This window comes from Xenopus laevis, chromosome 1S (assembly GCF_017654675.1).
Source record: "Xenopus laevis strain J_2021 chromosome 1S, Xenopus_laevis_v10.1, whole genome shotgun sequence".
Classification (NCBI taxonomy): domain Eukaryota; kingdom Metazoa; phylum Chordata; class Amphibia; order Anura; family Pipidae; genus Xenopus; species Xenopus laevis.
Genome location: NC_054372.1, coordinates 170,846,633 through 170,954,740, shown reverse-complemented (window position 1 = coordinate 170,954,740; position 108,108 = coordinate 170,846,633). Strand labels below are relative to the sequence as shown.

General features: G+C 38.7%; 1 protein-coding gene, 1 long non-coding RNA gene and 1 pseudogene across 2 annotated transcripts; 2 read left to right on the top strand and 1 right to left on the bottom strand.

Annotated features, from left to right (window-relative positions):
* Positions 1 to 937: 937 nt before the first annotated feature.
* LOC108705320 lies at positions 938 to 39,232 on the top strand (annotated as a pseudogene).
* A 494-nt stretch (positions 39,233 to 39,726) lies between these two features.
* On the bottom strand, positions 39,727 to 86,630 carry map1b.S (microtubule associated protein 1B S homeolog). Its single transcript, XM_018244412.2, has 7 exons — positions 86,257 to 86,630; positions 73,805 to 73,906; positions 58,336 to 58,418; positions 53,958 to 54,098; positions 47,538 to 53,382; positions 45,752 to 45,990; positions 39,727 to 44,747 (listed from the first exon to the last, which is right to left on the bottom strand). The coding sequence occupies exons 1-7, from the start codon at positions 86,432 to 86,434 to the stop codon at positions 44,592 to 44,594; spliced, it is 6,744 nt and encodes a 2,247-aa protein (XP_018099901.1). The 5' UTR covers positions 86,435 to 86,630; the 3' UTR covers positions 39,727 to 44,591.
* Positions 86,631 to 91,267: 4,637 nt separating this feature from the next.
* On the top strand, positions 91,268 to 93,484 carry LOC121398727. The gene is made up of 3 exons (XR_005964461.1): positions 91,268 to 91,322; positions 91,409 to 91,447; positions 93,321 to 93,484. It is a non-coding gene; the product is annotated as an uncharacterized LOC121398727 (long non-coding RNA).
* Positions 93,485 to 108,108: the final 14,624 nt, after the last annotated feature.

Sequence of the window (108,108 nt, the reverse complement as noted above, 5' to 3'; positions counted from 1 at the left end):
CCGTAATTCAGAGAATTCTGGATAACGGGTTTCCAGATAATGGATCCCATACCTGTACCACTTCCATAGCCTTCTTATACCTTAAACTTCTCTTGCAACCTTGCTTTACGACTAGAACATATTGTGTCACATATTGTGTTTTTACCTACATCAAGTCCAATCACCCAGATTTCTCCAAATCGATATTCACCTGGTACCTGTTGGACCATGTGCTAACGTTTGTCTTTGTAGGTGGAAACCTCTGGCTATTGATATACTGTTTCAGAGTCTCTGTTTCTGATGTCTGATCCTTTCTCAAGGTGATGGAGTAACCACTATCTGAAGAAAGAACATGAATGAATTCAATAATAATTAAATATTTATCAAATAGCTGCAGGTGGTAGACCACTCAGAATACAGAGTACCGGAGATATCTTCCCTGGGGTATAGGAAGCCTGCAAATTGGCAGGAGAACTCTGACTGGTGAAATAAGCTATACAGAGTATCTGTAAAGTGATTTTATTATCCTGCTGTGCCTTTTACCTGGTCTTTTAAAAGGTCGAGTGCAATATCTTCAAGATCAAGCTCATAACACAGTCTACAAAAATAGGTCCAAAGCGGAATTCGACACACATTACACTTTTATTTTCTTCATGGTAACTGGATTAGGAATCAAAGGGTTCCTTTTTTAACAAATATGACATTTACAACATGATGGTTCTTGACATAGGAAAGAATTCCTAAAGTGTATAACCTAAACGACCATGTTGAAGGTTTTCCTTAAAGAAAATATTTGTTATAGGGACAGAATATTTCAGTGTTTGGCCCAATTGCTCTGGAACAGTAATATTAAATTTAAAGATAGAGCTATGTTGTATAAAAGCCAGGGGGTTGTCTCTGACCTAGTAAATATTTCTTCCATAACTACTTTAGCTTTTTAGTGCACATTTTAGTAAAAATGGGCAAATGCAACATTCAGTTTGTCTCTTCATACATCAGCTAAAACTAACATTAGCAATAGCAACATTGGCAGCCAGTGACCATACCTATATATAACCCTCTTTGAAAATTCCACATCAGGCTGTGTGCTACACAGTAGTGATGGGCGAATTTGCGCCGTTTCGTTTCGCCGAAAAATTTGCGAATTTCGCCGGGGCCCGTTTTTGCCGCGAATTTTCGCGGGCGTTTTGCGAATTTATTCGCTGGCGGCGAAACGCGCGAATTCACCGCGAATTCGCACCTGGCGAATAAATTCGCCCATCACTACTACACAGGTGAAGTAGTGTTTTTAGCTTGTCTTGTAGGATGACTCCATTTCTCTGTAGCTTTTCTTCAATCATTTGAAAATACAGATCTGGAAAAAAAATTCAAAATAGAATCAAGAAAGTGTTAAATGGGACGATATCCATAAGGAGTAACCTGAATTTATAGGATTATCCAGAAATCTCCAAATTATGGAAAGGCTGTCTCCCATAGACTCCATTTTATCCAAATAATCCAATTTTTTTTTAAACGATTTTCTTTTTCTCTGCAATAATAAAACAGTACTCTCCATCATTAAAGGACATGTAAAGGCAAACAAATAAATTCCCATTTCCCATGACTGTATGCAGTGAAATCCTCCCTTCATTTACTGCTGTGGATAGGAATTGTCAGACAGTCCCTAACTGCTGAGCAGGGAAACAATCATACTTATGAACAGCAAGGGGAGCCCCCGCCTTACTTCCCAGCCATGCAGAACTCAAGCAGCTTTTTTTATGACGATCCCTAAGCAGCCTCTGGGCTGCTTAGGGATCGTCATAAAAAAAGCTGCTTGAGTTCTGCACAGTCTTAGTCTTGCAAAGATGTTTAACAAAGTTACAAGATGGTGACCCCCTGTAGCCGACTTTGAAATCATAAATTATTTGTTTGATTAGGCTTGTGGTGCAGTAAGTTCATGTTTATATTTAGTATACAAAATACAGCATTTCTAGCCTTATTCTATTTTAGACTTTACATGCCCTTTAAGGATGTATTGGTGGAAAGAGGGATACTTTCTTTTCTTTTTGGAAGGAACATTAATGTTACTAAAAAAAAATAAAGTTAAAGGTGATTTGTAATGGCAGCAAGACATTTTGCAAAGTTTTCTCCATTAACCCCAGCACATACCTAATAAGACTATCATCCGTGTGTGTGTTAGATTTTATTAATCCATCTAGTAAGTGTCATGGATTCTGTAGTGCTAGTGGCTTGTGAGTGTCGATAGGCATAGACTTCATGTGGTGGGATATATAGTCATATAAAGGTCATTTAATTTGTAATTTATTTTTTTTTAGGTTTTTACAGTTGGGTTATCATTTCAAAGTTATTTTTAGGGATGCACTAACTCCCAGATTTAGTTTGGTATTTGGCCATATCCAAGCTATTTTTAGTAGGATTCGACTGAAACCTATATAATCAAAAATATTTGCTGCACATACAAAGTGGGTATTTCCGACATAGGACAAGTCCTTTTTATAGAGTGATGGACCTTCCTGGGGGAAGAAGGACCTGGCAGAATTTTTGTTCCATATTGAATAACTGAGCTGTGTTGGAAGAAGTCAAAACTCTTTTCGTTAGAGACTTTATAGTTAATACAGATGTAAAGCACTGTTATTAGACTTCTCCAACTGATACCTGGTTGAATCCTCTTAGATGCAAATATTGCCAGTGTCCCCATTGCACCACAGTTTATAGACAGTTTACTGTCTCCAGCTCACTTGTACATCTCAATCTTATTTCTATTTCATGAAAGGTCCACATGTCTGGATATTTTGCTAAGCGGATCCCCAGCAATCAATACACCTAGGGAATATTTCTAAAAATCTACTACATTTAAAGGAGAACTACCCCCCCCTTTTCTGTTCAGGGTTTACACCAGCTCCTTTGCATTAACAACCTCTCAATAGGGTCACATTCCTGCAACATTTGTCAATCTCTGATACCGCACCTATAACCTAACAACCCTTAACAAAGGTATAGGAAGTTAAGAACTGCGATCAGTCACCTATTAAGAGTTTATACATAATGTAAAATAAAAACTTTTTGTATTATTTAAAAAATTTGGGCTCCTGGATTCTACTGATTTTCCGATCTTGGTGTTCCGGAGTGGCGCCTGCCTACAATCCAAGTAATTTTATGGTTGCCTAACTATATTATATAACTGGAAAACGTCCTTAAATGTCAGTCTTTATCTTCCACAGTTTGTAGACAATATTTCATGCTGAGAAGAAGTAGACCAAGCTGAATACTATCTGTACAAGTAAGTGTTTGTGCTTTTGTTGTGTGTAGCTCACCAATTATTCTAGAGTCAGGCCCTGGAGTAGAACAAAAGTATTAAGCTTTTTAAAAAATAATTGTAATCTGCATCCACAAGAGCATACAGTATTTCCTATTAGACATGTGTCTTCATTTGCTTGCAAAATAAATAGCTATCTAGCATTAATTTGCTCTATAATAGCCTTGCTTTTTGCTGCATTGAAAGTACATTAACAATAATAAAACATACCCAGTCCCTAAACAAACTGATATCCATAGTAAATAAAAACTGGTTATGAAGTGTATTGTCAGCTACAGACCATTACAACCTCAGATTAGCCCTGTATCTATTTGAGAAATTGCATTAAAATTCTCCCTTTTTACCAGTATCTTTCTAATTTCCTAATATATCATTACTGATAGTGGGTAATAGCTAATGGCTTCCAGGGGGTAACAATGGAATCTCTACAAAAGTATTACTCCATCCTGTTTCGAAGGGTTGAAAATTACCATAAATTAGAAATAAGAGAAAATTAGGTTACTGTGAAATTTTGCAACACTTTTAAATGAGCATTCAATGTAGTAACATACTACTACTTCTACTTCTTTAGCGTTTGCAATATTCTTCCCTAAATACTGCTGATTAATTCAATAATGTTTTTCTTACACACAGATTAATTTACACTATAGTACTCTCTGTTATAAGACATTGGACTTATGTACTTACTGTATTCCACGTTAGTCTCTTATAATCCTCTGGTGATGTTACTGAATGATAAACTACAGAACAGACTGTGCTTAAGGAATGTTTCTCTTGTTGGCAGGCTAAGGGAACACGGACAGTTTTTTAAAATTATTTATCAGTTTTTTAATCATACTGCCTGCCTAGTAACCAAACAGTGGAAACCAAGAGAGAGGTAGTGTTCTGGCTATTATGTTAGACATCCAGTTACCCCAGCCTTTATACATTACATTTTTGGCTAACTAATTATATTGGAAACATTTTTTTTATTTACACCCTATCTATTTACACAGTGCTTGGCAATGCAAAACATTTCCAGTCTTTCCTTATGCTCTAGCTTTTTATTCCATTAACATTTCTCACTAAGTGGCTCAGGTTTATGTGACTGACGTCCAGTGCATACTTGCTACCTAATGTCAAGATCAGCACCACAGGCTAGGGAAAAAAACTAATAACAGAACCTAGTGCACTATTGTTAATATTCAGTGCAATCACCAAAGTGTTACAACACTAATCTGTGTGTGTCTTGAACCATAGAAAGTCTATGCACAGATTTTTCGTGTGTGTTTTAAAGTGCAATAGTGATTTCTTCAATGGGCTATCTCCAAAATAAAATTATAATTCAGTCAAACAAAGTGCATTTAGCGCTTGCTTCAGAAGGTAAAATGAATTAAAATAAGGGGCAATGGTAAAACTCAGCATGTGGCTTCTCCACTCTCTCTGGTGGGATTGGCAACTTACAAGATTCCTGAATTCAAAACAGCATCAATTATCAATTCCAGGGTATTCCATTTTCTGTAAAGACATGTCTTTACAGAAAAAGGAATACCCTGTAGTTGATATTGATATGCTGTCTTGAAATCAGGAATCTTGTAAGTTGCCAATCCCACCAATTTTAACTCTGTTACTTCCTAATGTGTAGTTCTACAGCTCCCTTATTGCATTCAACTAGCATGAGTGTAACGCAAGTAGGAGAGAATGTGGCCTCAACAGAAAAGAAGGTTTTTGTGTGAATGCAATGTCTTTGTAAGGAAACTAGACCAAGAGTATCAAGGACAAATTACACTATTCTTTTATTTACTGGTAGCTAATTGGAAGAAGCAAAATGACAGTGCAGCTAATTCTGTTAAATCTATTTAACATTGGTAGAGCATGGGAGGCAAGAGAAAACACAGCTGCGGACTGGTGGAATACAGCAGCTGAACACAAAGAGAGCTTTTACCAACCTACGAACAACAGCGAAACACAAAGAAAAGGAAACAAATGAAAGACGGCCTTGCTGTGCAGGGTCTCTGTTCTTTAGACTCAGAGCCATCACTGTAGACGGATACAAATTCTTTCATTGGCAGCACAGGCTTCTCAATGAAAAAGGCTCCATTGAGCACTCAGACACCATGTCATTCTGTAGTGAATGCTTTTGTTTCTCTAAAAACATTTGCTTTAAGACTTCTTTCCTTAGCATTCATGATGAATACCGACATTTAAAGCGTTTGGCACGGTAGTCCGTGAGTTTAGGGTGCAAGTAAATACACTGCTGTTTATTTTTCATCCAAGTTAACATTATATATCTAAAATTCTTAACTCCTGCAGGTAAGTAGTTTGGTAATGAGTAGAATGGGCATTTTTGAGTTTCTCTTTGTTTGTCCCTATGACGAGCAAAAAGCTGAAGTATGGAATTCTTATGCAGTTCTATTAAATACGTAATAAGTCAGCATTCCTTGGCAATTCCTATATAATGGATATGCCATGTACCATAGGACAACCATTTTACCTTTAAAATAAATGAGCATTTGACTGTGGCAATGTTCCCCCAGAGGGCACGCAACAAACTCCTATATGATATATGCCTTACCAAGATGGCTTTAAGCATTAACATTCCCGTCCCTAGTAAAAAGAGTAATTAGGATTTTCAGTAAGTAAAATAAATTGGTTTTGTAAAAGGGAACCACAACGTTACTTTATGTAGTTTAGCTGGAGAGCATCTTAATGATATACAAACCTAATGCTTGATGCCCAAAATTTTTTTTAGTGCCCCAGATTATTTTTGTTCATAAACATCAAATGGTTTAGGAGGGCTTCCATTGGGGATCATGCTGAGTTTTGGGGGGTTATTTATTAAAACTCAATTTTTTCTAGTTGAGTTTTTTTTTAATTGAAAAAAAACTCCTCAAATTTATTATGCTCCGAAGCTGCTAAAAGTAAAATACTTCATCTAAAACCTGTCATGTAAAAGTCAATGGCAGCTGTCACTTTAACCATTTGAATATGTTTTTAACCTTCATGAATTTTGTGAGTTTTGGGGGTGTTTGCCGCTGGTTTTTGCTTGAAATCTCGATAAATTTGAGTTTTTCAAATGGCAATTTGATATGTCATATGATTCAAATTGAAACTCACAAGTTCTCTTTATATAAACTCGAAAAATTGGGGGTTTTTTTATCCAATTTTCTCTACCTGAAATATTAGTAAATAAGGCAAATTTGTGGATGGGAGTTAGGTCGACTTTGTTTTTGGTAAAATATGAGGAAAAAACCCTGTTTTAGTAAATAACCCCCATAGTATTTATCAAAAATTGTATTTGTGAAGTTTTTTGTACTTTGAATAAACACAAAAACACAATTTAAAAAAAAATTGAGTGTTTGCTTATTTATGAAAAAAATCTGAATGTAAAAAACTCGATTGTGAAAAAAACTTGAATTTTTCGAGTTCATAGGCTTAAAAACTCTAATTTGTGATTTTACAAATTTGAAAACGCTGTCTGCGTTGCCACTGCTCTATGCAAGCAGATAGCCAAGGCCCCGGTTCACTCCTATTGCTATCCTTGTAATTGGAAGTAGGCATGGCTTGTTTAACCTGTTACCAATCTGGCCACATATGATCAGTGTAAGCCATTAGTCTGGCTATAAAACCCTCTGCACTGACTTAACCCAACTCACTGGCCCAACGTAGATCTATGTTCCATAGTTCCTGGGTGTGTTAATTTTGTCTGATCCTGTTAATTGACCCCTTGCTGTCCTGCTGCCTGAACCAACCTTGCCTGATTACTGACAATGCTACCTGATTCTGTACCTCGCTCTCTGTTTTGTAATTGATCCTGGCCTGTTCCACGACTACACTTACTCTTTCCCTGTACTTCCTGCACATGTTTGTTTCCCTGCCCCCCTTGGTCCTCTCACTTTAAGACCATGCGGCATCTGAGTAGCGGAGTGTGAACCATGACTGGGATCTTGGGGTTTGTTCTGGATGTTGGGGCACCTTAAGTTACAGAGTTACAGAGTTTTTGTGCAAATAAATCTGAATAAAAATTGAATTGAAAACTTGAACCTTGATAAATCGCCCACGTAATCCGTAGAAAACTAAAGCAATTCTACTTTATTAAACAGCATACATCTCAGGCAGTCCTTGGCAGTCACAGAATGCTTGAGGAAGCTTTTTGGAAAGACTGACAATAATTACCAACTAAATATAATTTTTCAGTGTCCCAATATTCCTTCTAATATTTCAGATTATTCTGCATATATGTATACAGTACTAGGGAAAATGTACAATATCTGTCCTAGAATATTCTTCAAATTGTTTACATGTAGTGGGCCAGTTTTTGTTCTTACCACATGTATGAAAGTCATATTATTTTAAAATGATAATGTCTTGATAAAATTATAAAAACTTCTGTGAAGCTTTTGATCAGACTGGGAGGACATACAATCACTTTTAGGGCCACATCTGGCTTGTGGGCCTCCAGTTGGGCAACACTTCTTTAGTCTATGCTTATTTTTGGAATCTGGAGTGATTGTGAAACATAGAGAGTAGTAGCAAGTCATCCATTAACAAACAATTTGATTTGAGTATTTGAAAAATACACTGTAGAAAATGGCATTGCCACTTTGTGAAGCATTTTGCATAATGGAAGATTGTAGCCATTCAGGGCCAACATGTAAGTTAATTAGGTTAATTCAATTAATTTACTACCATTTTGATTCTGGTGGTAGCAATTTATAAAATTGAGTTTAACATAATATAAGGTTCTTGACAAATTACATTATATATATATATATATATATATATATATATATATATATATATATATATATATATATATATATATATATATATATATAAAATTATTTATTATAGAAGTTACAGACTCTGTAACGTCTATAATAAATCATTTTTTCCTTTTAAAATGTCCTGAGAGTGCGGACCTTATTGCATTTGGCTTGGATAAATATGTGGGATACTGCACTCAGGCACATGAACCTTTTGCGAGAGTGCTGGCAACATGGAGGTTATATATATATATATTCGAGATAACAGTGTGAACTGTCATTGTGGAAGGCTGCACATACCGTGAAGAAACACAGTATTAAAGCAATATTCTAAACAAACGGTTTGCAGTCTCTTTAAAGTTTTATGCTTGTATACATTTATAATTTGTGAATATGAATAAATGCCGTTAAATCACTCTTTTTGATTAGCCATATCATAGATTTTTAATTCCTTTATTGTAGTCACATACTTTGATAAATCTTGAGTTTTGCCTGCTAGTATGGCATAGTCTTGTGCAAGTTGCAATCTTTTTGACCATGCCCTTTTTTGTGGACACACCCCCTAATTACCATGTTCCTTTTACAAAATTTGGCAGGTTATGAAAGTTTGAACACATTTCTGTGGTTTTAATGTGTTATTACAGTTTTGCTAATGAAGGTGAATTGCCCTTTAAGCTGCAAGTCACAGTTCCCCCAAGAGACCTGCTTATCTTAAATTGTTTAAATGTTTTCTTAAATTGTTACAAAAGTATCTAAGTGCACCTGCCACATATTCTGGGCTCTCTGTCAAAAGCCAATTAAGTTAGAAACTTTGTATGCTTTTCTGGCTGTTCAGTGCAGGAGATCAAAGAGAAAGTCGGGACATTTCAGCAACAATCCGGGACTGCGGGTTGAGCTGTCAAAAATCAGGACTGTCCCTGAAAAACAAGACAGTTGGGAGGTATGCTGTTATTAAGGCAAGCTTTGCATTATGCCAAAATTTTGTTTATGCTTCAGAATGGGGCACCTGATACTCATGAGGCCGTGCACTGGTTCCTCAAGATGATGAGGAGGAGGGGGAATGTGGGAAGAGCAGTGACATCTAGAAGTGCAGAACGGAAAGTGAAAGTAATTGCCTGCTCCGCCTCTATGCCTAAGACGTAGAGGAAGGGCAGGCAGTATATGATTGACAGCTGGGAAGAGTTATAAACGAGATTATAATTAGTATGGATGTGTTAATAAAAAAAGAATTTGGGCTTCATGTTTATTTTGAAAAGGACTTTTATTAATTAGCTTTTTATCTTTGGGTCACATGTCCCCTTTAAATTACTTTCATGGTCTGCTTTGTGAATGAATTGAAACTGTTAAAACTGTGCGGATAGGAAAGTACCAACACATTCAGGCCCTTCCTGATATGACTGAGCATTAGCAAACATTAACCCCTTACGGAAGCATCACTAAAGGGAGTCAGATGGATTCCTCACTTTTTCTTCAGAAGCCTTAAAGGAATAGTTCAGTGTGAAAATAAAAACTGGGTAAATAAATAGGCTGTGCAAAATAAAAAATGTTTCTAATATAGTTAGTTAGCCAAAAATGTAATATATAAAGGCTGGAGTGAACAGATGTCTAATAAAACAGCCAGAATCCAACTTCCTGCTTTTCAGCTCTATAACTCTGAGCTAGTCAGCGACTTGAAGGGGGGCCACATGGTACATTTCTGTTCAGTGAGTTTGTAATTGATCCTCAGCATTCAGCTCAGATTCAAAAGCAACAGATATGACCCATGTGGCCCCCCCTCAAGTCTCTGATTGGTTACTGCCTTGTAACCAGGGTAACCAATCAGTGTAACCCAAGAGAGCTGAAAAGCAGGAAGTAGTGTTCAGACTGACATGTTATACATCAAATCACTCCAGCCTTTATACATTACATTTTTGGCTAACTAACTATATTAGAAACCTTTTTTTATTTTGCACAGCCAGCCTATCTATTTACCCAGTTTTTATTTTTACACTGAACAATTCCTTTAAACTCGGTAATGGCCAGTTAGGTTCTGAGTCAGCTTTGATCCATTATTTCATTATTTATTTATGTCAGTTTGCTAATTAGTGAGCAATATATTTCACTTGTTGTTTTTGTTAATTGCCTTTCCCATTCCTGATGAGTTTCACAGATTTTATGCTACAGTCGATGCCCATATATATATATGTATGTATATATAACTCCCTATTTAGCTATTCTCTGGCATTATACTGAAAGAGATGCACCGATTTGTCCAGGCTGGGGAGTTGTGGGCCAATATAATTAATACATGTGTAGGTTGTAAATGAGAGTTTATTGTGTCTGCTCTGGGACTGAAGAAGTAACCAGAGAAAATCTCTCCACACTGTCACTATGGCAACAGCTCACCCCACCAGTCTCTTCATTTTGCTCAGCCTATCATTGGCCTGCTCTTGGTTTGTCGTTGGTACAGTATTTTTATTCACACGCAGCAATTTAATGTAGCAGCTCCAACCCAGCTTGGGAATAACGAAATCAGATGCCAGTTTAGTGTGAGCTTTCTCCTTGCAAGGATATGACTTTCATTTTCCCTCTTGAGCGTGCCTCACAGCCCTGTTTTCATTAGAAAGTGTATTTATTCAGCTACTAACTGCAATGGTTTCAAACATAAGAACTCTGAAGCCACTCCTATTTGCCTCAGAGGGGAAAAAACCCGTAATGGCTATACTCCATAGACAATTCTCGTCGGATCTGTTGCATGCGACAAGTTGCGAGGCGCCAAATATTATAGGAGTGATAGACAAATCAAAGGTGCAAACTACACACAACACGACTGTCAGAGGAAGACGCGGCGTTGACATCCGACAGTCGTGCCGTGTCGAATACATGTAGTTTGTACCTGCGATTTTTCTATCACTCCCATATTTGTCAAACCAGGTGTATTAGTAAAACTGTAATTGTCCTAGTGTGTAAATACAAGTAACATAACATGAATGATAAGTAATAAAACAGGTGGGCTTAATAATGAGTAGAGATGCACCGAATGCACTATTTTGGATTCGGACGAACCCCCGAATCCTTTGCGAAAGATTTGTCTGAATACCGAACCGAATCCGAATCCTATGCAAATTAGGAATGGGAAGGGGAAAACATTTTTTACTTCCTTGTTTTGTGACAAAAAGTCACGAGATTTCCCTCACCGCCCCTAATTTGCATATGCATTTGGTTCGGCCAGGCAGAAGGATTCGGCCGAATCTGAATCCTGCTGAAAAAGGCCGAATCCCGAACCGAATCCTGGATTCGGTGCATCCCTAATAACGAGCAGTGGACAAATGTGCACAAGGGCAGTAACCAATAGCAAAGAATCTCACATTTGCTTTCAGTATTCTTTCTGCAGCAAAGGTTTGCATGGTTGCTAATCACTGTGAATTGGCAGATTTAGGAGATATACATAGGCAACAACAGTAGTGCAGGTATCTGAAGTACCTGTAAGTGACATACAGAGGTCATCAGAAGACTGTCATGAATGAAGGACAGCAAATGATTATGGCAAACTATGTATAATATGCAATACACAAGGAAGGCCAAGAGCAGTAAGGGGAGGTGAGTAGCTTGGATTCAGATGGACAATGTGGAAACTAAGGGTGTTGGGCATAGTAAAGCAGAATGTGAGAGAAAAAGAAAACATGTAGGGCTTGTCACCTCATCCTTTTTATTCTTCCCCAGAATAAATTCTTCATGTTGCTTCTAACAAATGGGTGCTGCAGACTTCACTGGTTTTTGTACAGCTATAAATTATGTATATGGCCTAAAATGTTAGTATTAGGGGACATTATGCCTGTATACATTTAGAGAGTTTTAAATGGGAAAACACAATTTTTTGTCTTTTCCCGCACCAGATTTTTTTCGAGTTAATTTATTGATAAATAAGGTAAAAATTCAGATGGAATTTTGGTCTAAGCAGTTTTAATAAAATAATGAGAAATATTTGGATTTTAGGAAATAACCCCCTACATGTCGGTTTGTTCAAATCCATATACATGGGCAGCTTCAAATTAAAAAAAGAAAAAAAAAGAAAAAAGCAATTGTCGTTGAATGCTGGCTGTTTAGAAGATTCCTATGCTGGCACGTGGACAGGGCAGCAACATTTTGTTGGGAGCAAATGGCTTGTTCTGGCTATTAAATCTAGATGTGCATGTGCCCAGCAGTGATTTAGATGTGGCTGTGTTTACATAACCTTCTGCTAGGCCCAGTTCTGTCTGCATAAATATAGGAGATTTAGAATCAGCGATGCAAGGCAGAACAGCTCCCCATGGGCTTGTGAAGGGCTTTTATTGATGCTAGTTAAAGAGAGTGCATGACTGCTGTATGTCATAAAGGACAGCAAGATAATAGGCAAATATTCTCTGCTGACGAAGCTAACTGTGGGTCCCACGTGGTTTCGAGCAGAAATAAGATGGATTGTTAGTTGGGAACTAAATATTTTTTATGGAATAATAACACAGAACCAAGCCCATATAAAATAAATTAACCCCTCAGACAAAGTCAGGAACAATACGTTGACACTATTTTACCTGCAGCTTACTTGCAGCCTTCAAAGTAAAACTCCCAAACTTTGTTGCCCTTTTTTTGGCCACATGTGGAATCACCTGACTATAGCTGGAAAGGGTGGGAGCTACAACATGGAGCTGGTCGCTGCTCCTGTATAAACTATAACTAACAAGGGAAAGTTGTGAAGGGGCAGGTCACCTTCACAAAAATAATGTTTTTAATTGCACACCTCAACTAATAATTTTTTTTCCAAGTGCTTTCTATTATAATTATTTAAAATGTATGTTTAAAGGAGAAGGATAGTTAGGAAGTGCCAACCTAGTGATTCTAATGGCTTGATTCTTTTCTGTAAGTGTCACCAGGTCCGGACTGGAAATTTGTGGGTTCTGACAAATGCCAGAGGGGCTGCTGTAGGTTGCCATAGACATTCACTATTTATTGGGTAGGTGGGGGCTGTTTGGGCTACTGTGTGGCCTGTTTGAGCCTCTGTGTTCCTGAAATGCCAGGGCCTATTTTGAATCTGAGTCCAGACCTGAGTGTCACCGTATTGTTCCTGTGTCTGAGTGATCCCCTGTGCTAACCTGGGTGAGTATATGCACATTCAAAACAGCTAGATTTTGTACTACTGATGTGCCCAGCTTTAAAAGGTAATAAGTGAGGAAGGAGATCCTTGCCCCTTGGAGCTTACAATCGAATGAGCTTGGTATCTTGCAGGTGCAGATACAAATAGGAGGGCAATAAGTACTGCTCTGCACAATGGCTGACTGTATACTACAGTACTACCCCTTTGTACTATATACTGTATGTACAGGCCTGGATTTGTGGCGAGGCCACAAAGGCCCAGGCCTAGGGCGGCAAGTTTTTAGGGGCATCATGCCGCCCAGCCGCTTGCTGAGGAGCACTGGGGACGCGCAGTGCTCAGGTGCGCCAGCGTTTGCTAGAGTGGTGCCGCCGCTGAAATCTGGCCCTGTGTATATATTATACTATACATAAATTAGACTCCATTATAATCAAATAATCCAAATTTTAAAAAATGTCCCTTTTCTCTGTAATAATCAAACAGTAGCTTGTACTTGATCCAAACTAACTATAATTAATCCTTTTTGGAAGCAAAACCAGCCTATTGGGTTTATTTAACAATTACAGGATTTTCTAGTAGACTGAAGGTATGAAGATCCAAATTACGGAAAGATCTGTTATCCGGAAAACCCCAAGTCCTGAGCATTCTGGATAACAGGTCCCATGGTTGTATACACCATTATCTGTATTACTTTACTGTCTTAAAGCTTTCCTTTTTTTCCCATTTGCATTACTGCAGCCTGAAGCTATGGTGTCCAAACACATGAGCAGACATAGCTAAAATTAGAATGGGACCGGTGGCTGTACTAATCTGGTAAATGTTCTGGAAACTGTATCCCTTCAGCCGGAAGAAACCCCAGAAGTGAGGGCTGGTGGCACACCGTTCCAGACAGACAGCATCTGTATGTTTTTTTTGCAGTGCCAATGTCGCTGCACTATGACAAGGCAATAGAAAAAATGGCTTAATCTTTTTACTGCAACCTCAAGCCCGTATTATGTTGTCTTTGCAGCTCTCCTCCATAAACTTAAAAGAATGACAGTAAGTCATCATCCTTATAGATAGAGACGCACCACTATAAAACTAGGACATGAAGCAATTGTGCAATTAGATAAATGTTGGCAAACAGCTGGTGAATGTAAGGCTGAGAATACGCTGCTGATGCAGGTTTGCTTTCTGATAAATAATACATGTATAGACAGCTCGGAACTGCAATTTCAGATGATAAGGAAGCTGCCTTGCAGTAATCATGTATACTTTAGCATATGCAGTTGTATGGTGGACTAATGGCAGTATTCCACTGCAGGTACAGCCTGTGCTTGAAACACAAGTTAAAGCTGGTGTTAACAAAAGGAATCTATTCAAGTGAATTTATATAATATTTTGGGGAATTTGGCAATAGATTTAAGATGTTAGTGTGGGTGTAATTTTAAAGGGAGTGGTGTTATGAAGGAGAGCGCTCTCCCTCTTTATATAGCTTTGTTAAGTGCCTTGCAAAAGTATTCAGACTTTTGAGCAATTCTCTAATTTAACTGAAATTTTGTGGTATAAAAAAAATTCAAAGCACTGCACCAGAAATACTTTAGATAGTCCCTAGCAATAAGGTGACCCAGAAAAGTACTTAACCATGGATTTCTCTTAATCTGTATAGAGCTGTATAGAAACAACTGTATAGAAGCATAGTATTAGTCACCAGTTTGCTATTTTATTTCGCAGGAAGCATTGTTTAAATGAGTATTTCTGAATACTCTGTTACCCAGTATTAGCATGACGATTAGCATTCTCTTGAAATGTTTTCCTGAAATCCTTTGTACAGTGCACGGTACAGACACAATAAATCATAAAGCTTTTACAATGCAGTTAATGCTTGATTAACATTACAGTGGAAGAATTAATTAACAGCAGATTATATTGTAAAGAACAAAATGCAATAAAAGAACAAGAATAAAAGACATACCACTTCGGTATTGTTTGCATTGCAGCCTGCTAGCACATTTAAAAATATCTATACATAGAAATGATGATTTGCTAACATTGTACTGATCAATTACATGCTGAGCAGTAATAGGGTTTTAAGCTATAAGATGTACTGTACCCATAAATACCCCTGTTCAGTCCCTACAGCCCTGAAAGCTTGCTTCCCGATTCTGTAGGATAAATAGCACTGTTTTAACTGGATGACAGAGATGCACCTTATCTTGTCCCTCTTATGAAGCTAAAGTACAGGTATGGGATCTGTTATCCTGAAACCCATTATCCAGAATGCTCCAGATTATGAAAAGGCTGTCTACTATAGACTCTGTTATAATAAAATAATCCAATTTTTAAAGAATTATTAGCTTTTTCTCTGTAATAATAAAACAGTACCATTTACTTGATCCAAACTAAGATATAATCAATCCTTATTGCAATCAAAACCATCTTATTGGGTTTATTTAACGTTTACATGATTGTCTAGTGGAGTTAAGGCAGGGGTCCCCAAACTTTTTTACTCGTGAGCCACATTTAAATGTAAAAAAGAGTTGGGGAGCAACACAAGCATGAAAAAGTCCATGGGGTTGTCAAATAGGGCTGTTTGGTAGCCCCTATATTGACTGGTAGCCTACAGGAGACTTTGTTTGGCAGTACATCTGTTTTTTATGCAACCAAATCTTGCCTCCAAGCCTGGATTTGAAAAATAAGCACCTGCTTTGAGGCCACTGGGAGCAACATCCAAGCAGTTGGTGAGCAACATGTTGCTTGTAAACTACTGGTTGGGGAACACTGAGTTAAGGTATGAAGACCCTAATTATGTCAAGATCGGTTATCCGGAAAAACCCCAGGTCCCGAGCATTCAGGACAACAGGTCCCATACCTGTACAATATGTTCATGGAAAAGTAAAGTACCAGCATATATACATGTATAAACAGTAAATGATTCTATTTATTTGTTTCTTACTCTGTTCGCAAGGTTCCGGCACAGCCCCAACTGCTTTTATTTGAGGAGCTGGACTATACATTGTTGGATTTGCCAGTGCCTGAAATATGGAGCTCCAGAGAAAGCTCTTTATACTTTGAAGAATAAGGTGAGTCAATATCGGCAGTATGATTGTATAGGTTAAGGGAACGAACAATGAAATTTGCAAGTAATCAAAAGTTTAACTGATATTATTCTAATGGGATTATGAATAGTAAAGGGATTATTTATCAAAGATCAAATTTCAAATTTATGTGAATTCTTTTTACTCTAATAAATTCAAATGTACTCACAACTCGAATGGGAGGTTATTTGTGAAAAATATTTGATCAAATAGTCCCGACCCGATAATTCAAATCGAATTCAAATCAAGTTTTCCTCCAAAAAGAAAAACCTTGAATGTCAGGAAGGCAAATAACATATTCAAATGGTTTAATGGACCTCTGCCATTAAATTGTAAATGTAGAAAGGAACCAGCAGCACACTGTGTTTAAGTTGCAAAAGTGCACCAAAAATTTATTAAGCCCACATCATACAATTAGGCAACGTTTCGGGCCCACCTGGCCCTTTATCAAGCCTGATAAAGTGCCAGGTGGGCCCGAAACGTTGCCTAATTGTATGATGTGAGCTTAATAAATTTTTGGTGCACTTTTGCAACTTAAACACAGTGTGCTGCTGGTTCCTTTCTACATATTGTTATGACCCAGTGACAGGAGTGGGTCCTCCAGTTCAGCACCTGACACTACAAGAAGTGTGTATCAGTAAGGTGAGCGCTCCACGTTAACAGGTGTATTAAATTGTAAATGAACTCGGCAGGTTTTAAGTGGCGAATATTCAAATTATAACTGTTTCCATGGTCAAGGTGTGACACATCCCACATTAGAATTTACATTCGAGTTGGTGCTTTTAAATTCGAATTGGTGAGTTTTGACACAAAAAAAAAACCATGAGAATTCGAATTTACCATTCGAACCTTAATAAATCTGTGCCTTAATGTATAAGAAAGGAAATAGAACTGCCCACCTGTTCAGTGGATTTTGCAGCAATGGGCAAATAATTACTATATGGTATCACATTTAGAAACTGTGCTAAAGTACCCACACAAAGAGCCTTCCCTAACAATAACAACCTCTATCAACACATTTCTGCTGCTCTGTTCCAGGTCCCAGTTACCAAGTGGGCACATAAGGGGTAAAATATAACAATTATTCATGCACCAGGTTTTCTAGGATATTAATCATTTTTATATCTGGGTAATAATTAGTACCTTGGCCTTTCTGAGCTTCTATTCCCAGTCAGCATGTAGTAGTTGTCTGCACGTTCCCTATTCACTACTAAATGTATCTAACTGAGGTCCAAAGTTATGTGCTGACAAAATATGCTGTAAATGTATGATATATCTAATGGTTGTATTAGTACGCCAAAACGCTGATCTGTTTGAAATAGGCTTTTATGTCTATAATATTTTATCTATACCACAGGTTCAGAATGGAGTTTTTCCTGATGACTTTGCATTATTACTGGATACATTTATTAAGACTGAGAATTACCAAGGTATTGTAATAAAAATATTTATATTCTCTAAGCACTGTGTCCCAAGTGACGCTAACTTTTAATAAAATTGCCTATGACAAGGGTGCTAAGTGGTTTGTTACTCATTCTTTGTGGGCCTAAAACAGATGCAGACTTTCACACGCAATCATGTTTAATTTAAACAATGCCATGTGGTTGATCCCTTTAAAGTTTTTTTTTTTTTTTTTCTTAAGAATATTTGTTTAATAGGTTGCCTAAATATAGCTTGGAAACTTCGGTATCCAGATTTCAGAATAGAACTAGAAGTGATAATACTACAATGAAGGGATTGTCACAAGTAGAATGCCCAGATAATAAATATCTGGTTAAGGTAGTAACAATATATAGAGCAATGCATGGATCACGTCTCACTTCTGGAAAGTTACAAAGTTTAAAAAAAATCTTTGTGTATTGGCCATGTATTAAAAAAATTGCACTCTAACATATTTTTCAACTATTTCCTTTGGTTTACCAGATGATGTATCAGTTGTGACTGAGATAATGGTGCAAGAGAGCTTTGAGCAAGTGTGCCTTTATGCCTTCTTACACAAATATCTTTCTGCCAAAGCAGATCTCAAGGTAAGGAAGTGCTTGTATGCATACGCCTTTTACAGGGTTATAAACCAATTGAGAAGGTTGATAAGAACAGGCCAATCTGTATGTTAAAGCTTTACCACAAACAAAAATCATGTTGATTATATTTGATTGTGTTCTATTTCATCTAGTCATTTTAATTATATAAATGCACTTTGAAAATAGCATACCTTCACAGTCTATAATACACAATTAACATTTATCCTTCACAAGAATATTTCTGATTTGTTGCTCAGAGATTCTTAGAAGATCAAAGAATTCTGCTAGCAGTGTCTGAGGCATTTAGCTCTCGCATGCTGGAAGGGAATAGAAAGACACAGGGGAATCTCAAAGTTTGCTAATTAAAAAGAAGCATGCTGGTTCCTACCAGGAACATATAGGTGACTTTCACGAAATTCACAGAGAATTCTTGGCAGGGCCTTCAGAGCTACCTTTGTCAACACTGAAGGCATCCTTTAGCAACATTTATATTGCCACAGGGTAGGCATGAAAAGTATTTTACAAGATATTCTTAGTTTTTTTTTAAAAAAAACATATTTTTAAAGATCTAAAAAGAGGGGGATTCTTATATTAATGTCAAGATTACCTGTGTATTTTGAGTGCCACTGCAGACAGAATTGGGCATGTGGCATAAGCATTATTAGTGAGCATTATTATGACTATTATTAGTCTTATGATAAGGGAGAAAACTACAAAATTAATATGCCAAGTGTCTGTGTTTGAGTGGTGCATTAAGGGAATTTCCCTGCCTTTTCCTACTCCTTTAACCTGTGGTGTAATGATTTAATTGCTCCAAAGTTGTCTGAGCAGATGTTCTCTCAACAAAATGCTGAAGTGATGTAGGCCAGACAGACCAATTACCATGCAGTTAAGCAGTCTTGAAATACAACCACATCTGTGTGATAGCAGCGATATACTGATCTCGTGGTTCAGCTTGGGGTGGAACGCTCTGTATATGATATATGTATACTGATTCCTGGTTGATTTTATCTGTAATTGTAACCAGAAACAGTGAAAGTGCTTTGTTCTGATCTCTAATTAAAGGATAACTAAAGCCTAAGTAAATAAGTAGGGTAGAAATGTTGTACATTATGTTTTGAGCTTCTGTACCAGCCCAAGGCAACTACAGTCCTTTAGCAGTAAAGATATGTGTCTCCAAAAATGTCACAATATAAGGCTGATTAGTAATTAATACAGATAATTATTACATGGCAGCACAACAATCAGTGCAATTAGCATCAGAATTTAATAATCAGCCCTGTAGCATCAGCTTATATTACAGGCCAAACTAATTTTCTGCTTGATAATTTGTGACGACTCCCAAGCTTAGCTTCTCAACAGCTGCTCAGAGCCCACTGAGCATGTGAGTGTCACAGACACTTTCCAAGATGGTGACCCCCTGTGACAAGTTTGAAGTCCTGGATCATTGCTGCTATTGACAAACTGAAACATTAGGCTGGTGCAATAAATTCAGTATATAAAATATGGCATTTTAACCGTAGTCATTTGTAGGGTTTAGTTCTCCTTTAGTAATATCTCCCTAATCTTACTTTTGTGATATTACTTTAACCTTTTCTTTTTTTACTATTTTAGTGGGCTCAAGAAAGAAATGTTGGTGCGTCACGGTTACTTGCTGGGTTAAAGCAGGAAAACACAGTGGGCTACAGCTCCCAACTATATGGCTACTCTCTCCTTGGTAAGATTCACCTGTTAATCACTGCTATTTTATTGGTTGTTTTAGGATGTTTTAAAGTGTAGGGATAACTATGACTTATGCTTTTGTGAATCCTTTTAATAAAGAGCTATTAAAAGTAAAATGGCTGCTGTGTAATTAAGCTGCATTTATAAAAATTGTAGTGAAAACTATTATAGTGTTCTTCCTCTTGGATGCTATTTTTTTCTCCAAAGTTCAGTTTTTAGTAGACTGAATCAGATTCTTTTGGACTATTTTTCCTGTATTTTTATTTACCATTCTGTCTTCACGTTTGCCTTCTTGTGATAGGGCATGCAACCCCCCCACCTGAGAGTGGAGATCAATGAAGAAATATATTACTGGCTTCCCTTCTTTTTCCTTTATTTCCAATAAAGGAAGAACCTGCTTCAGATATATTTAACCTGCTGAAGCAACTTGTTGCGCAGCAATAATTTATAACCAGTGTAAATTATTTATGAAAGTAAAATGCTTAACGGGAGAACGCTGTGAAGAGCACATGGATCCTGGATACATTTTTCTATATTGACTATTTCTGCAGAAACATATGTAACCCATTCCTGGCATATCATCCTAAATCAGAATTATTTTCCAGGCTCCACACACCCCAGATGCCTGCTGGTAGACAAATCTTGGAATCCTCAGTGTGCAGTGTCTCTAATGAGTGCATTGGAATACTCCTCAGGGATTTTTATTTCCAGTAGGAAATAAAATTCTGTTACACTGATATACAGTAGCAACAGCAATAAAGTAGATTTTTAATTAGGTCTCTAAATGGAAAATATGGGGCCTGTAACAAGGAAAATAGTAGCAGGTAAGTCCCTTCTCGAGATTTATTGGAACAAGGTAGCTGCAATGAGTCCTTATATCTTTAGTATTGGGGAAAAGAAGAAAAGTAGTAAAAAGAACCCACACTCTCTAACACGATCTAGACTAAATTGCTTATGATTAACTGAATATTATGCACTAATTAATACATTTCAACAATAAAAAACACTCAATTAATTTTGTGTCATTCTTTGTGTATTTCAGTAGGTGAGATTTCAAAGTTACACAGTACGAAATAATTAAAATGCCAGTACTTGAGTTTCAAAATGTATCTATATATAATTACTGTCACAGTAAATAAATTAAGTACTGTTTAAAAATCAATCAATAATTCAGGAGAATAAATTAACAAATAAATATAAAGTGCTGGTGCCAAGCTAGTTGCAGTCTCAGACTGCCAATTGATAATTCAAAAAAAACATTTTTATTGACCAATAAATTTACAATTAAATACAAGGTGCTGGTGCCGCAGTGTGACCACAGTCCCCAGTGTTCTACTTTCTCCCCTTGTGTAGTCCCAGAGCCTAGAAAAACATCCTCTTAGCAGTTTTTGGGTCTTCTCCACCTCTTCACTATTTTTCAATTTTCCTGCTTTTAATTCTTAAATTAAGGTTTTGGAGGTTTTTTAATTTTAATTAATGAATTCATCTCTCTAAACATTGATCAGCACTAGCACCCTCAATTTATATCCATTACAGAATTATCAGCAGTCTGAGACTGCAATTAGTTCGGCACTAGCACTTTATAATTATTAATTTAGTGGTGGATGTTAGATATCTTCCTTCATTGATTTAAAACTAGTCAATGGTTAATCAATATTAACTGTGGATTTATAGGCAGTCTGAGACTGAAACCAGCTCAGCACCAGCACCTTGTATTTAGTTGTAAACTTATTGGTCGATAAAAAAGACTTTTTTGAATTATCGATTGTATAGGCAGTCTGAGACTGCAACTAGCTTGGCACCAGCACTTTATATTTATTTGTTAATTTATTGGTGGAAATAAAATTCTCCCGAATTATTGATTGATTTTAAACCAGTACTTACTGTGACAGTAATTATATATAGATACATTTTGAAACTCAAGCACTGGCATTTTAATTATTTCGTACTGTGTAACTTTGAAATCTCAACTACTGAAATACACAAAGAATGACACAAAATTAATTGAGTGGTTTTTATTGTGGAAATATATTAATCAGTACATAATATTCAGTTAATCATAAGCAATTTAATCCAGATCGTGTTAGAGAGTGTGGGTTTTTTTACTACTTTTCTTCTTTTCCCCAATACTGAAGATATAAAGGACTCATTACAGCTACCTTATTCCAATAAATCTAGAGAAGGGACTTTTTCTCACCTTTGTTGTAGAGGACCAATAATGGAAGTCAGTGTTGATCACACCCTGTTTTAAACCACACCAACTTTAAACCACACCCATATTACCATAAGAACTTTTAAGATCAAGCCCACATTAATGATGATAGCACACCAAAAAAAACAAATGGTTGGTGCTTACAGAATAAGTAAGTCATATTAAAACATTTCCTTAAATTCATATGCCTCATTCTCCCCTAAAACCTTATTATTCCACCTCCTGCCCAGTCAGTTCGGTGGAAGGTGCATATACTATGTAACCAGAAGAACATGGCTCTGCCTAGTTTAGTTTATTTTGAGTTTTAATTATCTGAAGTTGAAAAGCAAATTGGTAGAAACCAGTTGCAGATGGAAATTAGACCAGATACAGTGCCCATGTGGTTTGCAACTGTATGAAAAAGTGGTAAACTTATGGGAATAGTGGCTCTGCACCAGCCTGGGCATTTGCAGATAATAATGTAGATTCATTGAATCATTTTGATCGCTATACCTGGAAACACAATCAGGCCAATTGGATGAACACTACAAGATCATTCATCGAATAAAGAGGAAACGATTGCTATCTAATTTGCTATTGACGCGGCAATGGATTTTTATTCTTCATTCAACTTTTGCTGTGTCACAGCAATCCACTGGAAAGCATCAATAACACAGGCTAAATGGACTGGCATCTGATGCCTTCACATCATATCACATTGACAATCTGTGCAGCCTTTGCAGCACTGCTATGTCATTCTTCCTACATACTTGCCAAGTCTAATTGAACAGACCTCTTCAATAAAAGCCGTGGGCAAAGTCTGCCACAGATGGATAAATAATAATGGAAGTGCTCAGTTTTGTCTATGAACATTTAACTGACTTTCAACCTTCCAGCTACTGGGATTTTTTTGGAAATCGGAAGATGCCATTGTTCCCTGGATGGCCTGTATATGAATACACAGCTTGGATGCAGTCTCTTGTTTACTTGGGGAATATTATTTTGCAGGACAAAGGAAGGTGACTATTGCTCTAGAGAGATGGCTGGCATTTAATGAATATTGTAACAGCTGCTTCTTATAAAGATTATTACATACGCAAGGAGTTTTTGATTGGCAACAAGGGTTCGGTGCTTTATTTTGTATGCTTACTGAACCTGCCAAATCAGGAAAAACACATTTTTATTCACCTTCTGAAAACACATTCATCTAATAGAAATTATTTTTCTAAAATAAACACGTTGAAGTTAATACCTACTGGTTTTGTATGTCTAAGCGTGTGGAGTGGGGGGTCTTTAACAAAACATATAATATATCCAGATGTATTTTGCTTTGTACTATGCTTTTAATTTCTATTCAGCATCTTCCGATCTTTGTAAAAAGGAACCTCTTACATAGGTATAATCCATTTCAAGGGACAAATATAACTTTTTTTCCCCTTTTATTTTGTTCAGGAAAATTGGAAATTTGCAATGGCTTAAGAGCTGTGTATAATCAGATGCCATTAATGTGGACTCCAGGTTACTATAGAAGAGCCCTTAATGCGATGGAAAAGGTGTCAGCACTGCCAGGAGACATTAAGGGAAAGTGTAGTTGCATTTTTTTTTTTAATACAATTGAAGTTACAAAAAATTATAGAGACTTGGATTTGCTATATGATAAAGTCTTAAATTCACAGCATTTCATTTATTCACAAGACTGGCTTGTAATGTAAGACACTGTAACCTAGCTGCTGATGGAAATACAGCTCCTTGTATTCTGAATCTGGGCAGGTAAGTGGCAGATGAGATTCAATATGTCTACTAACCAATCAGTGGAAACCAAGAGAGCTGAAAATCGGGAAGTTGTGTTCTGTTCTGTTAGCTATCCAGTCACTCCAGCCTTTACACTTACATTTTTTGCTAACTAACAGTACTGGAAACATTTTTTATTTTTCGCAGCCTATTGACCTTGTTTTTATTTACACTGAACAGTTCCGGGCTAAAGGTGGCCATAGATGCACAGATAATATTGTACAAAACAAATTTTCGTACGATATTCGCTGTGTGTACAATGGAAAAAAAGCTGACCGATATCGGCAGAAGACTTGAATATCGGTCAGCTCCTCGATCGGGCTGGAAAGAAAATTTTGATCAGGTGCCTTTGTAGGCACCCAAACATCAGCCATTGTTAGTGCTGAATCGTCAGATACAGGTAGAATTGTATTGTTTCTAACTGTATATCTGACGAATCATCTCTACACGTGTGTGTATTGAAACCAACAATCTTTCTTGGAAAGATCGTAATTGTTACGTCTATGGCCTCCTTACAGGAGAAATCAACCGGTTCTGAAAAAAACCCATACCCCCCACCCCAGGTAGACCCCCCCTCCTCCCCCCCAGGCTAACTACCCCCACCGGGAGTTGCCCCATACTCCATACTTACCCCTCGCCGCAGATTCTTCCAGTGAAGTTCCACACGTCCATCTTCTGTGTCCTCATCCTAGTTAGCCTGGGGGGGAGAAGGGTGGGGACTCTACCTAGGATGGGGGGTACGGGTTATTTTCAGAACAGGTTGATTTCTCCTTTAAGAAACATATTTCTATGCTATCAAACAGTGTAGGACTGGGCTTCCTAGGGTCCACCAGAGAATCTGACATCCTGGGCTCACTCTGAAAACAGCTGTAGACAACCTGCCGCCGCCCCCCCCGCCAAAAAAATCTTAAGAGGGGCCCAACATGCACAACCACTCTCACGCTCCACCCCCCCCCCCACTACTGCCCACCTGCCTGCCCGCTCCCTGTTTGCTGGTTCCCAATGCTCCCCACCAGCTCTCAATTAGGAAAGTGGCTACAGGGGGAGATTTACACGTAAAGATCCTGCATCCCGGGCCCCTTGTACCCTGGGCCCCAGGGTCTGCTTCCTCCATAGTTACTCCACTGGCTGTAGATAAATGTTATAGATGTTATATATGCCTTTGACGTGAAAAAGAAAGAGCTGATGGGACTTTTCTTGAATGGGAAAGCTAGAGTCTGAGGGCACCGGGAGGTCCTCTTATACAGCTATGGGAACTGTTATCCAGAATACTTGGTACCTGGGGTTTTCTGGATAACAGATCCTTCTATAAGTTGGATCTTCATACCTTAAATCTACTAGAAAACCATGTAAAAATGAAATAAATCCAGTGGTTCTTCTTCCAATAAAGATTAATTATATCTTAGTTTGGATTATGTAAAATGTACTTTTTTAACATTACAGAGAAAAAGGAAATCATTTTTAAAAATGTGTATAATTTGGATAAAATGGTGTCTATGGGAGATGGCCTTTCCGTATTCTGAGCTTTCTGGATAACGGTCTTTCCTGATAACAGATCCCATACCTGTACTATGGCAACCCAGTGCAACCCTACTACCAAAGTGACTTTAGGCCCAAAATGGTGATGGATACAGTTAATGTGTATTGGGATGAATCAAGGAATTTTTTATATGGTTTGGGATTTTCGATTTTCTCTCCCTTTTAGACAAAACTGTAATATCTCAAATGTGATGCAACATATTTCTAGCATCTCAAAGCCTCTGTCAGCAGTGCCTTTAGTGGTTTGCCTGCGCACAACTAATAGCTGTTTTGCTGATTATAAATGCGGCCTTGTGGCTGTTTAATTCACTCCTGAGATCTAATTAATGTGAGAATGGCATATTAGCTCTTTACATGCTGCTGATATAGATTCCCTCCTAGTAGCTGCAAGGGGCTGACTCAGCTTAGTGCAGTACTAGATCAGAACACCTCAGTTATAAATGACATTTAAATCGAAAATCAACCTACAGAGAATTCTTAAAGCAATTGCTGTCACAACTGCAGTATCCAGCATACTGATGAGTGCAGGGCAGTTTCCCTTTTACACAGAGTGGGAAAACGCTACGTATATGATGAGTTTTTTTCAGATTTGGACATCATTTATTTAAGCCCCCATCAGGTTAAGCTCTTGCTTACCTGCCTTTCCCCCTCTGTCATAACACTAGTCCTCTGGCCAACTGGTTGCTTTATATATTTAAAAGCAATGATAAATATCATGCTATCTGTTATAAAAACTATGTAAAATAGTCCATTCATATACAGTGTATATTATCTAATCATTTAGTGGTTACAGAAGTTTACCATTCCCAAACTTCCATCCTTTTTTATTTTTTGTTCCTCTTACTAAGTGGTCTATTTTGTGTGAAATAGACTCATTAGGCCAATAATGAACCACTGATGGACAAAGCATAAGGGACCCTCTGCTGGACCGGTATGGGTATTTGCCCCTTTTTAAACACACAGGGGCAAATTCATTAAAGGCCGAAGTGACCGACGCTAGCGAAAATTCGCCAGAAATCCAATCCACAGGGACATCAGCAATTCACTAACAGGAGCAGATGACAATTCGATAGCGAAAGAGAACATTGCTAGCGTTCCTTCGCACTCTATCGCCAAGCACTTTTTGCTCTGGTGAAAGGACGTTACTCCGCAAATTCATTAAGGTGTGGATTTTACTGAACGTTACCTCTTTCGCCCGAGTTTCCTTCACCATCTTAGACCAGATGAGCTGATAAAACTAAGCTACATCTTCCTCAATCTTATGTCAGTGACATCATATCCTATACAGGCCCGGATTTGTGGAAAGGCCACCTAGACCCGGGCCTAGGGCAGCAGGAATTTAGGGGGGCGGCATGCTGCCCAACCACACACACATTGGGTCAAAAACACTGGGAATGCACTGGAGATACAATAATTTTTTTAATTTCCTGTGCGCCAATCCCCATTGATGATGAAAATTTGCACGAATAAAGGGGAGGGGACAGGGGCGAAGAATGGCAGTGGGCCTAGGGGCACCCACTATGTAAATCCGGTCCTGATCCTATATGCCGGAAATTCATAAACATTTTAAAAACGCTTGCGTCTTTACATTTTTTTTAATGTGAGGTTGTCTTCAAAAGTCCTAACTCTTAAAGATATTGTGTGAACAGTTATTTTTCAGACATTTGAAGGGCATGTCACATTTGTTTTAGGGGGGCTCACGTCTAGGGCATTAGAAGATCGTTTATGTCTTTATTAAGCTCCCTTGGACATTTATAATAAAAATTGACCACTTCAAGCATTTGCACCAACATCTCTAAAAAAAGACGTGTACACGACTTTTATGCACCCGCCCTATTCAAATTGACCTGAGCTTAAGACTATTAGTGAAGTTTCGCTAGGCAGAAACGAACGCTAGTGAATCTTCACTATGAAATGCTCACACTGACGAAGTATCGCTAGCGTAAAGTCACCAGCATTCATCAGCCAAAACATAACTTCCCATTTTAGTGAATTAGCATAGTGGTAAAGAATTTGCTCCTAGAAAAATTGGCACGTTGTGTGAGGAAGATGTTGCTGGTGAAAATTCACCCTTTAGTGAATTTGCCCCTCGGATAGGGCCGGAATAGGCTTATCTAATCGTTGCTGGTGTTGCAGACCCACCAGGAGACATCCCACAGTACAGACAGAAATGGTCCAACCACATTTCTCAGCCATCCCATGGAGACCTGCCTGAGCCAAAATCAGATCTGGATAATGTAAACACACATATATATTATTCTCAAAGCTCTGTTCTAGGCCATCTTTTGTTCTCGCTCTATACAACTTCGCTAGGAAAACTTATTCAGTCCTTTGGACTTCAGTATCACCGTTATGCTGATGACACCCAACTCTACTTGTCTACTCCCGATCTTTCTAATTCTGTCCAAGTTACAGACTGTCTCTCTGCTGTCTCCTCCTGGATGTCACGGCGCCCCCTGAAACTGAACCTTTCAAAAATAGAACTCATTATATTTCCTCCAAGATCTTCCCCTGTCCCTCAGATATCGCTCACTGTAAACAACACCACCTTTCATTCCACCACACAAGCACGCTGCCTAGGAGTTATCTTAGACTCGCATCTGTCTTTTTCACCACACATTCAAAACCTTGCAAAATCTTGTCGCATTCAACTGCACAACGTTGTCCGAATACGACCATATCTCAGTTCAGAATCAACTAAAACACTGATTCAGTCTCTCATCATCTCCCGCCTTGATTACTGCAACCTACTCCTCGCAGGTATTCCAAAAAGTCACCTTTCACAACTCCAATCTGTTCTAAATGCGGCTGCTAGACTCATTCATCTATCTTGCTGCTCAATATCAGCTGCTCCCATATGCATGTCCCTTCACTAGCTCCCAATCTCCTCTAGAATCAAATTCAAATTACTAACACTTACTCTCAAGGCCCTTAATAATGAAGCCCCTCCCTATATTTCATCTCTCATCTCCAAATACACTCCTTCACGCAACCTTCGCTCTGCTTCTGATCTTCGCCTCACTTCTCCTCTCATCAAGTCTGCCCATTCTCGTCTACAAGACTTCTCTCGGGCTTCTGCTTTTCTCTGGAACTCTCTGCCTCGAGCTGCCAGACTTTCTCCTTCTTTCCAAACTTTCAAGTGCTCCTTAAAGACCCACCTGTTTAAAGGAGCGTATTCAATGTACCTTAATTAATCAATCATTGCTGTATCAAAAATCACAAATTGTTTCTAATGTCTCAATTGTACCCTAACCTTTACTTTGTAAACTCTCATTTGTAGGGCCCTCTAATCCTATTGTACTCTGTAACCCTTTTTTGTTATCCACCATGTATTCCCTGTTGTTATAACTAAGGTAAAGCACTGCGTATCTTGTTGGCGCTATATAAATAAATGATGATGATGATTATAAAACTGGTACATCCAGTCTGTGCTCCCTCTGCTTCTACTACTACTTCTACTACTGCTACTACTTCTACCAAACATGCCTGTGCCTAGCTATAGTAACCATATGATTCCCATGCATGTTACATCTTTACAACTAGATGATAAAATGATGAACCGAACTACCGACGATGAATCCTCAACTGTTAATATGCTCTGTTTTTCTATCCACCAACTTTGTGTTTAAAGTAAGCCTGATGCCCTTGGAAAGTGCTGTGTCCATTTCTAGCCTCTAGGATAGATTATGAATAGACTCATCAGATTGTATCACTGTCTGTAACCCAAAGGCACAAAGGATTTTAAACTGGCAGAGCCCATTACAGGGTTCAATAAGAGTGTGATCATTACCATATTATAACCTAGATTACATAATTTAGGTTGGGTGCCCTAGGCATGTAACATAAAAAGGATTTCACCAGGAATTAGCTTTATATCAATATTGCAATGTAAGTTTCAGGTCTAACTGGATATCATAAAGGGGCAGTAATGCTTGTCCTGATGTTGGTTGCCATGTTGTAACATTTACAGATAAATAAACATCAAAGAAAATACAAGACGCTGGCTATGCTGTTTAAAATCATATTTTTTCCTGCTTCTAGCAGTTGTGCCAGTGTGTCACTCTAATTTATGATGTTTAAAATAGGCACTATGTTATATTTATAGATATATCCCTGTAAAATGGATTAACCTCCAGTATTCTCAGCTAACACTTGCACGCCTGGCTATGGGGCAACATTTACAACATTCAGCTGGTTCACTGGGGCCGAGATATTTTTTGAGTGATACTGTTTTAACTACATACATTTTTTATATGTATATCCTTAATGGGAATAAGGGGCTTCAAATAATTGTGCACTCGGACCTCCTTGGGCATTTTTTGTATTTCTCTTTCTCTGAAATATACACTGGTCCTATTAATTACTACTGAAGCCCAATAGGGAGTGAGTCCAAGTGTTTTGGAACCCTTATAGAGGAATTCATCGCCTGGTAGCCAAAATTACCCGAATCCTGCCATATTCTGTACCAGGGTGGCACTCAATAGCTTAAGTCCCTAATTTTACTGCACCTTTCCAGTTAACATATGGAGCAGTACTTATTGTTACCAATATATAAAGAGAGAAAATTTACCAGTGAACGGTTTGCCTTTAAAAATAATTATTACAAAAAATGTGGTGTTAGTACAACACTTTGACCAAAATATGTAAGCTCACGTGCCACGTCAAGGTTCCTCGTTGTATGTGAGTCCTACACTATTTGTGAGCATTATAAGTTTGTAGTGCATTTAAAATCCAGTCCCCCAGTAACTAATGTGACTGAGTAGTAAGACCATTAGGCACTTACCTCAGGAGTAATGTGAATAATTACCTTCCTACACTATCTATTAGCATTTTAAGTTTGTAGTGCATTTAAATCAAGTCCCCCGATAGACAATGTGACTGGGTAATAAGACCGTGGTGCACTTCCCCTTAACTCAGGGGCTATAGTCAAAAAGCAAGGAGCTTTTAAGCCCCAGCTAATTAACATACATCTATAAGTGATTTCCTGTTTTAAAGGAAATATCAGCTATAGGCAATATTTGGCTACAATTTATACATGAAACACAGAAAGAAATCGCCAGTGCTCGGTCTAACCCACACTGTGGCATGGACCAGCTGCTAAAAACACCATTGTGCCAGAAAACTCTGAATAATGGGAAGGCCATCTCCCACAGAGTCCATTTTAAACATAAAAAAAGTAGACCAACATTCTTACAATTATAACAACCGTATAATCTATATTTTGCCTACATTAACTGCTGAAATATAAATACTGTGTAATACTTGGCAAGAATTTTACTAAATGTCACCCTGAGCCTTATGTTAGCGGTTTATTGTCCTGAGCCATATCCTCCAGCATAAACATTATATGACATAGATATTTCACCAATATTGGAATGCGGGTCCTTGGCTCAGAGTTCGAACGTCTATCAGTTTATATATATATATATATATATATATATATATATATATACAGTATATAGATATATATATAGTCCCATCGAACGATCGCACTTTCAGGTCTTACGTAGAAGTACAACAAGTTTATTTCAGCAAAAAAATGACTGATGTTTCAGCTAGCTCTCTAGCCTTTATATATATACATTTATAATACACAAAAGCCATGAATATCCTGTAAATTATATCCTTATAAACGGTGAGTTCTGACGTCATCAGTTATAAACGGTGAGTTCTGATGTCATTTCTGTCACATGACTCACTTAAATTTGTGTATTATAATAAATAAAGTACCCCCAGTTGCAAAATATGAGGATATTAGAAGTTACCTCGGAGTTCCATGACCTGTATAAAAACACTCGGCCTTCGGCCTCGTGTTTTTATATGGTCATGAAACTCCTCGGTAACTTATAATATCCTTATATTTTACAAGAGGGGGTACTTTATTCACTATATATACATAATGGTTTGCATACCTCCCAACAGTTTGGAAAAAGAAAGAGGGACAAAAAGAATTGCTGCGCGTAGCATGGTGGATTTTTTGGTCACACCCCCTCTTACACCCCCTAATTACCATGTTCATTTTACAAAATTTGTCAGGTTATGAAAGTTTGAACACATTTCTGTGGTTTTTATATGTTATTACAGTTTTGCTAATGAATGTGAATTGCCCTTTAAGATGCAAGTCACAGTTTCATCAAGAGACCTGCTTATCTTACATAGTTACATAGTTAAATTGGGTTGAAAAAAGACAAAGTCCATCAAGTTCAACCCCTCCAAAGAAAACCCAGCATCCATACACACACCCCTCCCTACTTTTAATTAAATTCTATATACCCATACCTATACTAACTATAGAGCTTAGTATCACAATAGCCTTTGATATTATGTCTGTCCAAAAAATCATCCAAGCCATTCTTAAAGGCATTAACTGAATCAGCATCACAACATCACAACACCCGGCAGTGCATTCCACAACCTCACTGTCCTGACCGTGAAGAACCCCCTACGTTGCTTCAAATGAAAGTTCTTTTCTTCTAGTCTGAAGGGGTGGCCTCTGATACGGTGATCCTCTTTATGGGTAAAAAGGTCCCCTGCTATTTGTCTATAATGTCCTCTAATGTACTTGTAAAGTGTAATCAAGTCCCCTCGCAAGCACCTTTTTTCCAGAGAAAACAACCCCAACCTTGACAGTCTCCCCTCATAATTTAAGTCTTCCCTCCCTCTAACCAGTTTAGTTGCACTTAGTCTCTGCACTCTCTTCAGCTCATTTATATCCCTCTTAAAGGGGAAGGAAACCTCGTCGGCGCAAACCCCCCAGCCCCCCTCCCGTTTGTTGCCCACCCTCCTTCCTCCCCCCTGGCCTACCCGTCCCGCTGGGCAAATGCCCCTAACTTGTTACTTACCCTTCTGCGCAGGTCCAGTCCAGGGAGTTCACCGACAACATCTTGTTCCACGCGATCTTCTTCCTGCTTTGAACGGCGCATGCGCAGTAGGATCATCTCGCCGGTACGATCTACTGCGCATGCGCGTGACTTTTGGCGCATGCGCAGTAGATCCGTACCGGCGAAATGATCCTACTGCGCATGCGCCAAAACGCCGTTCACAGCAGGAAGAAGGTCGCGTGGAACAAGATGTCGTCGGTGAACTCCCTGGACTGGACCTGTGCAGAAGGGTAAGTAACAAGTTAGGGGCATTTGCCCAGCGGGACGGGTAGGCCAGGGGGGAGGAAGGAGGGCAACAAACGGGAGGGGGGGTGGGGGGGTTTGCGCCGACTAGGTTTCCTTCCCCTTTAAGGACTGGAGTCCAAAACTGCACTACATACTCCAGATGAGGCCTCACCAGGGACCTATAAAGAGGCATAATTATGTTTTCATCCCTTGAGTTAATGCCCTTTTTTATGCAAGACAGAACTTTATTTACTTTAGTAGCCACAGAATGACACTGCCCAGAATTAGACAATTTGTTACCTACAAAGACCCCTAGATCCTTCTCATTTAAGGAAACTCCCAACACACTGCCATTTAGTGTATAACTTGCATTTATATTATTTTTGCCAAAGTGCATAACCTGCATTTATCAACATTGAACCTCATTTTCCAGTTACAATTATTCTTTGCTTATCCTAAATTGTACAAAAGTATCTAAATGCACCTGCCACATATTCTGCCAAAAGCCAATTAAGTTTTAGAAACTTCCTAGGGCTCATTCATAAACACTGGGCAAATTTGCTCCTGGGCAGTAACCTATAGCAACCAATCAGTGATTAGCTTTTTTCAGTCAGCTGCAGGTTGAAAACTGAAAGCAATCTTCTGATTGGTTGCCATGAGTTACTGTCCAGGTTCAAATTTGCCCAGTGTTTATAAATGACCCCAGTATCTTTTTCTGGATGTTTAGTGTAGGAGATCAAAGAGAAAGTCAGGACATTTCAGTAACAAACCTGAGACTCGAAATAATGTAGGCGTTCCCAGTGCAACCCCCTAAGTACACGAGTGCTTTACACTCGACAATGATGCACTCACTAGTAACCCATAGCAACCAGTCTAGCTTTGCTAGGGTATGATATTTAAACCCAAACAGTATAGTAGAGGATTTGGGAAAATGACCTAAAGTGGGAGTTTTGGTGATCTCAAGGTAATTTTGTCAATTGGTGCTGCAATATTCCTAAGGGGCAGGGCACTGATGTGATTGGGGCAGGCCCAATCCACTAATGCTGTGAGTCACTGGCAGATTTCCACTGCTCTACCTGGCTGATTCCAGTCAATGCAATTCATTCTGACACACAGCACTCTTGAGTATACTTGCAGTACACTAATAAACCATTTCTATCTCAAAACTCATAAAAATAATAAAAGCTATTCATGCACTAAAGTTAAATGCATTTTTTTACATTAGTGACAGTTCCCCTTTATAGAGCAAGTACAGAATGGATGACTAGCATTCAGGTTTATACTGTTAAACATGCCTAATAGATATTTATGGCCAAATGATGTGTGTTTGCTGGGAGTTTCTAGTTCAGAGAGCCAAGTGGCTGAAAAGCAATGTTCTATTTGGGCAGAACCACCTTCCTACCTGTTTAGCTCATCTACACAAACATCCAAGACCTCTTTCAATGTGTCACAAAACACTGCATCTTGTGGCAGAAAAGTGAAAGTAATGTATTTTTAGCTTTTTCTGCTCGACCTTAGCCAACACTTTAGGTTAATGGCAATGGAAGGGAAGTACATTCGTTTTATAGATTTGTCTATAACATTTTTTGTGCTAAAGCGACTCCACTAATTGCATTACACAACTCTACAGATTCTGTCTGTATTCTGAATAACAGCATAAACCCATTTTTTGTGTTATGAATGTCCTGCTGTTTGGTTTAGCTTTAGTATGGAGGTGAGAACAAGTTTATCCCTAAAGAGATGTGATGGGAGTTAAATAGACTTGCTCAGAGCTTTACTCATCTGATAATCACCATTTTTCTTGCTCTGGGTCTGAGGTCTCTGTCATAATCAGTTATATTTTATCAACATCAAAGAATTATCCAATGTTAAAATGCAGGCATACAAGTGAACGTGAATTGGTAGAATTTACTGCTAATAATACATAATAACTGACATGAGTGTTTGTCTAATCTTTCTGTAAGATATCTTTTTATATTACACCAGCCATGTACATACACATGTATTGTAGGGTGTATATCTAGTGATGGGCGAATTTATTCGCCAGGCGTGAATTTGCAGCTAATTTGCCAGTTTCGCCGCCAGCAAATATATTAGACGCCAGCTGCTACTGGTAGAGGGGAAAACAATGAATTTAGTGCTCAATTGAGAAGCATTTGCATCTGAGATCTGTGCTTCATGTTTGAGTAAATGGCAGGGCAAAATGTGCAAAAAATATGATGTATTACATGTTTTTTTTTGCACTTTGTACCCTGTCCTGCACTTGGTATATTACCCCCAGAAAGTCTTCCATTTGCTCTACTATAACACAAATTCTGCTGAGATCTCTGTTGACAGTGTAAACAGCTTGAGTTAGTAAATAGCATGGGACCTAGCAGTGCAGGAAATAAAGAACCCCAGTCTATAGGTGGAAAACTACTTCCAGCTTCCCCTGACAGGCACTCATGCTTCCCAAAATGTTACTTATTTTATTAACATATATTTACAGAGCGCCAACATATTTTCCAAGTACCATGCCCTTTGAAAACAACAATTCAAGACTGTCTCTTGGAAATACTGGGAGGTATGAGTTGTAGTTCAGCAATAGTTCAAGGCTGCAGGTTGGATGCCCCTACTATCAGAGGCGTAACTACCGGGGGAGCAGGGGGTGCAAATGGGCCAGGGCCCGCACCCCCGCAGGGCCCCCCCGGAAGATCATGCGCGCTGCAGCCGGCTGGAGTCGGCTGCAGCGGCAGAGACAAAATTGTGCAGATGAGGGTGGGGGCGGGCCCTTCTGCACGGCCCGCACCAGGGCCCGCCCCCACCAAGTTACATTACTGCCTACTATTGGGACACAGTTTATGTAGTTTATATCTACAGACCTCTTTTTGGGGGCTTAAAGGAGAAGGAAAGGTTAAAATTAAGTAAGCTGTTTCAGAAGAGTCGATATAAGTAAACCCTCAAAGTAATGCTGCTCTGAGTCCTCTGTCAAAAGAAACACAGCATTTCTTTCATTCTATTGTGTACACATGGGCTTCTGTATCAGACTTCCTGCCTTCAGCTTAAACCTCCAGAGCAAGGCCTTGAGTATACTCAGTTTGCTCCTCTCCTTCTACCCTCCTCCCTTTTCCCTGTCCCTCCTCCCTCCCCTGCTGTAATCTGAGCCCAGAGCTATGAGTGAGCTGGAAGAGACAGGAAGTGATGTCACACCAAGCTAATATGACAGCTGCTATCCTAAATTAGGGTTGCCCGGTATTTTAAACACCTGCCAATCCCCATAAGCAATTTTTGTTTTTTTTTGTTATTTTGTTTTCTATTCCTTTGCTTCTGTGACTCACCTGCCCTCAGTCTGATCCTTTTTGCTGGCTTCTGGGCAATCGCGCACCATGGCTCCGCCCCCTTTGCCGTCACAACCCGCCGGTGGAAATTTTATTAAAAGGTGGCAAACCTATCCTAAACAGAGAGAGAGCGCTTCTAGAGCTGTTTACTCCGGTATGGTAAAGCATTCTACAGAATAAATATATATATTTCCTGTATTAAAATTTTTTTTTATATTTTTTTTATCTAGATTGACATTTTGAAAGAATCTTTAGACTTTGCAGTTGCTCAACATTTGGAGAAAAAGTCTGAAGTTTCAGAAAACGAGTCTGTGCAACCAGAGGATCCAGAGAATAGTCAGAATAGATTCCAGGTGAGATTGCTGCTAAAAGCAATTTGCTTTGATAAAAGACCATTTGGTCTGAAACGTTGCTGTAATGCCCTTGGTCCAATAAAGGCCGTTCTATCGAAAACTGTGGGTGCTGGACTAATTTCTTTGCTAAAAGCAGCTAACACACAACTAAGAAATTAGCAGGAAATGAACTGTAGCAGAAAGCTAACATACCATAATCCATGGTGTTATATGTCCATTTATCCTCACTGTGTTTGATTGTAAGCTGCTGTGACCAGGGCCTTCAGATCCTAGTATTATTCTGTTACCCTTTCTTGTTAAATCATTGTGAGACCCCTGTTGGTTTTACATTATTGTAAAGTGCTGCTTATCTTGCTGGAGATATATAAATACGTTATGATGATTGCTTTGGAGGACTCCTCTGAACAATGCCATGTTTCTGTTTTCTCTCACTTCTTGCCACCCCATATTATCAGGAGTGCAGGTTGCATCCAGTATCTTTTTTATCAACACTGGGAAAATATACACAAAATTTTGACCATCATCAATCAATCACGTTTGCTATCATTTGTCACCTAAAAATGGTTAAAAATTATATTCAGTGATTGGTTGCTGTAGTTTACTCGCCTGCTGAAAAACTAAAATAGTAAATTAATGTAAACTGCAAAACTGATGTTGACATCAATTAATTTTTGGGGTGGTTCTAAACTCCTGATGAAGATCAGTACTGATACTGTTATTGTTGCCATATCTGTGATACCCAGAGAACAGTTATCCCTGTTTGCAGTCTCAGAAGTCCATGCTTTTTATTCTTTCCATCTATTTAATCTAGAATGTATATTCTAGTAAAAAAGGCAGGCCACTTCTTAGAACAGTGATCCCCAACCAGTAGCTCGCGAGCAACATGTTGCTCACCAACACCTTGGGTGTTGCTCCCAGTAGCTTTAAAACAGGTGCTTGTTTTTGAATTCCAGGCTTGGAGGCAAGTTTTGGTTGCATAAAAACCAGGTGTACTGTCAACTACAGCCTTCTGTAGTCTGCCAGTCCACACAGGGGTCACCAAGTAGCCGATTACAGCCCTTATTGGGCACCCCAAGAAGTTTTTGCATGCTTGTGTTGCTCCCCAACTCTCTTTATTTTTTAATGTAGCTCACTGGTAAAAAAAGGTTGGGGACCCCTGTCTTAGAACCTTGATTTGCTGTATATCTCCATCTATATAGACGAGTGGGTGCTGTTTAATCTGCTCTAGAACCTGGTGCCTGTGTTTGCAATGAGTATAAAAATAGCTCAGAAATGCTTCTTAGGTTGTTTTTGTTTATGTGCCAGTTTTGGGCCTTCAGCTCAGCCTTAATCTGTATCCCCATGTTGACTCTCATACTCTCCAGGGTGTAAGATGATTTCTAGTCATCTGACTGTAAGAAATAGCATTCATTAAAGGGCCAGCAACATAAGGAAATGAGTCGCTAAAGTCGAAGTTCAGTTGAACACAATAGGCCAGTGATCCCCAACCAGTGGCTTATGTTATTCCCACAGGTTGGGGATCACTGGCCTATTGTATTCAACAGAACTTCAGCTTGAGCGACTCATTTCCTGATGTTGCAACATGTTAGTCACCAACCCCTCGGATGTTGCTCCCAGTGGTCTCAAAGCAGGAGCTTATTTTTGAATTCCTGGCTTGGAGGCAAGTTTTGGTTGTAGAAAAACCAAGTGCAATGAAAATACAGCCCCCTGTAGGCTGCCGGTCCACACAGGTGCTACCAAATGGCCAAGCACAGCACTTATTCTTCCCACCCAGGAACATTTTTCATGCGTGTGTTGCTCTCAAACATTTTTTTTACATTTGAATGTGGCTCATGGGTAGAAAGAAAGGCTGGGGATCCCTGCAATAGACCATAGAAAATATATTTTATTTAGGCTGCAGAAAGTAGATTTTGTTTAAGCTGCAGAAAGTAGAGCAGGCAGCAAATACTCTGACATTCAAAATAAGGTTCCTTATAAGAAAACATTTTATATACACAGGATGAAAATAACTGTGCCAATTCAGATGAGTGTTTTTTGTGTTCAATGTCATGTAAACTTGGGGACACATGAATGCTTCTTAAATGTTAGTCGTTCAAAATGCAAAAGAAATAAGCAATGCCCATGTGTGCACAATAGCATTTTTTGGCTTCTTACTAATGTAAAATATTTTATTTCTTTTATTTCTCCTTGTCTTTGCATTAGGAGCTGAGTGCAAAGCTGGAAACTCTGGGTAAAATTGCTACTGAAGTCTGCAGAACCTGACCACACAACTAGTCCAAGAGAGGCTTCCAGACTGTGAGAAGAGCGATATTGCAAGATATGAAGAGCAGCTCAAAGAATGGCAAGAGGAGCAAGTGCAGCTGAATGCCAGGGAAAACGAGATGAGAGAAAAGGCAAAAGAAGAACTTGAGGCCAGGCAAGCTGCTAGTTTTATTGTATGATACTGTACCAACACATTAGGGGATGCTGGTTTCTCCTTTAAAATGTAAAGGTAAAATCTCTAAAGACAACTTATGAAATGTCAAGGGCAGGCATATTCAGAGCATAACCTTTCCTGTGTTTGGCCTGGAGGTTCTCTATCTCTATTTCTCTGGCATTCTAATGCCCTTACCTGTAGTCAGTAAGGGGATTACTCATATGTTCTGCATCATCCTTTTAGCCTCTTGAGAAGCATTTATCTATATATGCAAACCACGACAGGCATGCATGCAAACTGAAAAGATGCAAACGATGGTGCAGCTGTGTGGGGCATGGGTTGTTTGGATTATGATAGGATCTGCAGCCATAAGCATTCCAGAAATATAGCAATGTAAATCCTGTCCATCTAGTGGCACTGTTATACTGATACTTGGTTGTCTATGGAGAATTCCTCAGTCAAAGAAAACAGTATGGTACCATCCCTTCATTAGTATTAGGGATGCACCTTATCCAGGATTCGGTTCGGGATTCGGCCAGGTTTCAGCAGGATTCAGATTCGGCCGAATCCTTGTGCCTAGCTGAACGAATCCGAATCCTAATTTGCATATGCAAATTAGGGTCAGAAGGGGAAATCACATGACTTCTTGCCTCAAAATAAAGGTAAAATATTTTTTTCCCACTTTTTCCTTTCCCTCCCCTAATTTGCATTTGCATATGCAAATTAGGATTTGGCTCGTATTCCGCTGAATCTTTCATGAAGGATTCGGGGAATTGATGGAATCCCAAATAGTGGATTCGGTGCATCCCTAATAAGTATAAATGCTAATATGCAGAGAAGTGTTCTGTTTGTAGAACAATTTATGCTTTGCCCCCATAATTTACTGTCTGTGTAAGGGAGAACATGTAAAAGACAAGACTGACTTACAAATGGAGTACATGTTCCCTTAATGTTTTGAACGAGGCAGTACCTTGCCTGCATGCACTATAATTTATTGTTTGATTTAAAGATATAAAGAAATGCACAATAATATCACAACAAGGAAATATTTCTACATTTGTTCCTCTTTTATTGTGGAATTGAGTTTGTTTCTTTTACATCAAATATCCTCAGTGGAAGTGGGGTATTGCACACAAATATCATAAAAGCACTACATATTTACTTCACTGGAAACTAATGGTCTACATTAGATATGAATTGATAGGATAGAGGTGATGCGAGATTATAAGACATAATACCATACACAGCTGCAGACTGACACTAACACCATTCAGAACAAGAGAGGAATGTGAGGAGCTTCCCGCCAGCCACCAGACTGGGTCTTTCCAACGAGTGGAAGGCAGACGGCTGCATGCATAAGTGTTAAAGCAATAGTTCTTAGCTGCTATTGGTTCCTTGAGTAACACAGCCCAGTCTCGAGGGAATGTTACTTGTTGCTCCTTAGCGTTTCCTGTGAGCCTGAAGCTATATTAGTGCAGAGAAGCTTTAGGAATTCCTTTTTCCTTCCTTTGTATTGTGATTTCCTTCTGTCCGAACACTTATCCAGATAGCAGAGACCCAAGACCGTGAAATAAATGTATAATAGAGTCCATGAAATGAGTTTTTCCATTTTTCCTTTTTGTATTTTATTAGGCTGGTAGGATTAGAAAAAAGATGGAAATCCGTGATTTATTTTCCTTCTCTAAGGCCTGATCCTTTTGCTTTCTCAGCAGATCCGGATGTGTGTAATATTTGGCATGTACCTAAGGCAGAGCCGATGGTATTTCAAATAGAAAAAAAAACAGCCTTTCAAATATTAAGATGTGAAAAAGGCCATGTTCGTTTGGCCTACAATTTTATTTCTTTTCAATGTCTATTTCTTATAAATGAAGACCTATTCAATACATATGTCCAACTTATGGCCCTCCAGTTACTGATAACCTTCAAGTCCCATTATCATCTGCCAGCTTTGTGGTGCTGGGAACTGTAATTCAGCATTCTTGGTTGTTTCTATAATTACTGAGCTCAGCACAGCTACACTACAGAAGATTATTTGAATAAATCAATCTGGGATGTCAAATCCAAGCTCCTCCAGCCATACTATGAGCTAAGCAATTTAGCTTCTCTAGGATGGTTTGGCATTGGAGATGACAATGTTTTGAGACCAGTGAGTTTGAGTTCTTGGACCACCCTCTACCTACTGCACTGGACCTCTGGGATTTTGTGTATTTTGAATACACAGTATGAAGCTGCTTAATCCTGATGTTATATAATACACCAAAACAATATAGCGCCTACTGTAATATGAGGATATTGGAGATCCTTTGAAATCCATGACCTATAGAAAAGGGACTACGGCTTCATCCTTCTTTATGACCAGGAAACATTAAAGTGATTTCTTATATCCTTTTATTTTACAATAGGGAATACATTATCTCTTATGTAGGGACAGCTGTTAATGGTCTACAACTTGTCTCACACTTGCAGTAGCTTGTGAAGTTGTTGGGATCTGGAGAGGGACAAGTTGGCCATATGTAGAGACCTCTTACAGACTGTATCAGTCATTCCATATCCATGATTAGATCACATGAAGCTATTGTGATATTTCATGTAAAAAATGTATCATTAACACCAGAGCCCACTTTTCCTTCATCCATAAAGAATTCCCTCTGTGCTGATAAATTCCCCTTTAAGTGGCACAGTTCTACATCTTTATCTGGAAATAATGCCCAACCAGCTACAAATACCATCAGTATTCCTAGAAATTCAGAAATATATGGGAGTGGAAGAATCATTCCACCGGGAGTGTTCTAGTATTTGATCTAACAATGTTTTCTATGTTTACTCTTGCACCAAGTCTGGAGAGAGTTGGCACATTTTGTAAAAGCAAAGTCGTGTTGCCATTTAGACCACAACAAGTGAAATACTTTCCTAATCATGCTCACTCCTCATTAATATGGTAATATTACCCTGCCTACCAGTTCTAGTATACCATAGCCCCCAATCAGAAAGTAACATTTACTGGCCTGCTATTTGGAATCTAATATCTGACTGGTTGCTATGGATTATTAGACTGGAGCACCTGTTATTACATTAGTCTTCATGGCATTGTTTTATCAATCAGAGCTAAGGCAATCACTTCTCGTTTCCCAATGTAATGTCCAAGTCATCCTTTATATAGTACTTTACATAGCAAAGGTCTAATACAGGGGTGGGAACCCCATAGACCTCCAAAAAGATGATGACTTAAAGCTTTCAGCACCCCAATAGCCCGAGGCTTGTAGTTTACCAATATTTGAGGAGGCATTGGTTGCCTTTGTCAGGTCCAATCCATGGTCGAGTTAAGGAAGCTAGATGTGATAACACTTAAAATATTCCTCCTTTATTATATTGTTTGAAAGGGCAAAACTCAAACAATATTCAAAAAAATATTAATAAGTAGAGATTCTTTTGCATCATGTTCCTATAAATAAAATGCAAGGGTTTACTTTACTGTGAGCAATAAATATTCCCTTTATGTAAAACATGCCATCCAGTTTGCCTTGTAAGGTAGTCAAGATTGCAGCTGCTATATGTGTAGTAGAACACATATTCAGAGAAGGAGAGTTATAGGCACACAATAAAATATTCCCTTTACAGTCTATTCAAGGGAAGACAAAACTATTTCTGTAGTGATTTAATTCAGTAATGTATTTTGTTCATAAAACGCAATTGGTAGTGTGCAGGGGACAAGATAAAAGCGCTCTGGATATAGCAGCAGCGTGATTATATACCCATGATAGTAGGAATATGAGTATATGAGTCTACAAATAGATGCCACATATACAAATACAATAAAAACAAAAGTTTAAATGAAATACAGAATAAGAACAAACATAAAATATCAGCTTAACTTGGCAGGGCACATGTATAAATAAGGTATGCGTTATGCATGCTTTTTTTATAAGCCATGCCCACAATGCATGTGATATATTCCAGTTTTGGACTGGCACAGACATAACAAGGCACAGAATCCCTTTTCTGCAGCCCAAAATGGGGATCAGATTTAATAAAAATTATGCCAAATAGCCTTAGCAATTAAACACTGCCACATGGGCAGCAAAGTGCTGCTACTGGGTATAGCCATGTGGCAGTTGACTCAAAATAACGCTTGCAACTTTACATAAATACCAAAGCAATAAATATCATTGCTTATACACAAAATGGTTCATGTGGATCACATGTATTATTAAAAAGTGCCATCATTCACTGCATTAAATGGACCAGACAAGTCCAAAGAAATACCTAACTTCGCTGACATTCAGTGCAAAAAAATTGTATTTAAAGTAGTGTAAACTCCAGAAATAAATATAATGCATTAATTAAGAAAGATCACAAATAATAGGCTGCGTTCTAAATCCCATGCGCTTTATAATGGCAGTATATTTACTGCTATATGTACCCAGAAAGCTTTATTCCTCTGATTCTACATCAATTCTGTATTGCCCTGCAGTCTATTCTGGTACCATGCAATGTTTATGTATCAGTGGCTTAATTATATGTTTAAGGGCCCAATCTATCTATCTGGATCACCACCAGGCCCACCAGAAAGCACTCTTGCTCTGTCTCTGTGTTATGGGCCTGGTTGGGCCCCAGGAAAAAGTGCAACCATAGATTCACTGAATTCATTTAACGTGAAATCATTCTGGCCAGTGTTCTACCTGGTATTTACTCCCCTACAAGCTCTTAAAAAACACAAGCACTCACTTTCATATTCCTTATCGCAATGTGATGTCCAGCAAGAGACATTCATCAACAATCACAGAGTGGCTGAAACATAGCAATTTAAAAAAAGAAGGTATTTGCTTGAAACCCAAAAACTTACAGAAAAGTACCTACATTGATTAAAAAAAGAACTGTACATTTGTTCCTACATCTTGTAAAACCAACAAATAACGCATTAAGAGGAAGATTAATATATGATCAATAAAAATCATTGCCCCTCAGTAAAGTCTTGGCACAACCTCCATCAGCTCTCAAACCTGCTGTTTCCCCATCAGATAAACCCGTCCAATCTCCCATGCATGCACACATGTTTTGTACACTTGCCGTCAAACATTAAAAATAAGTGCATCGAGTATCTTTATACATTCAAGTCACTTTCTAAGGCAAATTGTTCAACGCATGTACTTCCGAATGCTTTGGTTTTTTTGCACTGCAAAATCGAGGGTGCCGAACGAAAGCTTTGAGTGTTTTTTAGAACTGGCTGAATGAGTAAAGTAACAAGACCGTTTGCATCTGGATTTGTCTTCAGGGATTGGTTGTTTACAGCTGCATTCCTAACATTAGCATTACAGTTTATGGTCATTCTAAAAGTGTGATTCTCCATCAAGCCAGGGTTGGTGTGTTTTATAGATTGCAGGATGCACAGTCAACCTGGAACAGTTACAATAGATCTTTACAACATATTTGGTAACAAAAGGCTTTTTGGACAAAGGCTGTCATGCATGAGAAACCAAAACGCTGCCATGATTTCACCCATTAAACTGCAGGATAGACAACTCTTATGGGTATCAAAAGAGAAATGACATTTAACTTGTACTAGTATTGACACCAAGTCCAGTGTTTAAGCCTTCTTTTCTCTTCTTTTTCCTCATTTACTTTCTGTCCTGAAGGAAGTTTTTATTTTGGGCTTAAAGAAAATATACTGTTCAAGAGCAGTTTTACAGACCTGTATTTTATACCTGGATAAGTGACCTTGCAGTGATTTGAACCCTGTGTAGGAAGCATTGCAGTTTGCCATTGAGATGAGTGGTGATATTACAGTCATCCGTGTCAGCATGGACAGCACTGGGCATAAATATAGTTCTGCAGATTAATAAGACATTTGTAATCTCTAGGTGAGGTTTGTGGAAATCAGTTGTGTAATGCGATGAAGAGTCTAGTGGCCTATTCACAGTTCAATCTTACATGCGGGGAAAGATTCATCTTGCATAACAACCGTACTGCTGCTTGCCAAAACCATAATGTTGAGGTCTTGCTGTTTTTCATGAGTCTCCTGATACCATTCCCTCATCACTTCGGAATCATGAGTAGGGATTAAAGTGACCTAAATCAAGAAAGAAAGGTTCCATGATTATAAAGTTAAATATGGTCTATAGCAATGGGCTTTAACTTGATACAGATATTGAACCAAAATGCTTAACCCCCAACAGCTGAAGAGTCAAAGGAATATCTCTTTAGTTAAGGATAAAAAGACATGTGATGGCATTCTTAAGTTGAGTAAGTGAACATTTGGGAAGATATGTTTGGTCACAAGAAGTCAACCCGTAGGACAAGGTGCTTTATTGCAACTAGCTTTCAATTCTTTCATGTCATCTGTAAAATATCCAGAAAGCAATATGGTCATGCCTGGATATATTATTGGAGCAGATAAATTAGTCTTGTATGGAGGTGCAAGCCTATACCCAATTTGACTCTACCTAGTTACATATATGGTCTTATGGTATACATTGCAAAATCGTAAAGTTCAGTATCACTAAGCTGTGTTACTCCTTCTGCAGTCAAAGTGGGGGGACCCAAACTGCCTCGCAAGAGACAGGGATTTCTACCAAAGTGAAGCATGTGGATGCATCATGGTCATAGCCTTGCTGGCACCTGGGCCCCTATTTTTCTATTTGGCAACCAAGTTTATGAATGATGGTGTTTCTAGTATAGGTAAATCTAAAAACAACTGGACTTGCTGAGTAATCAAAGAAGACGTTTCACTACTCATCCGAGCAGTTTCTTCAGTTCAACTGACTGGTGTGGGAAATGCTCGGCATATAAACTCTTCCACTAATCCAATCACAATGTCACATTGTAATGTGCCATTGTGATTGGATTAGTGGAAGAGTTTATCTGCCGAGAATTTCCCATGTGCCATTGTGATTGGATTAGTGGAAGAGTTTATATGCCGAGAACTTCCCACACCAGTCAGTTGAACTGAAGAAGCTGCTCGGATGAGTAGTGAAACGTCTTCATTGATTACTCAGCAAGTCCAGTTGTTTTTAGATTTACCTATACTAGATATACCATGACCTGGATGAATGAAAATCTTCATAGTCATCTTACCTGCATATTGTTTCCCCACTGGGCTTTGCCTTCGAGTAGAGAATCCAGGACAGCCCGGCTCGGTTCTCCAGCTGCAGGATCGTTGCCGCTTACCACATAATATGAAGATCGAACTCTTTTGAAAAACTCCACATCTATGTTTTTGTTGTTGCTGTGATTTGGTACATACACCAGATCCAGATATACAGGTGGTCCTGGGGGCACAGCCGCCGACTTAGACGTTTTGCTGGTGCTACTTCCTGAGAATAAAATCAACAGGAAGAAGATTACTTTAGCCTGAGTACTGCACACATTTCTGAAATAGCATCAGATTCATGTAACAAATTGCTACGGCCTGTTTTGAAATATCTCTAGAAACATGGTAGTGAAAGGCCCACTCAATATGTCCTACAGTATATCAAGTATTCATGATTTGAAGCAATGCCTCCTCTTTCCTCTGTCCAAATATACTGCTTAATCTGCCCCTTAATACTATATTTATTTTTTCTTCCATTGTGAAAGATCTAATTATTTGTATAAATGGGATGTCCTTAGGATACATGATCTCGTGATGACACCCCTGTATCTACAACCCTGTGGACAAATATTTTATACATTTCTTTCTGTTCCAGTGATATCTCTAGCTGTATAGCGTTTCAGACTGTTGGACCATGCTATCTTGCCTTCAAATAGCAACCACTCTTTTTTTTCCCTCCAAAGGCTCAAATTTTGCACAATACAGGGGATCTAAGGCATGGTTATCTAGGAGGTGTTGTGTTCTGGAGCGATTGTATATTTACTGTTTTCAGTTATTGGTAACAAACAAAATTTAAAAAAAGCAATGTCATGGTTCTGAATTGTTCTACTAAAGTTTCTTGGAGTTACCATGGCTTCATATCAATAGCTTAATTAGAAATTACAAGGTCCCAACGCGGCTTCCTTGAGAGTCTAAATTAATTTGATTAAATTGCTGCAAACTTCATTTTGCTCTAATTAACCGTTACAAAAGTACTTTTTACTAAATTAGCCAGCCAGGTGTAAAATGCCACGTTTAAAGGAGAAGGAAAGGTTAAAATTAAGTAAGCTTTATCAGAAAGGTCTATATAAATACACCAGTAAACCCTCAAAGTAATGCTGCTCTGAGTCCTCTGTCAAAAGAAACATTGCATTTCTTTCCTTCTATTGTGTACACATGGGCTTCTGTATCAGACTTCCTGTTTTCAGCTTAAACCTCCAGGGCTAGGGCTTGAGCATGCTCAGTTTGCTCCTCTCTCCTTCTCCCCTGCCTTTTCCCCCCTTTCTCCTCCCCTCCCTGCTGTAATCTGAGCCCAGAGTTATGAGTGAGCAGGGAGAGACTCAGGAAGGAAGTGATGTCACACCAAGCTAATATGGCAGCTGCTATCCTAAACAAACAGAGAGCTTCTAGAGCTGTTTACTTGGGTATGGTAAAGCAGAATAAATATAGTGTTATAGCTTGCACTAATGTGGCTAATATATTGGCAATAAACTGCTTTGGTAGCTTTCCTTCTCCTTTAAACTCTTGTTTCAGTCGCACTTGCAACTTTCCTATATCTGCTAGTAATACTGGCAACAAGTATGTATCATTTTTACAGTCTATACTGGTATAATGGCAGCTAGGTAGCAACTGTACACAGACATGCCTGGTTGCTACAAATGATCCATAAGATATCCAAGACTTAGTTACAAAGCATATTCCATTTATTGCCTGTTTTGTTTATATATTTTCTTATATATTTGCTTATCCCTCTCTGGTTTTAGAAGATTTACACAAAAGATTGTGGCTCACCTGTGTTGGCAGTTTTTGCAGATTTTGTTGCAGATGTATTTGTGGCATTCTTTGTCTCTTTGTCTTTCTCTTCAGTCTTTGAGGATTTTATATCTTGATTCAAGCTTCCCTTTGGTCCTTTCTCAACAGAATCTTTCTTTTTTGGAGAAACAGTCTTTGAACCCTTCTCCAATGTTTCCTTAATTGGTCCCGGTTTTGGTGATGCAGCTGAAAGCTTTGACTTCATTTCACTTTTTCTGGCAGGGGAAGATGATTTGGTCTTGGTTCCTACTTTTTTGGTTTTTGCCTTCTCTTTTATGTCCTTCTTCAATGGCTTACTCAAACTCTGTTCAACAGGCAAAGCTTCTGGATCCATCATGCATACATCAGGGTGGCGTGGGGATGGGCTTGGATCCTGCACTGGAAGAGGAGGAGGATCCATGTGTTTATATGTTACTGTTTTATCAGTGGGAATGGTCTCTGATTCATCTTCTGAGTCTATATTTGCATCTGCTGTTATAGAAGGGCATTCTTCAGTCTCGGGTGGGACATCAGAATCTGTTTGAGATGGGGCAGATTCACTCACTGATGTTGGAGGAGTTTCATCACATTGGCGTGATTTCTGTTTTCCACCTGATGGTGGCTGTCCACCTCCAAGTTGAGCTAATGGCTTTTCCTGTTCTTGAGCATGATCTTCACTTGCAAACCACTCTAAGGGATTTGGGTTAATAAAAGAAGGGGAAAGTTCTGTTTTAGGATGCTTATATTCACAAGCAGAGACTAGGCAGAGGTCAACATCTTGACGGGCTTCTGCAAATGAATGCTTGTCTGTTACAGAATATCTATCATTAGTTTCACCCGTATAGTTGTAAGAACCACATACACTATGGTATTTTTCCCCTTCATCTAGGTCTGCTGCACAGACAAATGGGTTTGTACTATGCAAAATGGGTGACTCTTTTGGTGAGCTTGATGTTTTACTGTGAAAGGTAAATGAATCATCGGGCAAACCTTTTAAGGGTGGTGATGGTGACTGGTAATCTCTGGAAGGTTCCACTGGTGAAGTATTGGAAATACCAGGTGATTGCTTCACTGAAGATGTTGTTGGTGTTAATGGAGAAGCATCTGTTTCAGGGGATAATTTTCCTTCCATGAAGTACATATGTTCTAGAATAGGTGGGGAGTAGAGGGGCAAATCTATATTTTGAATCACATCTGTTAGTGGCCCTTCCTCTTCCTTCAAAGGGGATGAAGCTTGTGAAGGTGTATGTGCAGAAGAAGTAGAAGGAGAAGCCTCTGCATTAGATGTTTCTGCTTTCTGCAGATTATCAGTGGCGATATTTTTGCCAAAGTAAGATTCATGAGGATCAGATGGGCTATATTCCACTTCTGTTGGTCCATTTTCAGAAATATGTAGCATGCTTGAACTTACTGCAGGATGTTCTGGAGACTGCTTGCTAAAATCCATTGCAAAAGATTGTTCTGGTGATTCTTGGCTAAACTCCATTGTGGACTGTTCTGGAGACCTCTGTTCATGCAATTGAACGGATGGTTTTCCTATTTTGGGGGAGAAATCTGGTGGAGAAATAGACATTGGCCTGGGGCACTCCTCTCTAGATGGTGATATTTCTGTTTCATGGAATGTAGTTGGAGTTTGAACAACAGATACAGAAAGTGAGTCATCTACTTCTGTGGAATGAGGTGACCCTACTTCAGCATGCAAAGAAGGAGATACATCATCTGTGGTTGGTTCTTGGAATGAATTAGTAGCAACAGATGCTGTGGAAACTGAAGCAACGCCTTCTATGTGGGAATATGTATCCTCTGCAACAACTTCATCTACTGGTGTAGCTGATTTGTCAGAAGCTGTACCCTCAGAAATTGACATCTTTGTGTCCTCTTTAAATGAGATAAATGGGTTGGTGCTAAATTGAGTGGGTGAAAAATCTCCTGCAAACTTCCCACCATCTAACTGTCCAGATGAAATACCTTTTTGATCAAAATCATTACTTGCTGCTTCAGAATTAAACTCTTTACTTGGTGAGAGCTCAGGACTCTTTTTGTCCTGTTCTTGGCTGATACCACTTGATACCATTTCAGATACTGGACTAACCTGAGTAGGTGATTTTTCATCATCAGCAACTGTTTCAAAGTCATGTTTAGCAGATGTGTCTACATTAGCTATAAATAACATTTCATAAGAGGTTTCTGATCCTATTAATGGAGGGCTACGTAATGGTGATAAAACTTTCTCTATTGGGTATTCAGAGTCTGGTACTGGCTCATCCATTGGACTTATGCAAGGACTATCATTCTCTTCTTTTGTATCACAGATCTCAAATATTACAGGAACTGATGTCCTTTGTACTGTTTCTTGGGCAAGATTTGTGGACTTCTCATCAGTTGGGGACTGATGAAATGGTGTATGGCCCGCACTTCCTGCCACAGATTGTGATGGAGATGTAACTTCCACAGTTTTATCTTCAGGGCTAGCACATTGATCGTTTACCACATGAGTTTCATCTGGCAAAGGTGGGAGAACACCATGTTCAGATGCTTTTATTTCATTAGGTGTCAAGTCAAAGTTAACACTACGTTCACTTAATGGGGTTTTAGATATTGGTGAAGGTGGAATTGGGCTCTTACTGGGGCTATGCTGTTCATCCAGCTCAAAGTCCTCATTTATTTCTAGTTTTGTAGACCCTATTATTCCACTGCCCCCATAAGTGTATGCTTCACGCAGAGATGATTTGCAGAATTTGTCTTCTTCTAATGATGATGGAGGTGAGAGTGTAGATGCTGAAGCATTGTATTCTAGACCTTCTGTTGCATCTGTTTTTGATACATCAGATAAACCATTTAAAGCATCAGGCAGTGGTGAAATTCTAGTTCTCTCATACTCTTGGGAATAGAGGTTAGCTTCATACTTGGTAATGTTCACATATTCTTGAGAAGGAGATTCACTTTCCTCATTATTGGTTTCATCACTCATCACATCTCTAGGAGTAGACATATCATCCATTGGAGTGGGTTCACTGGATATTTCAATGGTAGAGTGAGTAAAGCCTGAAGTAGCAGTAAATTCTTCTGGTTGATCTTCTCTATTTTCTTCATCAGAAACAGTTGCCTCACTTTCAGAACCACCTGGCAAAGTTTCATCATGAATTGAAGCACCTGGCTCTACAGCAGGTGACTGGGGTTCGGATGTCTTGGATTGTGTAGCAGGCAATACATATTTATCATCGCTGTCACTTATGAACCAAGATTTTTCTTTGACAGCTGTAGTGTAACCCCCCTCTGCATCATACTTCTCAGTGTCTTGTTCATAATCCTTGTTATCATCTGTTTTATCCTCATCCACTTCCTCTTCTGTCTCGTCAACTTCTCCTTTTTCTGCACTTTCATTAATATCCTCTTCAGCTTGTTCATCTGCAGCCACAATATCAGCAATGTCTTCATGACTGTCATGTTTCTCTTTTCTGCTCTCATAGGCATCAGTGTCAAGTTCTTCTTCAGTTCCATCTTCTTCAGCAGTAGCTGGTTGGTCTTCTAGTGATGTCCTTTCCACCAAGTCTTCCACTTGCTCTTCAACTTCTTCTGTTTCTGCTTTTTCTTCAAAGTCACCTGCCTCTGATGACTCCTCAAGACCAGTTCCTTCATCCTCAAACTTTTCATTTTCATCTGTTCTGTGTTTTTCTACCACTTCAAGTTCTTCTGGGGTTTGTTCACACTCTCCCTCACCTTCTGTAGTAGTAATACCTTCATCTGGAGAATCAGAAGGTTCCTCACTGCTAGTGTGATCTTTCTTTATGGCATAAGACTCAATATGTACAATACTAGCTTCATCATTAGGTTCCTGCACCTGGGATTTCAACTCTGTATTCAATAGACTCTCTTCATCTCGCAGTTCTTCAAAATCTTTTGTTAAATCTTCTGGTGAAGACATTAAGGATCTTTCTGCCATGAGGTCTGCTGCATTCTTAGTGGGTTCCACTGAGGCAGGAATGGCAGCTGCTGCAGCAACAGCAGCAGCTGCAGATACAGTTGCTGCAGTGGCAACTGCCCCAGAAACAGACACTGGCTTTTTCTCAGAGACCTTGGTTTCTTTCTTAACTACTTTCACCTTATCCTTTGTTTTGCCTAGGGTTGCAGTTTCTTTCTTTGTCACATCTTCCTTCTTTTGTACTTTTTTCACAGCAGTCTTCTTACTATCAGCAGAAGGAGCAGGCACTTTTTTTGCCTCTTTCAAGGGCTTCTTAACGTCTTTCTTTGACTCTTTTTCTTCCCTTTTCTCCTCTTTTTTTGATTCCTTCTTTACTTCTTTTTGAGGTGTCTCTTTCTTTACATCTTTCTTCAAGTCTTTTTTCTCCTCTTTCTTTGATTCTTTTTTTACTTCTTTTTTCAGCTTGTCTTCTTTTTTGACAACAAGCTTTTCTTCCTTTTTAACTGGGTCTTTCCTGCCTTTATCATCTTCAGATTTTGACTTTACTTCTTTCTTCACTGATTTTTCTTTAACAACTTTAGGTTTAACATCAATTTTTTGTTTTTCTACATGGTCTTGTTTAATTATGGGCTCTTTGTTTGCTTCAGACAAATCTTTAGTATCAGTTTTCTTCACAGGAACTTTATCTTTATTCTCTGCTTTTTGGCTCTGCTCAGTATCGCTACTCTTAACTGCTTCTGCTGACTCTTCTTTAGATTCTTTTCTAACTGGCTTAGTGGAAGTTTTTGTGGATATTTTTAAACTCTCTTTGCTTTCTGCTCTCTGCTTAATCTTTGCTTGTTTTACTGCAGGGCTTGAGACATTATCACTCAAATCTTTCTGAGTGATAACAGGCTGCTTCAGAAAATCTAGATGCTTGAGTTTTTCTAGACCCTCAAGTATTTGGTATTGAGTTGTGTTCCCTGGAAACAGAACCCTCACAATTTTTTCTGAAGGATTTGCTGGGTGCCATACAATCAGAGATGAAATGGAGGTTAAATAATTAACAGGTATTTCAACTTCTTGTCCATTAGGGAGAATCAAGCCAGTTTTCTCTTTATTGTTACCTGACCACTGCTGCATAAAATATTGCATTTCTTTGCTACCTTTCACAGGGTTTAACACATACATCTCAAGTTTCCCCACACCCATTTTTTGGAATAAAATAATGGGATCGATTGTGTTTCCTACACTTCTGAAAAGAGGTTCTGGTTTCATTGACAGTTTATTCAAATACTGAAGTGTAAAACATGCTTCTTCCAAACTTCTTCTTACTTTAAAGTTTGGTTCTGGATTTTTTAAATTGTCTGGTACATTTAAAAACACTACTCCAAGATCTGGAGATATGAGGTTTTTTAACCAGTCGCTATTTGCAGTTGAACCTTGAGACTGCTCTTCTTCCAGCTCTGCCATTTTCCTTTGCAGCATACTATTGATACCAGGCAGGTTGTCATCACCAATGTGAGTAAGTAAAATTGAGTCTACTCTGTCTAGATGCCTGATAAGTTTCCAGAAGCAAGACTTTCTGTCAGATCCGCCATTAACAAGCATATTGAAGCCATTAACAGCAAATAAGGCAGAATCACCCCTACCCCCTGGAAAAATATAGCAACAAGGTTTTGAGAGCTTCAGGAAGCCTCCGGAGGTTGGGGGTTCTAAAATATCAAAAGGTGAAGGCATTTCTACAGATTCAGACAGATATTCTGTAAACTCTGATAATCCTTCCATTTCAGGCAAAATTGAAGCTGAATTAAGTTTAATGTTGATGAAATCTTGAAGGTTGTGCCTCTCTAGATTAGAATTCTTCCAATATCCTTCTTCAGGACAAAAGAGAGTCAAGCTTGCTTTATTCCCAGGGTGTGTTGTACTGAGCAGTTCACCAATCTATAAAAGCAATTTAGTTTAATGAATACTAATAGAATATACAAAGGCAAACACTTAATTATAAGTAAATCAAACAACTGTCTAATTTAATATACGATATTGTGTCAAGACATGCAGATGTCAGGAAGCAGTGCCATAGCTAGGAGGCAGCAGACCTCATGGCTGTGGGGCCATAGATAACAGGCTTGGTAAGGACCTGTGACCCTCAACATCCTCCCCATGATCCCTATTACGACTCACACACGCACCACACATTTAGTCCTATGATCCCTGATCCCATAACTCAGCAATGGTGGTGTAGCTCTGCTCCTCTGATGCTTCTATGCTGCAGAACTTTGAACATACTGGTGGTGGGCATCTCAAATGAAAGTGCAGTAACCCATAGCAATAAATCAATGTACATTTCATTTACACGCTGTATGATATCAAAAATGATTGGTTGTTATGGGTTACTGCACTGGTGTAGTTTAGCCCAGGATACTAAATAATACCCTTTGACTAAACATTGAAGACCTGTCCTATTGTAAAATACATTCCAGTGAACAACTAAACAAATACACATTTCTTCTTCATACCTCCTGATCTGTAAATATCTCAATAAAGTTCTGGAAAGAAAAAGATCCTGATTGGAGAATAAGTTCGCCTGTATTTTCAAAGCATTGCCCAGTCAACACCAGAAGCTTGTGTCGAGCAGCATCGGCAATCATCAGTCGTACCTGTTATAAAAGATAGACAACAGTCCAATAAGCAAATGGACAAACATATTAAACTGCAGAGATTCATCTCAGATATGTAGCTAAAAACAGCTGCTTATACCTTTTAGTCCAGCCCTACTCTAAATACTGTTCCAAATATTATACATTCCTGTAAATGTTAGAGATCAACCACTAGTGACTATTTGCAGCACTGTGTGAAAGGTGTTGAAGGGATTTATTTGGTCTGTGTGATTCTGGGTTAGGAATGCCTTTTGAATGTCCATACAGTATATACCAAAATGAATAATGGTTGTTGCATTATTAGAAACCACAGATAAAGACGCTGAGTTGTATGGCTTTTGCAGGAAAACAGTGAATACCAAGAGTAGTGTTCCCAAACTATTGGCTCCTGAGTAACATGTTGTTCTCCAACCCCATGGATGTTGCTCAAAGTGGCCTCAAAGCAGGTGCTTCCTTTTGAATTCCTGGCTTGGAGGCAAATTTTGGTTGCATAAAAACCAGAGCCTCCTGTACCTGCGAGTCCACCTAGGGGCTAACAAATATGACCTACAGGAAAGAGATGGGTTTCACATAAACATTAAGCTTGGCCAAAATAGAGTCCCCAGAAGTACCCTCCAGTGTCTCAAGTGTAGGCTACAGAGACATGGGTGTCACCCGAGATATTCTCCAAGAAAAGCTGTAGGTGGCATCAATCTAGTAGCTTAGGCAGTGGTGAGTACCGACATCCACTGCTGATTTTGACCAATAAAAAAGTTCAAAACTGACTGGATAATCATAAAGAAACTTAAAGGAACAGTAACTCAGAAAAGTTAAAGTGGTTTAAAGTAATTAAAATATAATGTACTCCTTCCCTGCACTGACACAAGCCATTTGTTTGCTTTAGAAACATAACTATAGTTTATTTGAACAAGCTGCTGTGTAGCCATGGGGCAGCCATTCAAAGCATAGGTTACATGGCAGATAACAGAGGCACTCTATAGAATCCTATTGCATTCTATTACAGAGCTTAAAACACCAAGTCACATTTAACTTTAAAATTCGCAAAGTCTTTATTAAGAAATAACTTACCGATACTCCGCTTGCACTCCTCCTCAGAAAAGGCGACAGGGCAACGATCCATCATGCGACGCTCGATTTCTCCTCCCTGGCTATCTCCTATACAAGCCAGGGAGGAGAAATTGAGCACCGCACGATGGATCGTCGCCCTGTCACCTTTTCTGAAAAGGAGCGAAAGCGGAGTATCGCTAAGTTATTTCTTAATAAAGACTTTGCGAATTTTAAAGTTAAATGTGTCTTGGTGTTTTTTTATTTAAAATTTATGTTACTGGTCCTTTAATAGACAGTAGATCGACCGTCTGGTTCTAAGACCATTAGATAAGACTATGCATAGTGGTTGCTATACTTGAGTACATACGTACATGTACCAACCTAATTTGGACACTTTTGCTAAAATGTTTTGACATTTCTGGTAGCGTAGAATTCATAAGGTTCTACAACCTTCTATTCACAGAAATAATGCTTTAATGATCTCTATAAAATAAAGAAATTGCAATAGCTCCATTGCAGAGACCTGTAGCATACAACATGTACCCTTGAGCCAATGTGAGAATAAAAGATGCAGCGTTAGAGATTTAAGAATACGCTAGATTTTTGGAACCATTTATCAATCCTAATAAAATCAGAGGCTGATCTATCAAAAGTCGAGATGTCTCCTTGGCTCCAGAAGAAAGATTTTATGGATGTTATGGAAAACCCAAATTACAAAAAGATCCGTTATCCAAAAAAACCCAGGTCCAGAGCATTCTGGATAACAGGTCCATAATTGTATGGGATCTCTTATCCGGAAACCCATGCATACTTAAATTACGGGAAGGCCATTTTACGCAAATAATACTTCATTATGCCTCATTTATCAGAGTCTATTTGCAAGGTTACAATAAGGGGCAAATTTACTTATGGTCGAATATCGAGGGTTAATTAACCCTCGATATTCGACTGCCGAATTGAAATCCTTTGACTTCGAATATTGAAGTCGAAGGATTTACCGTAATTTGTTCGATCGTACGATCGAACGGAAAATCGTTCGATCGCCCGATTAAATCATTCGATTCAAAGGATTTTAATCCATTGATTGAACGATTTTTCTTCAACCAAAAACAGTACAGCCTATGGGGACCTTCCCCATAGGCTAACATTGAGTTCGGTAGGTTTTAGGTGGCGAACTAGGGGGTCGAAGTTTTTTTTTTAAAGAGACATTACTTTCGACTATCGAATAGTCAAATGATTTTTAGTTCGAATCGTTCGATTCGAAGTCGTAGTCGAAGGTCGAAGTAGCCAATTCGATGGCCGAAGTAGCCAAAAAAAACATTCGAAATTCTAAGTTTTTTTTAATTCTATTACTTCCCTCGAGCTAAGTAAATGGGCCCCTAAATGTTAAAAGTCGAATACATAACTATTATCCCATTGCTTTATTTTTCTAAGCTTCAAGGGCAGATATTCTCCCTCAGCTTGTACCCATTTAGCCAATGATTTGCTTAATCAGCAATCGCCTTACCTAATCAGCCAGCAAAGACAGAGGGTGATTTTTGTGTGTGGAGGCTAATTAAAGGCATTTTCTACACAGATTCCTTCATAATATCCTTGGGCAAATTCAATGTATTTATAATACCCCAGAACACATGGTAGTATAAATGTAGTGGCAATTTCATGTGAAATACCTCCCACAACACCTTGCACAATAAATGTACAGTAATTCATGTATAATAACCCCAGAACACAGGATACACTCAGTGCCAACTTGATCCTGTATCTTGTAGAAAACTTGTACAGATGTTGGTTTGGGAAGGCTTAGTCTCTCCTAGTCTTCTGCCTATGGTTGTCAGACTGACCTCAAGCTTTTGTGTCTCCTCCCTAAGGCAACATTCCCTCTAAGCTGCAGTGTACACAAAGACACATGTGTGAAAATACATGATTTAGTGCTTATACCTAGACAAACACCTTCCAACCATTTAGGGACATGGATATTGTGCATATATTTTTTGGCTGCATGGCACAAAACAAGTTAGAAGGAACATTGCCCATAGGCTTCCATTTATGGGCAAATTCACTAAAGGGTGACTTTTTCCCAGCAAAGGCTCCGCCACACTTCGCGCGACTTTGCCAGGCGTAAATTAGTTACCACTTCGCTAATTCATTAAAATGCTGGCGAAGTTTTGCTAGTGTTAATTCATCAGCGCGAGCATTTCATAGCGAACGTTCGCTAGCGTTCATTTCTGCCTAGCCAAACTTTGTTAGTACTCTAGGTCGATTTGAATATGGTGGGTACATATAGGTCGTATAGGCGTCTTTATTAGAGATGTTGGTGCAAATACTTGAAGTGACTTCTTATTATTACAAATGTCCAAGGAAGCAAAATAAAGACAAAAGAGATCCTCCAATGCCCTAGGCATGAGCCCAACCTAAAACAAATGTGGCATGCCCCTCAAATGGTTGAAAAGAAATGTTAACACCAAAAATCTTTAATAGTCAGTACTTTTGAAGGCAATGGCACTTTAAAAAATTTAAAAACACCAGCGTTTTTTAGAACTTTTATGACTTTCCGGCATACAGGATATGATGTCACTGACATTAGAATGAGGAGGATGTAGCTTCATCTTATCAGTTCGCCTGGTCTGGTGAAGGAAACTCTGGTGAAACAGGTAACGTTCTGTATAATTCACACTTTAGTGAATTCAACTTGCAATAGGGCGCACTAGCGATGGTCTCTTTCACTATCAAATTGTCCCTCTACTCATGTTAGCAAATTGGCGATGTCCGTGCGGATTGGATTTCTGGTGAATTTTCGCTACCAAACTTCACCCTTTATTAAATCTGCCCCAGTGTGTCAGATGAGTTTGTGATTAGCACTGCAGACACACCTTGCTGGGACAACTCAATAGGTTTTCTCAAATGTTTAATAGAAAGAAGCCATAAAACTATGGTTTTGCATTGGGCTAATCACAATTCTGCTGGAAAATTTTAAAAAAAGTAAAGTAATAATGCTATTTTAAAAATATAATCCCAAAATACAAATGGTTATTTTCGGTTTTTTAAATGTTGCTTGTTTCATTTAAGATCTATTTTCAGTTCCATAGATTTGATGGCAGATAGAACTGCCTAATCCTATAGGCACAAGTGAATGAGATTACCGAAAAACTTCCGCATTGATTATTCAGCTTTACAAACACATGGAAATTACCTCAGTACTGACGGCTTCCTCTGACGGGTTGATTAAAACTACTGTTTCTAATACATCGCTCCTATGGTGAAGGATTTTTTGTCCTGCAAAGACATAAAGAAATAGATTCATAGGAAACAGAATCAAGTCATTTTGCTATTCCAAATTGTAATCACACTCTATAAGAAAGGAATATAAAATTGAAACTGTGGCAGAGTAGAGGGAGACACATTGTTCCCTTTGGTGACTTAGCATAGGCCAGTTTTATGGTAGGGAAGAGATGGCATTTTGTCCTGAGCCACCAGAATCTGTGAGACTTAAAGGAATAGTTCAGTGTGAAAATAAAAACTGTGTAAAGAGATAGGCTGTGCAAAATAAAAAATGTTTCTAATATAGTTAGTTAGCCAAAAATGTAATGTATAAAGGCTGGAGTGAACAGATGTCTCATTTAAAAATCTCAGCTGTCAATCAAATATTGCCTGCCCCTTTTCTATGCCTTAGGCATAGAGGCGGGGCAGACAATTACTTTCACTTTCCATTCAGCACTTCCTAGATGTCACTGCTCTCCCCACATTCCCCCGTTCTCTTCACCGTTTAATTGTGTAGCCAGGGCATGGGGTTGGACATCAGGTCCCCCATTCTGGTGCACAAACAAGATTCTGAGATGATACAAGACTTGTCTTAATAACAGTGTCCACAAAATGGCTCCTGCCTGCTTGCTATAATTATAAATTCCAAGACTGAAGGAAACAAGATTCAAATAATTTATATTGTGTAATTAAAGTTCATTTTGCTTGACTTATGTGATAAAATAGGGTTTTGAATATTTTTTTTGAGTGACGGGTCACCTTATTCAGTTTGGATGATACAAATGATGCAAAAGCAGGTAAGAACTTATTTTATTCAAATGGAGTCCCTGCATTCTTTGCATTGTGGGGGTCCACATTTCTCTAAATCTGATCCTGATTATGATACCGCCTATGGCCCACCAGAGGATCTCACACCCTAGGCCCACTTTCACAGTAATTAGATACAGATAGTGCCAATGTGTAAAGAGGCCCACGGTGAAAACAAAGATGGGCTAATGGGAATTCTCCTAGGCTGAGGACCAATAGGAGCCTGGGTTCACAGGGAGATCCTCTGGTAGGTCAGTCCAATCACAGAAAAAAAAGTAATGCGTGAAAATAAACCCAATGCACAGATTCTGGGACAGGGCTAACTAAAAAGTAGGAGTCATCTGGAACCTACCATGGATCTGTCTGGTATAATGAGCATGGTCTACGGTCATGAGTGTGGCCAAATTCTCATAATCTTAGATTTGTCAAATATCTATCTTACCATAGTTCTCAGAAAACACAGAAAACAGCCCAGTACTAAACCTGCATAGAAAAAGCTTAGCTCAATTATCTATATTCTGTTCTATTTCTGTTTCTTTCTTCTTCTTTTTTGTTCTTCTGTAATGAACATTATCTGTATTATAGTCTTTCCAGTGGATTCAGTGTTTTTACTGGGAAAGGTATTTGCCATTTCACACAGCTACACAATTGTATCGTGCTACTGAGTACAAAGGGCTAAAATGTGGCAGCAAGATAATAATTGCATCTATTTCTGTCCTTTATCTGCAAGCGGCACAAGGAAATAATGGCACTGGCATTTATTTTTGTTATTAATATTATGTCTGATATAAAGAGATGGTATTTTGTCAACAGATCTGATAATAAAAACGACTAGTTAAGGATATATATAAATATATAGATTCTATTTAAAAAACCTGTTTGGCACATGTACTAGGCAAAAATTGTTGCAGATAGACAAATGTTTGAGGAAAAACTCCCAATTGATGTATAATATGAGGAAAAACAGACTCATGTGAAATGACTTGACTAATTGCACAGTACAAGCAGTTTTATTATGGAATCAAGGCTAAAATGTATTCCCATGTATTTATTTTTTGTCTGCCACTGCCTTCAGCACTGACCATGTCTCGGTAGCTGCCATCACATAATGAATTTTAGCGTGTGACCATTTTCCAGGGTTCACTGTATTATCAAATGGAATTAACAGAAAATCCATTATATCAGCAAGAACAGCAGATTTACTGTTTTGTATGTGGATATTTATAGACCAGTCCAGGGCTTGTGCTTTGCAAAGGTTAAAAGACCAATAACTTTATTTCTCCCCTGTATGGGTTTGTCTAATGGCAATTCTAAAAGGTGCATATACTTTTATTTATTTGCATTTTATTCCCTAAAGATTCTTGACAGGCCTTACTGTCTCTGCCTGCAGTTTTAGCCCTGTCTAAGTAGATATTATCTCACTGCAGACTCCTTCTCATCTGCCACATGGCTCCTATTGTGCCTACAATCCTTTCCCAAGAAGGCAGGATCAATGTGAACTTAGTCACATGGACATCAAGGAATGTCTTCTCCCATGTTTCCTTGAGAGTTAAAACCTCTTGTTTTTGGTGTAATTAAATGCTATACATGCAGCATGAGACGTGAATACTAGTGATGGGGCGAATTTGCGACGAACCTGCACGCTTCGCCTCCAGCGAATACATTTGCACATTTTTTTGGGGCTGACGACGGTTCCGATGCCAACATTACATTTTTTTTTGTTGCCGGCCACTGTTCTGACGCCGGCAGGAATTTTGATGCCGGCGACGGTTAACGGACGCCAATTGACTTCATCAAAATCGGCGTTTGCTCATTTTTTGCCAGTTTCACAAATTTTGCAGGAAATTCGCGAAATTTGTGGCAAAACGTGACAAATTTGCACATCACTAGTGAATACCTTCTGTTCCACATCTAGGTTAGCAAAGGTATTTCATTGGTATATGCACAGGTACAATCCAAGAAGATGGAAGAGCTTTAACCTGCCTTGTCCTCTATTTACTTGAAAATGTAGTTGGTGGAACAGACCAAGGTAGACGCAGAGCTTTGCTGCAAAAAATCCTTTTATACACACAACATGTTTCGAGCAAAAATGCCCTTTGTCCTCTATTTACCTTTCCTTACATATTTAGTTACATAGTCAGTCTGAAATGGAAAATACAAGTGTTCATTAAGCTAAGGGACCAAAAACACCATACATGCTTCATTCTTGTTCTATAGTATACAGGTATTTATGTGCTGTGCATGAAAAGTGGAGCAGTGAGTTTACTATTAGCTTTTGTGTGTTTAGCAATCTTTGATCTTTGACCTTCCAATCTGTTGTATCCAGCACTATTACATATTCATCTATTGCCCCCAAAACTCAATACAAAATATTTTAGGCATTTCATATATACACATATACATTCGTCTTCAAGAGACTGGTGAAAAGTTTTATATCATACAGAATGAACAGTAAACATACATCAGTGTAAGGTTTATTTTATCCTTTGGGGGAAGGTTAGAAGAGCAGGTGATTTTACTGATTATACAAGTGACCCAGGGATGTAAATACTAGAGATGTGGTCAGGCAAGTTCAACTGACCTCTCCCTTCCACCCTTCCAGACCGCATACTCCCTCTGCCTGGCTTCCACCTCCAGCATCCTTTATTTATAGGCACACGGCTGCCCATCTGCCCCTTCGTTACATCAAAGATGGGGTGGCGCAGGTCTATAAATAGGGGTGACTTGTTGTGTTGGGCATTGGCAGGTGAGGGTTGGGTTCAGTTTGACCTGCATATCACTAGTGATGACCAAAACAGAGAGATTCACAAAAAGTCAGATATCTCTACAAGGTTGATGGAACCTTGTTACCCTTTGGAAATTTGTATTACTGTATTACTAAACAGGATCTTTTTTACATACAGTATATGGTGTGACTGTCCTGTGGCGGTTTGCTTCTGGATCAGGATTTATCCTTTAATAACCAATGTCACAGGTCACAGGTCTCCGGAAGAACCCTGCCGAAGCACTCTTAAACAAACACGTGCCAGGAGGCAAAAAATACCTCAGATGCTTGGTCACTTATATTTTTTCCACAGCTAAGCAAACAATTACTAAAGCCTGGAAAACAGCCACTCTGGACATTCAATTATTGAAGACCAGACTTGATAACCTACTAATTATGAAAAGACTTAGAAGTATCGAAACTGGACAAACCAAAGCTTTCAATCAAATCTGGCCGCCCTGCTTAAACTACCGGAATATTTCTCAGGGACTGCTCACTTGTACTTGTATTTACCTGAACTTACCTGATATTGCCATAGTTCAAATCTATCTCACAGCCTTAAAATCCAGATAAGCATTACCGAATTCCTGATCAATGTATATTTACACCCATGTCATTCACTTTCTATTGTTTTCCTTTCTTTTCCTTTCTTTTTCATTTATGGTTTTCCTTCTTTTTTTATCTTTTACTTAATTGAGTTATTTGCTAAAACATGATAACACTGTTAATTGTTAATTGTGTATGAAAATTTATATACTAACTTCCGGTGGGTATATTTGAATGTTGTCACATGTTAAAACATAAATAAAACACATATATAGGTCCCTAGCCTTTCTCACTTTGAGAAAGGCTAGGGACCTAGCCGAAACATTAGTCATTTATAATAAATATTGTGATTTTTATAAGTCCTGAGAGTGCAGACCTTCTTGTAGTAGTTATTGATAATTTATTGGCACTGCACCCAGGCAAATTCAAGCAACTTTATCGAGAGTGCTGGCAACCCTTGGACTTATATATATATATAAAATAAGATCTAACTGTCTATAACTGTCTCAGAGTATTACTGTCTACATCATATTAAAGACTGATTTAAGGATTAAGGCAAACTCCCCCTTTAAGGAGTATTCCAATATGCATGAATAGAATATGAAAAGAAGCTGTATGTTCTATGCACAGTATGTATCGCCCCATGCCTTACTGGCAAAGCAGGTTACATTTCCCTTCATTTTTTAATAAGCCTTAAATAAGGCTCCTGCAGCAGGAACAGGAGGCAGTAGACCATGGATTTGTATCAGTAATGAAGACAGATGGAGCCTATTTTATTCCAGTTTGCAGGGAAGGTCAGATTAGTGGAGGTTACACATAAAGAATATGGAGGACTCTGTCTCCCTCCTTTCCTTTTTATCTAATAACTATGGGTTCCCAGAGGATTCCAAAGGATAGTTTGCAAAACCTTTTCTGTTTCATCCACACAGTAGCCACAATGCTTCCAGAATTCTTACGTTTTTCACTAAGTAGCCTTACTTACCCTTTATTTGACAAAACATAATAGTATAAATTTAAAAACATCCATCAAGCAAATGCTATAAAGGTTTAACATTAGGCTAAGGAAATAGCTCAGGTTTCTTGCTGTAATGGAGCCCCCCTTTGGGATTAGAGAGGTTCAGTATACAGTGCACAGTAATAATGGCAGGAAACAAGGGATATTATAGGCAGCCATGTCAAATAATTGGTCTGAATGCTTAAAAGGGCCTTGGAGCACATATTGATTTTCCTTTCTATATTAGAGTCAAAGTCGCTCTCTTGAAATTGAATTATATCTGGTTTTGTTGATTTATTCATAAAGGTTTAGAAGTTTGGTAATAAAATTGTTTAATTATTTAACAGTTCCACATTGTACTTTATTTCGTTTTTATTAGACAAGCAAAGTGCATGACAGAATCTTCATAAAAATATCAATATGATTTGACGTAAGAAGCTTATCTCTTGCCTAAGAATAATGCCTATTTAAGTATAGGTATAGTGATTTCAACAACATTTCTGCAGAAAGTTACATGTAATATTGTGTGAGCGGCTGCAGTTTCATTTGCTATAAAATGTGAATTTTTCATGAATTTTATCAATTAGTAAAAATTTGTCTCTCTTAGGCCTAACTGTCAATCAAAATCTGACACCCAAATCCTGCATGAAGAGAGAATGAAGAAAGACAGATGCTGAGTGAGGGATAGTGAAGAATAACTTGTTTTTTTTTTAGCAACGGTACAGAATTTATAATTGATTATATTTGAAAGTTTCTTATATCAGTATGATGACGCTTATATTACATTTTCCCAATAATTTACCTTTAACAAGGTAAAAAAAAATGGTTCATCTGTTTTTTGGATCCATTACTATATGTGTCTAATTTTGGATAAACCTTTTAGTTATAGAATTTATCTGAAACACTGGGGGGATCCAAATTAAATGGACAAAGAAAATAAGAAATCTGATAACTCAAGCCCTTTCAAAAGTTCTCTATCCCCAAGTTATAACCACCATTTGCTGGAACTATAACCCCCTACATGTCTTCTTTAACGATACTAGGATTTGTAGTATCCTGTATCCTCACCTATATGACTCAAATTAATATCCAAATATTCTGCAATATATTGTAAGAGCCTGTTACAGTGAACTGCCGTTTTTTTTTATTGTCCTTAAAGGAACAGTAATATCAAAAAATGAAGTGTTTTAAAGTAATACAAATATAATGCAGTGTTGCCCTGCACTAGTAAAACTGTGTGTTTGCTTTAGAAACACTATTATAGTTTATATAAATAAGCTGCTGTGTAGCAATGGGGCAGCCATTCAAAGGAGAAAAGGCTCAGGTTACACAGCAGATAAGCTCTGTAGAACATAATGGTGTTATCTGTTATCCACTATTTAACCTGTGTCATATAGACTTTTTTCAATTTCCGCCATTGCTACACAGCAGCTTGTTTATATGAACTATAGTAGTGTTTCTGGAGCAAACACATCAGTTTTACCAGTGGAGGGCAACAGTACATGATATTTCATATATCTGGCAGATTAAAACATTCTTATGATCAGATCAGCACAATTTGGCCTATTTGGGAAAAAGATCAGACAAGCAAGAAGACTTTTAGTGTATATAAAGCTTAACTCTTCCTCCTCTAATTTCTTCCTTTTCTTTTCAAGCCTCTAGAATATAATTTCTTTATCCTTGTGCCTTCTATCTCATGGGACCCACAGCACAAAAAGTTGAGGCCTCTGTTTCCTATGTTATTAAAAATGAAACTATGCTATTTGGACATCATACAATATACAGTAGAACCCCCATTTTACATCCCCTGATTTTAAGTTTTCCCTCATTTTACATTGTTGTTTTGTGGTCCCACCTATATATTATGCATAATACATTTCTCTGATGTTACATTTTCCTGGATTTTACACCATTTTTTCTGGTCCCCTGAAAAACGTAAAATGGGGGTTCTACTGTACATTGGAACATTCTGCCTCGTTAATACAGGTTATAAAAAGGAAACGTTTTATCGTTTTTAATTCACAAAATCTCTCTTACCCTGTATCACCTGCCTGTCCATGAAAAAGTTCAAAACCTTTTTTAAGACATTAAAGGAACCAGCCATCACTAGGCAGAGAACACCTGAGCATCAGTGCCTCACAATTAAGAACTGTGAATTTATAATATATATAAATATAATAAATTAAAAATAGAAAAACTTAAAATATAGAAATTTCTGTCTAAAATTACAGAAAATAGTAAATTATTTAATATTGCATTACAACTAGGATTATGAAAATGTACTTATTCAAATATAATAATGCCTAATTTTTATTTTTAATGGATGGAATCAAATATTGGATTATTCCCTGAAATGAGCCTTAAACCATTATATGTAATTTGCTGCTTCTGGCGTGGGGAAGTGACTCTTAGTCCTGTGAATAAAGTATCTGAAGGTGACAGGAGAGAGTGTAATATTACTCTGCTCAAGGAGAGAATACTCAGTGGCAGATGTTACTGCAGACAAAGGGGATGTCAGGCTCAGTTTTGACATTTACAGACAGGGGAGTGCTGGGCTGAGCTCTCACATGCTAATTTTACAGGAAGAGAACAGCACCAAAATCACTCCCTTAGGAAAAAAGAAAAGGAGAATAAACTTGAATTGTTTTATTACAGCTGTCAGTATAAATGTATACAGTTCTGGTTAATATTCTACCCTGTAATTATGCCCCTAGCTCATGCAGAAGGAGTTCTATGGAAGAAACACTCTTGCCGCACAATACAGGCGCCTTCAGCAAAGATTACTGTATAATTACTACAGACAAAAGAACAGTAACACCTATCAATATTTTGGGAAAATGACTAGGAATTACTACAAAGCAATACAACTATATGAGAACATTTTATGTGACAAATATATTTTTCCTCCATTGTGACCTCCTGCCTTATTATTCTTTGGGTCAATTATGGAGTGGGGGAGGGAGTGCATCTGAACTTGGCCCTAAAAAAAAGGCTTGTTCAAAAACGGACGCCAGCTTAAAAAACGAGACGCAGGCGCTGTTTCGCGAATTTCGCGGGCCCTATAAAAAAAGTCTTGTTCTTTTCTGGAAAGCAAAAACTGCCCTTTTTATAATGGGCCCTAGTCAGTGGCGTAACTACCGGGGGAGCAGGGGGTGCAATTTGGCCAGGCCCACACCCCCGCATGGCCCGGCAGTCACGTGCCCACTGCAGCGGCTGCAGCGCCGCACGGAAGAGGGTGGGGGGCGGGGCCCGGATGCACGGCCCGCACCAGGGCCCGCCCCCACCTAGTTCCGTCTCTGGCCCTAGTGGACCCTGTGTGTGTGTTTCATGATTTCTGTGTCAACTGTAGTGATGGGCAAATTTATTCGCCAGGCGCGAATTCCCACGATTTCGCAAAACCGCCGCAAAAATTCGCCAGCAAATTTGCGCCTGCGTCAAAAAATGGACCCCGGCATAAAAAACGAGATGCGCACGCTGTTTCGCAAATTTTGCGCCGTTTCGCAAATTTCGCGGGAAATTCGCCCATCACTAGTCAACTGGAAATATTATTTTGAATCATGCCCAAATAAATATAACAAAATAATACCTAAATACAGGATTTGCCACAGTTCACTAGTATTAGATTTATTATAGATATAGATTTGTCAACAGATGAACTCTGCAAGCCTTCCTCCTGTGAATCTAAAACTAGATTCTGTTTATATTTCCTACCACCTACTCATATACCGAGGGTGTTATTTTTTTTTTTAATCTTTTTTTTTTCTGGTTGGTTTTTAAAGGGGAAAAACACAATTTTCGTTGAAAAATAAACTAGAAATTTTCAAGATTTCGGAAAGTTAAAAGTCAGAATAAAAAACGACTCCAACTCAGACCTGCCGAGTTCATGTAGAAGTAAATGACAGATGTCCCGTTTATATCCTTATCTGTGCTGGGTTTCATTCAATAATCCGAAGATTTTGTGTTTTTTGTGGTTTTTGTGGTTTTTGTGGTTTTTGTGGTTTTCAAAAAAGTCAAGTTTTTGGCGATAAATCCGAAAAAGTAGTATGATTCCGTTTTTTCCACTATTTTATCGGTTTTTTCCTGTACAATAAATGTATTGATAATGGGGGGAAAGGCTGTGTGGATTTTGTCGGAGTAGTTTTCAGGAAATATTGAGAACTTTTTGATCTGGATAAATAACCCCCTAAGTGTATCATTTTTATGGTAGAGTTAAAGCCATTCCTCCACAAAATATTTGATAATCATGCCAATAAATGTAGTTTTATTTTGCTTGAATTGAATGAAAATGGCCCCAGAGCCTTTGCTCAGAGACAATAACAACACACCATGGCCACCTATATTTGTTTTATATATGTCATTTCCCTTAGAAATGTAAAGAACCTTCAGCACTGCCAATGTAACCAGACACTGTGTGTAATAGGAATTCCACTGATTAACAAAGCAATTTCCTTCAGATTGTGTAACTATTCTCAGTTGTTAATGAGCTGTTCCAAACATGTTGCATCAACACTCTTTTTATTCTCTCAACAATGGGGCAATTGATGTCAATGCCTCCGCAGAGCACACAGTTTAAACATATGATCATAATCTGTTTTAAAATTAAGCTGCTTTTGTACAAATTCACAACATATACAGGATGTACGGCTTTTGTTTTCTCTTCCTTGTGTGGAGTTTGTGAAGAAGTACTATATAATAGAGTCGGCAAAGATGCATGTTTATATGTTGCATTCAATATTTTAGAAGATAATAAGTATTGTTAGTTTATAGCCATAAGCCAGCGGCAACTCTCTGCATGTCGAGCCCTGCTGAGAAGCTGGTACCTCTACAATATATATTGGTACAGTTGGAAAAATGGTGGATACTCATTCTATAAGGCTCCCTATATATATTCCCCTTGCAGAGAAGCAGTTCTCAATGCAATAGGGAAAAATGGGGGATGCTGGTATGGGATCCGTTATCCAAAAAGCCATTATCCAGAAAGCTCTGAATTACGGAAAGGCCATCTTCTATAGACTCCATTTTATCCAAATAATTAATAATAAATAAATAATACATTTTTAAAAAATGATTTCCTTTTTCTCTGTAATAATAAAACAGTAGCTTGTACTTGATCCCAACTAATATATAATTAATCCTTATCGGAAGCAAAACCAGCCTATTGGGTTTGTTTAATGTTTACATGATTTTCTAGCATATGGTATGAAAATCCATTATGCAGAAAACCCCAGGTCCTGAACATTCTGGATAATAGGTCCCATACCTGTACCATAAGGCAACAGTTCCCATTCAAGTAGACCAACAAATGCAGACATCTAATCAAACACCTGTGTGTATATATACAGGTATAGGATTGTTATCCAGAAACCCGTCATTCAGAAAGCTCAGAATTATGGAATAGACGTCTCCCATAGACTCCATTTTATCCAAATAATCCAAATTTTTAAAAAGTATTTCCCTTTTCTCTGTAATAATAAAACAATACCTTGTATTTGATCCCAACTAAGATATAATTAATCCTTATTGGAAACAAAACCAGCCTATTGGGTTTGTTTAATGTTTACATGATTTTCTAGTAGACTTAAGGTATGAAGATCCAAATTACAGAAAGATCCGTTATCCGGAAAGCCCCAGGTCCCGTGCATTCTGGATAACAGGTCCCATACCTGTACTGTACATTTATGGAAAAATCAAGTGATGATAACCACTTCTTAAAGTCAGGTATCATTTCCTTTGAATGTGTTCTTTTCAGTCCCAGGTAATAAATATTTTGAGATACCACTGATTCAGTTTCTGAAGCCTTATATCCCCTAGATACTGTATGACCGTCCTAGATGATTAAAAACCGTAAAGGGGTGGTACACCTTTAAATTAACCTTTAGTGTAATGTAGAGAGTGATATTCTGAGACAAGTTGCAATTGGTTTTCATGTTGTATTATTTGTGGTTTTTGAGTTATTTAGCTTTTTATTCAGCAGCACTCCAGTTTGCAATCTCAGAAATCTGGTTGCTATGGTCTAAATTACCCTAGAAACCAGGCATTGATTTGAATAAGAGTCAGAAAAATGAGAACTTGCCATTCTATAACATACTAAAAGTGAACTTAAAGGTGAACCATCCTTTTAATAGACAGTCTGTAGTATAATCTGACTGATGGAGAGTATGTTTGTACAGCACTGTATATCGTTCTGCCTATCTTTCTATGCCATGCAGTGATGCATCATACCAACCATAACATAACATTATTTTCATAGGCCTATGATTAAGGGGTGTTCCCGAAACACGTTAGGTGTCTAACACATATCAGCAGTGTTTTTAATGGCATAATAAATAGTGTTTTTTATTTTAAGAGACTGGGGGCTAATTTACCAACACTGGGCAAATTTGCCCATGGGCAGTTACCTATAGCAACCAATCAGTGATTAGCTTTTTGAAGCCAGCCGCAAGTAGAACAATGAATGCAGCAATTTGATTGGTTGCAATGGGTTACTGCCCATGGGCAAATTTGCCCAGTGTTGAGAAATGACCCCCAAGTCTACAAACTCTTTAATGGTCTCTTTTTTTATAGGTCTAGTAGCTTATGGATGAGTTAAAAAATCTGAGAGTCATTCCAGCAGTAGATATGGTCTTTCTGGTAGTTGTAGTTCACATGATGGTTGGACATCACATACGTTCAGATTAAAATATATGAAATTTTGGGGGCCAAGGACACTATTCCTACTACTTAAAAAGATTTAAATATTAATGGAACTGAATAAAATTGTTTTCCTACCAACACAGATTTATGCTGAGTTAGTAAGCATCAAATGCAAAGCACTGCCTTATTGTTACAGAAAAACAGCTAATAAGGTAAGAATGCAAATTGCTTCTTCAATCAAGTACTGAGGTTGCTGGGGTTTAAAGGATTTTGCATAATTCATTTTCAGATAACAGATCCAATAGCTATCATCTATCTATCGGTCTATCATCTATCTATCTATCTATCTATCTATCTATCTATCTATCATCTGTCTATTTATCTATCTATCTATCTATCTATCTATCTATCTATCTATCTATCTATCTATCATCTATCTATCTATCTATCTATCTATCTATCTATCTATCTATCATCTATCTATCATCTATCTATCTATCATCTATCTATCTATCTATCTATCTATCTACCTATCTATCTATCTATCTATCTATCTATCTATCTAGCATCTATCTATCTATCTATCATTTATCTATCTATCTATCATTTATCTATCTATCTATCGATCGATCGATCTATCTATCTAGCATCTATCTATCTATCTATCTATCTATCTATCTATCTATCTATCTATCTATCATTTATCTATCTATCTATCTATCTATCTATAAATTATTGCTGATGTTTTTTTACTGTTTTCTGGATGTTGATTTCACAGTATAAGGATGTATTTAGTGGTTTTCCTTGAAAGCTATTACTTGTGCATATGGAATTAGAACTCAGAAATCAGACAAGAGCATTTGCTATTTATGTAATATTTATCTCACTGGACCTGCAATCCTGGCAGCCGTATGCTAGCCTGAAACTCTCTAATTACCCAGCGCATAAACCCATCTGATACAGTAATGCAGAACAAGCCTATAGGGCTCATCTGTGAAAATGCAAACAGGAGCCGCAGTGAGAAAGCGCTGGAAAACTGGGAGCGCAGGATGAATTCTAATAGCCTCCTTCAGATTGTAATCCGCGAGGATAAAATTTAAATCGCCCTCCATAATTTGGTTTTAAAGGGCTGTAATTATACTTTCCCCATGAGATTAATTGCCTTTCTGAGTGTGTGTGGCAAGGTGGAGAGGAGGGGCAGACATAAAGTGGGTGACAAAGCAAAAACCTTTTTATGAATCTCCCACAGGAGTTGAAGGCCACGGCATGTTTTTAAAGCGCTAATATTCAGCCTCTGAGCGGTTTACACAATTTTTTTTACAATTTTGCATAAATCTGCCAGCATTTTCAGGGAAGCTGTATAAGCAATGAAGCTCTAGTACCAAGTGTTATGTATATTATAATTCCACATTCATGTTTCATATCTCAGGTTTTTTTTTCTATTTTAAAACGGCAACCTCACATATAAATAAATGGCACACCCTGAGCTATATCAAGAAGCATTCTTATACCCCCAGTGAATATAATTACTAAGGATGCCAGACTGGTGACCCTCTTCACTGAAAAACACACTGTTCCAAGTACCGTCTACGTAAGCACCTAAACTGTCATCGTTGATGAATTTTCCAGGGGTTCCATTCCTGCACATCCCCTCTATCTTGCTTCTCATACTTTCATGTGGAGAATGTGCAGGCAGGTAAAATATCCACCTTCACTCTATTGGGCATGCACCAGCCCTGGATTATTGCAGGGAACCCCAGGTAGACTGACCAAAGGTCGTAGTGTAACTATAGAGAAATACAAATTCAATTTGTAAACTGAGCAACAGTTCAATGAACTATAAGCCGGAAATTACCAAAAGAGTATCTCCACAGCCATGCAGGCACATTGAGCAAAAAACTATATACAAAAGGGATTTGTGCTCTTTGAACCGGCTAAATGATAATCAAATATTTAAATCAACATGTATATAAATAAATAGGGCCACCATGGGCGTGAGTTCATGTTGTAGATGTGTACAGATATATTTATCAATATCTCTTTTAATACTGTTGCCCTGTGTATCCTTCTTATCCAAAGAAAGGAAAAAGAGTAGGAAAAACAAGTCCTTATACAAGGAATTAACAGACTCCAGATTCCACTGGCAGACAAAACTATACTGTAACTACAATGCTCATGCAGAGAAGATATCTTTCCATTCCTTTTTACAGCTTCAAAATTAATCCATAACAATTGATCTACGCCCCAATTTCATCTATACTGATTAATGTTGTTAGAATGATCAGTAAAAAATACAACAAAAGATGAAACATTGCCCATAGTTAGCCTTCAACATCTCAGAGCAGTCATGTTGGTGGTCTAACATATCATATCCCTGCAGGTCGTAGACGAAGAGAAATAATACTTTGATGAATTGAATCAGCCCCTCATTTAGCTTGATATGATAGGTCAGTTTGGTCAAAATGCCAGCAAAGACTAAGGGGTCAGCCATTCAAATTCTATTATATTTCACAAATCATATTTTTCTCTAAACATTTGTGTTTTTTAGAAATATTTCTCTAAAAATTCAAGATTTATGAAATTAATGAAAACTCTAAAAAAAAACTCTTAATACAAAACTGTGCCAAGTAAAAGCTGTCAAGGTCCCATCAATGTCAATGGAAGCTGTGCTGATACTATTGGACCTTTTCTTTAGTCCTAGGCTAAAAACCCAGGAAAACCTCTCAAAGTTTGAATTATTAAAAAATGGTTCAATAAGATCAGGGCAGCTCCCACTGGCTTCTATTGGACCTCAACAGCTTTCACGCAACATTTTACAACACTGAAATTGACATTTGTGGTGGACTGTTTGAAAACAGAAGAAAACGACAGTTCAAATTGTGTGCTTAGGTGATATCATGTTATATATGATTATGTTTTCAGCAGAACTTATTGATTTAACTTACTGATTTAAAGAGCATGTAAAGGCAAAAAAATAAAATCCTATTTTTACTTTCTGTAATGAAAAAGAAACCTATATCCAAAATACTTTAATTAAAAAATGTGTACTGTTTTTATAAGAAACCTGACTGTATGCAGTGAAATTCTCCCTTCATTTACTGCTGTGGATAGGAATTGTCAGACGGTCCCTAACTGCTGAGCAGGGAAACAATCATACTTATGAACAGCAGGGGGAGCCCCTGCCTTACTTCCCAGCCATGCAAAGATGTTTAACAAAGTTACAAGATGGTGACCCCCTGTAGCCAACTATGAAAGCATAAATTATTTGTTTGATTAGGCTTGTGGTGCAGTAAGTTCATGTTTATATTTAGTATACAAAATACAGCATTTCTAGCCTTATTCTATTTTAGACTTTACATGCCCTTTAAGCTTGACTCATTATTTGTTATAGCTAAAAACACAAGCAGCACTGGTTTAATAAGCTATAAGTTCCCTGTATACATTTCTACCATTTATTCATGCTCAGTGCAGATGGGCATCATGTTTCTATACAAACAGCCATCTCCAAGGATCATTTCCTTAAAATGAATCCTAAAAGAAATCCCTGTTGCCAACAAAGGAACAAATATGTCCTATCCGTTTTATCAGGCAAATATAAACTGTGAAACAATAGGTCATTTACAAATGAAGCTAGGGCAAAGTAATAGAGAGTCTCACCTCTAACTTCAGGAGAAAATCTGGCCGAGTGGCGTGAAACGAAAAGCTTAAGCTCTTGATCCAAGTTGCACTGAATTAGATCTGTGTCCCATGATCGGATTCCTATAAGACAAATCAAAACGTGTTTACACCCCAAAATTCCTGCCCATATAGATGTAATTATTTCAGCATTTTATTATCTCTCTTAAATAACAAATAAAAAACAAACAAATAAAAAAAGTATTGTAGAAGTGATACCTATATTGGCTAACAATAAAAATACATTGCAAGCTTTCGGAGCACCAAGACCCCTTCGTCAGGCAAAATACAAATGAAAGCTATTTTTTTGCCTGATAAAGGGGTCTTGGTGCTCGGAAAGCTTGCAATGTATTTTTATTGTTAGCCAATATAGGTATCACGTCTACAATACTTTTTGTATTTTGTTTGTTTTGTTTTTTGCTACTTGCTAACACGGTACCACAGTTTTTGTTTTTTGATAATCTCTCTTACACATTTGTGTTAATAAATTCATTCAATTGGCACTACGTTCCTCAGAGTTAAATGAGCAGGGAGGTGCTACAGCAGAGATGCACAAATATTGGCTGCCTGTTAATATATAGCTCAGAATCTATCATTACCAGAATATGATGTATTTGTGGAAGTCTTTAATATAGCAAAGTGGCATAACTGCAGCCAACATTGCAAGGTTATATTCTGAAAAAGAAAATGTTTAACTAATGTCCAGCTAGAGGTAGGATTTGATACTTTAGATATGTTAATCTCTCGATTGTAAAACAGCATTTGTCCCACTGGGACTTGATCCTTTGGAGAAAAAAGTAGAATCTCATAGCAACTAGGAGAACCGATACTGAAAGAATTCTCATGTGTACCGCAGGCATGCCTCTGCAAAATAACATATGTAAGTGTGTATGCACCGTTTACAGGGCTTTATTGGGTATATCTGAGCATTCATAGGTGCTTATATCAAAGCAGTCAGATCACATCACTGTAACTAGTTAACTGTCTCGCATTTCTCTGCTACTATTCCAGACCTGTCTCACTCCCCTTTATTTGTAAGTCATGCCATCTTCCTCTGCATCTGGAACATCTTTAAACCAATCCACACTTGGTGGGTAGGCAAAAGACTGAGATCTAAATCCTCTGAGTGTGTTCTTGCCAGACCCTTCACAAGGCTCCCAGATGCAAATACAGAAGAGGAGTTTGCAAGTGGTCAGGGCCCGAAATCGGCCTGCGGATTTCAGCAGGTTTATCGTCTAGCCATATATAGAGGACCATAAATCCGAAATGGAACCATATATTCAGTTCTGTATAGTGAGAGACTACACACCTAAAAATTATACTCCAAAACAGCACCTTCAGCATCAACTCACCACACTTAGACATAATAATATATAACAGGACCGTTCCTTGTCACATCTGAACACGGAACCTTTTAATTCTAAAAAAATCAAACCACTACCTTCTCCCAAGCTCTAACCTTGGTTTAAATATTCTGATATGGGGGTTTGAACTGCACTGGGATATTAAATTTCCTGCTCTAAGAATTTTTTATATAAGAGCTCAAAAAAATTATATTTAGCAGCTTTCAATGTCCCATTAAAATGAAATAAGTGTAATGTAAATTAAAAGTATTATTTCAGAGTAAAAAATAGAGCCTGATTTACCTATTTATATTGCACTAGTCCACTTTTGTTGTAATATTGCTAACCTAATCCCACTAATCTAACCCCAACCAAGTTTGGCCAGGTGCAGTAACCTATAGCAGCCAATACATTGTTTACAGATGACCAGTAAATTCTATGCATTATTGCCTGTTAGTGCTTACCTCTTATGTCCAATTGTTCTTCTAAAAAGCTTTAAAAATTCCAATAGAATGCACGTAGGTACAAAGACCATTTAGCACAGCAGCCTCCTTCTCTATCAGACAGTACTGAGCCATAACCTCCTGTACATAGATATTAGTTTACACAAGACTTTTCAGAGAAGATCACCATGCAGAGCTAGAGTTGCTATAACTATAGGTCCCTAATTGCATTACATCATAATCCACTCCCTTAAATGCTGGTACCGCCATTTTCCATGAATCACTCTTTGTAGTCTTCCCATTCAATTCTATTTTTGAATATTCTGGTTTTCAGGAGAACAGAATACCTATATAGTGGTCCTATAGAATAGTATAGATAACTAACTAACTATAGATAACTAACTATATATAGATATATATATTTTTGTATCTAACCAATTAACAAACACTTTAGCAGAAAGGGAACAGCACAAAACTGGCTGAAAACCACACATCATATCAGCAAACTATACATATAGTATATGTGTTGCTTTCTGTTGCATCATGCCATCTAACACCTCCTACTGATCAGCTTCACTATCAGTTTTCCTTCCATTTAGTATGCCAACGTTTCTGTAAAACTACGCACAACAATGTATAAATAACAATGAGATTCTGCATCACCCCCCATTAAATTTTACCAAACCTCTTTCCTGATGCCGGTGTCAGGATTTATTACAGATGTATACGGTAAACTGGTGCTGGTCAACCTTTTACATGCTGTGGGTTAATTATTTCCATCTTAGAAAATCAAATTATAATGCTCAAGCAAGTGTTCCATTGCTCCATTCATGGAGCAAGTGCTCCATTGACAAAGAGCACTTTGGTAGACTTGGGGTCTTTAAAATCTAAAGGAATTATTGGCCATGATTATGTATTTGTTGGATCCACATTCAGTTGGGTGGCTGAGCTTAGCTTTAAATGTAAGCGAGAAGGCAATTTAGTACCCATGTTAATTACAGGAGAACTAAAGCCCAACTAAACAAGAAAGCTAGAAATGTTGTACATTATGTTTTGTGCTTCTGTACCAGCCCAAGGCAACCACAGCCCTTTAGCAGTAAAGATTTGTGTCTCCAAAGATGCCCCAGTAGCTCCCCATCTTCTTTTCTGCTGATTCACTGCAGATGCTCTGTGCTGCTGTCACTTACTGAGCTTAGGGACCCACTCACAATATACAGTACACATAGAATAGAAATGTCACAATATAAGGCTGATTAGTAATTAATACAGATAATTACTACGTCAGCACAGAAACCAGCACAATTAGCATCAGAATTTAATAATCAGTCCTGTAGCATCAGCTTATATCACAGACCAACCTCATTTTCTGCTGGATAATTAGTGACGACCCCTAAGCTTAGCTTCTCAACAGCTGCTCAGAGCCCACTGAGCATGTGAGTGTCACAGACACTTTCCAAGATGGTGACCCCCTGTGACAAGTGTGAAGTCCTGGATCATTGCTGCTATTGACAAGCTGAAACTTTAGGCTGGTGCAATAAGTTCAGTATATAAAATATGGCATTTTTAGCCATATTCAATTTCAGGGTTTAGTTCTTCTTTAAGAGATTGTCTTGAAAAGAAGTAGTGAGCAACAGCTAGAGGCAGAAGGGGGAAGATATCAAATATGCAACAAGATATTGATCCAATACATTCTGCCTAAAGGTTAGCTTGGTTAAATCAATATGTGCAAGATGATTTGAATTGCTTGTATAAACAGAACTCTATTGGAAATGGCATTCCTGTATTTTGGAGCTCTCTGTTTAAGGATAATAAATTCCATACATGTGCTGCACGTATACAATACCACACACATACAGAGTATTACTGGAGCAAAACATAGGACGTCGCTGGCCACATTGGTTCTGCTGACATGCAGGTTTCATCCTCAAGTGACAAAGGAAACCAACAAATGACAAACCCCACTGCTGCTAACTGATCCATGAGAAGCAAATAGATTACAGGATATTTCATTTTTAAGACCTCATTCAGCTTTTGCTGAATAATATTATCTAATATTCCAATGAGTTCAGCAGCAGCTGGAGAGACACATTTTGAAGACCACTAGATCATGGGTTGCCAAAACTTTTTCAAGGTATCAGGAAAATGTTCTGATGGACAACTCCACAAAGGAATGGATGGCAGATCCTTTTGTGATGCTGTTTTCTCAGAGCTTCTATGTGATTGCCCAGAAGGCATGTACTTTTATAGAGACTTAAGGGAAGCTACAAGTTCCCTCAGGCAGAGCCCACTGTACCTCTTGTTTCAGCATGGCTAACTTCTCAATCATTTTCTAGTTATAAAGGACAGCACCTTATAAATAAGTATGGATGAGTCTATGTATTCCTAGTATTTGCCAGACCTGCAAGACCTGCAGGGCATTTTTCACTTTTCACTGAACATTTTCTTTTAATCATAAAAAGATAGATTAAAAGTAAAAGGAAATGCCCACAAGCCTCAGTCTGGTGGCTTTCACACTACTGATTTTTTACAGTCAGGTCAGGAGATTTCTTGGCCTAGTGCTGAGATGTCTGCATGCAGGTTCGCTTGACTGAGATATGAGTAGCCTGACAACCAACAGTATAATCACACAAAAAAAAGGCTTATGGGAATAATAATCATTCTGCTTTAAATGAAGTTTAAACCAGGATTGTGGCTTTACTTTCCCTTTAAAATATAAACCTCTAACTAGTTTTGTTTGACATGAAATTGGTCTCTATTCCCAGATACCTCAGGACCACTTCTTCAGGTCATTCAGCTTCTACCTCTGGTCTTATAACAACATGACTTATAGTAATATTGAGTCCTCCATAACCAGCTCCAAACCATCAACCGTTGGAAAGGGCTGGGTCAGGCTGGGTCACAGGTGAGTGGCTGGCAGGTAGGAGCCAAAGTGCTTGGTAACACAATGCCTCCATGTTCCATATTTGGTGTTTAGAAGAACAATAAATATATAAATGCACTCAGAACTTGTTCTAATAAGGAACTTAAGCAGATGGCAATGATGAGGCAGAAGACAATAGAAAATTGATTCCGAGTGATAGAAGAGAGGATATAACCTTAAGATAAATCCATATAACAAGCTAGAGGTCAGGGGCAGGCTGCAAGCTGAAGCAAGTCTGTATAAACAGGTGAGAGGTCTTTGTCCGGCGGCAAGCAATACAAATTTGTGAAGCAGGTCAGGGGTCAGAACCAGAAGATGCAATAAAGGATTGAGAGAACAGGAACAGGGTAAATCAGACACAAGAGACTAGAACACAAACATGAGTCAATGATCCAGCAATTGCTGGGATGCAGGCAAGCCCGGACTGGCAATCTGTGGGTTCTGGCAAATGCCAGAGGTGCTGCTATAAGGTGCCATAGAAAGTCAGTATTTAGTGGGCTGATGGGGGCTGTTTGGACCTTTATGTGGGCCGATTGGGCCTCTGTGTACCTGAAATGCCAGGGCCTATTTTAATTCTCAGTCCGGACCTGGATGCAGGTACTGGCTTATTTAGGGTGTTGAGGGCAAGATTGTTAGCACCTGGCCAGAACAAGATTAGAGGTAAAGACCGAGAAAACCATAGAGAGAGGGTACGGTTACTTGGACTATTATCAGCATTTAGCACCAGAAGCCTCTGGTGACTGAACAGGAAAATGCACTGTCCAAACACCCTGCAGAAAACTTGACAGGCTGCCCTTAGCTCATCAAATAAATAGAGATTAGTATCCACAATTTCAATCAAATATAAATTCACACCAAATTTCACCCAAACTGAAGCTAGGCTATCAGGTGTAACAAGGAAAAATTTGCCCATTCTCCCTATTTCTTACCAAGACTGTAAGGGATATTTAATACTTTCTTCACACTGTTTCTCAGTTCATCCACTTGAATAACAAATGGTGTAAGACTTTCCACCCCATAAGTTCAAAGGTGTTATATTTAGCTACAATTTCTGGTTGATTTATTTCTCCAAAACCTTACACTTATCACAAATGGTGCAGCCATCTAACAAATGTGTGAATCCATAACTGGGTCACTTCCCACTTGCATCTGCTGGATATGGCTTTGCTGAAATAAAATGTGCATGACCAACGGAATGCTTTTAATGCGACCAGCTACTGACTGTCATACCAAAGTGAAGGAAAATCAATCGCTGAAGGTCACATTTTAAGAACTGTTCGATAAGACTCCATCTTAAACCTTTCTATGCAATCAGCTATACTGGTATAAAAGAAGAAGCATTTGCTAAAAGGGAGCCAAATAAGTGGGAAAAGTGTGGGGAAAAAGGGAAACATTATAGATACTTAGTTTATGATGGGTTGACAATAGTAGGCTGGTTTTTACTGAAACAATTACTATCTCTATTACCAAAGACCCATTATAAATTTTCCAGCAACAGTTTACATGAAAAACGTATCCTGTAAGCTCTGGGGGCCAGGGTATGCTCTCATTACAAGAATGGAGGGTATATTTGAGGGTCTGTTGCGATTTCCCTGCACCATGTGCCTTCCAACCCAGCATTACTGCTTTTCTACTAGTTCATGGCTGGATCATGGCTTAATCAGCGGCCTTTGTGAAGCTAGTTATACCCAAGGGACACTGGCTTTTCCCTTTCCAATGGGAACGGTGAACCAGCAAGGCAAGCTGTATAGCATTATATTTGTACTGGCTGGTTTGAAGGTAACATAGTAAAGGATTGGAAGGGACTTTTGTAAAAGTGTTAACTGTCCTGGCAATTCCTCCCCCTTTCTTCCACTAAGCGAGTAATACGAGTAATACCCCTGGTTATTTTTTTATAGGTTTCAATAGAAGAACAGATTTTCACCCAATAAATAGCAGGAAGCTGGGCCGGATCTGCATAGCTGGCATCGCCCTCGTCTCCTACCCTTTATTCACGCAAATATTTGGAGCAATGGGGATTGGCACACCGGGACCTTAAAAAACTTTGGTACCTTGTGCACATCCCCAGTGTTTCTGAACCAATGTGGGGTATGGTTGGGCAGCATGTCACCCCCTAAAATCTTGCCGCCCTAGGCCCAGGCCTTGGTGACCTTTCCACAAATCCGGGCCTGGCAGGAAGACGGGGCATATTTGGAAATCCCATATTTCGATGATAATTAATGCACTGGTGCATTAATGTGGCCCATATCCAACTACTGCCCCTAAATCCTCCGTAAGATTCGATCTTTGCCCTCTGGGCTAATGACTGGATCAGACTGATTTGGGCCAGCACTTGGGTGACCACATCAAGAAAGTAGAGATTTACTCGTATATCGACCTCACCAAACAAGCAGATCTCAAACTGTATGAGATGGTCAGATGGTCAGCTTTAGGGACAAGTACTAGAAAAAAACTTTTATGTTAGCCATGTATACAGGGTCTTTTGTAACAGTGGCATTTTTCAAGAGGCAATAAATTTCTTTATGTCAAGGCACACCCTGTTGTCCAACCCAGTGTCGGACAGGCCCACCGAGACACCAGGAAAAGTCCCAGTGGGCTCAGGTGTCAGTGGGACCTCATGTTGCTAAACATTTGGCTTATTTCATGGCCATTCCCTATTTCTATGAGAACAAAGAGGCTGAAAAGATGGAATAATAGGTTATAGGATTTATAACTAAAGAGACTAGAAGATTGAGTGAGGAGAGGAAGAATAATAGTAGTAAGAGCGGGCCCCTGGCCTAAATTTTCTTGGCGGGCCCCTGGTCTAAGGTTTTTGAGTGGGCCCCTGGTGTCCCAGTCCGACACTGTTCCAACCCACTTTAGTTGTGGCAGGAGGAAGGCGGCAGCAGCAAGCACAATTCTACAGAAGTGCAAGGAAGGCATGTTGACACAAGCAACATTAATGAGACTGTGGGACAGTCCCATTTTTGACAGCTCATCCCACAGTTCCGGGTTTCTTACTGAAATGTCCCGAGTTTCTCTTTGATCTTCTGCACTGATGGCAGAAAAAGATACAAAGGTTCTGATAATTAATTAAGAGGCTTTTTGAGAGCTCAGAACACTGAGCAGCTGCACTTTGATACATTTGTAACAATTTAAGATAAGCAAAGAAACAATTGTAACTATGTAAGATAAACAAGTTTCTTGGGGGAACTGTGACTCACAGCTTAAAGTGTCATTTCTCCTTCATTAACTTTTAATAGATAAAACATGGCCTTAAAACTCTCAGAAATGTGTTCAAACTTCCATAATCTGTCAAATTTTGTAAAATGGACATGGTAAATACAGGATGTGGCCATAAATGGGAGTGGTCAAAAAAGTTCATCAGCTGATGTTTTTGTTACTTTTTACATTTTTCAAATGTTGTGATGTATGCTGATCATTTGGAGCTCAATAACCAGATAAGACCAACAAGCACTTCTTCCAGATTCCAAAAGCTCAAAATAATGCTCAAAGCCCCCAGTTGTGAGTCACTTAAACACAGTGGGGTTGGATTCCTAATGTTAAAGCTAAACTGCACCAGCTTACCGACCAATCAGAGCTTTGCTTTCATTTTCTAATTGTATTAGTCTGATCAAGGCTAATTGCTGATTGGTTGCTACAGGTAATTGCACAGTGGTCTAGTTTAGTGCCTACATTAGTGAACCAGCCTTAATGCCTAAACCAAACATAGGAAAGGGGCAAAAGCTGATGCAGAATGCAAGCTTCTTAGTTCACAAATAGAATCCAATTAGTTAATTGATACGTTATTAATAGCTGAATCATATTCAGTTGCAAAGAGATTGAACTGCCACGTTGTGGGGGTAAAAATGTTTCTTAAAGGGTTAATAGAATGCACACAGAATGCACAATTTGGATTTATGCACAATATATATATATATATATATATATATATATATATACGGCTTCCTTATTTCTAAAAAGTATAATATTTGTATTTTAAACAAATTTACTCTGAAGGGCCCTTTAAGCTAAATAATAAGTACGTAGAGTCTTTTACATAAATCAAGCAGTGACTCTAAGATGGATAGATTATTGCATAAAAGCCACATTATAATACTAGAAAGCTTCACCTGGGAGACAATGCCGATGGCAATAGTGGTTCGATGACTTTTGGGACTGAAAAAAAAAACCCACACTACAATAAAAATGTGGGTTTAAATGAATAATTTGTACCAGTTCATGATGGAAATATCTGATATATCAGTGCAAGTAAATCATTTTCATCCGTGATGAAAGGCTAATGTGCTCCTTTGAGCCACTCCCATGCCTGGGCCCAGATCCTTAATGCAGAGACAAAACATTGGGGCCCTGTCCTTGGAGCACAGGCAGCTTAAAGGAACAGTCACAATGATACTGCTGTTTGCAGGATGGAGAACAGCGATGCAATACTAGGAAGTGTAGGAATTTAAGGAGATGACAGGCAGCGTGGGGGAGGGACAGGTCTAATAAGACAATGCAGTCTGACCTTGTACATGTGCAAGACTGCAATATAAAGCAGCAGAATTACAGTGAGTTATATCCACCCTGCAATGTGAGCTATAAAGAACAATAACTAAGCTCTGCTGGGAAGGATGGAGATACAGATAAGCACAAAAGGCATCCCTGCAATCATATTGTGCTGCATCACTAGGCCTGCAATTAACACACACATGTTCCCTGCACAAAAGAGACCAAGAGGCAGGGACAGATTACATCAAATTGTTACTATTCAGGATAGTCTCACACTCCATTGTTCCACTGCTATTGTAGTGTTTCTCCCAGATACACAAAGCTTTCCCTTATGGGGTTCACATAGAGGAGGATACCATGGACCCCATATACAGAGCTGGCAGAGGAGCAGTAAGGAACAGCAGGTACCAAATATGAGACCAGTTATCCAGAAACCCTTTATCCAGAAAGCTCCGAATTACTGGAAGGCCATCTCCCATAGACTCCATTTTAATTTAATAATTCTGATTTTAAGAAATGATTTCCTTTATCTCTGTGATAACAAGACAATACATTGTACTTGATCCCAAAATATGATTAATTTTTATTGGAGACAAAACCATCCTATTGGTTTTAATTCATGTTTAAATTAATTTTTTTAATAGACTAAAGGTATGAAGATCCAAATTATGAAAAACGCTGGGCACCCGAGGGCACCTCTCTCTAGCGTGCGTCAGAGAGATAAGGAGGGAGTTGCAGGGAGAGGGTCTGGGTCGGCGGGCCTAAAAGAGCCACCAGGTTTTTTCCCGGCGTCTCACCGGCCCAGTCCAACCCTGGAGGAAACAGACCCAGCGGCTGCAGGGGGGCCCAGGAGGTATAGGGCCACCATGAGGCCCTAATTCATATACAGTTTCAATAAATATTGGAGGTCAACCTCTAAACATTTTGGGGGCCTGAAAAAAAAAATATGCTGTGGGTCCCAGTAATATCGAATGTCACTGACAGATCCCGAGCATGTAAAGCAAAGCAAGATGCAACACGAGGCCTAGAGGATGTGATTGTAAATTATGGGGTTTTTTTTATCAGAGCTGCCCAACCAGAGTCCCCTGAGCATGTTGCTTGAGTGCCACTCCCAGCACCCACTGATGGAGAGTGGGTGCTGGGAGTTGTAGGCTGGATGAAAGGCCACCTATAAAGCATACCTCCCAACATTTTGGAAGTAAAAAGAGGGACAAAAATTTTTAACCTGCACGTAGCGCAATTTTTTTGACCACACCCCTTTCTGTGGCCACACCCCCTAATTACCATGTTTATTTGGCAGGTTATGAAAGTTTGAAAATAATTCTCCTTATCTAAACTGTGTTTTTGTGTCTCAAAATTGTTACAAAGTATCTTATTTGCACCTGTTAGCTGTTCTGGGCTCTCTGCTAAAAGCCAATTAAGTGAGAAACTTTGTTTCTTTTTCTGGCTGTTCAGTGCAGAGAAAAGAGGGACTTTCCAGTACAAATGAGGGACTGCGGGTTGAGCTGTCAAAAGAGGGACTGTCCCTCCGAAAAAGGGACAGTTGGGAGGTATGTATAAAGATGTGCTGCAGCAGCTGTAACTGGGCCCCTCAGAAGTGACAGGAGCAATGGGGAGTGTTGTGTCAGGGATAAGAATAACAAGCCCAGCGGGTACGATAAAAAGGAGGAATAAAAAGAAGCTTTGAATGGCTTCTTGTACAAGAGAGAATGAAGCAGCAGTTTTGTGCTTGGGAAGTGACACAGCAACTGCCATCTCTGAGCTCAGCACACGCGTCTCTATTGGCTGCCTGCGCGAACTCTCTCTGACCACTGGGCGTCGCCGTAGGGACCGCAGTGCGGCTGCGCCACGCCCACCTCCACCGCTCCTGCAAGTGCCACTGGGTCCGGCGGCAGCGCTGGGAGAAGAAGCTCCGCTACTACCCGCCGACAATACAAGGGCACGGCGCCTGCAGAGCATTTTGCAATCAAACCACTGGGTCTCCTGGTACCGCTGCCTGGGCTCTACCTCTCAGCAACCTCCCTTATTATTCAGTGCAAGTAGAAGCGCTAGAATAGCGTGTAACAGACTCACAGGCAGCCCCAGTGTAGAATAAATCAAGGGAAAGCTTCCCAGTAACCCCACGGCACCTGCATCTCTATCAGACATGTCAGCCATGTGCAGCCTGTGCTCCTCAGTCCTAGTTCAGAAATACAATTCCCAGCCTGTCCCCAGGGGGCGCTGTTCAGCTGGAGGGCCGCAAGTCTGATATTGTGGTTTCCTCCAGAGATCTATAAACTAGACAGGGCTGGGCGTGGGGCAGTATCACTAGTCTTTGTCTGCCAGTCCTTGTGATGGGAGCATGGCCATTGGCCAGGGGGCAGTTGGGGGCAGTGCAGGAAAGCAGAGCTGATGTCCCTCCAGCTGTAGGAAAGATGTGCAAAGCTGCGGTGTAACATCAGCAGGAGGGTTGCAGGTCGCACATCTTTCATCTATATATTTAAATATCAGTTTTCCAACATATATATATATCATTATCTCCTCACCTCACCCCATGGAACCCAGGAGCCCCAGGCAACTGTCATCTCTCTCTAAATAAAGTCCTGCACCCAACCTTGCTGCACCTGCCTAACTGCACATCCACACCCATTGGTGCAGCCTGAAACTTGCCCAATTACACTGGATCAGATACAGACTCAGAGAGACAGAAGCATCCCCAGCTCCCAGCACATCTCTTCTTATTGTGACAAATAAGTGTCACAGCACAGGAGCAGAATGTCAGATTTGGTACAAAATGCCAGTGTTGCTGCTGTGAGTGTGAGTGTGAGTGTTGCTGCTGTGAGTGTTGCTGCTGTGAGTGTGAGTGTGGCAGCACAGTGAGTGTGAGTGTGGCAGCACAGTGAGTGTGAGTGTGGCAGCACAGGGAGGGGCGCCTTCATTGACAACTGTTACATCTGCAGCCCAACACGTTTTCTGTCCAGAAAAAAAGGGAGTGGCTGCTCCAGATTTGCCTTTGTTCCCCCAAACTGAATAACACAGTCGTCCTTTCCCAGGTATTATTCTGTGCATCTGTCCAGCTACAAAATCAATTCTGTGCGTCTGTCCAGCTACAAAATCAATTCTGTGCATCTTATGCGACACAAGGATAGTGGTATTTGTATCTGCTGAAACAAAAGCAGGTGCAACCTGTGGGTGTCAGAGAGAGAGATGCTGAAAGTTGGGAGTGTGGGGGTCGCTGATAGGGGGGTCGGTCCTTACCTCTCTCTATGTTGGTCAGGGCGCATCTCACGTGCTCCTCGGTCACTGTCTCCCCAATAACCACGAGCAGGTAGAATTTACTGTCCAGGAACCTGTGCGAGAGGCTGGGGGAGGCTGCAGGGTTGGGGATGCTGTTTGTTGGCTCCATGTCGGGTGCTGCTTCCACAAGGGTTGCCATGATCCTTCCCCCTGCGCTCTTCTCTCCTCACTGATATTCCTGCTGCTCCGCTCCCCACACTTGCCTAGAGCTGCCGGCTGAGAGCAGGGAGTGAGCGGGGAGGGGAGGTGGGATGCCTTTTATACGGCGGCAACTGGGCTGGGACCCTGGGAGGAGAATCACATTAACTGCCTGTCTGTCTTCCACCATTCACCTCGTCTGATGTCATCTGCAGCAAATCATCGGCTCCGGAAGCAGAAAGAAAGCGCTGCGACTCAGTGCCGGCAGCATCAGCAGCAGCAGCATCAGCATCAGCAGCAGCAGCAGAGAGGCAATGCGGGGCCCATTCCTGCACTGGAATCCCAAAGAAGTCACCAGTCACAACATTACTGTCTGTAATCACAGCTACTGGGCCCCACAGCAAATTCATTTTAGGGCCCCAACATATACACAGATTGTCCTGTTTTACCTATACATTTGCCTCGTGTGGCCCCCCTATACCTCCTGAGCCCAATTTTGCTCTCTCATTGCCCTAAATATCAGGAATTTTTCCTTTGGGTAATTTTTAGTTTACCTTTAAAAATTGTGTGTGAATATATATATATATATATATATATATATATATATATATATATATATATATATATATATATATATATATATAATCTCTCTCTCTCTCTCTCTCTCTCTCTCTCTCTCTCTCTCCCTCTCTCTATATATAGTTTATATATATATAATGTTTCAAAACAACAACAGGTCTCTGGATTGTAAGCTCTTTTGGGCAGGGCTCTTGCAGTAGCAAAAATATAATACAGTAAACTGCACAGTTACTGGGGGGCCTGGGCCGCAGGTTCTGCTGTATAGAAACATCCCCTCTGTAGTCCCATCTGCTAACAACATTCAGAGGGTTATTTATCAAACTCCAAATATCCAAACCTTGACTAATTTGTAGTTTTCGGAGCAAAAAAAAACTACGAATTATTCGCTATTTATTAAAGTCTTATGGTCTAAAAACTCAGAATCCAAAACCCCGGCATCTAAAATCTCTCGAGGTCCTGTATAAGTCAATGGGGAAGGTCCCAGTGTCTTCGCTGATGTCCATACTGATATCCGATGATTTTGGGGATTCGGAGCAAAAAAACTCAGAAAAGTCTGAAAAATAAATAGTTTTTTTGGAAAACTCAGAAAAATTGGGAGTTTTCGGAGGAAAGCCCAGGAGTTTTGACCGACCCTATTTTTTCAGGCTCTTTTCTTCATAAATAAGGTCCATTCGGGAATTTGGAGTTGCTCGAAGTTGGATATTATACAGAGATAAATTCAGACCTTTATAAATAACCCCTCACTGTCTGTTGCAAACTAGAGGCAGTAGGCAAGTGCAGGTGGGCCAAGGGGAGGCAGTGGAGTTGTTCTTAATGGGATCTGAGTGTGCCGACCACCAAAGATTTTTTACAGGGGGCCCTGGCACTGTCAAGGTAAGCTGATAAGCCAGGCTCATGTATCAGTTATAGGTTTTTCTATGTAGTCTGTATGTTCAGTGTATATACCCATTTATATTACAGTGCTGGGCAGTAGCATCACTAGATATTACTGGGCACCAAAATAAATCATTTTTTAGGCCCCTATTATTTGTGGTTTTTGAGCTATTTAGCTTTTTATTCAGCAGTTCTCCAGTTTGCAATTTCAGTAATGTGTCCAACACCCTAGCAACCACCCACTGATTTGAATAAGAGCTGGAATATGAATAGGAGAGGGCAGGGATAGAAAGTAATAAAAAGTAGTAATAACAATACATGTGTAGCCTTACAGAGCATTTACTTTTTAGATGGGGACCTCCATTTGTTAGCTGAAAAGAGTGAAAAGAAACAGGCAAATCATTAAAAAAAAAAATAATGAAGACCAATTGAAAAGTTGCTTACAATAGGTCATTCTATAACATAAAAGTCAACTGAAATAAAATAAAAAAAGAGTGCCTTTTAGTGCAGAGAGCACATTTGCTTCCAGTGCAGTAACCCTCTTCCCCATCAGAATGCATTTGAGGTAACTGTGAGTGTGGATGTGTCTGGGGGAATCTGCTTTAATGAGAGATATGGCTCTAAATAGAAACACGTAACAGATTATTTTTGTGTATGACAATATTGGTTTGGTAAGTTCAATTTTTTCTGAGTGCGAATACTAAATATTAATGTTTTACAGAGATTCCTGATACATAAACCAAAAAACCACAGTAGTATTAAGCCATGTTTTTAAAGAAGCACAATTGATCATACTATACACTGCCAGGCTTAAAAACTAACCCCAGAAAACCAGATATTTCAGGGAAATACAAATTCTTACAAAATCAAAAGGCTAAATATGTCTTTCTACTTTAACTAGCCCCACTGCAGATCTCTGGCAACTCAAAACTTGTACTTAGCAGTATTATAAAGTAAACATTCCGATTGATTGATCCCAAATGACATTAGGGATCATAACGACTGACATTACATGACATTACATTACATCCTAATGAATTCAGAATAATTAAAAATGCATTTACATTCACATGTACTTTAAACTAAAAAAAATCTGCGAACTGGCACAAAACTGGCACTTTAAACCATTTAATATCATATTATAAGTCTTTTGAACTGTTCAGTACCCCAGGGTGCAAATAATGAAAATCATATCAATTCAGTTGCTTTTGTTGCTTTGTTGCATTCGTTATTAAAGCCCATAGACAGTTACACATATTTTCGAAAAGTGCACTTTCCTAAGAATTCAAAAAGGCATAGTTTTTTCTACAGCCAAACACTGATCTTTGGTAAATTCATGTTTTGAGACTACAAAATATGAACAGTTTTCACAAAAGATTTACTGGGCAAAGAAACAAAATGAAATAAGAAAAAAAAAAGATCAATGAAATAACTGAAGCATTTATGGGATCTGTTATCCAGAAAGCTGCAAAATACACTCCATTATAATCAAATAATCAATTTTTTTAAAATATTTTTTTCTCTGTAATAATAAAAAAATAACTTGTACTTGATCCAAAGTAAGAGATAATGAATCCTTATTGAAGGCAAAACCAACTTATTGGGTTTACATGACCTTCTAGTAGACTTACGAAAATTGAAATTACTGAAAGATCTGTTATTTGGAAAACCCCAGACTCTGCATAACAGAGGGTCAGGGGTCAAATCAACGTTCCACTAGTGTGGCCATGCAGTGAATATTATATGGGCAAATGTGTGTTTTATCCATATGCAGAGACTATGGCAATATTCCACACATGCCAGCAGACTCCCGAAGTGCTCAGTATAGTAGTTACACCACTGGAACCAACACATCACAGCACTTTACAGAGATGATACATCATTGACATTAGCCCCTGTCCCAGTGGAGCTTACAATGGAGCTTACAATCTAAGGTCCCAATCACATTCACACAGTTTTATCAGGAGCCAATTAATGTGCCTTTGTGTTTTTGGAGGGTTGAAGGAAACTGGAGTACCACAAGGAAACCCACACACAGGGAGAACATTTATATCCCTATCCATACATTATCCAGGTGCAGCATCTACTTTTCAGGAAAACATTTTGCAGTCGAAGTTTACTGCCTTGAATTTGTCCTGCCATTTACTATACTTTCTTTTATCATGTCATTCGGGGTGTTGACACAGGCAGGGCCGCAATCAGGGAGGGACAGGGGGGGACAAGTGGCATGAAGGGGGGCCCGGCAGTGCTGCAGTTTTGAAAGAGCCGGGCCCCCCTTAAGAGGGCCAAAGCCTTGCAGCCATTTTTGAAGTCCCGAACAGCCTAAATGCGGAAGTGCCGAAAGGCCGAACAGCCGAAGGACACGAAGCCACGAAAACAGCCAAGCCGAACTCCATAAGTGTCGAAAAGACTCAAAGTCAAGAAAACAGCCGAAATTGAAGTCCTGAAGCGGTGAAAAGACCCAAAGTCACGAAAGGAGGCGAAGTTGAAGTCCTGAAGCCATGAGTTCAATTCTACTGAACACCAATGTGTGTTTTTTTTTTTTTTTGTTTTTTTTAATCCCCTGGCCACCAATGTATTATTTTAATATTCTATAGGCCCTGCCACCAATGTTTTTTTAAAAAATAGTTTTTGGGGCCCCAATTTTTTTTAACTTGTAAGGGGGGCCCTGACACCAAGGGTTTTTTTAAAAAAATATTCTTTGGGGGCCCAATTTTTTTTAACTTATAAGGGGGCCCTGACCATCATTAGCTTTTTATAACTTGTGTGTGGGGGGGGTTACTTTTTTTGCGCTGATGTCTGTGTGGTCTTTTAACTGTGATGTGGAGTGGGCGGGATCTGGGTGGGGTATGGGCGCTAGTGTGGGCGGGGCCCAGGGGGCCCAAAAATGTTGTTGTACGGGGCCCCATGATTTCTAGTTGCGACCCTGGACACAGGACACCCCTGCAGGATAACAGAAGAACCGGCACTGGGGAGCTTCAGTTTAGCAATCCATGCATGGGAATGGCATGCTATATTGCAGAAAACATATTTAAACAAATTTTAATAATACACATAACAACTTTTAGGTTGGAGAAAGGCCGCAGCAGATTTTATTGGCAAACTTCGAAACATATCATGTAATATCAATATCATTTTCAATTCTTTAGCCAGCCCAATTACATCATTGAGCAGCCAATCCACAATAGTTCCGCCTTTAATGTTTTTTGGCCAGGAACTATTTAATACAGAAATAAAATTTTCCTCCAGCTGCGACAATAACTTATATTATCATTAGTCATCATTCTATATATATATTATTTTCTTTCTTTTTTTTTTTTTTTGTCTTTTTGTCTTTTTTATTTTAAAAATTACAAACAACAGGGTGGGCGGATGGGTGCAAACCTGGACAGCATACCGACGATGCTCCTTCCTCACCGGTCTTTCGCCGACTGATGGTAAGTTAGCGGCGACTCGGCTTTTTATATCCTTCCGTCTAGGTCACATGACTGACACCGACCAATCATATCATTTTCTTTTACAGAAGCACCGTTGGACCTTCAAACAAGCCGGAACTAACCCGGTAAGTATACAATTAACCCCTTCTTTTCCAGCAACCTTCCCATGCCGGCTGTTAAGTTTTAAACAAACTTAAGCCACACATGGGAATGGCATGCTATATTGCAGAAAACATATTTAAAAAATTTTAATAATACACATAACAACTTTTAGGTTGGAGAAAGGCCGCAGCAGATTTTATTGGCAAACTTCGAAACATATCATGTAATATCAATATCATTTTCAATTCTTTAGCCAGCCCAATTACATCATTGAGCAGCCTATCCACAATAGTTCCGCCTTTAATGTTTTTTGGCCAGGAACTATTTAATACAGAAATAAAATTTTCCTCCACGCCAATTCACTTTTAGCCAGAAAATGTGTAATTGGCACATTCCCATTTAAACATTGCTTTTTCAACAGCATTTTGCAAACCAACATTAAAAATATCGTTGCCAATATCTGTAAAATGAATACCATCCCATCTGCGCAAGCCATCTCCACCTAATTCCAGCTCCTCGTGCCTGTATGTCAACAAATTCAAGGATTTCATAAATTTACAAATCCCAAAATTCAACTTTTTCTTGCAACGTTCCAGAGCCTTCAAGTTAGGCTGCTGAATCCACTGCAGCCTAGAGATTATCTCTGACCAGACAATAATAGCATGAGGCAAATTAAAATGCAACATCACTAAATCTTTCTTTATCTGTCTGGTGAGGTCTAAAATCTTTGTATTGCCCACGTTACCTCCCAAATGAACATTTAAAATGTCAGGTCTTCCCCATTTGTGTAACATTAAAGAGAATAATTGCCAAATATCGTTCCAAACAGCACCTCTCACACCCAGCCAATGAATTCTAACTTTGCTATCTGAAAAACCTAAATTAAGTCCATAACGCCTCTGCAACGCTCGCCTTTTGGCCCAATAAATGAAAGAGTGACCAATGATCCAAACGAGGAACTGTTTTGCACCTGAAATAAATAAATAAATTAACACTCGTCAATAAGATTTGGCCTAAGATAGGATTGATATCTCTTTGAATCCCAGCGCCCGAGCCTTTTGATAAAATCTTCGCCAAAACCCAATAAAGACGCCTGTGTAGCTGCCCCAATACGAAAAGAATGAGACTTATAAGCATTATGTTCAATGTTCAATTTTTGTAAACAGCGTTTTAGAACTTGCTCCAGTTGAAATTTGGTAACTGGTGAGCCATCAATATGTATGAAAAAAGGGGCATCCACATTAGGTCTAATGGCAAGGAAACTCACATAAGCTCTGACTGGGCACAAGTTTAAACAATCAAAAGAACCTATCCATAGTAGAGACCCTTTCCCCAACTGGTCAGTTTTAGATTTCCTAATCAAAACCCTCAACTTGTCCCCGATCAGAACAACATCGCTACAATGTAAACCTCCCGGTTTTGTTTTTGAAAAACTAACAGCTTCACCCACCCTCAATGCCGCAAAAAACATTAAGAGGAAGATTAATTTGAACAAACTAGCCTCATTAATCGATAAGCATACTAAGTCTAAAGCCATCAACAATTTGCTCAACAAATTCAAAGTTATTGGCTTCCTCTTATCCGCTACACTTTTACGCATATGCCAACCTTTAACAAATTGTTTGACAACTGCCGCTTTAGTAAAATCATATTGGCCAAAAAGTCTCAAAAAGAAGGAAATGCCGGCCAGCTGCTTTTTGACGTATGCTACCGAATGTCGAGCTTCATTGTGCTCCAACATTATCAAAAGTAGAAGATCCAAATCTCCACAGACATTCCCCCTTTTCGCCTTTTGCTGTAACCAATTTTGCCATGTATGTAAATAATCCTGCCAAGTTTTCTCAGCAAGCGACTGAGAAATAAATTCTTCTAACTTGTTGTTACAAAATTCCACAGATAATTCGGGCAATTGCAACTTTCCGGATCGATCTCTCCCGCCAGCTGACTGAATAGAGCGAGCTGAAAACGAGACAAAGCATCTGCCATTGAATTCTGACAACCAGGAACATGTTTCGCCTTTAACCATATATTATGTTTGAAAGCTCTAAAAACTATTTGGCGTAATATATTAACAACTGGTGGAGATTTTGCAGATAAAGTATTTATTACTTGAACTACACCCATGTTGTCACAATGTAAAATAATCCTTTTATTTGTTAGCAAATGTCCCCAAATTTCCAATGCCACCAATATTGGGAATAATTCAAGTAAAACCAAATTTCTAATCAATTCTGTTTGACTCCAAAAATCGGGCCAAGCTGCATAACACCAATGTTGTTTAAACACTACACCAAAACCTGTTGATGCTGCTGCATCCGAATAAAGATGCAATGCAGAATTGTCAACAAAATTATCTTGCCAGCAGGTTCTACCATTAAAATGCTGTAAAAAACTGCTGCCAAATGATCAAATCCTCTTTGACAGCATTCGGGATACGAATATGCCAACTAGGGTTACTCACACCTATCGTCAATTGTATGAGCCTCTTGTTGAAAACCCTACCAATTGGGATTATCCTAGTCGCAAAATTTAAATGCCCTACCAGCGACTGAATATGCTTTAATGTAAGCTTCTTAGCCGTTAAAGCAGCTGAAAGCAAACTTTTCAATTTGACCAATTTAACTTCTGGTAATCTGAATTCCATGTTGTTAGAATCAATCTCAATCCCTAAAAACTGTAATACCTGAACTGGCTTAACCGTTTTATCTAAAGCTATAGGTATCCCAAATTTTTTAGATAATAGCAAAAAGGTATTCAAAAGAATGTTGCAGGTGTCTGTACCAGTTGGTCCAACAAATAAAAAATCATACAAGTAATGTAAAATAAATTCGGAACCAGTTTCAAACTTAACTGACCACTCCAAAAAGTTAGCAAACAGTTCAAAATAATTGCAAGAAACAGCACAGCCCATGGGTAAACACTTGTCATAGTAATAATATCCTTCAAAATGGAAACCTAAAAGAAAGTAACAATCTGGATGAATGGGCAGTAATCTGAAAGCAGACTGAATATCACTTTTTGCCAATTGCGCTCCTTTTCCACAAAGCCGAAGTAAATCTACTGCTTTGTCAAAAGAAGTGTATTCCACTGAACATAACTCACGGGATATACCATCATTGACCGACAAACCAATAGGAAATGATAAATGATGGATTAACCTAAAAGAACCCGCTTCTTTTTTAGGGACTACTCCTAAAGGAGAAATTCTCATGTCAAGCAATGGAATGTCAACAAAAGGACCAGCAATTCTATTACAAGACAATTCCTTAAGCAATTTCTCCCTTACCACTTCCGGATATTTTTTGGCTGATTTCAAATTATCTACTACAACTGGGAAGAATTTTGAATTATCCGAAGGAATTGTAAATCCATGCTTAAATCCCGATTCAATTATTGCTGCTTTCTGCTGGCTTGGGTAAACCCTTAAGTAGGGCAACATTGCGAACAACTTCACTGGCGTTGCCGCTCTTTTGGTGCTGTTCCTTTGGATTAACTTTCCCTGAATGGCTAAATCTCTTTGCGCAACGAAAAGCAGGGTGTCCTCCTGAACATAAAGAGCACTCATGCTTATAACGGCAACTATTTTGCCATTTGCAAAAATTTTCATTAAAGGACCAACAAGCATTTCTACCTGCAACAACCTTAGCCTGATTTTGAACTGTCTGAGGTTTAGGAGCTAACATCCCCATCCACAAATCTATATCTTTAGAGCCCCAAAGCATAGACTCATTTTTTGTCTAACTCTATCATCATATAAGAACCAAGCTACTCCACCATAGCTCCTATATGCCTCAAGAATAATATCCAAATGCTTAAATAGACTAGCACCTAAATTAGGAAACTTGTCACATAAAATATTGGAGTAAATACAAAAAGCCTGCAACCAATTCGTAAATGTCCTGGCTACAGGCCTACGTCTCTCCTCCTCAGTGTCACCCTTACGGTCAGTTTTCAAAAATTCCTTAACCGACGGCAAAAGTGACAGCATGTCTATATAATCACCTTTCGTGATTTTATCTCTAACATTAGCCGACAAATGTAAGCCGAGTGGAGTAGTTTGACACACAAAAACATCCTTATAACTGCTTTCATTAACACCTGTGCTTATATGCGTAGCCGCCGCACCAGGCATATTAGAGTTAACTAAAGTCTGAAATAAATTACCTAAGTCCTGCAGCAGTCTAGCACCCTGCTCCACGCTGGCTTGCTGAAGATCCTGATGGCCACCGACCTGTGATGGGAGGGAAGGAGGAACAGAGACTGCCTTAGCCCCCACAGGGAGGCTAGAAGTGTTTGGCGTCGCCAAGGTAGCGAGCCCAGCTCCGTGAACCCCAGAGCTACTTGCATCAGCGCTCTGGAGTCCTGAGGCAGCCTCCGTTACCTTCCTAAACTCGACCTCCTCCAGCAGCGACCTCTGCGGCGGAGAAGAAGCTGGCCATCCTAGGATGTTGCTTGAAGACCCGGCCGAAGAACTGGGCATGGCTTGACTCGAAGTCCCAGGATCCTGGCGGAGATCGGACAGAGGAGCGTGGGTTCCGGCGATGCTGCTCGAAGTGCTGCGGGGTTGACGCCGAGGTTCCCTCTCAGGACCGCTGGGCAGTTTGCTTGAAGACGCTGAAGAGCGGTGAGTCTTGCTTGCAGAGGCGGAGGCGACCCTCATCTTCTGAGCAGGATGCTTCCTGAATGTAGCTTTCTTGACCGGAGCTTTACCTTTTCCTCTCTTCGTAGGCGGCGATCCTATTGGCTGGTTCCTGGACCCGGAAGTATCCTCAGACTGACAGGCGGAGTTCTCATCCGAATCACCTTGCAGTTCCTGCCGGCATCCAGCGAAGATCCTCTTGACGTCTTCCGGACCCGCCTTCTCCTGAAGCCATCTCAATACCTCATCGGCGACAAGCGGAGTTTCCGACGCGACTGCAAACCTGGACAGCATACCGACGATGCTCCTTCCTCACCGGTCTTTCGCCGACTGATGGTAAGTTAGCGGCGACTCGGCTTTTTATATCCTTCCGTCTAGGTCACATGACTGACACCGACCAATCATATAATTTTCTTTTACAGAAGCACCGTTGGACCTTCAAACAAGCCGGAACTAACCCGGTAAGTATACAATTAACCCCTTCTTTTCCAGCAACCTTCCCATGCCGGCTGTTAAGTTTTAAACAAACTTAAGCCACACATTCTTCATAATAGAAGCTAAATAAACTAGTCTGACTTGACTTGTTCTCCAAAACCCCTTGCTACTGTAGCTGTTATCACCCTACTAATCATCAGATTCTCATCTACTGATAAATATTTCCTTGGCTTTGGTCGTGAACCTTGACCCTTTTTAAATAATTCTACTGCATTCTATATTCTGTACACTAGCTACATGCAGGGTCGGACTGGTGGGGCATTGTTCCTGTCTCTCAGCTACAACATGATTCCTTCTTTATTCCTCCATCTGAATACTATTTTATTCATATAGTTTGCAATACATTCCCAGTGGTAGTGGCAGCGGAACAAGATAATCGGAGACAGCTCGTATGGGTTTAACAGCACAAGATTGTTTTCTAGATTTTTTGTGCAAGACAAGTTGGGATTGATATTGCAGGTACAGGAGCCAGTACATGAGTAGAAAGGAGAGCTGATTATTCCCTTCACTGAACTCTGTGCAGACAAAGAAAGTTTACACTTGTACTTTATCATCTTGTCACCTTCCGTAATTCAAATATATAACTGACTTACTGATTTGGCTATTTACTGATTTACTGTGAATGCAGGTATATAACATGTTTGTTTCATGTGAATATAAAAGGAATAATGTTGGTGTAAAGAATTCATATTGGAAGAAGTATCTGAAGGGTTGAGACCAAAGAGATTAAACAGACATTCAAGATAATCAAAATTGTGTTGTAATATCTCTACATTAATAGTAGGAAATTCATTGTTGCAAAAGAGCATATCATTTAATATCATACCACTGACATTGCTATTCAACACACTTTAGTGGTACCATTCCTAATTATTACTCACTACATAGGTACTAGGGACATGTGGGGTTTTCTGTTATCCAGAATTTAATACAGCTTAATGAGTCACAGTGGATGTATTCATCATTTCTCAATATTTATTGTAGATCTATTGGAACACTAGGTTCCAGGATTGGTTCGGGATGCTGCCTTTTACAGCAGGGTTCAACCAAATCCAAGTGCCTGGCCAAACCCCATCCAAATCCTAAAAATAATGGGACTTTTCATCACACAACAAGGAACTAAGTTTCCCTAATTTGCATTTGCAAATTAGGATTTGGTTCCATATTCTGACAAATCTTTTGTGTATGATTTGGGATTTGACTAAATACTATTTGGCGCATCCCTAAAAGGAAAGAATGCAGAATTATTGTGTGTGTTAAGTCTTGGATTCTCTCTGCCAGTATAAATGGCTGTTCTGAGCCCCAAGGGATGTAGAGTTTTTCTACAGTACTTTACACAGCATGATAAGCAGGTCTCCAAGAGTGTACCATTTACTATATAACAGTCCATGCCTATTATGACAGCACCTGGGACTATTTTTGTATACAGGTATGGGATCCATTATTCAGAAATCCAGAAAGCTCCAATTAACAGAAAGGCTGTCCCGTAGACTCTGTTTTAAAATCCACATTTTTAAAAATGATTTCCCCTTTCTCTGTAATAATAGAATCATACCTTGAACTTGGTCCAAACTAAGATATAATTAATCCTTATTGAAAGCAAAACCAGCCTATTGGGTGTATTTAATGTTTACATGATTTTCTAGCAGACTTAAAGGGCATGTAAAATCTAAAATAGAATAAGGCTAGAAATGCTGTATTTTGTATACTAAATATAAACATGAACTTACTGCACCACAAGCCTAATCAAACAAATAATTTATGCTTTCAAAGTTGGCTACAGGGGGTCACCATCTTGTAACTTTGTTAAACATCTTTGCAAGACTAAGACTGTGCACATGCTCAGTGTGGTCTGGGCTGCTTAGGGATTGTCATAAACAAAGCTGCTTCAGTTCTGCATGGCTGGGAAGTAAGGCGGGGGCTCCCCCTGCTGTTCATAAGTATGATTGTTTCCCTGCTCAGCAGTTAGGGACCGTCTGACAATTCCTATCCACAACACAGCAGTAAATGAAGGGAGAATTTCACTGCATACAGTCAGGTGTCTTATAAATACGATTCACATTTTTTAATTGAAGCATATTGGAGATAGGTTTCTTTTTCATTAAAGAAAGTAAAAATGGGATTTTATTTGTTTGCCTTTACATGTCCTGTAAGGTATGAAGATCCAAGTAACAAAAAGATCCATTATCCAGAATACCCCAGGTAATGAGCATTCTGGATAGCAGGTCCCAAACCTCTATATACAATATGTAAAATTGTTAAAAAGGTACACAGCATATGTAGCAGCAAAACCTGGGTCCTAGTACAAAAAATACACAGGACCAAGGACAGCACTCCTAGGAAATGATCCATCTAGTGCTGCATTTCTGAGCTCAGTAATAAAACTTTCTTTATGTGCATTTACATTTTTTGTTTGCCAGTTCTAATGAGTGCTGTCCTTGGTCCTGTGAATATATATGGCAAAGGTGTGTCGTTTTCTTGAATTTCTTCTAAAAATGTGGCCTTGTAATACTGTAAGTGGTAATATAATTGTCAGCATATATGTTTATGTCAAGAATTGTATGTATTTTGTTAGGTAATAGGGCAAAACCTTAAAAAGCCTCATCCACTCCCCATACAAAATTAGTGGAACTTTCTGCCAAGTGCCCAGCCCTATCTAATGACACACATGTATCTCTCAACACTGCAACACTGTGTGGGTCACAAAACACTAGAAATCACTTAGTCTGTTATTGACTGTAGGGTATGTACCAAATTGTATTTGTCAAATAGAGTTTAGAATATGAAAGTCATTTTTTATGTTAGTAGTAAAAGAAACCTAGCCCTGGCCCCTCTTCCATTCATTTTGGAAGGAGACCCAGAAAAATGAGAATCTAGGGTTCCACAAAGACAATACCCCTATTATGACTATTATGAGAATATGTCTTTCATCCAGGCATGCGAAGTGGAGAGCTGCTGCTGCTGCTACTGTATAGAAACAGTTAGTACAATTAGGGGGATAGAGCTGGGAGCTGGTACAGTTGCCACCTGTCTAACAATTACCATAAAAATTGACAAGGCATAGCAACCGCAGAATGGTATGATCCAGATAGTAATCCTTTGGGTTGGGGGGTTTCTGACAAATAAGTTAATATAGGGTTATAGTAACAAGCATAGTTACAAAAAATGTACATTCAGAGTATGTGTATAGAAAAAATGCATATTGCCATTAAAAGACACTTCTGTTAGTGATTAACCATTCTTTGCACCTCTGGTTCTGATTTATTATACCTATGAAATAATGCTGCAAAAACCCTTCCAGCCATGACTCGACTCCAATTCCCTCTGTGCCGTGGGAATGAGAGACTGGAACGTGACTAGGAGAGCAAACAGATTTTTTTATATTAAGTTTTGAAATCTGACATGGGGCTAGACATATTGTCAATTTCCCATCTGCCCCAAGTCATGTGACTTGTGCTCTGATAAACTTCAATCACTCTTTACTGCTGTACTGCAAGTTGGAGTGATATCACCCCTTCCCTTTCCCCCCCCAGCAGCCAAACAAAAGAACAATGGGAAGGTAACCAGATAACAGCTCCCTAACACAAGAGAACAACTGCCTGGTAGTTCTAAGAACAACACTCAATAGTAAAAACCCATGTCCCACTGAAACACATTCAGTTACATTGAGAAGCAAAAACAGCAGCCTGCCAGAAAGCATTTCTCTCCTTAAGTGCAGGAACAAGTCACATGACCAGGGGCAGCTGGGAAACTGACAGAATGTCTAGCCCCATGTCAGATTTCAAAATTGAATATAAAAAAAATCTGTTTGTTTTTTTGAGAAATGGATTTCAGTGCAGAATTCTGCTGGAGCAGCACTATTAACTGATGCATTTTGAAAAAAAAGATTTTTCCCATGACAGTATCCCTTTAATAGAAACATAAGAAGAAATAAGCAATAGGTTTGGGTTGCTGGGTCAGTGACCCCCATGTAAAAGCTAGAAAGAGGCAGAAAAGCAAATAATTAAAAAAAACGATATAAATAAAAAACCCAAATTGCTAATAATAGGACATTTTATATACTTTTACATGCTAAAAGTTAAGTCAAAGTTAAACTTACTCCTTTAATAGTTTACTTCTTGCTGCAACTTCAAAAAGGAGCACAAGTAGTAATAAATTATACTACTTGCAGCACTATCAAGCATGGGTTTTGGGGTGGTGAAAAGAGCCCAATTGCCCTGGGGATGTTGGGGGATGTAGGCTCCTTTGCCAATGAAAGTAATCATAGTAACTGAGGTTGAAAACAAATGGCTGTAAAGTTCTATGTTTTCGTCCAACTGTTCAGAATTATTGATGTATATATAGACTCATTCTAAACTCAGGAGAGGAGTTCAAATAGTGTATTGGCCTCATTCCTTTTTATGTAGCAATAGCATTTCCAGCCTCTGAAATTGAGGTTGTTCAGTAAGCTAATTACCTCTCTGCAGCCGACACTGGAAAGTCTAATAACCCAAATAATCCCCCATCTGAGAAGCCACAGTGAAGAGGTGATGGCAAATACAAGGCAGAGATAAGGGGCAGCTGCCAGCTTGCACATATTTGTAAGGGAAGAAATTCATAATGAAATGTTAATTAGCCTGATTTGTATAAAGAACTATAAAGAACAATTTGATGCATAACTTATTGAATGTGGCCTAGCAGCACACTGTCAGCTAAATAGCCCACTGCATAGCAGATACAGTAACCTTTATAGCAAGGCGATTGTTTTATAATTAGGTACTGAACTGTGTTAATAACAGCATGCTTATGGCAATGTGTATTTCACTTTATAAATAGGTGCCACTAAGTGGATGTTCACATTAAGACAGGACAGGCAATGACGCACGATGGGTGACAAATTTCCCATAAATGCCTTGCCATTACCTAAAATTGCAGTCGGCACAGGTAAAACATATTAGCCATGGTGATCTGATTTTTGATTTTTTTGCTGGAAAATGTGAAGGGTGACAATTAAGCCAGATTGCTGCAAATAATTCATGATTTTATTTTATAAAATCAGACTTTTAAAAAATCACAATTTTTTCAGAATTTATTAAACCCTGCGAGAAGTCCCAATGATCTTTTGATGTGTACTGGGTTTTGAGCAAAAATCTGAGTTTTCAGGTGAAAAATCCAAAAAAAAACATGAAAATTTGATGAAAAATCAGAATAAAACACAAAAATCTGATTTTCCCCGCAAAGTTTATGGGAAAATGTTATAATAAATAATCATAAAAAACCTAAGCAGATTTGATTGGAGTTTGTAGCAGAAAATAATGAGATAAATTCGGACTTTGATAAATAACCCCCTATCTTTTACTTTTGGTGATTGTATTATTAGGCAATGGCAAGGTAGTTTTTGGAGATTTGTTACCCATGATAGCAGAGATTTAACTGGGGGTGACAAATCTTACTATGTACCATTGCACAACACTTGCTCCTGTTATTCAGTATTCAGCTCAATATCCCATTCATCTAACTTCACCTCTGGTGACTTCAGAAGATCCCCCCTGATTCTCTAGGAAAAGTCATCCCATTTCTGGCTTCTTGAAAGGTGATCATAACATAATGGTAGGACTATGAGATATGTTAGAAGGAATTATCTATTTATATAGCACTCTTAAAGAGGTTGTTCACCTTCAGACACTTTTTTTCAGTTCAGTTGGTTTCAGATTGTTACCAGAACTAAAGACTTTTTGCAATTATCCAGAAAGCTCCGAATTACGGAATGGCTACAGAATGGTCTCCCTTAGATTCCATTTTATCCAAATAATCCAAATTTTTAAAAATGATTTCCCTTTTTGCTGTAATAATAAAACAGTACCTTGTACTTGATCCCAACTAAGATATAATTAATCCTTACTGGAAGCAAAACCAGCCTATTGGGTTTATTTAATGTTTAATTTAATTTCTAGTAGACTTAAGGCATGAAGACCCAAATTACCGAAAGATCCGTTATCCGAAAAATATGAGCATTCTGGATAACAGGTCCCATACCTGTATAAAGTTTCCTTTTTCACTTTCTAAAGAAGCAAGGGGGGGGATCACTTACTCTGGAACTGTTCCAAATTGAAACATTTAGTTGATACTTTGGTAAACTTTGCCCCTGCTGAGCAGATTCCCTAAATTTCATTAAAGCGGTTGTTCACCTTTCAACACTTTTTCTAGTTCAGTCGGTTTCAATTTGTTAATCAGAAATAAAGACTTTTTTCAATTACTTCCTATTTTCTATTTGTGACTATTTTTCCAATATTGAAGTGTAAAGTCTCATTTTTCACCAACTCTCTAATCTAAACTGTTCTAAATTGATACATTTAGTTGATACATTTCTGATCTTTGTCCCTGCTTAACAGAATCTCTGGGTTTTATTAAAGGCAGCTGTTAGAATTGATACAATAGTTGCTAAATGTCAGAGATGCTGCTTAAAATGTATCAATTTAATGTTGCAAAATTTAGACTTACATTTTGGAAAAAACTGTAAAAAATAAAAGATGGAAAGCAATTGAAAAAAGTCTTTATTTCTGCTGAACAATCTGAAAGCAATTGGACTTAGTCACTTTTCCAACCAGAATCCCACAAATGTCATCATTAGTGTATTATTATTTAATTATCTAGCACCAATATATAACAAAGCACTTTACAATCAATAATCAAGTTCCCTGTCACTTTCAATTTGCCAATCACAGCCCCATCAACATACTCTTGGGCAGGCCTGGACTGGCAATCTATGGGTTCTGGCAAATGCCAGAGGGGCTGCTATAAGGTCCCATAGAAAGTCAGTATTTAGTGGGCTGTGGGGGCTGTTTGGGCCTCTATGTGGGCTGATTGGGCCTCTGTGTACCTGAAATGCGAGGGCCTATTCTAATTCTCAGTCCGGACCTGCTCTTGGGTCATTATAATCAATAGCCTGCCAAAATATTTCCACTAAGGCACTGTGCTGCCCCATACAGTCTGAGTTACAAGGGCAGTTACAATAACTCAACCTGTGGCTTATTTATAAAAGTCGTGAAAAAAGTGTCTCTGAAATACAATTACCAGCTCTTTTTTACTTGCCATTCACTATGTAAAAACAGCAAATGATAAAGCTTTGAAGCACTGGCATAGCTGCATGCAGAAAAATGACTAGAAACTGTTCAGTAAGGCCACGGTATATGTGAATTCTGGCAAATGCCAGAGGGGCTGCTGTAAGATGCCATTTTGAGTGGGCTGGTGGGGAGCTGTTTGGGCCTCTGTGTATTTGAAATGCCAGAGTCTGTTTTGAATGCCAATAATTCAGTAAATGCCATACATGTGATGAAGAAGCAAAATATACCAATCTTCACTTTTCATTGAATTACTAGTTGCATTGTACCCAGTGTATTTTTACAGACATGTTATATAAATTTAGGCAAATCTGTATTTTCTTTTATAAGATTAAAATAAGATTACCTAGATGCTAGAGCCAACATTTTATGTCATACTTTGGAGATATATGAGTGAATTAGTAAAAAGCAGTTATTGTATTCCTCGGTCTAAATGCAACATATTATTATATCTATAAATGAGTCTGGGCCAAGTAAAAATGATACAGTTACTGCATTTCATATCCGGACTATTATTGATTTTTTTTTTACGAAGCTACACTGCTGGTTTTCAAATGCTGACTGCACCTATAAGTCGATTGGTGTCATTTAAACAAATCTAAATTGGAATCTGTCTCAGAACCGCTCTGCAGTTACATCAGTCTTAAAATAGAGAGAATATTTTTTGTTGGCAAAGTCTCATTTCTGTTTCTCTTTGGAACTTGCCTGGTAAAATACACAAGGAGAACACTGTAATCAACTGAAAACTATCCAATCAGCATTTTAATGTAAATATCCCTCTAATCAATGCAGCACAAATGAAATTGTCGTACCAAATACTAAAGGTAATATTTGTACTGGTTATTTCTTCATTAAGTGATTCAAGGGAGAATGTTTGTTTTGACATTTATCAGATGATAGATTTACTTCCTTTGACACTATAAAACAGTAAGCGATCATCAAAAAATGATGGGTTCTCCTATGTAGTATAAAGAATTGACTGTATAACTGTAACTGGAAGTAAATTAAAATCAAAGCAGTGATACTTCCAAATATTGGTCTTTGTACCTGTCCCTTGTTCACACCTTTACTTTGCCTTTGTATTTGTTCCAGTCCTTATAAAATGGCTATGAATGATAGCAGGACACAAACTAGTCCCACATTTGTGGTTAATATAAAATAACATACAAGAAAGCAAAATGGTTTATCTAAATAAAGGTGTACAGAAGTCAAAGAAATTCGGTAAAAAAAAAAAGCAACAATTATGTCCTTATTTATGAAAGATTTGTGAGGTTTTAGAGTTTTTTTTTCTACTTCGAATGAACTTACAATTTAAAAAAAACTTGAATGTCAGTTTATTTATTAGAAAATCCGAATATAAAAACCTTGATTGAGTACAATCGTAAAACAAATGGGAAAAATTCAAATTTGTGAGTTTACAAGCTCAAGAAAACTCAAAATCTAGAATAAACAAAAAACTTGAATTTTGCCTAGGACAACTCCCATTGACGGCTTCATGAACCTGCAAGCTTTTAGATGCTGAAGTTTTACATCCCTGTTTTTCGAGTTTTTTTGTGCTTAATAAATACCAAACATTCAACTTTTTGAAAAATATAATTAGCATTTGGGAGTTTTTGTGCAAAAATGTTTTAATCATTGCAAAAATTCAAATCACCCCCTAAGCCAGCTTGTGATTTCCAGGTTTTTGGAACAATTGTTGAGATCAATAGGTCAGTTGTGCCTACAAATTCAATTTGGCCATCCCCAGAAGGTTAGTCGGTAGTAGGATCATAACATCTGCTATGGGTATGGTTGGTTGGGTGGAGAGGACATTACACTTGGTCATATGATCTTTATTTAATGCAGTCTGATAAAAGAGGGTTTATTTATTTATGTCAAACAATGGAAAGTTGTGCTTACCACTATTTTTTAAAAACTTTAAAGGAGAAACAAACCCCTTATTAAAAAAACCTAACCCACATAGACCTACCTCCCCCCTCCCCCCTCCCAGACTAGCTGCTACCCCAGGCAAATGGCCCTAAATTTTTACTTACCCCTCGGTGCAGATTCAGGGATCAGAGTTCACAGCAGCCATCTTCTGGATCTTCATTTCTTCTTCCGGAAATTTCCGTCAATTTCAGCGCATGCAAAGTTGTCACAAACCAGGAAATTGCTCCAACTGTGCATGTGCTGCTTCGCCGGTCTCATTCTCAGATTACCAAAGACCCAGAAGATGGCTGCTGTCAACTCTGATCCCTGAATCTGCTTTTTTTTAATAAGGTGTTGTTTCTCCTTTAAGTGGGGGCGCAATGAGGTTGTGACCATAAAATTCACATAGACAAATACAAGAGGTCCACTGCACTCAACCCATAATCAATATATTAAGGACATTGAAACATTTTGTGCCTTAAGGTACAAAAAAATGCCTTACCCTTTAAACAAAACAGGGATTGTTTGTCCATATATTGCAATATATTTAAGCTGGCCAACTACATCAAAATAATTCCCAGTCCTACACTCAACTTTCATCTGATTCATTAAGGATTCAATTGCTTCATATTTTACAAAGGGACTAAGTTTTACCTGCAACTTACAATTTTGCAACAGGAATATTGTTATAGCAGTTTGACTATGAGTTAAAAGTTAAGTATTGACCAGTAGGGAGAGTTGCCTAATCATTAAGTGGGAGGGAGCTGTTCATTAAAATAAGTCTGATTATGTGCAAGAACCACTAGGGGATGTAAAGGGCATGCCTTTGTCAACTTGTCAAACAGTCAAACTGTACAGACTGATGTTGCGTAAGTTTTGAATGATGAAGTTTCTTGTGCCACAGATCTGTTTGTTCTGATTATTCCTATTTTGTCAAAATGTTAAAAATTCCTCTAGATCAGTCTCCTCTGAAGCTGGTGTTGGAGATGAGTACCCAGCTTACTGTACCAATCTCACCACCTGATTTTGGCTCAGATCAAAATGCTATTAGCAGTGCTTCAGCCTGAGCTGAAATCAGACAGATATAGCAAGGAGGGTTCTTGTGTCTTAAAGCCACCAGGCGGAAATCTGCTTAGTATAAAATCAAAGCAGCCCCAGCAAACCCCTTTCTTCTGGGTTTCTGTGTGTGCCAGATGCTTCAGTTAAGCCTACTCCATCTGTGGCATAGCGGATACAGTGAAACCTGGAGTCACAGAGAGTAGTTCAGGCTTAGCACTATCAATTTACCAGAGGCACATTCAGCAGTCACAGAAGCCTGGAGGTTGGCATACGATTGCTTGGCAAGAATATATTCACAACAACCCAAGATGTAGTGCACATACCATCTGCCTTCCGCATAAACCGTGTAAAGATTCACAATCCACTCATTTATTGTGCCAACTTAGTTCTTACTGCTTTGGCTGGTCTATCATAGTAGTAAGTCATTAAGCAAGTAGGTATTCCAATTCCTATTGTATTACCCACGGGCAGATTAATGCACAGGCTCTCCTAAGCTATAGCCTAGGGGTGAAAGTGATCAGGTGTTATTTAATTATTATTTATTTCTATTTTCTGAATGCATCTGGACCGAGCAGTAGCCTAGATGTAGCCTAACCACCCTATATCTCATTAATCTACCACTGGTATTACATTTCCACCTTCTATGAAATACATAGTGGTTGTATGTCTACATGTATTTCTATAATAGCTTTAAACTATGTTGAGATTAGTTAAATTCTCTAAAAAAAAACACAAAGGTCCTTTAGAGTATACTTGAGCCTAATGCAATTAAGGCCAAACTTGAATGTAAGTAATCATTTTATCCTACAGTACAATATGTCTTGTTTGGAGAGTCTTATGCAATGTGATCTAGAAATTGTTTCTGGCCTATTCACTTTTGGTGATTTCTAACTCAATTATACTGAATTCAAAGTGTTAGTTCCAAACAGCTGGCTTGGAGGATGAAATGCCCATAAATCCTCCAGTAATCTGCAACTGAATTGAACGTCAAAAACTGATTAGAGATGCATTTTGCCAAAATGGAACAATATCATAGAGGCAGAACTTCAGATCTGTCATTACAAAAACTCACCTGCCAAGAAAACAATTAATTTGACTGTGAAACCCCAGTTAGTTGCCCCACATTCATATACGCCATTCATTTACATACAACATGTGTTTTTTGAGGACCTAAAGGCTCTGTATGTTTTGGAGACTAAGCATTCCAAATACTCATTAATCATACAGCTATTGTGAAAGGTAAGCTCCCCTTTCCTCCTAAAACTTTTAATCTGTTTGGGGAAATTTCTTGAGAAATTGTCTTCATACAGATGCATATCTCTGGGTGGGGGTAGTAGGGAAGTAGAAGAAGAGCTTGGGGCAGGAGGGCTTGAAGGAAGGATCTGTAATGCTGTGGGACATGGAGAATAGGGAGATTGTTGAACTGATCTTGAGAGAGCCATAAGATAATGGTTGAAGTAAAGGGCCAAGTCATAGCAATGGA

Coding starts and splice junctions, on each gene's coding strand:
- map1b.S (XM_018244412.2), bottom strand. CDS start 86,434: ATGGCAACCCTTGTGGAAGCAGCACCCGACATGGAGCCAACAAACAGC. Junction 73,907..86,256: donor CCTGACCAACATAGAGAGAG/GTAAGGACCGAC, acceptor TTTGTCTTATAG/GAATCCGATCATGGGACACA. Junction 58,419..73,804: donor ATTTTCTCCTGAAGTTAGAG/GTGAGACTCTCT, acceptor ATGTCTTTGCAG/GACAAAAAATCCTTCACCAT.